We start from the raw sequence: 130784 nt of genomic DNA on the forward strand, positions 1-130784 counted from the left end.
CTAAGTCGAAATTCGCACGGTACCCGCCTGCCAAAACCGCGACCGTGTTGCCCAGTCGGTTCGGTACCCTCACCCTTTTGATTGTCCGCCATCATCAATCAGCGCCTTCATCACCAGTTCATCAATTTACTTGAGTCAGTGAGGGGACCGAGCCGACTGGTTCACGAGTCTAGTCGTCAAGGTGTCGTTTGATTTTTTCGTCACCCGCGAGCCCGACGGGAATCTCCTTTGGGCGACTTCTGCAGGATTTCTCCACTTTACTCCTCTCGTTATTTGCTGTTTGCTACCGCTCGTCACTCCTTCATACCTTTCTCTTCTCTGCTCTTATCAACGCATACCAACGCACATACCCAACACCCTACAACGCCCCTACAACATCCGACCGACCAAACATCCGACCAGACTAAGCAGACCAGACCCGGCAGACGAAGCAAGATCCCAAGAACTTTGAAGCAGCGGCTATATCTCGGTCCTCGGGTTCACTCTCTGCCAAGCTTTGTGAAGATTATCAGGAGAGCCCAGTTGTTCAAGTCGAAAGTCGAATTAGGCTTTTCTTCGATTTTCAACCGCCACTTGCTGCTGCCACCAACGCTTGGTCGACCAGGAGCTCGTTGTCTACAATAATCGACCTCGCTCTTTAGGAATAACCGACACACAATCACCTTCAGTCCCAGCGCATCCCTGCGATATCCATCGAATACCCCACCAGCGTTTCGATTCAGCGACATCGCCTGCTAGGAGTAGGACCTGGGTTTAGGAACTAAAGAGTGAAAGAGACGAAACGAGTATTATTGGTTGGTATTAGGAGGATTGGGAAAGTAATAATATGTCGAGTAAGTCGTCCTTCTTTATTCTTCTTCGCTTTCGAGTTGTTTGGATTTCGCTCGTTCGCATTTGGCTTCGCCTTTATTATTTCTTTCCCTGCTTCACTTTCTCGTGCATGAAATCCGGTGTGGCTTGGTGTGGCGTTATCGGTCCTGGCGTGGTCGTGTGGGTCCCCGAGCGGTGTCTCAAGCTTCAGCAACAAATTCGATATCGACGACGAACGAACGAATGAAACGACCGGCCCCTGGATTCTTCGAACACGACACACGATACTTCATTCGACGGAACTCACCCTCGGCCTCGGTCACGGTCTTCCCCTTTGGCGTCGAACGGGCATTTGGCTTCGGTGGTGGTCATAAAGTGGTACCCAATTATTCGGTTATTCATTCATTCGTTCATATTCGCTCTCCTTTTGCCTTTCTTATTCCACCCATCTCTTCACATCCCCCCTCTTCACTTCACATGACGTGCTGCGAACCTCCAGCACCATCATCATCTGGCGGGTGGAGAATCCAGAACCCTTCGTTCATCCCGGTCACCTCGCATTCAAAAGCCACAGCGAGCGAGGCAATTGCCATTCTCGATTCTCTCCCACTCCACTCCTACCTGCTTCTTCCCTTTTCGAAGAGTTTCGAATTGGCTTCTCTTCTCTTCATTTGAATTGCCTCGTTGAGGGTCACGGCGATGTGCTGGGGTGATATTGGTGGGGGGCGAGTGGTTCTCTGCCGCATGGCTTGCTCCTTGTCGCTGAAGCTGGGGCACCCCTATCCACGCAGCGCGATGCGATGCTTTATACTGGATGGAATCAGGATGGATGGACGAGGTTGGATGGAAATGGGCAGCCTGGTGGTCACGTTCGCGTTTCTCCTGCGCGTCAGACGTTTGACGCCAGTGCCTCGTGTATCATTTCGACTGACCCTATCGCGGGTCATCTTTATTCATCTGCTCCTGTCTTCCTCATTTCGCTTGGGCCTTCGTTGCCTCGTCGCCAACAGCCAGCTCTGCTCCATTATACTTGTGTTTTTTTGTTTCTATTCTTATTTTGGCTGGTTGGACGCCCACTGGATAGCCCATCGCGAACGGCGCGCTATTGTCCGACGGAGAGCGGAGACTGGGCAGCGGGGGCACGTCCCATCGCTTTTTTTGACAGATGACGCAAGTGCGCGCGGCGCGCTTGGCTCCTCCATTCTTCGGGTCGATTCTTGAAACGTCACCACCCCTTTTCTGTTTTTCTCCTCCTTTTTACTGGATTGTTGGCGTCGATTGGGTGGGCAATCGTGTGCTGGGTCGTCGAATTCTTTTTTCAAAGGCGATCGGAGGGTGAAAAGGAGGGTTTTGTGGAATGACATTGGGAGAGACGGACGGGATTTGACTTGGCTTGGGCCGACGTTTTATGGTGGGGCCGATAGCCGACGTCCCGGTCATCCCTTTTCTTTTTCATTACTTGGCTTTTGTGGCGGTTCATACGACTTTGCTGGTTCTTCCTTCGCTTTCATCATCTTCTCTCTTCCCACTATCTTCGCCGTCTATCTTCGGGCGTCTACCCTTCACCCCTTTGATTTCTTTTCTCCGCAAAACCAGACAAGGAAACCGTATTCGTTTTGTGGAGGCTTGGAGAACGAAGCTTTCTTTTTGGGTCACCACTATCGATAACACCACGAAAGCCAAAAGCCAACTGTTCTCTACCAACCGCGGGGAATCAACCGATCTTCGAGCCGTCGAATCATCGAAGTCTGGACTTCGATTTACATCGCGCTATCACCCAAACGTCAGCATAGACTAAAGCTAAGCTAATTGCGACGTCGCCGGGAACGACACTACGGTCCAACGAGGAGCTATCTGCCTATCAGTCTATTAACCAACCTACCTATTCTACGACACAGGCTTGCAACGCGGCAGAGCCTGCACATCTTTTTACGCGAACGAACGCACCGCGAGTGGGACGATTTCGATTTACAGTAACTCTGATCTCGTCACGCCTCGGAATTCAGGACGCACCGCGCTACCACGCCAGACCAGACCGCACCACCACCACTGGATTTATCCACCCCTTTTCCATTCTTCGATTAGTTATTTAAGGGTGAAAGAAGGATGTCGACTACGGACGAGACCGGGTCTGCTACGACTTTGACTAGTCCGAGTGTTGATGAGCCGTCTTTGCCTTTACCTTCATCTTCGTCTGAGACCAGTGAGCATTGGGCGTTTATGTCTTCCTCTTCATCTTCCTCTTTTTCTTCTATTTTCTCTTCGTCTTCCTCTTCATGGTCGTCGGTACCTCCTTCTTCTACCCATTCCCCGCCGTCGTCGACGTCCAGGACTTCCACTAGGACAAGGCCTGAAGTGACAATAGGGATGACTTTTCTATTCCTCTTTGTTTCTCCTGCTATCTACCTCTCCCGTCTACGATATACGTACTAACCTCACTCCCTCCTCACCAACAGCATCCGATATCTCCACCCCACCACTCAGCCCACCCGTAACACCAAGCGTTCCACCACCTTCATCTCCGCCCGTCTCACCATCCCAACCACCACCCACCACACCACCCGGCGGCGGCGACGATGACGACGACGACGGCCCTCCGCCGCCATCCTCTTCGGATCCCGGCTCGAGTGTCCCGCCGAGTTCGACGCCGAGTAGTGAGAGTACGGAGCCTACGAGTGAGAGTACCACTGAGAGTGTGACGGAGAGTACTGCTACGGAGAGTTTGACTAGTGTTTTTGAGAGTGCTAGTGTGTGAGTGTTGTTTGTTGTTTTTTTTTCGGGTTGTTTTGGCTTCGTTTCGTTTCGTTTTTTTTCCCTTTATTTTTATTGTTGTTGGTGGTGGTCATGCTGTCCGGGCATGGAGAGGAACGAGGAGGATGGCTATCGGAGGGTGGTCCACCGCGGTGATTTGGTTATCGCGGCTGGCATACGATCTGATGCTCATGCGAGTCGTGATGACGTCGTCGACGGCTTCTTCCTTCGCGCGTTCGTGCCTTCGCTGTGTTCCTGGGTAAATTCCGGAGTTATTCCAGTTTCCTTTTCTCTTATCCCTCGATTTCGCTTCATTGTATTTCTCTTACCATTCCCCTTACTTATTTGGCGTCTTTTTATACAGGATAACCTCAGATGGCGTTGAAGTAACCACGCTGATCCAAGTCACGACCACCATTGAGCCAGGAGGGGTCATCACCTCGCCTGCGAACAAGGATGACGATAAGGGCACACCAACAGGTGCCATCGTTGGAGGTGTCGTTGGAGGCAAGTATCATCTCGTCGAACTCGTTATTCCATAGGGGCTAACCTCTTTCCAGGAATCGCGGGTCTAATCGTTATCGGCGCCTTCCTCTTCTTCCTCCTTCGCCGAAAACGCAACAAATTTGACAAGGAATTCGACGGCAACTTTGACCCGGACTACGTCACCGCCGCTGCAGCCTCGGGCGCAAAAAAGCCGGGTTCGGCTCACAAACGCAAATCCGGATCGATGGATGCGAATATGCGGCAAAGGGTTAACCTTGATGATCCTGCCAGCGGCAATGGGAATGGAGGTGGTCTTGAGGCGGCGTTGGCGGAGGATGATGGTATGGGAGGAAGGTTGGCTGCGAGTACGGTTGGTGGAGGGATTGTTACGCCTTTCCCGTATCCTCAGCAGCAACCCCAGCAGCAGCCGTATCCTCCGACGTTCCCGCAGCCTCAGCAGCCGTATGGCCAATACAACAACAACAATGGTGCGGCTTCGGTACCTGTTGGTGGAGTGTACGGTCAGAGCCCGTATTCGCCGCCTATGCCGACTGTCAGCCCGCCGCCTTCGGGTAGCGTGAACGGGCACAGCGCGCATGGGCATGGGGTTAACTACTATGATTATGCGAATCAGGGAGCGTACGGTGGGATCCAGGATCCTCGACAGCAGGGATATGGAGGTGTAGTGTCGCCTGTCTCGACTGGCGAGGGTAATCCGTACCTCGGCGGGCACAGCGCGTCGAGCCATGCAGGAAGCCACTACCCCTCGCCCTCGCTTTCGTATTCGAACCCGCAGAATGCGGCTACAGCTGCTGCGGTAGCCGCTGCGGCTGCCAACACGCGCATCCCGCCTTCGAACACGACTGCGACGACCACGTCGACGTCGAGCGATGGAGGGAGGAAGACGATGAGTGCGAAGGAGAGGGAGGCGTTGGGGCAGAGGGGGCCGTATGTTGTTAATGTTACGGACGAGGATGGGGAGCGGGGGTCGGGGTCTGCGAGGCCTGTGGCGCAGAGGGAGGCGACTGGAGGGAGTGTGGGTTCGGGGCCGTTGCCATCGCCGTATGATACGCAGTCTGACGGGAATGGGAGTGGGGGCAACGATGTGCCGCCTGTTCCCCCTGTTGTGCAGCATAAGGATGGAGGGAGGGTTGAGCCGCCGAGGGTGCAGGAGGAGGAAGAGGAGCCACCGGCGGAGATTCCGCCTGCGTATGATAGTATCCAGTATGAGGGTGATACGTCTAGGCGGTGATTTTTATCTTCTATCTCGTTTTCATTAGACTTTTTTTTTTCTTCGTTTGTTATGATTGAATGACGAATTACTTACTTACTTTACTGACTTTCCTTTTTTTTTATGCTTTTGCGTTTTGATGAATGCAACTACTCTCTATCACCGGTGGTGGATCGGGGTTATCAGTCACGTTTTGGGAAGTGGGGTTGCCTTATCCAGCATTTCGAGGAAGGGATATCATTCAATAAACTGTATGGACACAAAGGGGACGATCACTGCGGAACTGATCCAGAACTCAAGGGAGCACCTCAACACAACGAGAAGCCATCTGGCGCGCTTGGAGCCTGCTGCTGTCGCTGGTGGCCCGGGGAACAAGGAGGCGTCCTAGAAGGTGTCGTCGTCTGACTGTAGCGTCGCCTCCTGTAGGTCTCTGAGAACGGGCACAATGATGGTGACGAGGAGGATGGCCGCTTACCAGTCCGAAGTTCGATCCCGCGGTATGTACCGAGTTGGTCGTGCATTCGTTCGACTTGGCCGTTGGTGAATTCACACATGCATCTATCGTAGGAGTAGTCCATGTAGTTTCCTGGTGATCCGGAGAATCGAGATTGGGAGTGAGCGGGGGTGGATCCGAGTGAGCGGGGGTGTGTAACAGTGTATAGATTCAACTTTATTTGGGTGAACTTACTGTAGGAATCGGGTAGGTCGCCTGGTTCGCCTCGTCCGCACGAGTTCTTCCATGGGCTCAGCGGGCAGCCGTCGGTTGGGGTGGATTGGGGAGGTGTGTCGTCTACGAAATCGCCGTCGCCTTCGCAGGAGAAACCTTCGAAGACGTGGAAGAGGCCGGCCCAGTGGCCGACTTCGTGGGTGAGGGTCTGTTCGATGAATAACAAGTAAAAGGTGGGGTGTGAGGTGAGTTATGTGGAATGGAATGATTATGTGGAGAAATGTAAAGTAGACGTACGTGCCCGAGGTTGAAGTAAACTTGGTTCCCGCCGGGTAGGGTTGTGTATTTGATTGCTACCCCGTCGTTCTCCGGCTCTGTGGTGATGTTGGCTGGGAATGTGGCGTATCCGAGTAATCCACTAAGTTCGGTGAATCTGCATAGTTAAGTGTAATTCCCAACCAGAATTCAGAGTTTCGCGAGTCAGCTATAACACCTAGACCAGAAGATAATTCAGATTCTTACCCGGTGGACCAGACGTTCAAATCCGCTGCCCCGCCCTTTCTCAACGTTGCCTTCATCTCATAGTTCAACTCATTCCTGCGGAACGCTCCAGCGAACCAAGTGGGGTGTACAGTCCTCGATACATTGACGAGGGTGAACTGCATGCCTGTTCCCTCGAAGGCGGTATTGAGGACGTCCATTTGGGTTTGGATGGCCGAGTCGGGGATGTTCCCGCCTTCGGGTGTCTCGTCGCTTGATATGACGTGCCAGAAGAGGTTGATTGGCCTGGCGCGGGCGGTGGATAGGGATGATGCTGTGGATGGGGGAGGAGGAACGCGATGGGCGAGGAAGGCGGCTTCCATTTGTGCCTTTGTGGCGTCGTCGATGGTGCTACCGCATCGTTCGGAGACGGTAAGCGCGTTGGTGAAGATTTGAGTGGAGGTAGCGACAATTGTGGCGAATGCGAGGTAGGATTTGAAGAACATGGTGGTATTTCGACGGTGGTATGCCTTGGAGCCGTCGAACGATAATTAGATAGAGAGTAGAGTGGTACTGGATGTGCTTCTCTGACTCTAGCACGGGTGTTGTGTTCTTCCAATCCCTGAACCTGTCCCATTTTATATCGAATTCAAGAGGAGGAGGCGGTGTCCACCCTCAACCCGCGAAACCCAGACAAAGCTCACGGACATGCCTTGCCGCCACTCAGGATCGGCAAGCACCCGCCCCTACAACTGTGTCCATAATTTCTAAGCACATCCGGCCCCAAAACGCCCACGGAAGGCGCCAAGGCGAGGATTCGACCTGGGCTTGGGGACGCCATGGACTCACTTGCCCAGCGGTACTTTGACTTGACGTAAGGAAGTGCGCAGTTCTGGGTTCTTCAGAGGTTGATTCTCTCATAGGCTTTGGCCGCCCGTCGTCTCTATGGCATTTATTGGCGCTTAGTATGATGAGTATCAAGACTTGGGTTTCTCCGATCTATAGCGTCTAGTCGTAGGTAATGGTAAATTGGTTGTGGATCATAAGCGCCAAGGTATTGAAGGGGAAATCCAAGCACCCTTTCGGGTGTCAGTGGGGTACATAGCGACCTGGGACGTTGGTTGTGCGGTGATACAGGAACGGTATACCGTGACATTTTTGTCGCGCTTGGAATTCTGGACTACGTTTCATTGATCGTTGACCCAGGGATCAATGGATGCTGGGCGTTAATCCCGACTGAGTTGCGTTTGTGGGTTGCCCGTAGATGGGCGTGCACTTTTTTGCCGACTGGCAACCGACCTTAGCTCAGCTGGAAGAGCACGAGACTGTAATTGGTTGCATTGAATCTCGGGGTCGCCTGTTCGAGCCAGGCAGGTCGGATTGTTTTTGCTCCATACACAGAAGGAAGATCATGGGAGTGGATTTCGTACATTCACTGTCAGGAGTTTCTTCCCGCCGTTTCCTTCTCTACGGTGGAGTACCCTCATGTAGCCTACACAGGTATACATGCTTTCCTCCCGTTAGTTGCTGTGATGTACCCTGACAAGTTTCTTCTAATACAATAGCAAGGGGACACACGAACATACGTTAAGTGGGCCAGTGGCTTTATAGAGCGAGTTGACCCTCATTGTGGTGGGTATCGACGTTGTTTGAGGAATCCCCAAAACAATACAAGGAGGATGTTGCGCCCCCGTCAGACTTCGGTTAATCTGGACTAGGCCAGACTGTAGTCAGGGGGAATATAAACGAGGGCTGTAGTGGAGGATCGCCGGCAATCACAACTCCCCCGGAAAACCCCAAACCCCAGGTACCTTCGTCATATATCAGCGCCCACCTGCAAAGCTAATATAGGTGTTAACGGTGTAGAGAGTCTACTCGGAATGCACCAATCCCTCAACACATGGCTTGCCGACCATCTGCATACTCCAAAGGCCCGTGGCATTGAAGAAGACCCGAGCAGGACCCATCAACTTCGGCGGGCTATACCAATAGAGGCGGCACTGGAGGAGACTTTCACGTGGGTTCGTGTCTACGATGCGTTAAAGAAGATGGGCGTAGTGTTGCGGTCGGTATTTGGGCAAGGTGGACGAGGGTGGATCAGAGGGGGTCCCAGTCACAGAAAGCGCTTGGAGGACAATCCGCGACGGAAGGCTAGCAAACTATAGTGGCATTACTGCGGATCTCCCAATATTGTATTGTTTTTAGTCAACATTCAATGTGAACTCGCTTATGGACGACCATCCCAACTCGAGTATCATCGCCAGACTCCGATTCAGAATTGGGCGCTTCGGCTTTGAATCCAAGGAAGAGAATTCCGGTTTGATCGGATCTGATGCAGTTGATTTGACAGGATCACACTCCAGCGTTTCCTTCTGTTGTTCTCCTTGTTCCTTTCGTGGTGAACCCATAACAGCGCTATCCAGGCCAACACCAACTCTCCAGCCTGGACGAAGAACGTCGGGTTCCGTCCAGCGTTCTTGTCGTACATCTCTTCCAGGAACCCGGTCTTGAGGAGAACAACAGTCGAATGTGATACACCTCCGCTGGCGGGTTAATCCCGTATACGGTGTCGATGTCCTTTTGTTGTATTCTTGTGGTGATACTAATAACAAGAGCTCCAAAGAGTCGGTGCGATGTCACGGAAATCGTTTTTCATATTGCAACAACAACGGCAACAAGAGCTCGCATTCGCTTTTCGTCGTTGGGGCCCAGTTTCCCACCACCGTCTTTTTTGTTCTTCAGCCACTCATCCGTTTTATCGTTGCAGCGTTTCGCATAGAAAAGGCACACAGTCGAAATGGATCATGGCCAACGCAACGATATTACGACCCTCTGACGGTATTCCTGCTCGTCCTGCGACGCGACCTTGCGCTGACGATATGCCTCTAGATTTAACGTTCATTCCTTCTCCTCGTTAACGACATCACGACGTCACTCTCCTGTGTCACGCTCCTCATGAGACGACGCTTTGAATTTTTCAGATCAAAGAAAAAGGCTCGTCAGCCCCCCAATGTACATGTTTTGACAGAAGAACACCCACAGCCATCTATCCTTGCCGAGTTGCACCAGTCACCAATATCCGATCCATATGAATCACGTCCACTTCCGCCTCTTCCTCCTGAGGCGCTAGCAACACGGGGCCCAGCGCGTTCGTCAACGGATCCTCTGGCACCGCCTTCACGGGGAGGGTCATCCGAAATATCAGACCTCTTCGCGCATCCCAGCCGCTCACGCCGATACCTTGCTCGAATCAGGGGGCAGCCAACACACAGTGCCCCGAGGTACCGGGCAAACAACAACTCTGCGAAGGATTTTGGCTTCGAGTGTCATCTCGACCTGACGAATGAACTTTCCCCGCCTGGGCGCTGGCGAACTCCTGTCCACAGGTCTTATAGGCCTAGTATGGGTGGCATCGACGAGCACCCACAGACGGAAACAAGGTCTGCCTCTAGCAAGGGCACGCGATCCGATGGCGTACGTCGGACAAGCCTCGAGCCTAGCCACTTCCATGCACCGCGACGGGTTGAAAACCATTCTGGGTCCGCCATTGCAGGTCCTTCCACTTCACCAAATGCGGCGCAGGCTCGGCCCAGAAGGAATCGGGGGCATACACTCGACTCGATCTTAGCCGAGCTATTCGAAGCAACGGAACCTTCCCGAGGTACGACCCAGACTCCGTGGTGTCTTGGCTTTGTAGTATTGACAAACTGGCAGATCCAATTCGGAATTGTCGGTTAGCCAGCACGGAGTCTTCCAAAACGACCTTCGCGACTCAACTCACTTGGGTGCCTGCTCGGATACTTGCCCCAAGGCTGCATGCACACCATGGTCCGCTTTCTCACACCACAGGTATGCCTTGTTCTCTTTCAGGAAGCAACGCAATCTCTGACTGAGCGACATTTGAACAAGAGCAAGCTGACTCAAGGGCCCGCCAATCGCATGCTGAATCCAGTTCGGTATCATCATACATCTCGGATACAACCTCGAAGCCTAAACCAACGAACACGGTCACGCCGATGTCGTCTCCTGGCCCTTCTGCCAACCAATTACCTTGCAACGACTACATCACGCTCGAAACCAAGAGGGAAACTTGGACGTCCAGAAAGGGAACCGACGATTCAGAAGATTGCTCTTCCATCCGGGCACAAGTTGGCACGCGTGGAACGGTGGCTTCTGTGGATGTCACGGAGTCCATCGATTCAGATTCTTTGCTGGGTGAGGTGTTGACTATGCGGGGCATCGCCGTCGAGGCTCGAGACATGTGCCGTGTGATGGTGACGTCTGTGGATCGGATCGAGAGCCTCACGGATGCCCTGTGTGAACAACATAAGGCAAAGCTGTCGCGTCGCCTTGAACGAAGAAGATTACGGAATGAACTTTTGTTGGAGGGGGATGAGACACAGACGCAATTACTCTATTAATAAACTTCGTGCTTAGATGTCATAATTTTAGCCGAATAAAGAATATAATCCCTTCCATTCCTCCCTAGACTCATAACCAGCCTGAGAACGAAAATTTTTGAAACTGGGAAGAGAATCATCGCATAATTCCTCCAAACAAACTCCAAGTGATCAGCGTTGCATTGTCTCCGGCGGTGATTCAAACCAGGTCCCCGTGCAGCCAACCCAAGTTGCCGGGGTTCTTGGACCAGTAGCTTCGAAAGCGAGATTTTCTCAAAGCACGGGAACGTGTTGAAACTTACAACATACTACCGGGCTTCTTCTGAACCTGCACTGACGGCCAGAGCATTGCTCATGTCTGTGAAGTGACTGAAGCGAACATCTTTTTGTGCAACAGCAACATATGTTAGAGGTGATTGCTCGTTCAAGGTAAGCGCTGTCGTGTTCGCGCTTTAAGAGTCACTTTTAAATGCCAACGAATAGCTATGACACAAGACTGACATATATATATTGGGTCTTGCTTCCTTCGATGATTCTCCGCCTCGTGGTCATGCGCTCGCGTAAGGTGTGCAGTCCACCGGAGTCAGGGTGGTGGGCAGACCCTACAGACCTTTTAAGTATACTGTCTGCTCAACTCGAGCACACTCTGCGCACTGAATGTCGGTTTTTAACGATTCATATTCAAAGATGGAAGGTACCGTTGCCCTGATGGTTTAGGCGCCTGGGAATACATTAAGCGCCCAAGGCACGTGGCCGCGGACCCGAGGCCACCAGCATTTATCGAGGCTTTATCGAGGCCTATTTGAGACGAAGAGTGCTTGTTGCCATGTCTAACGGAGTTGACAGGAGATCCACCTTTTTTGTTGCTGTTCGATTTCGGCTAAGGTTTCCTCATGGCGCACCACCACGCAAAGTGACTAGTGACTCGTATAACTGCAATAGTCTTCCATTCCCCAGCCCGTGGAAATGCTTCTCTGAGGACTCGAAGAAAGTAGTATATAAGGATACTAGACAGCTGATTAGAGCTCTACGTCGCTTAAGCACAGAAAGCACCCATTGCACCGTGTCTCTTTGCTTAAGCTGCCTTAACTCTTCGACAATCTATCCAACGCTTTCCTCTGTCAATTCCATTCACCCTCTGAACTCAATCGACATGTCGTCTTCCAGTACCGCTCCACCCAAACGTACCAATGGTACCAATGACTCTGGTACCGGTACTCAGTCACTAGCGTCTCGCCCGGACATGAGACAGCTATCGCCCCATCCGAAGTACAACCTGACAGGCGCAGATTTCTTCGTACTGGTAGGTCGCCTGGTATAGCAGCCTGTTTATTGCGCTGACAGGCGATTCTGCTGATTAGATTGGAACGACTATCTTTGGATTCCACTACTTCTACATCGAACGCGACACTACGTCTTTCCTCCCATCCCCTTCCAAGCCACTCAAACCTGGAGAGAAGCGAAAGAACGAGTGGAACTCGGAGCACAAGGCACTCGTTCTGACTGACCAAGACGTCTCTATTGAAGAGTTCGAGAACTTCCTTTGGGTTTTCTACAACGAGTACGTTCCTGTTTTCTGTGCTGTTGTCCTTTGTCTAACCTTTCAACAGGGAATACGACAAATACGAAGCGCCTTTGCTTACCTGGATTGGAATCCTCAAACTCGCCACTCGATGGGGTTGCACGAAAATGACGCGACTTGCCCTCGCGGAGGTCGTCAAGCGTGAGGAAGAGGTATCCACCGTGGATCTCATCGTTCTTTGCACACAGAAAGGCGCTCCCAGAAATTACCGCCTTCGCCTTCTGACACGCCTTGCGACCCGCGAGACCGCCCCCACCGAGGAAGAGGAGAAGGCTCTGGGACCTAAGATGACTTGCAAGCTCTTCAGAATTCGCGAGGAGATTCGTTCTCCAGGAGGCCGGAGCCCTGTTCCCAACGGGCTCGATGGGGTGGAGGCTACGTCTATTGTTGCAACCTTCTTAGGCTGGGAGTACATTCCGCCTGCGTCTACCGCTGGTACGCCATTAACGACGTTTTGGTTGCTTTCAGGCTGACATCTTCATGCTCAGGAGGCAGCGATGTTCCCACTCTTCATCAACCTTCCCTGCCCAACGGAAATGGTGGCGCGTCGGGGAGTCACAGCACCGGTGGGGCCAACGGTAATTCGAAAACGACGTGATCTATCGCAGTGCTTCAGATTCGTCGTCCAGCTCATCTCGTCTATCTTGTCAATCATTCCTTTCGTATGGTTGTTATTGTCGTGATGCTAGAGCTGGCTATTGAGAGAAGATACCCATCCTGTACTTGTATTTGTGTCCCTTTACTGGTATGAATGAAATCGTTCTTGACTTGCACAATGTTTGGCGAAAGTGGGCGGTGATGGGTTTTCCACTGACAAGGATTCGAATTTCGGATGGTGATTGAGATACCGTGACGTTCAATGGGCCTAATGTTCGAAGCCGTGAGAGGGTCACAATCTTGCATCGGTAGTGACTAGAGTACTTGGGAAAAGGAATCGTATTCGAAGAGGGTTCTCCCTTGTGGCCACTCGCCGTTCTGTTATTCTCCGCCTCGTGATCGAGTTGGCGCACACAATGAAGACTGCGCCGCAGCCTACCGGAGTTGGCAGATCATACGGTGTCTTCACAGTGATTGTCTAAAAGTAGAACTACCCAGAGTAAACCATTAAGCGCCCAAAGCACGTGTCGGGGTTCGCCGGCCCATTCGAGAGAAAGACTAAGCATCTTTGGTCGCCATATAAGACGGAGCTTGAAAGGAGATCTAACTCGTTTCTATTGAAGAAATAGCTCAGGCTTCCTCGTGGTCAGCCACGATTTGAATTAACCCTTATCTCGCTGACAGCTTTCCTTTCCGCAGTCTGTCAGGGAAGGTCGGACTTCGACTTGGCTTTCGAAAGCTTTATAAGCCTGGATGGCTCATTTGGAACCCCCATCGCTTAAGCACCGAAGGTACCCTGCATCTTGCTATCGTTGCTTAAGCCACGCGGCCGTGCCCTTGAATCCATCTTTCCTGCCTTTGAATAATCTGATCTCGACGTCATGTCAAGTGGCAATTCCAACCGTGTTGCTAATATACCCCAGCTCTCCCCTCACCCCAAGTATACTCTGACTGGCGCCGACTTTTTTGTCCTGGTGAGTGTGGATGTAGCTCTTCCTCCAGGATCACGCTCACTCGCCTATCTTGGTGGAGATTGAAACCACCCTATTTTCTTTCCATTACTACTTCATCGAGAGGGATACTACGTCGTTCCTCCCGCCGCCGAAAACAACCCTCAAACCTGGAGAGAAGCGCAAGAATGAATGGAACTCACAGCAAAGGGCGCTCGTACTGACCGACCAAGACGTTACGGTGGAGGATTTCGAGAATTTCTTGTGGATTTGGTATAACGAGTAAGTCATATTCTCGTCTGCCCCTACTCTGTCCTTACAGGTCGCCTTTTTTAGTACCCACAACATTTACGATGCCCCACTAATCACCTGGGTGGGTATCCTGAAACTTGCAACCCGCTGGGGCTGCAAGGAAATGACCCGTCTCGCCCTATCAGAAGTGGTGAAAAGAGAGAACGAGCTTCCCCTTGCCGAGCTCATTGTTCTATGCTCTCAGAATAGCGCCCCAAAGGATTACCGCCTCCGTCTGTGGACACGCCTCGCAATGCGAGAAACTGCACCCAGCGAAGAGGAAGAGAAAATACTTAGTCCGAAGGCTGTTTGCAAGGTTTTCCGCATGCGTGAGGAAGTTCGCTCTCCGGGAGGGAGGAGCCCTGTCCCTGACGGCGTCGACGTGGAGGAGGCTACCTCAATTGTTGCGGGGTTCTTGGACTGGGAGTACACTCGCCCTGCAACTAGCTCTGGTGGGTCCTACCAATGACCATCTTCCAATCGACCTCGAGCTGATACCTTCACACCTCATGCCCAGTGAAAATTAGAAACGCACCAAACCGCGTGAAATCGCAAAAATCCGCGTGTTTTCTGCAACATTCTGCAATGTTTTGGGAAGTACTGCATGTTGCGGAAAAACACAGTAATTGAGACAAATGCAGATCGTTTTCTGGGGAATATGCGTACAATAGCCGCCACTTTCCGCAAGGCTCTCGATGATCAGAATGCAATGAATGCAGACAAACGCAGAAAGCTGCGGATATATTTGATGGGCTACCGAATACGCTGGATCTCAGCTACCCGTAAAAAACCGCATATCGCCGCATTGAGCTGCAGCCAGCCAGCCAGCCACCCCGCCTCCACTTCTCCTTCTTCCGCCCTCCCCCTTCATTCAGCCCCGCTACCCTCTTCCTGATGGCTCTCCGTAGCCTTGCTGCTCCTAGTGCTCTTCTTCCCCTTGCCCTTGGTCCCCTTGACTTTGCCTGATGTCGCGCTACCACAAGGAGAGACTCTCATGTTAGATCAATGTCATCACGGATGAAACTGAGAAAAAACATACACTTTCTTGGCCATTTTAGCCTCGGCCTCGGCCTGTTCCCACTCCTATAAGACATATCAACCATCGTTAGAACCGTGGAGAGATCACCACACAGTCTGCAATGCATGGCTCACCGATTTGTCTTCCAGACCATCCCAAATCACCTTGTATTGAGCCGCCGTAAGGTGATCGCCATTGGCCAGGTTTGGATTTTGCTCTAAATAATGTTTGAGGTAAAGATTTCTACGCCAGTGTCAGCAGCGTCGAAAGGGGTGCTGAAGGAAAGAGAATCATACCGTGCGGAAAGGGAATCATTAGGGATGGCGAGAGCAGGACTCTTGCCTTTCTTCGTCGCTTTCTGCTTCTTTGGTGGAGCTTCGACAGGCTTGTATTCGATTTCAAGCTCCTTGGGCACAGGCAGTTGAGCGACTCCGGCACTAGACAGTGTAAAGGGCAGTAAGAAGAAATATCACTCAAGAACACACGGGCGAGCACTAACAGTAGATTTTTCCGCTTCAAGCGGGGAATCTGAACGCTACCGCCACCTTGGGTATCTAGTGAGAAGTATCATCAGAAGGATGAAGGTCTTAAGATGTCTAAACGTCACCTTGAGGTACTCCATTGCCTGAATTCTTGCTCCCATTGACGGTACCTGCACCGGCCGGACCAGCAGGTGGAGTGCTGGCAGCTGTACCAGCAGTCGCAGAGGGAGGGGTGGGTTGCTGGGCGGCGTTCTGATCGGTTCCGGCTGTACCAGCAGTCGCAGAGGGAGGGTTGGGTTGCTGGGCGGCGTTCTGACCGGTTCCGGCGGTCCCAGCAGTCCTAGAGGGAGGGGTGGGTTGCTGGGCGGCGTTCTGATCGGTTCCGGCTGTACCAGCAGTCGCAGAGGGAGGGTTGGGTTGCTGGGCGGCGTTCTGACCGGTTCCGGCGGTCCCAGCAGTCCTAGAGGGAGGGGTGGGTTGCTGGGCGGCGTTCTGATCGGTTCCGGCTGTACCAGCAGTCCTAGAGGGAGGGTTGGGTTGCTGGGCGGCGTTCTGACCGGTTCCGGCAGGTGGAGACAACGACGAGGAGCTCGCAACTGGAGTGGGACTGGAAGAAGACGATGCCGCTGGTTTCGATTTCGTCTTCTTCTCAACCAATTTGAGACGTTTTGAGGGACGCTTCGCAACGTCGTCATTGTCGCAAGAGTCCGAGTCCGAGTCCGAATCAGAGTCGTCGTCACCAAGGCGTTTGTTTCCTGAGAGAAATGTGTGACGTGTCACCAAAAATAGTAGCCGAAACACTGACCTTTATTACCACCGCTATCAGTCTGTCCTTTCAGACCGACGCGCGCCCAATCAGACCATCGTGCTTTCAGATACTTCTTGGGCTTCCAAAAATTATCGCAAAGTCGCATAACACTGAATTTGTTGTGAAGTGTCTTGATGCAGTAGTCCTGGGCCACGTTCTCCATATGAGTGAATTTCTTCATCGCCATTCCGTGGTTCCGTAACTCTTCGCCACACTGCTTCATCACCTGGTACATCTCCTTCCCAGTCTCCTTCGTGATGGGCTTTCCTTTCTGGTTGAAAAGAAATCCAGTCTTCATATTCGACACACCGTCAATCGTGGTTTGAGTTCGTTTGCATTTCTCAACAAGTGCTTTCCACGTAGCTTTATCCCAGAAAACCTCAACATCGTCATACTCGTTAGGGTCTTCTCCCTCGACAACTTCGATCTCAAAGGAGCGAGTCGGTAAGTTTGTAGGAGGAAGGGCGGGTGTTGATGCGACTGATGTCAGGCCTAGTGTAACGTTGTTTGATGCCAGTTGTTGCTGATATTGTTTGATTAGGTTGCTGTATAAATCATATCGCCGATCGAGCAAAGTCTAACATTAGAAGAGTGATAAAATTATTGATACTGAGCGAACTTGCCTTTGGAAATTGATATTTGCTTGTAGTTCAAGTGTGCGTCTGTAGAGCTCTGTATAGGCCTCATTCCCCTCACGAAGTAATGTTTTGCCATCAATATCACGAATAAAAGTGCTGAAGTTAGTATTATGCATGGGGATGCTCATCTGCATCAAGGCGTATTAGATCGAGTTTCGGATGCTATCGATGTGACATACATGTGACTGAGAGGCATTGCTTTCATTATCATTTCGGAAAAGTGTGCTCATATTCTGCATAGGGTAGTTGATCTGGGTCTCGGATGCCTTAGATTTTCTCCGATAAGCTTACGATAGGCTCACGTACCTGTGACTGGGTTGGACCACTTCCACTGTCATTGTGGATATGGGTGTTGTAGCTCATCTGGGTCAAGGACGTGTTAGATCTTTTCCGATAAGCTCCCGATAGCAACGGACCTGTGACTGGACGGAATTACTTCCGTTATATCCGCCTGGCCGGTGTGATGACATATCGCGATGATCGTCAAACTGGTTTGGGAGATTATGGAGAGTATAATTTGGAGAAAGTGGAGGAAGTCCCGCCATTCTCTGAGAGTGACGACGAGGAAAGGGAAGAAAGATGGCAACGAGAAAAAATCACTTGGCACCTTGTGTACTAATATTTGTACCCATTTCCAGATACAGGTGATCTACTTCGTGCGCGTTCCTGGGACGAAACTCTCCAGCTCCTCTTCCGCATCGCAATCTATAATGACCAGTCTAAATGCTACAGAAAACGAAGGGTCCAATGGTGGAGATATTCACATGCAATATCAAACCCCAATCAAATCAAAGGCGAAAGTTAAACTCGACTTGGTACGTTCTATTTTTGACCGTTGGCTCAAGAGGTAAGATTAACAAATTTTGGAAAGTGGGATGACGAGGAATTAAATAATATGTTTACACAAGACGAGAATGGTGAATGGGTGCACAGAGGCGAGACGATGAACTTCTTTGACCAACCAATGACAGAATAGTAAGTCTCTCACAATAATCGTCAATGGAAAAGAAAACTTGACAAAGTTTATTGCGTTTCAGCGACAATTACGAGGATTACGAGCGCCAGCCATCCTCTATGCCACTGTCCCAGGAAGATAAAGAACTCTGTGGCTGTAGTACCTGTGTAAAGTTGTTCGGATCAAGATTAGGAGGATTGGAGATGGAGACCTTTCTCAAACTTGGCGTGGATGAGCAGAATAGGGAGGAAGAGGTGGTGCCAGAAACGGATGATGATGATGATTCTTATAGTAAACTGAAAGTAAGAGATCTCGTCCTAATTGTACTATCATTGGTCTAAACAATTTAACAGGAGGTAAATGAAGCTATCCGGAGGTACCGGAGAACGACGACAGTGGAAATCAACTCACCTCAATCCTTCTATCGCTATTATTCCCACCAACGTTTGAAAACTATTGAGGTAGAGGGAAGCAGCGCAGAGGCTGAGCTTCATGAAGCAGAAGCTGAGCTTTCTCGAGCCAACGCAGCTCTTGAACAGGCTCAAAAGCGGTATGATAATGCAGAACGTAGAATACAAGAAATTACTCTCAGGCGACGACAAGTTAGCACATACTTTCCAGAGTCTATGTCGTAATAATAGTATCTCAAACTAATCAGAGATGGAAGGCATAAATGAGTAAGGAATCGAACTATCTTTAGTCGTTGTTGTTGTGCGGAACAGGCTCAACATACCCCGTCAACTCCACATCCTCGATCCCTGATTTCTCCACAACAAACCATCGGGTTGGCTCAGTCGACTCGCGCTTAGGAAGCGGCTGCATAGATACCACGGAAAGGATGGAGCCAACGTCGAGGACACAGAGCTCTTGGTATCGAGTGAACTCGACAGCCCAGAGCGTTTGAGAGGAGTCCTCGAGCAAATCCAAATCTGGACGTCCATACAGGCTAACCACGACTTTGGGCACATCGTGGGTGGTACAGAAAAAGAATTGTACCTCACCATATTCAATACACCCATTCATTGTAAGCTAGAAATCGGTGTCAGCTTTAAATGTTGGATGTAAATGTAGAAGATCTGACCTTGACATTCCGGGAGATTCGGTTGTGTTTCCGCGAGCTTCTGCTCTCAGAAAAATAGCTCCTTGAAATTTGGGTATTCGGGAGCAACATGCGTCCTGATAGAGTCACTCGGCTCATTCCAACCGCCTCCTGAATAGCCCCCTTTACGCGGTCGTCAACTTGTTCCCAATCCTTCTCTGTGGTACTCTGTGGCGAGAGAAAGTAGTACCCTCCTCCGACATTTATGGCTGTTCCAGGAAGCTTGGCAGTTTCCGATTTGAGAAGAAAGCGGTTGGGGTAGAGGACCTTAAGGGCATTCTGCTGTGACCGTCTGACTGCGATTTGGATTAGATTGGAGAAGGGTGTTCCAGGTTGACGTAGTTCCGAACCAAGATCACCAATGGTTCGTTCCATAGGGAATTGTGTGGAATAGGCCCCAGGACCGACACGGAGAGCTTCAGATGCAAGATGGAGAAGGGTGTGTAGGCAAGGGCGGCAGAAATGAAGGCGATCCGTACGGCGTTTGTAGTAGAGCAATTCGTAGCCACGGACAAAGACTGTAAAGTAGGCATGGGCTTCTTGGAGCTGTTCTGCAGTGATTGTGCGTTGCAGGATGATGCGGGTAGCGTGAACAAGTTTGCAGAAGTTCTTCCAGTACTTTGCCGGGAGAACTGCGCGGAAAAATCCCGGGCCTAGCCCCATGATGTACAGGTAGTATTCGGTGGCCTTGTAACCACTGTTGATTTTGAGCGCAGGGTTACGGGGAGGGCGATGGAAAAACCAGGGGAAGTATTGGGTGGCTGCCGCAACTAAAGCGCCGTGCTCTTCCCATTTCTTCCCGACCAAAACGGCCCAGTCCCAATTCTTCTTGTCGTCGGTGTCTTCACACTTCATTGTACCTCTCCATATCGGGATCAGAAGTTCCGATACATTGAGATAAAGAAGGTGCATGAGATCAACGGTAAAGCACTTGGGAACTGGGAGAAGGCGATCCGGATGGAGGCCAAGTATGATGGAGGGTTTGGTGAGACCTGTTTCCTTCCGCTGTCGTTCGTAATCAGCCTGGCTCGTTGATTCAATGATCTTGGTGAGTTTGCTCTTGTAGTTATGCACGGTAGTATCCTGCCCAGTCTCCTCATCAACGTTGTACGTTAAGAGTATGTTGTAGTCAAAGTCGGGGTGGTTGTTGTTGTCGCTAAGCTCATTGGGACAAAGGTGAGCAGCGTAGTAGTGTCCAGAGGACTCTTTGTGCCTTCCCTGCATCGGACATCCAAGCCTGCAGCCCCTTGCTCCATGGTGGCCCACTCGACCATCGATTTGAGTGAGCCCAACTGCATCAGCAGTGCCCAGCACAAAAAAGAGACGGGAGGAAACAAGGCTGTTCGCTTCATGATCCCATATCTTGATGCCACACCCTTCGTTCTCGCGCTGGAGGGCCGAAAGGTGATAGAAGCTGCGAAAGATGAAGGAGTCGATGTCTTTGGGATGATTTGGGCCCGGAATAATGAGCGCAGGGAGAATATGACGGCGTTTGTACCGCAAGGTTGGATCATAGTCGTAAATGATCCAAATGGCAATCCACGTATCAGACTTCTTGTCTTGGTAGAGGCGAGCACCATCAATAGAAAATCCAAGGGTAATGTCATACTCCGTCATCCTATGCTGTTTGGCCAAGTCCCGGAGTGCTTCGCCCGAGAAAATATCATCATACTTTGGTAGGTTGCCATCCTCGTCTTCCTCCTCGTAAAGTTGGGCTAGCTTCTGGGCACGATATTTCATTGCCCGGGATCCTTCAGCAGAACGGCGTAGTGCCTGCAGCTGTGGTCCTAGCGGGATAGTAATCGCTTGTTGCACTGGTTCCAACCGCTCTCCCTCCTTGTTCCCTCGATACCTCGACTTGCTGCAGATCGAACAAGCGTCAAGGTCTGCCCACGGGCCCACAAAGGCATGACACCCGTCGATGCACATGTCGTCTGCAACCGGAACCACTCCTGTCAGCTCTGCAGCCAACTTCCGCACCTCGTACAGGGAGAGCAATGTCATATCTGGATGGCGTTTCAGAATGGCATCACGAGCACCGTTGTAGGCTGACTGGGAGTGTCGGGCACAAGCCATATAGAGATCTAAGGCGAAGACCATGTCGGGATCATCCATGTCGAAGAGAGCTTCAGGAGGGTTACGAAGCATTTCAATCGTATCCGCCTCGAGTTTGTCGTTATCGAGCGTAGCTCCCTGCAGGTGTTGGATAAAGGATTGTGCGACCTTAATATGATCGATTTGTGAGATGTGCTGGTCTGCCAATGCTTCACGGTCTGGGTCAACAAAATCGGCCCCCCCTGGTAGCTGTGTGTTGGCCTCTTCGTGTGTGAGAAGGTCGGCAAGGCGTTGCTGCTCCTCTAGCTCCCGAGCGAGGGCCTGTTGGCGGTAATACATCGAATTCTGAATAGTCTCGGGGGAAGGAGGTGCTTCAGAAAATGTCGATTCATCATCTGAGTCAGGTGGTGGAATGGGTCCGGAGGGTGGTGATACGCATGGGATACTACTCTCGTCGCTCTCGCTCTCACTCTCGCCCCCACTCTCCTCGCCCTCGCTCTCATCATCTTTGTCCTCCTCACTCTCCCCCTCCTCGTCACCTTCCGTGTCACCTTCCTCGTCACCTTCCTCACTCCCAGTGCCGACCTGCTGGACTGAAGTTCCTTCTTCTTCATCTGCATACTCCAACCCTGGTGAGTCTACTTGCATCTTTTCAAGACGATCATGCTCCTACATTCAGGTGGTCAATACCGTCAATGATTCATGCAGAGACGGTCTTACCTCGTCCGCAAATGGCACCATCAACGACGGGGGTGGATCGAGATCCATAGCAGTACCACTGCTAGTCGGAAGAGGGGCTGCTGATTGCGAATGGCATGGTGCCTCGGTCGCCCGAAATTCGTCAAAAGATGGGACAACAGAAGTCGTGCCTGGGGGATTAAAATGCCTACCATGGCGGTAGATGGTGGCGCGAGACCAGGATTTCCTGCCCTCGCAATCGGGACACCAACAAACAGGCATAGCAGATTAGAGCGTAGAGCGATAGAAAAGCAGTGTATTGGGATAGATGAGATACAAAGAAATGAGGAGTTCTGACCTCAAACGAACGAGGTATTGTGACTTTATATACCCTTCGGCTCTTCCAAACCAAAATATCCCGTGCGAGAGGCGTTGCGGTAGGAAAGTGTGGTTCGTCCAAAATGGCGTGCACTAGTCGAGATGCCAGTGGTGGAGTAACTGACAGTCCCCGAACTGTTGGATTGTGAAGAGGCTCAGTGGACCTGGAAAGCCCTAAATTGATTTCAACACCGTCGGAGAACACAAGCACACAAACTCAAACGTACCAGAAAGATATCTTCAGTATTGCGTGGCATAGCGCCTACAGTGTCGGGCGATGATAAACTTGGTTAGCTGGGTGCACCCAGTACACAATTTTTGGGAACACAGACAACCGCGGCAATATGCCTTCATTCACCGCCAGTGCGCTTGGAAGTTTGAGCGAACAACCAGTCGCATCGCAGATTGATCCACTTGCGGTTGGGCCACACGAGCAGCTCAGTGACGTAGGTGAAAGCCGCAGCAACGATTCCTGCGGCTTTCATCTACGTCATTTCGCGTGGCTGTGTGACTGTGTGACACGTCGACCGAAAACATATCGCTTTGGCGACACAGGGCGGCAACAACACTGCGATATTTCCTATGGCTCGGGTATGGGAACAGTCATTCAAGGAAAGGCAGACAATTGAGGGCAACTCACAATTTGAAGGTATCATATAGGCAGACGAGATGGTGTAGCGAAGAGGGTTACTTATCGTAGGGTAGGTGGGATGCTGACGGTCGCAAAGCAAGCTTGGATGACCGGATTTGGATCTTTTCGAACATACGGACACGTGCGGATTTCTACGGACGGAGCCGAACCCATACGAAGGACGTCAATCACTAACTGCCCGGTGCGGCAAAAATGCGGCAAATCGCGGCCGAACGCTGGTGCCTTTGCGGATCCCTGCGTCCTGCGCTGCATATGTCCGCACCGTGCGTTTCTGGTTTTCACTGGGCCTCATGTTCGGGCCCACAGGTATCAATGGCGTCCCGACCATGAATAACCCTAGCTTTCCCAACGGAAACCGCGGTGGAACCAGGGAATTTCGTGACGGCACTTCGACAAGGAAGTGATCGTGATCACACGCATTCGTTCCGACTCACCATCCAAATGTTGCTTTCCATTATGTTCGTTTTCCCTTTTGCCTGGATATTACTGTGACCAGCTGCAGGCTCTGATTTGACTACCGAAGAGAAGATAATATTGTGTATTTGTATTCACGTGTTCAATAAAAGTATTATTCAATTTCACATTCTGAGAAGCGGCGGACTAGGATGATGGTGCGAATACACGGGCAACATTCGCGACAGCAACGAACGCGGCTTTCGTCTCCTTAAACCTTCTCAGCCGCAATTTAACGAGAAGAAGCACGACAAGGTTGTCGATGGTAAACATTCCTTCGACAAACCTCACCACCTCCCCATCTGTCCTATCCGTTGGGTGCTGCGACATCTCGTCCAAAAGCTCGTCGAACCGAGCTTGCTGTGAGGGCAGGAGACACGGCTGCTGCTTGTAGGTCGTTCGATACGGGTATTTCTTGGGGTACAAGTCGATGCCTGCACGAGACTTGGTCGCGTCGAATCGGTAGATCGGCTGCGACCATTTCTCTATGATCGCATCGGAATAGTCCCATCCGTCAGTTTGATAGTCGAGGACTGGTGCCATAAATGGAGCATAAGGAACCATCTGGCCGGCCATGGTGCGGTTGAAGACATGCTCGATGCACGCAACGTGGAAAGAGCGAACATAGTTTCTGTAGCACCTTCCGTCTAGCATGCAAAGGGTCAGTACATTGGCGACTTGGGTCGATAGTAGACCTTACCTGTGTAGTAAAATCGGGCTGGAATGCATTCCTCCCGGTGGCGAAGTACCCAATCCTGGTGCTGGCATTCAAGAGAGCAGTATACCATCAACGAGCAGGCAGAACACTTCCTGGAACTGAGGTCTTGTGAACGGAGGTCCAAGGGAGATGTGGTGCACTGGGGAAGGTAGGCTACACGTTAATTTCAGAGGGAGAAGATACTTTCCAACTCACCTGAAAGTTATCGCAGAAGTACACCTTCGGGAAGAAGCGCGGTGTCGAGTGGTAGCTGGCGACAGGATTGTCGGGGAATCTGAGCTCCTTTTTCTGATGTCGAAAGAGAACTTGATTGCGCTCGTCTACAACAGCGTACATGTCATTCCAGAAACGGTCAAGCTGCCGATTGTAAAAAACCAGGGAGGGATCACTCGGCTCGCCCTCCTCTTCGATGCGGTGGTTTCCAAGCAGCTCGTTGATCTGGTCTTCCGCTATTCGGGAAAGGTTGGGGTGGGAGGTGAGGACTTCGATGCGCGTGACAACGTCTTTGGCGGCCCGTATCAACGATGTATCAGCATCCTCCGGAACCGACGCGACTGCTTGACTTGCAAAGTCAATGAATCCATCGCGGAATAGAAGAGAGACTATATTGTGTGCACGAGGGGAGTGATCTGATGCCATGGAAATCAGCTCTTGGATGAGAGTGAATCCCTGGTCAAGGGGTATCAGGCGATCGAAAGAAACCAAATTGGCGACGATATCAATGAAGGATTCGAAGAGGGTCGCGAAAAGATGAGTAGAAAAGAGGAGATCTAGGAAAGGTTGACATTTCAGAATGCGTCCCCCACACTGCATCAGCAAAACAAGATGGGATGTCGCCTTGGTGGAAGGGATTGCCCGATTGTTGATCGCATCTTGGGTTTGCCTGGCGCGTTCGAGGAAGGCTTCTGCAAAGACTTCCCTGAGTACCATCTCCCTCGAGAAGACGCGTTCTGTGATGGAGAGTAACCCCTCGGTGCTCGAAAGGCATCGGTGCATTAGCCGGATGATGGGACAGTCTTTTTGTCGTCGATCGAAAGACTGGAAAACGGCACTTCTTTTTCCTGTGGTAACCCATACTTTGATGAGGGTGTCCAAAGCTGGGGTAGAGCTATAAAGGGCTTGCTCTATCCGGGTATCCAAGTCGATAAGGTCGAGGAGGAGCGCAGAGTGGATGAAGTACGCGAGCCGAAAGTCGCACCCTGGTCGGGTATCGAGGGGTATCGAGAGACCAAAGTAAAGGAGGAAATTAATCCATTTGATGATTCCGTCTAGGTGGTCCACAAGCCTTTTGACGGTCTCATCTTTCCAGTGGTGTTCCTCCCGACAAATGGACGCGACGGCGGAGAGGGCAGTGATACATGGTAATGCTCGAAATTGGGCCGCTTGGTATTTCTCCTGTTTGTGTTCACCTGATGGGATATCTGGGACGAGATCTTCGTCAAGGAATCGCAGAAAAGTGTCCAGCACATCGAGATCGTAGGTCTGAGGCGTGAGTGCACTTGCCAGTTGGTCCAGAGACTCCGGATTTCCGCTTTTTGCACGGATTAGGATCTAGGAAAAACAGATAGATACTAAGGGAATGTCCATCTATATTGGGAAGACGCGTACCGACGCAAAATCTCTGGGAGCCATAACGAGTAGAGGTTAAGGTATGCGGAGGGACTGCACGAGGAATGTGCACGAGGGATGGCTGTGCGCGAAAGCACCCTCGTGGGAGAGCCTTTGATAAGCGGCTAAAGGAATGCCGGCCTCAACTCGTCTCCCTCGCCGACCGCGAGGAAGTGCAAGCCTGCCGCCATTGCGTACATGCTACTAAGTGAAGGGGTACATAAACCAGCAGACCAGATCCTTCTCCGGGCCCTGGCTGGGTGAAGCCCTCTCAAGAAACCGTGTGCATTGAGAGGAAAGCGTCTAGCAATAGAGCGAAAGTCGAAATGCGATCGATAATGGTACAATGCTAAGGGCCGACACCCCACACCTCCAAACCAACACACTCAAAGTCCACCTCATCCCCTACCGCTAATGTAGATTTGGTGGTAAGGCCAGGAGCAAGCGTTGGCTGGAACGAGGACGAGGATGTCGTGTCATCGTTACGAGATTTGCAAAACGGGATGGTGCATAGCACCTCGTTTCCAAAGGTTGGACACGGCGCAGACGATCCTTGGAAGAGCCCAGAGTCAAGGTAGAGACCGTACGACGTTGACCTGGACGATGATTAGATGTGTCCAAATGGAAAAGGAGACGCGTACCCTCCGCCGAATGCCATGTATTCCTTGTTGCATATGGCAAAATAGGTGTTCTTTCCCGTGGCCTTGAAGACCTTCAACTGGCCATCGGCGTACTTCCAAAGGAATCTGATGAACTTCTGTTAGATGCGTAACCTGGTTCTATTCCTTGTGAATACTCACGAATCTCCGCCACCGAAGAAACCCTTGCTCTTCTTGCCCAAACCCTCTGCGACGAATGCTCCGAAGAGGTCCCCATCTTGATTCTCCGAGGCCAAACTATCCTTGACCACTAGCACTGCGCCTCCCATCCCGATGTAACCCTCCCCTCTCTTCCTGTTCCGTTCGGGAGTCTCGCAGTTGTTGTAGAGGGTGTTAAGAGAGATTCCGTGTTGGTCGAGGGAATAGAGTAGAGTCCAAGTCTTGGGAAGACGAGATAACGGAGGGAGATGTGGCCGAATCTGAGCAAAAATTAGCGACTTCTCGCGATTCAACAGGAAAAGAAGACTCACCAACTCGGCCAGTTTCTCCTTCAGCACCACATCCGTTCCCTCGTTCCTGCCCTTCAACGTGACTGATGCAAACTTCCTTTCGATCAAGTCCGGTACTCTGCGTGAAGGGGATGGATTTCCTCCTCGAACCGTCGCGTAAGAAGGAACTTCGAGTTTCGACGAAGGAGGCTCCGTGTGCGTTCGACCCCTCCCAACCGTATTGGAGGGCACCCTATCTGCACTCGTCTTCCGCCTGAATGGACCAAACGAGAACCTCGAACCGAATCCACCGCCCTCCTTCTCCTGCGTCCTACCCCGGCTAACCTCCCCGCCCTTCGATGGAGCCCCGTCCAATTCTTTCTCCAGCTCCTCGTAGTGACCCTTATCCCAGTCATATTCGTCAGGTTTGAACCCAGGTGCACCCTCCACGGGAACAAAGGAGTGACTTGCGAACGGGTTAGTCTTGTTGCCATCGCCCTTCCCTACAGTCGATGACCCCACGAACGAGCTCCCCCCAAATGGACCGCCTCCACTGAAACCGGTGTTGAGAGAACTAGGAGCTCCAGCGGCCAAAAAGGCTGACGAGGTGGGTGGTGGGGGAGCGAACGGCGTCGAGTGCGTTATGGTAACTTCTTGTGGAGTCGGTTTGTCTTCCAAATGCGGGTCCAAGTGACCTTGATGGCCATGCGAAGGATGATGAGTGTATAACTGTTGGATACTCTCCAACGAAGGTCGAGCTCGTGGAAGCGGCCGCCCCATGCGTCCTTGCCCCTGAACCGGGCCAGATTGAGGCGGTTCTGGTGACGAGATGGGGGACGGGGACGAGACGACCGGAGGAGGGCCAAGGTGATGTCCGTGGCCCGTTCTGCGATCCTCAGGCGAGTAAGAACGGGAATGCGACCGCGGCCGTGATCTCGACCTTGGTCTCGAGGCTACAGGTTGGTTTTGTTGGCTTGGATCTTGATTTTCCGACCAGAGGAAGGACCCCACCCAACTACCCAGAGTGTTGAAGCTCGACGCCCGTCGTGGATGCATCATTTCACCATGCTCATCACCGTCCCCGTCTTCGTCTCGCCAATGGGTTGCATCTCCTTCGGCACGAGGTATGTTCACAGGGGTAGGAAGATCGAGTGGATGGGGCGTAGGTAAAGACTGGGCGATTCTTGGTTGATCGTAACCCCCGAATGAGATCCCTTGTAAGGATGGCGCTCGAGTATGGGCTCTGGATGATGTAGGTGAGGAGAAGCCGGAGCTGAGGAGGGAGCGGAACGACCAGGTCGGCGAGTGGGACGGGTTTGGAGTTCCAGAGGCCGCGGTGGTCGCATCTTGAGCTGTCGTGGAAGTTTGAGGCAGGGGAACCGAAGGTCCCGATGTTGTAGAAAGGCCCTTTTTAGCTTCAGAGACGACAGCAGCTGGGGTGGTAACTATCGGTATTGCCTCGGCAGGCTCTCGACCTGAGAAATAGTCTTCGTCGATGAGATCTAGGTTCTTCTGTATCGCCGCCGGCTTACCCGATAGCGTCGGGGGTGCGGGTTTCTTCGATGCACTGGAAGAGGATGGGAGTGCGACGGTCATAGGTTGAACTGGGGGAGGTTGAGATTGTGGATTGGATGAGCTTGCGTTTGACAGTGGGTCGAACGAGTCGAGCGTTGGGGCGGCTGAGGTATGAGATGGGAGGGGGTCTTGCATTTGTGTGCCGATTGTTGCAGAGGTCGATGGAGCAGAGGTCGTGAGGCTCGTTCGGGTCGTAGGGGTCGTTACATCAAGGTCTTCTTGTTCTTCTGCTGGCTTCGTTGATTGGCTGAACAGAGAAAGAGGGTTCTTCTCGTATTTCATGATCTCATCAACGAGGTTGCTGTTCATCTGGGCTGGGCGCACTCCCGAACGTGGCTGGGGAACGAGGGGGGATGCGAGCGGTGAAAGCAGCGGGTTGGTTGAAGTGGGTTTTGTCGGCGTCTGCGGAGGTTTCGGGAACGCGGTAAATGTAGAAGAGGTAAGCGGGTCAGCAAAAGACGGTTTAGAGGATGACTGAGCAACCGCAGCTGGGCCTGTTTCCGCCGCTGGAGGACCTGGTGGATTCTCGACGTCTTCATTTGCAACGACTGGCGAAGGGGCCAGAATCAGCGGGGTTGGCGATTGAGATGGCGGGCTTGGAGGCAAGGCCGCATTTCCGTCTACGAATGAGCCAAATTCGGAGTCGCTGTGTGCTTCTGTAGGGTCGGAGGTTGGTACAGAAGTGAATTCCGAGCTGTCACAGGTATCTGCGGGCAGATCGACAGGCTTGAGGATAGGGGAAGCAGGTGGTGTGGATGGGTTGAAGAGGGGCGCGTATGTAGATTCATGGTCGAGTTGGGTTGTACCTGGAGTGCGATCGGTGGATTCAGAGGTTTGACTGGACATTTCGAGCGGTTAGATCCGGTGTTTATACGACTGTATTCTGGCGTTGAAGGCCCCAATGAATCGACACTAATGATCTGTAATGGCCCGAACGTACCAAGAGTAAGGCGGACCAGAGGCCATTCAACGAGGGCAGACTAGTTTATAGCACTCTATCCTGCGCTACATCATGGTGGAATAGTATATGTTCAGTTAGATTCGCACAAGAGCACAAAACGGCTAGCGCGCACCAATGAATGTCGAGTTCCACGCGTCGGCTGACATACACCGGGTTCTTTGAGAATTCGTGAAATACAGTGGTGACGCCTGATCGAAGGGAAGGTTGAAGGGTGGTTGCCGTTCCCAGCTGCCTGCGGGGGGCTGAGCTGAGATTGAGCTGGAATGTTCAGGGATACGTAGAAGAGACTCATAATGGTCGTCACTGGAATTGGAATCCGACATATCTGCTTAGTCATCTTGCCTTTTTAGAAAGACTGATGTCGAACCCCGACTTGAGTTCCCTGCGACACAGGCCCACCTGCTATACAAGAGGTTCCCACCCAGCTAAATCCACTTTCCGGAGAGGGGATGCCTAGTGAATGCTAGCCCGTGCGAGGCCCATCCCTCCGTCCGTGGTTTGGGCGCTTAATTGGGTATTGCCTCGGTTGCTTTAGTCCTTTTCTCCCAAAAAATGCCGCCGAGAATAGAGAGGCACCGGCCATTGGCAGCTGGCTTTGAAGAACCTTTCTGTCGTATAGCAAAATGATTCAACTGTCTATGGTCTAAGGGTAATGACAAATTCAAGAGTAGCTGTCGTAATTGCGTAGTAGTGTCCGTGTCCATGGGCGTAAAGTTCCGTTTCATGAATAAGCTAAGGGTTCAAGTGGGTTCAAGTGTCCATGTCATGTCATGTCCAATAGCAATAAAAGAAGAGGGCGTCCAGGTCGACATCGACTGTAGAAGAAGAAATGATTTTGAGAAGTTGGAACTCGCGAATTTCACAACGTTCGCTTAATTGGAGTCAACCAACTCCAGCCACTGGGTGATTCAGAATGTAATCAGTCGATGACACGATGCCATGGAGGAGGGAATTCAAGCCACTCACCACTTCGTACTCATCGCGCTGTGACTTGGTAAACTCGTCTACTTTATGAACGAAGTAGATGAAATCATCGTTACTCGATTTGATGAAGGTTCGAATTTCAGCGACTTGTCCATTGTGGCGTTTCCAGACGGCTAGAAGATACAAGAATGGTTAGCATGAGGTAAAGGGGTCCACGATGAAAGAACGTACACTTGAGCTTGTTTCCAGTAGTGGACCATACAGCTGATTCGGAGAAACGGAGTTGGCTGTCGTTGGCAGAGTTGCCGACCTTCTTGGGAGTGGAACCGGCGGGAGTCTGGGCAGTCTTGACGAGGTAGGAGGCCTGGAGGCTATCGCTATTGGTACATGAGTCTCTGTTTAAACTTTAGTCCAAGGCAAGAGGGAAACGCACTTGCTGCCACCAGCGAGACCGAGGTACTTCATATGACCGTTCGCACCCTCGATGCTGATATCGAACGGGCCATCGGTATTCGGAACGCGCACTGCGAGACAGTCTCGCTTCTTGTTCTTAATCTGATAGCTGCGCAAGTGGGGAAGGCATTAGGACACTGAGGGTGAAGGAAGAAAGAGAAGCAGAGGGACATGCGTAGAAATAAACGTACATCCCGGCCTCCATTGAATGAGAAATATATCCGATGACTTCGAAGCCATTCCTCTTGCCTTTCTTGATGACCTTGATACATCTCTTTTCATTCCGCGGCGGTTGCCCAGAGGGTTTTGCCCCTCGAGCAACTGGTCCATTTGTTAGAAGTGCTGGCGCGGGACAGAAGATTATGCTGGCACTTACCCAGTGTGTTCGAAGGATGGAACAGTCTCTTCGGCTTCTCTGGAGGGTATCCTCGAGCGAGTCGTTCAGCGTTGGTGAGACCTTGGAGATCAGCAGCGCCCCCTTCGGCGCGTCGGTGAAAACGGGCATCGACAACGCCCAAGAGAAACGCCAACAAAGCGGCGACCAGAAGCCGTGACACAAAGGCTGTCCTAAAGCTGACCATGTTTTCAAGCTGTCGGATGAAAGAATAGCGAGGATAAAGACAGAAAATGAAGGGGAAAGATAGGAAATTTGGGGCGTTAACAGTTGAATCGTGAATTGGGGTGTGTCCAGCAGACAACGACGGAGGGTGGGCCTGGATTATAAGGGTCATCACCACTTCGGATAACAAAAAGATGGAGTGTAACAAGAAAATAACAGCTTTAATAACACAACATCGAGGACAAGCGAAGTCCCTTGATTTATCAGTTAATAAAACCGGATGATCGCCCGTAGATGGAAAGTCGACGGCGGCGGCGGAATAGGCACCCGCCTAACCTTTTCCCTGGAAAACGCCACTGGTGGGCTCGAGATCAACAAATGCTCTGCTTCGCGACGCGATGGCAGGCAGCATGCAAACCATACAATAAGAGAAGGTGCAGGTCTTAAATCATGACTTTCGAATGACAATACATAGGCTGGACTTGACGACCTAGTCGACGTCCCACTCCGATTCTCAAGAGTTAAGTCAGATGGCAGTGATTATGCGTCGCGAAATATAACTTGAACTGTGCTCGTATCGCTGCTTTCAGTCGTCTTTCGCGCCTTCTTCAGTAAACAAGTGACACGCCGCGACGGGCCGGCGCCTATCATGAAAAGCGCCCATTTAAGAAGGGTTCCAAATCGGGACACGCCCCCAAGTACAAAGCAACCGATGGATCATGGTATTGGGGTCTGGAGAACATCATTACAAGCACAACAACAGATTTACAACTTGGATAGGTTCTCCTCTTTGAGGAACTCCTCAGAGAAAGGATAATCGATGTATCCTTTCTCAGAACCAGGGACATAGTACGTGCTTCGATCGACGGGGTTCAAAGCCAAGTTCTTCTCGAGTCGGTAAGGGAGATCAGGCTACAGTGAAGGTCATTTAGTTTCCCTATCATGCCTGAAGATCAGTAGAAACTCACGTTGGCAATGAAGTCAGCTCCGAAAGCGATGAGGTCACCCTTCTTCTCCGCAACGTCAATCGCGGCCTCCCGGGTATAACCACCGCAGCTGATGAATGGACGGGGTGCCCAGGCTTCCCTCAAGGGATCGTTCGACTCGGATTCCGAAGGTGGGGTGCCGTTGGCGGCTGCTTCGGTGAGATGGATGTACGCCAAGTTAGGATGCGATTTGGCGAGTTCCGTGACGAAGTGAACGAATTGAGGCATGGGGTCCTTCATTCGCATATCTGGTTCGGGGACTTTAGTCAATGGAAAGAAAAAAACATATAAGGGCCGAGTTACCTTGGTACGTGCTCCACGGACTCAGACGAATGCTTGTCCTTTCTGCGCCAACCTGCTTGGCCACTGCATCGACGACCTCCAAGCCAAACTTCGACCTAGCCTCGATGCTTCCTCCGTACTCATCGGTGCGCTTGTTGCTGACGTCTTGGAGGAATTGGTCGACGAGGTATCCGTTGGCGCCATGAATCTCCACTCCGTCGAAACCGGCATCGGCGACAGCGCGCTTTGCAGCGTTCCCAAACAGACCAACATACTTCTGAATCTCTTGAATAGATAGCTCCCGGGGACGTGGGGCTTCTGGTGGATTGGTGGAAAGAGGGATGGGGGAGGCGGAGACGTAGGGGAAACCTTTCCCTTGGATATCAGCGGGGACGGCCGCTCGTCCCAACGCCCATAGTTGGAGGAAGATAAACGATTGATTGGCGTGGACTGCATCAGTGATCTATTATAAATAGATTAGACTACCTTGGAAGCTATTCAAATAACATTGACAACGTACCTGTTTCCATGCCTCGACCTGTTCGTCGTTCCAAATGCCTGGAACGTGTGGTAACCCGCCAGCCTCATCCGCGATAAGAGTAGCCTCTGTGATCAGCAAGGTCCCTGGCACCCTGGATCGCTGCTCGTAGTACGTTTTCATCAACGGGATGACAGGGACATGAGCTTTGTTATTTCTGACTCGAGTGCAAGGGGCTTGAACGACGCGATGTTTGAGTTGGACGGCGCCAACGGTCTTGGGTTGGAAGAGGACAGGCTTCGGAGAGAGGGCTGAGGCCATTGTCGAGGCAAAGCGGCCTCCCACTACTTTGGAGTTCCTGGATATACCCCATGAGCTGTGAGAGGAGAAAGAAGCATATATTCTGACATACATTTGTTACGTCGGAGGAGGAAGACTGGTCCAGGAGAGGGGGATGGGGAAACTTGCGTGCTTTTCTGCGTGGACGGGCAGAGGATAATCTTCCATGGTGGGCGTTGTGGGCAAGCTTTTCTATCGGATTGTACGATTGACAAGCATTCCCAAACAACACCCCACGCATCCCTCGCTGTCAGTGTCACAACTCTGAACCAAAGTCTTGGTCGGCCCGATCGACGACGACACAACGGTTGATGCCACCGCCTCCTGCACATCAAAATCCCCGCATCCGCGATCCAACCCAAAGCTTCATGTCCCACACACTGCGTAGCACAGTCTATAAAGTAACTTTAGTTTTTCATACAATAATGATACTAGAGAAAATGAACTTGAGTGCTTGTCGGTGTTGAATGGGTCGCTTTCGATAATAATGGTTGCTGAGCTCATTCATGACAAATCGGAGCTTCGCGATGGTTTTGCTTACGGAGGATCGAGGAACGGGGAGGAAGGCGGCCTGGCTGAAAGAAAAGCCCATTGATCCGGACTCTTGGCAGTTACTTGGCACAGCCTCACCTGGAATTGCGAAGTTGAGCCAGCCTGAGTGCCACTGTAAACCACCTAACGGTCGAGTAGCACTAACACCGCGTACTGGAGAGGTGGCCTAATGTGACCCCAAGAACTCGTGAAGCCACAGTCCTTTTGTTATCTACAGTTGATCTAGAGCCCTGTGGGTCCAACGTAGAGAGTCTGTGTGTGCAGGGCCCCCACAACTTGAATGCGATGTTCGGGTTCACACCACTGACAGTGGAGCGCAAACGTGAAGCTACGTGAAGAAGCCCATATGTTCATACCTACCACGAAAGGAAAATTCCTCTCGTCGACCAGAGTGGCGCTATCGGGTTGAGTAGCTTGGGATGGCCAAATGGCTATAGAAAACATAATAATGTACAGGAATATTGGACATCCGGGAGGACTTCGACATATATGGTTGGGCGTGTGTCATCGTAAATGCTTCTTCATGTTAGTCTCATGCAGTAATCAGGGTTGCCTTCAGGATTCTGTGAAACCTGCGGTCAGTACGACGGGGTTTCCAGACAGTACATAGTAGATCGATCACTGACCAGAGCCCAGCGTGGCATGTCAACAACCCGGCCACTCCCACCGCCAACGGCGAAGGTATAAACGAAGACCATGACCTATCGTTATCATAAGTTGAAATAATCCATGCCATCGATCCGAACATGAATAAGTACCTGTGTGCCGCCATCCAACGCCGCGGAGAGAAGGAAGTTATACTTGCGGAACCATCTCGGTCGGTACCGTCTCAGGTAGTACTGAGAGAAGATGGCTAAGCAGAACGTGGTGAAGACGGAACTGTTGATCCCAACGCTGAGATATCCGAGAGTCCCTACAGCGAACCTAAGGCTCCTTTATGGTCACACTTCGGGATAGTACTCACAGCAAAGGATCGGAGTGACAACTTTGTCAGCTTTAACGTTCGGCCAGTAGCGATGGACTACCCAGAACGGAATGGGCACTGCGAGTCCAATGAGGATCGCAAATGGAACGATCTAACAAACGTCGAATGACCCCGTGCGCTGGTGTGGGTGGAGAGGCACGTACCCAGTAGCGACCGCTAGGAGCATACAGGATGTTGCCGAGCGCACCCCAGGTTATCGCGTTACTATTGAAAGTCTGGTTGACTGCTTAAGCGTCGTCGCTAGAGCTTATCGATTCTGAAGTCGTACCTGAACCTGCTGACCGGACCATACGTTGGTGCCTTGAACCTGAAGCAAGATTTCACGGTGGCTCTTGATGATGACCTTCATGATGATATAGTTCAAGAGTCCACCCTGGAAAGGACGCGTGTAAGCAGTCGATTTCGTGGTTTTCTCGTTGGACCTACGATAATCGAGCCTAGAGATTGGACGGTAAACGTAACCCTAGGTGGAAGTTTCGTGTATTGTCCCTAGTTTGATCGGTAAGTTGAATGTATAGCGAAGACGAACGGGGCGTGTCCTACCATTTTCAAATCTCGAATGAGTCCTCGAGCTTGATCAAGTGTGTTGTAGCCGTACAGGGTGAAGTACATATTGGCTTGAGGATTTCCCGGAATCATACATGCCCCAAGCATCTGCATGATTTCGAAATGACTCAGTGAATCCTACCTCGTAGAGGGAGAGGGTGACAGCGCGCACCTGTACGAGAGCTGTGACATTGGGAGAGAAACCAGTGATCGCGTAGACTGTGATCACAAAAGGAAGGAAGATAGTCGACAAGCAGAGGGCGACAATCAAGCCCCACCTTGAAACCAGTGAGAATCACAGAAAATAGACCATCAGAGCGCCCTTACCACGGGAGACCAGATTTCGCTGCATAGATCGTTGACATGGCCATGGCAAAGCTAGCAACGAACATGGCGATATACCACCAAACGGGTACCTCGCGGTACGCTTTCATCTTGGCAAGATGGGGATCGTAAATTTCACCTGCCTAGGAAAGGTCAGACAGCTTCAGAGCAGTGGAGGTGGTGCGAGATATTTACCCGATACTTGCGGATCACCTGTATGATATCCTTCCCGTACCAAATCAGAACATGAGTGATCGTCGAACCAATAGCGAGGTTGTGAGCAATTTTGGCGATGACTTGGGAACTGGCAAACCAAGGGAGACCTTCGGCTTCAAGTTTGACAGGGTCCAGCCTAAAGTTCTCGTCGAGGATACGAAGCTGTTGGAACCTTGTTCCATTCTCGTAGAACAGTGCTTGCGACAAGAACGGGAAGTTCTGTCCGTTCCATACATTCATGGCGAAGCACGCGCAGAAGGCGATCCTGATAGCAAATCAGTTAAGATCAGACCCATATGAAAATAGAAACGGCTTACATGCAAATCGCCGTGCCACAGTACAGAGAAAGTTGGGTCGACAAGGGCGTAAAGAGAGCACCGATGGCACCACCACCGGATCCGACGTAGTTCCAGTCCAGACATAGGGCAAAGGCGCCCAGTCCTTCATTACCAGCCGCGCCACCTATGTTAAGCAGTTTAGATGCGACGAAGGCGAAAAATAATGATTTAAACTGACCGAAGATGCGCGTAAACCAAGGGCTATCACGATTCGCCAAGCAGAAGATGCTTATACCGGTCAACGTCCTACGAAGGAGATTGATCAGGCAATAAAAATAAAGCAACATCGAACATACGGCGCGATGTACTCCGGGAACCATTCCCAAACGAATATCCCTGCAAACACGGACCAGAAGAACTTGACTCGTTTCTTCTGCAAGAATATCTTCTTCCCCCGATGAAGGGCGTCGAAAAGTTGGACAGTTGGGAGTAAGTTAGGGAACACAATGTAGGTGGGATAGACCAAAAAGGACCGCATGAGACCTTCGACATGTTAGCGTAACCCGAAGTAAGTCGCTATCGCACGGATTTAGAGAACTCGTACCTCCAATGCCGTAGCCCATCAGCTGTGACCCTAAAGCGATGTGAGATGGGATCGTTTAGGAAATATTTTGGGAGCGTACCGATGAGGGTGAATATTCCTACCACGACGCTAGGCTGATATGGGTAAGAGCGGATAGAACTTCGAGTGAGGTCATGAGGATCTTACCTGGATGTTGTAATAGAGATCATCTGCAGCAAAGATACTGATAGCAAGGGCAGAATCTGCCGCGGTCGATGCAAAGATAGTAATAGCGACGTGTTCCTTGATATCTGGAAGAACCGCATGGGTGATATGAAGACATGCAGGTTAAAAGATAAACGTACTGAAAGGTCCAGGATTGAGGAATCGCCAAAACCAGTTATCCGGCATCTTCAGGTTCTCGTGCTCGTTGCCCGGACCAGGAACAATCTCCTCCAGAACTCTTCCGAGGATGTAGGCAATGATCTGGATGAACAGCTGACTGACGAACACCGTCTGCGGTCGGAAGTACTGAGAACCACGTTAGCTCAGACATGCCCGTGTCCTAGCGTGCGCTAATTCGCACTTACGAAAATCTGCCCGAGGACTGCGCCGAAGCACGATAGGCCGATACCCAGGAACCACATTCGGAAAGTAAAGGCTGGGAGGGTTGGATCATCTTCCAGTGAAATGAGACGTGTCGCGACGTCGAGATCGGTTTCTGAGCTTGCATTAGCAATGCGGTCAAGGGTCAGACAAGGAATCTACTAAGGGCTGCATACCGATAGGCCGTTCACGACCAGTCTCGTCGAGGTCGATTTGTCGAACATCCTCGTAAACATCGCCTTGATACGATTCTGCAGTCTCTACACCGTCGATCGACTTTTTCTCGTCGAACTTTTCATCGCTGGATGACGCCTTTCTATGCTCAAGGATGCCTCCCTTGTCGGCAGTGCTCGCCATGCTGACGCTGACCTAGAGGGATGATCAGAATGGGTAGGGCCAAGCAAAGAAGTACCAACTTACTTTAACACCAGCGAAGTGGTTATGAGTAGATGATGGGCTCCGAGCGAAGGACGTTCGAAGGTCGGCCACATGCTCAAACTTCCATTTCTAACCCGCGATAAGAAGAACCGTCTGAGCCACGAGTAGAATGGGATACCAGATGTCACCGAGTGGACATTGACCGGTTTTTTCAAGGTTTGAGCCTCAAGTCCATGCGAAGCCGCAGCAATTTGGCACGCCGACATTGTGGTTGTGTGTACAGTGGTGCAAGTTAAAAATAGAAACACCACTGGCGAACAAAGTCGTACACCCACGACCATCACCGAGCCCCTCGCCAGTTTTGACTCGCTGGTATTTTGGTCTTGTCTCCCACAAGAAGGGGAGGGTCAGAAGTGTCAAGCTGGAAGTATTGCGGAACACGGATTCTCAGAAGCTGCCAAGCGAGAGGACCGTTCGCGAAAGCGGGAAGGGTACCCACCAAGTTCCAGTGATTGGGGGAACAGAGTATAGCAGGGAAGCGAGGTCGTGGCCCAGGGAGTCCAAGGAAGGAAAAAGTGTACACGCGGAAGTTCCACTATACTCCCCCAGTGACCACCGAGATAAGGCAAATGAATAGTGCAAAAGGAAAGATTGTCGTGAGGGGAAGAAACGCGGAAGAACCGCGATAGCTATCCGCGTGCTCGAGGTTCCAGATATCAAGACAAATTCCCAGACGGTGACCGTAGCTTGATTTTCTGGTGCTAGCATGTCGTTCAATCGTCAGAGCGAAACGAGATGCCATCGTGTCCGCTCCAGTAAAGCGTGAATGGATTTTCAGTTGAGATCGCTTGACTGAAGGCATTGGATACCAGATATTTTTCGCGGATCGAGGGCTAGAAGTATAGACGAGCCAGGTGGTTCAGAATTGAGAATCCAGGACGAGCGCAAGTCTCAAGACGAGGGTCTAAAATCTGGCTGAGAGCATACCGCGGGTTCTTGTTTGTCCTTGTATGTTTTGATTTCGTGATGCGTGGGTGGCGGATTGGGAAGTGGGAAGGCGCCCGATGGTGGAGAACGATTTCTTCTCCAAAAAGTCGAGTCTGGTTCACGAGACTAGAAGGCGCCGTGGAGTGGTGCGGTGTGGTATGAAGATTCGTGAGGTCAGCCAGTGGTTATTGAATCGTTCGTGTTTTTGACTAGATCATTTAGGTTTTCCGTAAAGGGCTAGGTCACCGGTGGAACGACACGAGACGCCTCTGTCGATACTATGAGCACAAGAAAACGAGTTTGAGGCGCAGTCTCCTGATAGGATGTTCCAGAGCTTGGTGCCCCTCTATCATTTGCTTGAGATGCAAATACTGAGATACGAGCGCTTGGATCTTACCCTCCAAGTCTGACATTCGTTCGATGGGCTCTCGAAGGAACGACTCCATCTGACGGCACTCTCTGTGGGCGTACACACATTCCATCAGTCGGCAATCTCGGCGTTCCAAAACGTTTAACTAAAGGAAGGAGCCCATGATCTATGTATGTGTAGGCGCAACCAGTTATGACTTCCACCACCATAGGGAAGGCGGAGATCGACAGACTCGCCCGCCTATTCACGACAGCCCTCTTCGATCTCCATGAAGAAGAGACCGCACCAACCACTCAGGCTCGTCTCGCATCTCTCATTCTCGAGGAGACATCCTCTCGAGCTCTACCCCTGGCACTCGCAAAAGCTTCCCTGGGCTTCTCCATCTTCGATGACCTCCTCCAACTCCTCATTCAAACTCTTAAATCAACACTCGAGAACGAGCGCATCAAGCATCTCCAAGTCGTGTGCGGAGAACAAGGCCCGCAGAGCTTCACCGCCCAGGTCCAAGGGGCTTTCGAGGAGGAATTGAAGGACCAGTTCCGCTCTGGTTCCACCACCTTCCCTCTGAGGGATGGAGACGGGTCATTGAATACGTTTAACCCGTGTCTCAACGCTGCGTTCTTCTCTGCCGTCGCGTTGAAGTTGGGGCTCACCTCAATCGGAAAATACCATGTTACCGTTGCCCTTGAGGCTCTTGGACTTACGGAGAACAAGGCCGCGGAGGACAGAGGTGGTCAGCGTGCTGAGGCGTACGCAATTGCTACGCTCATCATGTTCTCTGTTGGTGGCGTGGAGAAGTACGCCAGAATCCTTGCGGAGGCCGGCGTCGAATATGAGGAGGTCCCGAAGCGCCTCAGGGGCTTGAAGAATAGAGGTGTCCTGACTCGGGACAAGGAGCTTGCTCTTCTCGAGGTACGCATTCGTATGTTCATATCCTAAGAGCAACTTCATTTACGCCCATGTCTCCACAGACAGTAGCCGAGGATTTCGATCGCAATGCCTCCTCAGCGAGATCGGACGCGTATGTACGAGGACTCCTATTTTCAAATGGAAAAGTAGTATGAAGGGGTCGATAGACTGGCTATAACAGGCAGTATCTGTCCTCAGAAGTGTTTGTACCTCGCACAACGCAGAAGTTAACGGCTGTGTGATTATGTCATGTGAGCTGACCCACGTGAGCGAGGCGTGATGTAGACGCGCCAACGCGTCTCAATGATGGGATACTTAGTTAAGGGCAGCGGAACCTCAGGCTTGTCCAGGGGAATACATTAGAGACTCGTTGGCTAATACGCATAGGTAAAGCAGGATGGAGATGTCGTCGAGTCCATAACCTCCCCAACAGTGATGTTAGGACCTAAGGCGGGGAAATCCATCGCGAAGTCGAGAGTAATTTCATCCCGACCCCCTGGCGTCGTCGGTCCCGAGATCTCGTAGAGACGCGTCGCGGGATCGGCATTCTGCCATTTCCACCAGACTCGGTCAAGATTGGCATGATGTAAATAAAAAAGCGGATCTAACCACGCGTTGAACGAATTGAACAGGGCACAGAGAAAAATCAGACTTACCAGCACCGGCAGAGTAGATGTTGAGCATCTCACCGCCGACGATTCCGTGGCCTGCGCCGTGAGGGCCGTTGATCAGAAGCATAAATCTGTCAAAGGTTGTGGAGTTGTTGATGATTCGGTTGATGTTGGTGGAGACAACCGCCCTACGCCAGCTTTCGTCGATTCCACGAACGATACAGGGGGTAGTAATGAGCTTTCCGGGGCCACGGTGAACTAAGGCATCTTTGAATGGCCCATCACGGATACAGCCTCTGTAGATTCCGATATTGGTGAACAATTCGCCCTTGGGGTCAGGGGGAAGCTGGTAGGTTCCTGGAACACCATCCCCGCCAAAGCCGGCAACGGGGTCGAAAATCGGGGAGTCCTTGAGGCTGTACCATTGCAAGGGATTAGACAGCAATTGGAGGCATCATAGGGATACACTGACGGAAGGCTACTATCCGCGTCTCGAGACCAGTCCCAGAAACTAGAAATAGGTTGAGTCGGAACTCCATGCAGGAAGGAAGCGAAAGACTTACGCATAAGGTCCTTTGTATCCACACTCATCGCGGAGTGCATGGAAGTAAAGGGTTCCCAGGTGACGATGCCAGGGTAGGAAATGACCCTGGTGGGGAAGCTTCATTTCCATGTATTTGGAGCGAAATTGACTATACTTACAACCGGGTGAACCCTCTCTGTGAGTAAGATATGGGTCGCCTGAAACTCTTCAAATCGCGACGTAACTGCTTCGCGATCCTCTCTTGGCGGGATCGTCATCAAGCACTTTACTGAGCGAATATAGTCCGCTTTTTCATCAGTAGTAAGGTCTCTCCTAGGTGCATGTTAGCCAGGAGCACGTATCGACGGTGATGATACAACACGCACCATTCCTTGAAGATGTCGATCTTGGAGCAAGTGGCACGGGCTACAGGGACCTTGACGGGACCAGCTGTGACACTGGCAGTAGCGACCAGGTACACCAAGGTCAGCGAAGTGAAGGCACCTGCGAAAGAGAACATGGTGAGAGTTCTGACATTACCTACCCGTCATATGAGTGGTCCTCTTATACCTTTACCGCGGAAAGTCAACGATAGGATGTACTTCTGAAATGTTATTCACCCTTCGTAGATGTAGAAGATATCATACTGGATGAATTGCTGGCTGCATTGGGTCGGATACGAAGACTCTGTTAGGAAGTTGAGCCAAGGACAGGCTTTATTTCGAATCTTGCCAAGTAGGCTTCTGAGTTATTCCTGTTCGAAGAAGTGGGCGCAGCGATACCGACCTTGTTCCTACTCCCCACATTTAACCGCAAGGAAGTACTGACACCCTTCCGGCCGCGACGCAAATGGATGCGCTGGGGCTCCAATTGCTTACCAGAGGTGCTGGCTCCGCGACTCGTGCGTTAAAATCGACGAGGATGGCATTTGGGAAAATGTACTGACCTTCATCTTTGCGCCAGCTTTATCCGAAGTCGCAACATTCCTACTTCTCGCTCGGTTATTCATTTGGATAATTCGAGTTAGGCGTTACTACAGACGATCCTTGTGAATTCTGACTGCAGGTCCAATGAAAGCGAGGGGTTCAAACTAAAGAGCCAATCGCAATAAGAACATACCATACGGAAGCGTCACGAATAGAAAACGACGATACTGGGTATTCAAATTAAGCGCCCATAACACTCCTCGCACATCCCCCACCGAGCCCTTCCCCACCTCACCAAGAAGTTTCGAGATGACGAAAGTGCTACAAAGATTCTCCCTCCCCATTGGACGGTCCAGGATCTTCGGGTATTCAGGCTTCTTGCAACTTTATTTCGAGTCCGCATTTATCCGACAGCGTTCTCGAATCTGATTCTGCTGACCTCGAGGGGTAGAACAGGCAGATGGAAGAGACGTGAGGTCGTGGTATTATTCGTTCGGTTACAACTTTTGCCAGAAATTAATATATGTACAAAAGAAAACTAGACAGTACAGATCGATGACTAGAGTACGGGCGTTGATGTACAGTCCGGGTAAGAGCAGGGAAAATGAATGTAGGCGAATGTTGATGGCGATTGAAGAGAGATTGTCCAAGATTCTATCATAACTAAATGCGACGTCCAAAATAAGCGTCCAGGTGAGTAGGGAGTGGAGTGGTCATGAGACATGGGGCATATATGCATAAGGCGTAATATCGTAGAGGTCCGTCATAGCTCCCATCAATCGAGGGGTTTTGAGCCTACTCTACTCAGCGGCTCCAGGCCCAAGGATAAACGGGTTGGGCCAAATTTCGATGGTGGAACGATTGGTCGTACTGCGGATACTGATGAGGAAGGTAATTTGAGGTGTGTATGTCGTGCGCCTGGGCGAATACAGGAGGGTGCTCGCTCGTCATGCCCATGGCGGCTTCCTCGTATAACCATCGGAAGTCGTCGTTCCTTCGATAGCAGACCTCGTACTCGAGGGGGAACTGGTCCCAGTGCTCAGTTGGCTTGGGCTCGCTCGTCGACGAAGTCTGCGCGGACAGCTCGATTGGCGACAGTGGTGACGCTGGAGGATTGCTCGTCGAGCATTGCTGATAGGGGTAATAGCCTGCCGGAGGCGCTTCAAGTTGGTATTGTTCTTGAGAAGCAGAAGAAAGGGCGACGCATTCCTCTTCCACCTCACGATTGACGAAGCTCTTGCCTCGTCCGCGTGCGACAGGGTGCTGGCGGCTCTTGATGTCTCGCATCGTAGAACACGGGAGAGGAGCGAAATGAGCGTCGACGGGTCGTGAGGTTGGAAGTTGAACGGCCTGAGTATTAACTTGGACCAGCCAAGGGAGTCGTGAGGAGCGTAGAGTATACAGATCAGCCAGTCGCGAACATTGAGTATAAGAGTGCCAAAGGTTGTGGGCGCCGGCCTCGCGGTCAGTTAGTCCAGAAGAATAAACATGCAAAGCGTCAAGTGTGGTCGGTTACAGTAACCAACGGGCATAGAAACCGTTTTATTCTTTCGTTGAAGGGTTAGGCGGGTGGTGACAGCTTTGTTTTGAAAGACAATAAACGCCAGTTTCGGGACTGAGAAGGGGACCCACAAGTTGTTGTCTGGGTGAAAAGACAAGAAGCAATGGACGCGTTGCCGTCATTCCGTCGGATGCCGCTTATATATGGTTCCCACGGCTATGACGGGCGCTAGTTCACGGGGGTTCTTTTAGACGGAGAACAGGGCACATATGCATTGGGAAGTATATCACACAGACACTGACGTATTTATCAAGAAAAAGTAACAAAAACAGAAGCCAAAGGTCGACCCAATCAACCTCTTCGATTTCGCCCGTTTGGACCCCGAGCGACGGAAGGGGTGGCCTGGACAGGCTGAGCAGGATTCGAGGGACTTGGAGGGGCTGCGTCCAAAACGTTAGATATCAACGACATCAGACTAATGATCAATCTATCACTCACCGGGTGTATCTCCAGAAGACCTGCGAAGTCCATTGAGATACGCACTCGCAGCCTCAGCCGCGGCGTCCTCAGTTCCAACAAGAGGGCTGGAGCTCCTCGCATCATCCGAAGACCTCAAGATATCCCTGAGCTCATAGAGCATAATTGTTGTAGAATCACCAAGAAGCTTCTTCTCTTCAGGGGTCGGGCGCGTGTCCCGCATCGCAAGTCTAGCGAAGAGTCGGACGGAATAGGCGTGGGTTCTCGCTGCGTCCCGGACCTTGAGGAACAGTTCGACCAAGGGAAGGGTGTCTTCTTTCTCCTTGATTTTGTCGACTGCGAGTTGGACGATGCCGGAGCCTCCCCACCGCCAGGCGAGCTTGAGGATACAGACCCATTTGTCGACGCTCGCCTCGAATACCCCGATGGTGCTATTGATCCAAATTCAGCGCATCGTGGAAAGGAAACCGAGCCATGACTGACGGATTATAAAAGACCCAGAGAAAATTCTCAAAATCTTCGGCCGTTAACCTTTCGGGAATGTACGCGCTGTCTTCTGTGTTCCATCTATTGGTTAGGTTGGCTAGTTGGGCCGGAGTGACATCGGCCGTCCCATCGAAGAAGAATTTTCGGGCGTGGTCCTGAAAGTGATAAAAGTGCACACAAAAAAGTGTAGGTTGAATCTACAGAGGTTAAGGTACGCGTTCAGACTCCAGAATGTGATTCGGTTGAAAAACTTACGAATACGAACAAATCCGCACCGGTCTTGTTGTAGACTGGATGCCGAGAAAGCTGGTTACTCCTCGCAGAGACGGCTGTGGTGGAGTCAGGCATCGCCCGACCTGCCGGTGTGGTTTGGGAGCTCCTGGGCGTGTTTGCCGCCATGGTGCGCAGTACGAGAGATGAAGAGACGAAGAGGGTCGGGAGAGTCAGGTAGAACTATATAGACCCATGCCTCCAAGCGTCCTTCCCGAGGCCGAAGGAGTTGCATATCTCGTGCTGGGAGGAGCGCGCGATCAGTCTGCGAAGTTATTCATTTTTGGGCACACTTTGTACGTCGTGTGTCGAAGCTGTATTTCATCCTCACATGAAATGTAGAGACGTCGGAAAGGACGAGAAAGTGCATACACATTAACAGTAGTCTAATAGCCTGACCCATTGACACGACGAGCGAGAGTAGCGGACCAACTTCCGAAGGGATTATTCCAATGGTCATGATCGTCTACGACTTCAACACCGGCCTTCAATAAGTCCTGACGGTTTACCTCGGCGTACATTTGTCGAGCCGCGCGGTCTAGCACTAGTCTTGAAATGGCTGGCTTTCGCGACGTGATTGTGACAGTGGATGGGCGATGATCATCAGACGAGGTTTGCCAACGACGGGAGAAATACTTGACGACGTGGTTCACCAACGGGCTGCTAGGCGGAGCGTGGTTGAGGTCGGGCAAGTAGTTCTGACCTTGACTGAGAGGCGAGTCCCTCATGAAAATCTCGGAAAGGGTAGCCAAGGGGTTTTCAGCAGGGTCAATGAGGGAGAACGGGTCACCGTTGCGAACAGCGAGACATCGAAGTGAAGGCGACATGGCGATGAGGAAAGCGTCGTCCTCAACTCTTTGATCGGCGTCTTCGAGCGTAAGTGTGTGGACGTTCCGACACGATCTCCGAGCAAAGGCGTAAAGACAGTGCTGTCTCTCGTGCGAGTTGCCCGGAATAGGGGTCTCTGTGTCCTCTAAGCGGAGGAATTTGAGGTTTGGGAATGTAATCTTCCCCAAGGCGTAAATCGATTGCCCTTGAACGATGACCAAACGCTCCACGCTGCGATTCACCCGTATCTCTGGGGGGTGGAAAGGGGTAGTGGCGATCCGGTTACAGGAATCGATGATGACTTCCTGAAGGCAGGGGAGGCTGTTTTCCGAGAAGACTGAAGCAAAAGCCGAGCTCGACGCCTTGCACCGAAACAGGGTGATTGAGACGAGGGAGGGGTGTGTCAAGTTTTGAGCTTGACGAGAGGACATGGTCCAAGCCGTGATGCGAAGACATTCCAATGCAGGGAGGACAGTGGCCATAGAGGTGAGATCGATACGGTCGTCGACGTGGCCGATGCTTGCGGCGAATTCGCGAACCGAGGCCCAAAGGTTTCCACGGCCCATTTGGTGTTCTTGAAGGGCAGCTCCGAGAACCTCGCACGAGACGGTGCCAGGCAGACCGTCCAATTCCAAGCGTTTCCAACGTCGGCTTGCGACAAAGGAAGGGAAACCCACAGGCAACTCGTCCGCAGCTGTGCGAAAGCGGGATCCAGCCGAGATGACCAGCTGGAGAAGTGGCGAGGTTCCGCCCCTATCAAACCACTCGTTCAGAATCTCGACGCTGGGAAATCGCTTTGTATAGTTGAGACAAAGCCCCTGCCAGAGTCGCGGCATGTGAAGCTGGATCACGTCTCGCCATTTCCTGCAGACGAGTTGCAAATCGGCGAGAGCCTTGCAGTCAGACCTCCCCCGAAGCTTCGGATGCCACAGCGTTCCCTCGATGATGCAGGCGAGTACCTCAGTCGGGATTTTCAGAATGGGTGGTGAGGTGGACATGTAGGCGCCGTTCGTAGAAAGTTGGAGCGGTTACGGCAGTTACCAACCTTCAGTGGTGCACGGTATGGGTGAGGGATAACGGTGTTGTTGGTGGAATGGGGTTGACAAGGGATGTTGAGCGCTGGACACTGGGTTTCTACAAAGCGAAGAGGGGGTAAAATTCAGTATCTGCGACGAAGACGAGATTTCTGTCAGTGGCGGATGAAAGGGAAAAGCTGAGGCACGCATTTGGGCGCGACCCGCCTGTTTATGTCTGATGCCGTGTGTTTATCAAGATCGTCCATTTCAAACCGACTCTGGCATAGAATCCGAGTCGATCTTTGAGTTGGCTCATTCACTTTGGTTATCTGATAGTCACGGTTCCATTAATATTTGAGTAATCTAGTCAAGCCATAAATATAATGTACACTTAGAATTGGTAGTTTAATTTGGTTTTGATTCACCGTCCCCATTTCACCTTTTTGACGTTGTCCAGAACCCCTTCCGAGACTCCGTTGACCATCACAAGCCACTGCTTTCCGTTTACATACGGCGTATAGAAGCGCCCTAGCTCAGGTGCGCGAGGCGCCGAAGGGAAGACAAGGACAGACTCTTCTTCCGCATCGCAGTTTGCCTCGCCCGAGTCCACGGACGAGCCGTAGTCATCATAAGCGCTTACAAACCTCACCAAGCACCGCTTACCAGTGATTTCGGCAATAATTTCTGTGCCTATCTCTGGAGAGAATGAGGCTCTGATAGAGGATGTGTCACTAGGGGCATGATTTTCCTTGTCCGATTCGTCGTCGAACGTAGCGCCATCATCGATGTCCTCCAGAGAAGTCGGCAAGTCACGTTGAAGCGGTGCAGCGTAGAAGCCCCAGGGGAGTCCGCGAGAATAGTAGATTTCTTGACCTTCCCTATCAGCGACAATAGGGAGGAACCGATCGTAATCAGGATCGGGGAAGCCGACCTCGCTTTTCATCGAAACCGAACCAGAGCAGGAATCGGATTCGTCGTCACCCTCATACCCCATGTTGCTGGTTTCATAGTCTCTGTCCCCCGATTCATCGTCTTCCAAATGTAGAGAGTCCGAAGAGGTAAGATCCAGTTCGAAGTGAGTCAAGAGAGGCGATGGAGGAGGGAGAGGACTTTGTGCGCCAGTTCGCGCCCAGGTTGCATCGAGAGGAGTGTCAGAGAATATTTCCCAAGATTCATCGGAGACGTCAGAGACTTTCCCAAAATGAAGCGAAGATCGAACTCGAGCTTTCCAGACAGAAAACAAGTTGGCGAAGAATTGCTTGATACCCATCGTGGAGAGAGTTGGCTTGGATGGGAGTGTACTGTCCCTCGCTGCACCACAGTCTTCTTAAGTACAGGACAATGCTTTGACTCGCAAGGTCCAAAGGTTTGGTCCAAGGCACTGCCCGATATGCCTCTGGGTCAAAGCGCGTCAGGCAAGGCGCGCTTGAACGGTATACTTCCAGGAACCGTATCAAACGAAAGGGGTAACCTGATAGCGCTCACTGGAGACTTCAGAGCTGTGAACGGAGCAGTATAACACGAGCAATGCGTTCAAGCACCGCCCAACTGGCCAAGACGAAATCAAGGGTACCAAAGTCATCGCCAGTACCACTGATTGAGTTTTCAAGCGCCGCTTCAAGTATGTCGCACGTGGCCGAGGTACTGTACTCCATTGTTTTGGATTTGAAGCCTGAAGTGCTGTCCCTCCATCGTCCTGCATTGAATGCTTTCTCATAATAACGTCTGATATCTGGATACTAAGACTTTACGCTCATCCTATTCAACTTATCCAAAAGACCTTCAAACTCCTGCCCTTCGGCGAACAAGGCGACGCCTCGAATGCTGGTTCCTAATTGTTTGTGCCATGCTTTCATGCATCGCATCGTGGCATTGCATTCGGTCACAGAATGGTAAGTGTCAGTGACCTCTACAGCTTATCAATTCTTTCTCAATAATGCTCGTCGATCCTCGATTAAGACCCCCGAAAAGACAAAAGGTTCGATGGTGTGGACCCACAGAAACGACGCCAGCCCTTTACCCAGCTGTCAAGTTCGAAAATCTTGTATTCGGCACTTACAGCTTGTCTACCGGACCCACAGCGTAGCTATCAACGGTTTCTAGCTGGCTCTTCGGTTTACAGAGACAACAGACCCTAGCGACCCTTCGAGATTTAAAAACCCTTCACCTCGCTCTATGGAAGTTCAAACTACTCTATACATATCCCAACCCCTAATACGCGAGCCTGGACAATCTTTCTGGGTTTGCGCTGTCTTCCCCCTAAGCTTTGGTTAACCGAGGCTTTCTTCGCCTGTCCTCGAGTCTGCAACGAGGATGACCAAGTTCAAGATCAGATCACGACTCAGGCGCTTCTTCTCGCCTCTGCTCCCTGGCTTCCGCTCGAAACGCGAATGCAGAAACAATCCTCTCGGTGCTTCTCTGGCCAATGCTCAAATCGACATCTGGGTTGAGGACCATCGACAAGTTTCTACTTGCAGCAGATCGCTCTACGAACCGACGATTACGACGAATGTCAATACAGCAATACCTTCCGTTTCTGGCGTCTGTGGCGAGAGCTATGATGACGAAGATGCCTCGTCACGCATCGTTCCCACTGTTTCAGGAGAAAATTCCTTTTCTCCATCCCAATGCGAAGGACCTAACCCTCGACACTGTACCGCCGAAGGAGGCTCTGGCAGCGTGAACTCGGTTTCTGCGGGTGACAGCCTCCCATCCGACACACCTGACTTGGCCAGTATGGCGTCCCTCACCACGACTGCTGCTCCCCCGGCTAGATCTGGGGACCATGGAGGTCCACTCCCTCTGACACTTTCGACGACTGCCTTGAACGGAGAATGCGATGCCGACGACGAGCCTTCGAAGTGCATCGCCATTACACGGGGTCATCCTGATAACCAAATTGCAGATACTCCTAATTCTGACGTGTCATCGCTGCTGGCTCTCCCGAACTTCGCGCCAAACAACGATGCTAAGAGCATCGTCTCTATTCGTGGGACGAACTGTATCATCGAGTTTATGGGTCGACTTGGTCCGCCTGCTACTCGTCCCTCGAAACCCAGCCCTAGATCTAACATCACCACGCTCGAGTTCAGTACCCAACCCAGCCTTCCTAAACCTGGTCGGATCTATGCTCCTCAGGTCAACTTCGCTGGTCGGGTTGAACAATGGCTTATCATGGTAGAAGCTATCCTGGGAGACCACGTCGACAGGTACGTATTGGTTTACCTTGGAGTACGCTCGTTCTCTAATCAGTGGCGCACAGAGAAAACTCATCGCTGCCCCAACTCGAAACAACAGTCACCCCCCAAGTGCATACCCCAGGGTCATATTACATCCTCACGTCGACACCTTTCACGAGGAGCAGACTGGCATCCGATATCCCCGACCAAATCCTGATTCGTCTATGCCGATCCATCTCTCAATCGCAGCTCGACCTTCTCTATGAGTCTGCGCGAATGGAGGTTAATTTCTACTATTACGCCAATACCAATCCGAGGGTAGCGCTGGAACGGGCGAGGGCGGGAGATGTGATCCTACTTGCCCTACCCACCCAGGGTTCTGGATGTCGGAGGGAGATGTGGTTCGTGGAGGTATGTGCGAAGTGGGAGTGGCACGGCTTTACGGAGAGTGGAGGGGTGGTAAAGTCCAATGAAGGCGATGCTCAGTCTCTCAAGGCTGAGAACGGCCATGAGAGTGAGAGTGACACTTCCACGATTTCGGTCAGTGAATCATGGGCTACCTCAGTTACCGAGACTCGACTGATGATTGTTTTACAGGGCGAGTCCAAGGCATCCGCCGAGCTTACCATTCAGCGCCGAGTCGAACGGGGGCGGCTGGTCGAAATCCTGGACACTAGTCTCGACTTCCAATGTGACGCGATCGGTCCTACTACAGTTTGCGACGCTTCACTTGTCTCTACAGATTGTCGGGATGCGGACTTACCTTCGTACGAGGACGCCATCGAACACCAATCGCGACCTCCACTAGGGTACTATGGCGAAGCTCGGCCTGCTGGGCCATGGGGCTGGCAATGGCAGCCGGTCGAGCACCGCTTTATCCAAAGTCCAGAACCCGAGGACTGCCGTCGGCGATTTACTGTAACTCTTCGACCCCTCTCTGCGATTGGCCAGGGGAGGCCATGTCCCACTCCCCCGACGGATTGTAGCGTGGAAGCAAACTGCGGATCCTCGTCCCCACCCAGTAGTCCTGGTTCCTACTCCGACTCATCATCTGAATGGAATCCAGAGACCTTTTCTGAGCTTGGTGAGGTCTTGGATGACCTAGGATACTACTGGGACAACTCGGCCGAGTTGTCGAAGCAGAAGCCACACCGGGGCATTGACTGCGAGAATCAGGTTGGAATGATTCCTTTTCCTTCTCTGCCATCCCTCCCGCCTTCACCAGAGCCGGAAGATCGGCCTAGGGACGAGCTAACAGCCTTCGACCTCCTTATGGCGACGGAACGAGGTGCTCTCCCTCCATTTTCCGAATCTGCGTCACCCTCGTCCCATCTCGCTCACACGTTAACGACTTATGACAGACACGGAATACCAATGACGACGATTCTACGAGAACGACAATGGCCTGTGTTTTTTACACTGGAAGACGCTTTGATGTATGATGCTCGACAGGAGCAGCACGAAGAGTGGAAGCGGATTTGTAGAGAGGGAAGGTTGTTGGTGAGGAAGGAACGGGTGGATGCATGGAATGCAAGGGTGAAGTGGAGGGCGCAGGTATGGGAGGACCGCTGGCAAAGTTTCTGGTGGGAGCAGGAGAAGAGGCGTCGAGAGATGCTGTTCGATATGATGTTTCTTCAACCTTGGCAGCCGCAACCAACGCTGCACGATCAACAGTTGGCCTTCGTAGGAGGTGGAGACCCTTCCTGGCCCGGGAACCTGTATCCCAATTATCATTACAACGACGTTGAACAGCCGGAGTCTCGTGCACACATCCTGGACCTTTCCAATACACCCATCCCTCCACCGTTCGCCAAGGACCACCAACCAGACGGATGTTTCATGTGCATCGCCCAATCGTCTGGGATCGGGAATATGGAGGGTGCGATTCGCGGGAGAGGTCAACCCATTCACAACGATAGCGAGCATACCGTTATCTATGCACCAGAGCCTTTACGAGTATTTTAGGAATAGTACGTTATGACCGTCGAACGATTACAAGACCTACATCGCTACTTACTGGATTTCTACTAATTTCGAGCACGGACGATCTCATCGCATACATACATACTTATTACTCACTGGATCGAGAGCAATCTAGCACCTGGACAATATTTATTTAGCGTCGCTACAAATGGAATGAATGTTCAATGAAATCTCAAGCGCTGAAAGCAAATTACTTGGGATAGTCAAAGCGTGGTGAAGAACAGGTACAAGCACTACCTTCAAGGGCGTTTGGCACAGTGGTAGCGCGTTCGCTTTGCATGGTCGTTTAGATTCAGCTTGCGAAAAGTCCAGGGTTCAATCCCCTGAACGTCCAAGTCAACTTTTTTTGATTGTTTTGATCTTTGATGCGCGGTTATCTAGATTCCACCGACGATCACCCGCTGTCGCGACCAGAGTCAAAGCTTCGCGTCATAGATTTTTACATCGGCCAGAGGTTTCTTGTGCATGCGTATTGCCGTCCTCAAAGCTTCAAGCCAGTCACGGACGTTCGTTGTGCTTTAAACATTTTTATTATATTATATACGGTAGGGTTAACAGAGGGACAGGGACTAGATTCGCCGAAGCAAATAGGAGAAGTGATTAAAGACGGACTCTAGATATGAGATGGTATATGAAATAGTAGGTAACGCTAAAGAAAAGGAAAGAAAAAAGAATGGTGGTAGATGAACTTAGAGATGGAAGGCTGAAGAGAATGTGTACTCGATGATCATAAAGTTCGTGAAGAGGCCGATTAAAGACCTCCGAAGTGATTAAAATTGTAATGGCCACTAGGGCCACCTGCTCCTCCATCGTAATGGCCATTTCCGTCGCTGTCGTCGCCTTGAGAGTGGTTGGGATATTGAGAAGGCGGTTGGTTCTCATCTTGGAACAACGCCGACAGGTCGAACTCGTCGCTACCTCCGAGTCCCTGTCCCCCATCCGTATCTTGCGTGGTGAACACACTCGGATCGAAGTACTGCAGCAGGTCATCGAAATTATCGGCGGCAGCTGTATTCTGGTGGTTGTTGGAATAACTGGGGCCTGGAAGAGGGTTAGTCGAACCGTAATTGACAGGGATTCCGTGATTCATGTAAGTCGATGGAAGAATGGGGAGGAATGCCAACGAAGGACTCGGTGTAGCGGAAAGGTCGGTGAGGAGAGGGGAAGGTTCGTGGCGCTGGGAGGGCTGACCTACGTATCCCGGAGGCGGTTGCCACCCATTACCAGTCAAGTACGACAAGAAAGGGTTGACCAGGGAGGCTTGTCGAGGCCGGGTTGGATACGGCGCGTGGAGGGTTTGAGTTTGGTGTGCGTAGTTGGCTTGGCCAGACGTGGAACCAAAATGGTTCAACATTACCGGGTTCGAGTTGCCTTCAGCCTGCTGAAGGGTGAGTCCGGCTCCGTGATCTAGAGTGTGCGCGGAGGTGCTAGCGAAGCTATTCGACTGTTGATGAGTTGGGTTGGAATATGTGTTCAATGCCTGTGGTTCATGGTTTCCAGAGGGAGTGTTATGCTGTTCGACTGGGGAAGGGACTGGTTCGGGTACGGTTAAGTCGCCAGGCTCTTGGGTATTCGCATGTTGGGACTCGTCTGAGAGCTCTGATTGAATGGGAGGGGTGACCGTACGTTCAGTCTCTGCTTGCGGCTGCGGAGCGAAAGGCGTAAACTCGGCAGCCGCCTGAAGCAGGGTCTGCTGAGCGATCTGTACCGCGCTGCGCGGAGGGCGCGCTCCTTGTTCTGCTTGGGTTCCGCGTCGATTGGTTTGCCTCTGGCGCTGTGCCCTTTGAGCTCCGGTGGATGATTGGGATGAGGATGCCTAAAGGGTTGTATAAGTACAAAAGATCAAAGCGCCGTAATTCTGTGAGACTACTTACCTCTCCGCCCTCGGTATGTCGGCTTGGTCCTGCCACAGGTCGGTTCGTCGCTTCTTCCTCAGGTGAGCATTGGCGCTGATAATCCTGGATCGACCAGTGAGTACCATGGTTCGACTTTAAGATAGACAGAAAAGTTACTTACCTCCAACTCCTTATCCAATTTCTTTTTCGCAGACCTTTTGCCCCTCTTCTCGCGATTGAACTTATAGTCAGGGTACAACTTCTTATGTTCCTTCTTCTCTTGCTCGGCCTTTGCGAAATAGAGGCTTCTAACCTCCTCACTCTCGTTCCTCCAAGCTGCGCCAGCGCACCTGGACACATGTCCAAAGGTACTCTTGGGGTCGGATCCGTCGCCCTGCATTTCGAGCGCTTCTTGCTCGAAGCGTTGTTGGCGCTCTCTTCTGTAGATCATGAAAGCATTGGATGGGCGAGGGATCTCGTTTTTCTTTTTCTTCTGACGCTTGGCAGGCCGAGCTGGGGTGTTCTTGTTGTTGTCGTCCTTCTTTCGACCCTTGTCGTCGTCGTCGCCGTTGTCTCGACTTCTTTTGGGAGGCATCGCTGCGTCGTGAATGAAGCAGTAGCGAAGACGGTGTTGTGGATAGACGATGTGTAAGAATAGGGAGGTTTGAGTAGGCTATGTGGGATGTCTTTAGAGGGGGGTGGAAGAGAAACGTGAAGTTGAAACGACCGTGGTCGCATTTACTTAAGTCACCCAGCGTTCTTTGTGCACAATAGCACGTGACCCTCGATAACTCATTAGACGCGTAACGCGTCTATCTAGTTGCTTTGTTTCGCGCGCATTGATCGCTCGTTTCTTGTTCCCACGGATCTCGAGACGACAATGGGGTGAGCGTAAAGTCAAAGTGATAGGGAAAAGGCAGTTCAGGAGATGTAACTGTCGCTCTTGGACACTAAAGCGGCCGACTGCGTTGATTTGGGGTTCTTTGAGATGGGTCAAAGTTCAAACATCGGCGATATTCTAGTACGTGACGCATGGACCACGAGCACTAGACTCCGGCGCGTTGGTTTTCAAAATTCGTATAGGAAGAGACATGGCCGCAAACGTGCTCTAATACTTTTCGGGTCACTCTCAAGGTCAGTGAAGGTCTCAATCATAGAACAGGACTCGTTGTGAGTTCAAGTAGATATGGTGGGCAGGACACACGAGCTGGCCAATGCCTCTAATACTCGGAATTGAATATTGTTAATACAAGATACGAGACTTTAGTAGTACCGATAGAATCGAGCGAAGAAGAGTAACTACGACAACGTTTTCAAAATCAAAATTGAATTCAGAAAACGAAGTAAAAATACGCCTAGTATACGCACAGCTCCGGAAATATCTCCAGAAACGGTTGGCCAATAACCCAACGTTCAGAATTGTTAATGGTGCGCCGATCAAAGTAGAAATCGGCTTCGTCGAGGCCTGCGTATTTGAAGAACGGCGTGTAAGTAAGTGCGATTCGAAGCCATACGATGAGCTGAGAAAAGACATCCGACCAGTCAACTCCGAACGTACTCACCATCCTCCTTCAACCTAGCTCTAACATCCTCCTCCTCCCTCTCCTCCTCAAACGTAGGCAACAACTCTTTCGACATGCCTTCCCACCCCTGCACACCCTCGATCTCCTTAATCTGCATAACAAGCATATATTGTCCAGGCTCGATCTGCGTCCAATGGATGACCGCCTCCCGATAGACACGTTGCGTTTCGAGTTGCCTGAGGATCTTGCAATATGCCCGGCCTCCATCCCGATCCGTTTGGGGGTCGTAGTACTTTTTGTCGATGTTGCTAGCCCATTTGCGGATGGCGTCGCGGGAGAGGACGAAGCCTGCCGCTGCTCTGTCCATGAGCTCAGCGCCCTCTGGATATTGGATCGTCTGGAGACGCGTGGGCTCTCTGCGGGGTGTGTGGGTCGAGATGGACATGATGGTTGAGCGAGGCGAGAGGTAGTTGGGGTCGCACTCGTGTAGGTGACCTGGTGTTATATGAGTCTGGACGCGTCCTCGTGCATTGTTCGTGCCGGTTTGTGGACGCCAGTTACGATAAGCTCGATCGATAGAGAGTCAGCAGAATTCCAGCGGAACGTCCTGAAATTGGACGCGTTGATTGGCGATGAGCAGATTGAATTACGCAGAATCCTGTATCATGGGTAAAGTGCATTTTGGAAAACGGCGTCGCTTGGAGCAAAGTCAAAGGTGCCAGCGGCGGAGAAGTATATCATTATCGACGGAAGCAATCGTTTTCTATCCGGACAAATCTACATAACAGACTCAGGCTCAAACCCATCGGCTACTATATGATCAAAGGCTGCCCAATAACCCATCGTTTGCCGTTACTAATGGTTCGATAATCGAAGTAGAAATCATTTTCGTCTAGACCTGCAGAGTTGGATGGGTAGAAGAATAACATGTGAGCATATGTACGAGGAATTACAGAATCGACTTGGATACTCGATACCAAAAACGCACTCACCATCCTCCATCATCTTCCTTCTAACCTCCTCCTCCTCCCTCTCCTCCTCAAACACCGGCAACATCTCCTTCGGCATCCCCTCCCAACCCTGCACCCCCTTAATCAACTTAATCTGCGTAACGAGCATAAACTCCCGACGCGCGATTTCAGTCAAATGGAAGACCGCGTTCAGGTAGACGCTATGTCGTTCGAGATGATCCATAATGTCGCCAAAAGCTTCGTTTCCATTTGGGTCTTCGTCAGGTTTGTAATGTGTTTCGTCGACTTTGTGTGCCCATTTTCGAAGGACGTCTAGGGAGAAGATGAAGCCTGCTGCTGCTCGGTCTCGGAGTTTGGCTCCATATGGAGGTTGGATGGCGGGTCCATACCGTGCGGGCTCTTTTCGGGGAGTTTGAGTCGATGCGGACATGGTGGCAGTGGGCTAGGTGGAAGGTTTAGTTGGTGGGCTGTGTGTTACTTATGTGGGTCTGAACGCGTCCTCGTGCATTGTTCGTGTCGTTTTGTGGGTGTCGGTTACGACGAGTTCCATCAGTAAAGGATCAGCAGAAAGTCAAACAACTAAACGCGCTATCCAATCACACTGTGCCGCAAATACTTACTAGGAGGTCCTGAGAGATGCCTCGCCGTGATGGTACTCATTTAATACGTCAGACTCGAAGTATGAAGAACGGGAAAACATCTATTTTATTCAGCGAGATCGGAATTATTCAGGATGGATTGAGTACGATATGAGATGGATGAAGCCATAGTATAGAACGTCTAAAAGGATAAGGGAGTGACAGAAGCCAATAACTCACGGAAGGGATCAAGAAGCTGGTGCCGTAGAGCGAGCGGACTCGGCTAGCGCGCTGGCATGCAAAAAGGGCACAAAGTCGGGGTTCACAAAGGCCCTCCGATGCCTGTCCACAACACAGCCGGGACTGACACGACCCAAAACCATAAGAAACAATGTAATGGCAACTTCCCAAAGCCCCTCGCACACCGTGTGCTCCAGCGCCTCCAGAATCCATCGCCGCACATCCCGGTCCCATCGAAGCACAACCGAAACTTCCCCATCAACATCATGACCATCCTTGTATTTCAAAGTCACTTCGTTGTGCCTTCTGCTACGTGTCTCCTCGACGATGCAATCCTGGGGTGGCAAATCGGAGAATTCCTGTGTTCGAGCTCTCGCGCCCACCAAGTTGAATAATGGATAAGCGTCTCTCGATCCGAGACATCTCCAGGATTGGTCACGTCTCTTTCGAATTGGTAGAGATCAACTGAAGGACTCGAGAGTTGCATATCCCATTCAATGAACTCAGCGATAATAGAGGCATCACGCCTGCCACCCCAACGGGTGCCCGACAGCTCTATGAGCGCAACCGGTAGGGGGTTCGGCGGGTCGCTGACGTCCATCAAAGACACGAACGACGGGCCTCCCCCGATGTGGAATATCGGTATCGTCTGTCCCATGGGGTATAGAACGGTGTTAAAGATATTGCCCGGAGCGTCTGAGACGATCTCAGTAGGGTTCCTGGGCTCAAAAACGTACATCTCTGGGTCGCTGTGCTCAGAAACCAATGTTGGCATCACGAGGCTCATTGTTGCTTGATTGTGGGTCTTGCTTTGCGGCGATGATTGAGTCTGGGTCGTGGTGTGTTTCGGAGCGGTTTGCTACTGGACGGTAGATGGAGCCCATGCGCCTATTTATAGCCTGATAAATTCCTTTGTGGGCAAACGCTTGGACACTCGGGCGCTTTGATCTCTTTTGCTACACATTGACCACTGAGGTACCCCTGGGCCCTCACCAAAGACCGGTGGTGAACCGTTGTCGTTTGGTCTCAATGGTCCTCGCCTACTAGTCGTGTTTGTTCGTGTTAGGATCGGATGCCCTAATGGCAACCTCAGGTTCGCCTGCTCTGAACCTCTTTATTTCTCTATATCCATACAGTTAAGCCCTTGATAGCTGTGGAGTATAGCTTGAGAGACCAGACCATGCTTTCCTAACGGCCACATGGTGACGAGAAAAAGCGATGTTCTTCGTCGCGCAGCCAGCCCGCGGCCTCATCACTTTGAAACTCCGCTTGAAATAGCCGAACTCGCGTTCGATCGCGCTGAGCGAGGTTCACAATCTTCTACATTCTCCACCAGCGCCAAACTAGCTAAACCCTCGAGATTTGCTTTTGGGGTTGGAATTTAGGCCTTTAGACGGTCTATACAACACGTTATATCTGCCAGTGGGAACCAGGACGACTCAACATGCCGAGCGAACTAGACAGGTAAGGTATATCTGCGATTTGGAACGAGATTTCACCAATACGGACTTACCAAGCCCATATACCGCCCTTAAAACCACATTTTATCGACGTACGGTCCTCATTTAATACCGCAAACCTCGTCTTTCTGGCGACAATATCTCAGACAAATCGAACAATTGACGAAATGCGAAATCATCTCAGAGGAAGCTGTGAAGCAGCTTTGTCTAAAAGCTCGAGAGATTCTGATTGAAGAAGGGAACGTCCAGGTCGTCGATGCTCCAGTGACGGTGCGTCCTTTGAAATTCTCATAGAAAGCAAGTGTCTGACCGAGTTCTTTATTCCATCTACAATGGCACCTGGCTTGCGAACCGACTCGCTGATTGTCCTAAATCCCGTTTCTGTGGACTATCTCGTTCGTTCAGATATGTGGCGATATTCACGGACAGTTCTGGGACTTGATGGAGCTGTTCAAAGTGGGAGGTTTTTGTCCAGAGACGAATTACCTGTTCATGGGTACATTTTCCAATCATCCATTGTTCGATCCGGTGCTCATACCCATTCCCACCAGGCGACTTCGTAGACCGAGGGTTCTACAGCGTCGAAACCTTCCTTCTCCTACTGGCTCTCAAAGTCCGGTACCCCGACCGTATAACCCTTATTCGTGGAAACCATGAATCTCGTCAAATCACTCAAGTGTATGGGTTCTACGATGAATGTCAGCGGAAATACGGGAGTTCGAACGTGTGGAGGTGTGTCTTTCTGTTCTTTAATTCCGATTTGAACGACATAATTGACCGGGGCGGCTATAGATGGTGCTGTGAAGTTTTTGACTACCTCGCGTTGGGCGCTATCGTCGATGGGCGGGTGTTCTGCGTACATGGGGGCCTAAGTCCGGCACTATCGAGCATCGATCAAGTACGTCGGAATTCATTTCATCGCGTCTCGTTTGACGCCCTTTGCTAACGCCCTCAAAGATCAGATCCATCGACCGGAAACAAGAAGTACCACACGACGGGCCAATGTGTGATCTACTCTGGAGTGATCCAGATGGTACGCTTCCTCTTATTTTTCTTCTTCCTCGTCGCTTACTTTTTGTTCTCCAGACATCTCAGGTTGGGGCCTCTCGCCACGCGGTGCTGGATTCCTCTTCGGCGCAGACATCACTCGCCAATTTTCGCACAACAACGCCATCGACCTCATCGCCCGTGCCCACCAGCTCGCCATGGAAGGCTATAAATTGATGTTCGATAAGATGATTGTGACGGTGTGGAGCGCACCTAACTATTGCTATCGGTGAGTTTTCTGCGGACTTTCATGTGCTACGAATGGCTGAATAGCATTACTTCTAGATGCGGAAACGTTGCCTCCGTCCTCGAACTCGACGAGCACCTCGCGCAGGAATACAAAGTATTCAGTCACGCGCCGATGGTGAGCTATTTCATATTTCTTTCTTACTGTCACATTCTAAGCACCCTTGTCTGATGTCTGATTGGCATACTAGGATATCCGGTCTATCCCTGCTAAACGACCGCCTGCGGATTACTTCTTGTAGTCTTTCCGATGTAGGAGTTTTTGTTATTTTCGATATCCATTTGAATCGTACTCTTGGGGCACGTTTTCACGAAATGGGTGGGTCGTTTGAGCGTATTCCAATGGTAGGCGAATGAAGTCTTGGCTCTGGCGATCGCAGCCCCCAGCATCACATCTGGAGCAGCTTCAAGGCATTCTGTTCCCCGCGATCTGGAGACGACACCTTGAAATGAAAGGGAGGAGAGTCGTTGTAGGTGCGTGTTGGCCGTCACGGCGTCACGGTGCGCGGTGTAGTCACCAGTGGACCCACTCCTGTTCTGAGGCAGTGCGAGGTGGTATTTATCAACCTAACGACCGACCTTCCACTCGCGAGAAAGCTGAGAATATTATCGGAGATACCTGACATTCATATTTTTGGGAATGGAGAGCGTCGCAGTCTCAGCGGATGCGCAGACTCCGACTCCTCGTACCCGGACCTCGGTGAACCTCGTGGGAAAGCTTGCTTTAAGCGCCCAACGTCCAACGCCAAGCCTCGAGCGAACGAACTTGGGTATGTAGAATCGAGGCGATTGTGTCAGTTGCTTTGTACATTTGTAGTCTGGTAGAGGCTAAATTTTGAAAGGATCGGACTCGTGTACTTACATCCGTATACTGCTGCGTTCTGAGACAGGCTGCTATTCCGCCGACCGGTTTGGGTAGGCTATAGACCCAACAATATTAGATAGCATCGATGACTTGGCTGCGATCGTAGTCTCCACAGCCCTGGTTCTTCCAACCCCACAAACGTAAATTCCTTGCATGGGGGGGAGACGCGCGCTGTCGCAAACCTCGCCCACAAACTGCCATGAGGAATACACGACGAAGAGGCGTTCAAAATGATGTAATCCCAAGCCGCGTAAAGGTAAGCTCGTCCGATTGACCATGAGGAATACACAAGGAATTGAAGCCTGAAGACGTGTTTAGGTTAAAATATAACCGACACGCATTGTTCCCGGCCTCTCCCTCTCTCCCTCCTCCTCACGAGTCACTCACTCACACCACCACCGTGTCCATGTCCGACTCAACGCACACACCTCGCAAAGAGCCCACACCTTCGACCTCCAGAATCCATCCCCCAAAGGGTGCTAAACTCCGCGACAAAGCAGCAGCAGGGTTCATCCTCTCCGTCGACGCCTTACGCAAATGGGCGTCCAAAATCAACGACCCGGAGTATGATGATTACGACCCCAATGAGGATCTGGACGGAGAACAGGCGTATGGCGAGATACTGCGTCACCTTGAAGAACACGCCGCCTACCGCGAGGCTGTGATCCATTTCATCGATGGGGAGCGAGAGGGGGAGTTTCTGCTTGTTACGCAGATTAAGTGGATTAAAGGGATGCAGGGCTGGGAGGGTATGCCGAAGGAGCTGCTGCCTTCGTTCGAGGAGGAGGCAGAGGAGGAAGGTGTTAGAGAGAGATTTAAGATGGATGGTGAGTAACGTTAATCATGCTTCACGAATCTCTGTTTCTTTTCTTTACTTTTTTTTATTTTTTTTTTCTTTTGTTTTTTACTCACCGCTCGTATACGTAGGCCTGGACGAGAACGATTTCCGCTTTGATTCGTGCACGTTGTCGGATGCCGAACGATGGGTTATCGGGCAGCCCTTTGACGATAGTCATATTTAGCCTATGCTACTGAGCGTGTTGGAGTACCGGAAAGTTGGTCTACACATCGGGATTCGAAAGCAACCTTAGGGTTGTGCATGTAGCCTTTGCATTCGAGCGTATATATAAGAGAACTACTTTCAGCATGCCAGCGGTGCGGTCCCGGTAGGTGGCAGGTATATTGCCTATCAGGCCCTAAAACACAGTTGGGCAGGGCTCCCGCAACCGCGTGAACTGATCATGAGGTGCGAGTTCCCAGTGTCACTCGCTGGTATTGGCGGTACACGTACTTAGTTAAACAAATCAGTCACTACACCGGATTACCAGGGGTCTGACCATATCGAGGAAAAGAACAAAATCACCTTTATCATGAGGCTGAAGTCAGTTTTACTATGCTTTGACGTCGACACACACACCCCGCGGAGAGCCCATGGATTTCCAGACGATTCAGTGTCCAGAGGGCGATGAGCTCTGGGGTAGAAATATTAGGGCTAGCAACGTCGACAAAGAGGACGACGACCCCCAAACGGATCTGGATGGCGACGGGGCGTATTTCGATATCCTCAGGCACCTCGAGGCGCAACGTGTCTATCGGGAGGCGGCCATTCATTGGACCCAGATCGAGCCTGGAGAATATACCCTTGTTATTGGACAATGACGTGAAATGACCACCTACCGGAGTTAACGTAGATGATGTGGCTTAACTTTCCGAGTCGGAATCCATCACCTTCCTCTCTCTCGTCCTCGTTAGTATGTACTGTATCGTAAGCGATATATTTTTGTATAGATTAAGGGTACAGGTCACTCGATGCTTGAAATCGACCTCATGTTCTTCGATATAGCACTTGGATCGGTGTCAAAGTCGTCCGGGAAACTGCCCTCATTGATTACTCTTCAAACAGGCGTTGCTTTCTTTACACGACCAAAGTTCACACAAACAGCAATCCATTGTCATTTCATCGGACTTGATTACAGAAAGTACTGATATGGAGATGTTCAGTTACGTCGTATGTACACTCGAGCTAGCTGCGATAATGCATAGTACTCAGAAAGGCAGGTAGGCGGCCAAATTGGCGGGGAGGGAGGGGACAAGCAACACGTTGTAGTTGCTATAGAGAAGGTATTTGCTCCTGTAGTAATTATCGTTTGTCGTTTCCGGCACATCGTGCCACGCCCATGGCCTGAAGAGTGCCAAGAAAAGATAGCACATAAAGGTGCCCATTTGATACCCCCTCGCATCCAGCTGGATCCCAGTAAGGTATTCCAATAGATACCCAGCTGAAGTCATTTGAAAAGACCCTACCTTTCTATCTCTGTTTCGGTCGATCCACGTGAACTCGAGTATCTCATTGTGGTATCGTCCGTACCACATGTGGCTGACTCCGGGTTGGTCTACTTGGAAGCACAACCGCTGGTCCCATACGCGTACCTTAACGAAGTTAGCGAGGGTGACCCATCCATCCGTATGTGTGGATGAGATTTGTGGAAATGCCCTAGGTTGTGTATCACCCAGCATCCAAGCGGGCCATTCAAACTGCAAATTGAGGTCCTCCTTATCAGAAAACTCGGAACCCCTTGCAGGCACCATGTTTGTAACGAACGATCCGTTGTTGGCACTCGATGATTTTGTGTTGAATCTGAGGACCTTGCGCCCGAGGACCGTGACATCGCAGTTGAAGATTGCATACTTGTTCTCCTCTATAATGGTTTCTGCATGGATCCGAAATACCGCCTGGGACTTTAGGCGCCGGTCAACGCTTTGCCATCCCTCCTGGTACCGATCCGGTTGAGGTTGTCCTTGAATCTGGCCACTGGCTTGATGCGTCGTCAAAGGGTAAGAGGCATAGCTGTGCGGGGTTTGGTGGCCCATATGCGCTCCATGCAAAGGCTGCGTTTGCGAGCCGTAGTAGTAATCCTGAGCCTGAGGGTTCCTGCTTGACCCTGCGACTTGTGATGGGTGCATTGCGGATCCTGGTGCATGGTGGGGGTATTGGCCGTGCCAGCTTGAAATGGGCTGCCCTTGGTATTGCCCGAGTTGAGCCTGTTGCCACTGTTGCTGTTGGTGAGCATGTTGAGCATGCTGGAGTTGGTGATGTTGGTGAGCATGCTGGAGTTGGTGATGTTGTTGAGCTTGTTGGAGTTGCTGAGCGTGAGCGTGTGCCCGAGCCTGAGCTTGAGCTTGAGCCTGAGCCTGAGCTTGTTGTGCGGCCAACCACTGTTGCTGCTGCTGTTGCTGCTGTTGCTGATCCATTCTGAGCTTGAACTTGAAGGTGATACTGTTGAACGTCGAGTGAAATGTTCGAGGTTTGCGTTGGAGAGAATAAACTTGTAGATGTTCTTAAGTGAAGTTCGCTTGATTCTTGAATGTGTCGGAGAGAGATCGATTGCTTTGAGGGAGAGTTCGCTATGGACGATAGGCTTTATATACCTTTCCAGAGAGAGAGTCTCCCTTGGCGCGTTTCGTCTACATACATCACATACTCATCCCAAGGACAAATTCAGATGATTCGAATCTCAGAGCCCTTCGTGAATTTTGAAAGGCCTCGATTGAGATACGAGTCGTCCTCCGTTGCCCAGGTGGAACGCGTGCGTACTAGGAGTCATGAAGCGAACACATATCCCCGAGCTTGAGAATACGCACTAGTACCTAGATTTGACAACCAAAGAAGTTAGTGCACATCTCGTCCTAGTCGCACAGCTCGTCCTAGTCTCGATTCTGTCGCCGCTAAAGCGAGGCTACATAGTATCTTCGAAACCCACAACAGCAGTTGAACGCTGAGAACGAACACCTGTAAAATGACGGGATGATCGACAACAAGTCACGACTCCTTAGCTCTTGAACCGTCTCCCTGCATTTTCAGGTCTCCAGCGGGGTAACCAGGCTCTAACGACAACGATGGTAGAAGGTGTGTACTCAGTCGGGCGATAGCACAGCTTTCGAGGGACGTCGATCCCCAAAAAAAAAAAACTCGACTCCTCCGACATCCAAGTCACTAATCAGTTTCTAACGACAGAGCGACCGACGGAGTCAGACCCCCGGTTAATACTCAGTGATAACACTCGACTCCTCCATCCAAGTAGTAACCAACTACTACTAGGCTCTAGTTAACGATACGAAGGGCCCGGGGTGTGTATGTGAACCGCGGAATCAGAACTGGTTACTCAATCTCAATCTATAGCACAGCTTTCGAGGGGCCGGCGTCGATCCAAAAACTCGACCTGACAACCTGACTGACCCCCTCGAACTTGACGCTTGACGCTTCAAGTCTGAATGCTCCAAGGGGCCACACTGGGGCCGCGGCGCTGCGCCCCCGTCCTCTCGAGCAACCAGTTACCAATCCCGTCCTCTCGAGCAACCAGGTTACCACTCCCGTCCTCTCGAGCAACCTTGAATCCCGGCTCGTCAAGTCACGAAAATTCCAGTCCTAGGGGTCTAGTAGTTACTAGTAGTACTAGCAGCAGTGGCTATGATAGCCTTTAGGCCTACTATTATCACGGACGGCCTGTGTGTGTCCAGCTTTGGGTGGACCTACATGCTCGATGTAGGAAGCTCCCAAACGACGACTGAGCACTGAACCCCTCCATTCAAGTTATTAACGCTACTACGGTCCACTCGCTGAGTCGACTTCGGATACGATCCTAAATTCGGTGCTCACAAAGACATATCGGTAGTGCATACACAGGCATATCAGTGGTTCCCCCGTTGACGCAGGAACGCCTCGACGACGCTGCCTCGGAATCTAGAATCACACACACAATAAAAAAGATACTCATTATTCCAATTCACGCAAGAAAAAAGAAATCAAAGAAAAGAAAAGAAAAAAGCTGAACCGTAAGAGAATCGAAACATACAAATAGAGAGAAAGTAATAGAACGTCAAAAAACAAGGAATTAATAATTAACCACAACACTTCCTCTCCACCTCCCCCCTCCCCCCTCTCCCCTCCTCCCACCGTCTCCCTTCCCCGCCATTCCCATTCCCCTTCCCCTCCTCCCTCCCTACGAAACCCCACCCCCTAAAAACCCTCCCACCTAAAACCTAAAGCAACGAATCCAACCGCCCCAAAACCTCCAACACCCCAGCAACAAGCTCAAACCCTAAATCATCCTCCCCTCCCTTTGCCTCCTTCCTCGCCTCCGCCACCAACCCAAGCACACTCTCCCGACCGTACGGGTCGTTCGAGCCACCCGTCGCGATCCGGTTGGCGAGCGAGGCGCGGCGGGAGGCTGCAGAGGCGGAGGAGGGGGTCGAGGAGCCTGTGGTGAGTTGGTTGGTGAAGGTACGAATGTTGTTGTTGTGTGTGGATGGCGGTGTGAATCGACGCGGCGAGGGAGGGGTGGGCGATTCGGAACATGTCGAGCGACGTAGTCGTTGTGGCGAGAGCAGGCAAACAGTAGCAGGAAGGCGTAAAAAAGCGAGAAAAAACACATCGGTCAGCTAAACCACCCAACCACGCACGAGACAAGAGACCAAAAACGAAACATCTACTCACCAAACCCACCGCTCCCACTCCCACTCCCTTCCTGCACACCAAACGGCCACACACAAAACTCACTCAAAATATCATCACACCGTCCAAACGCAGCTTCCCTATCCTCATATCCAAGCCTCCCAAACGCATTATCAAGGACACTCCCCGCGTACGCAGCACACACCATACACACCGTACGCGTCACCCTGCACTGGACGGTATCTTTTTCCTTTTCTGCTCCTCCTCCCCCTCCTAGCCCTCCTGAACTGGAACCATCACCCAAGCCGCCACGCGAGTCGGCAGGCGGAATGTTAATAGCCACAGGCGGAATCGCACTCGTCGTACTCGTCAACAAGGCCACCACCCGATTGATCACGCTCTCTTTGGCGCGCACGTCCGCCAGTGGGTGCGTCGCCATATCGAAGAGTAGGAAATTACGTTTTTCGGTGCGTAGGATCCCTTTGTCGACTAGACCTTTGAGAAGACGTTCGCGGACTTGTTTGAGCTGGAAGCCGACTTTCATTACGTTCCATGTTTCGCCTGTTAAGGTGGGGTTAGTAAAGCGTTGTTGGTGGGAGTTAGAGGGAGAAGGGGGAGTGAGCGAGGAATAGGGAGACGCACCGCTCATGAGATCGATCCAAGTGTTCACGCTTAGCTTTTCGATGTCCTGCTGGCCCTTCATCAACCGCAGCGCCTCATCCAAAATCGTCTCCCCCGTTTGTCGATCATCAATCACTTCCACGATTCGTTCGCCTGTTCAAATAGGTGGTCGTGTATTGCACGAGGTTGGGGCGGGCGCAAGCAACAGACGTGCCGAAGATTGGGTAAGCGTATTGTGCAAGTCGTCGATCAAGTTGAGGGCGTCGCGTCCATCCAAAGAGCACAGCGTCCAAGGTAGAGGGTAAGAAGCAAGCTCATCAGATCACACCAACACCCTAAAAGCAAACTACGAACCTGGCGTCACCCGTCGACGATTGGGATCCCTGACCAACGCTATCCGCCTTCGGAGGGCAAGCTCAATCAAGATACAGCCACGTAGCGCATACGAGATATTGTCGTTCCAGAACGACAGGTAGCCCTACACAACATCATCGCATAAGGACCTCACAAATAAACCGGAGAGAGAGAAAAGGCACACCTGTTTGTCTTTAACAGCCAAAAGCATAATCTCCTCCATGATCGTGAGTTTAGGCAGCTTTCCTCCTACCCTCGCTTCCTCGCCGGCGGCCTGCTCCATATCTCGAGGGTCGAACGCGATCTTGGAGCCTCCTTCGAACGCCGAGCCTGTAATACCATGCAGACGTGGGATGCGCAGCAGAGGCGGGGTCGTATAGCCGGCGCAGCGGTCATCGGGGTTGGGTTACACATCGGCGCGAGGTGAGCGTCGAATGGCGGTGGGAGAACGTTGTGGTCATCGTCCAAGGCCAGTTAGATGCAGAGTAAATGAAGAAGAAAAAACAGCCTTTCCAGTTAGCTTTCCGCCACACAAGAGACAGGACAACCGAACGCCCGCTCACCAGCATGATACTTTGGCGCCTCGCTCGTACTCGCCCTAGACACCGACATCCTCGTCCTCTTCACATCATCATCGTCTTCGTCTCTAAAGCTCGACCCATTTCCCGATGAGGAATTCGCGACTCGGCGCCGTTGAAGACCTGAAGAGGCGTCCCTATTTGCGAGAAGAACGAAGAGGGGAGAGGGGAGGAGATAACCATCAGATTGCTGTTGCTCGTCGTGGCTCGAGGGGGAGGGGGTAAGCGTACCCGTTCGACATAGTGCTTCTCGTTCTAGTTGTTTAGCTGGTGTTGATCGTTTTTGTCAAAGGCTGGCGTATAAGTTGCAATTCGGGTTACTTCGAGATCAAAAATGTGGGTTTTAACGATGCATCTGCCCCTGTACCGTCCCTAAATCTGCTCAATGGTTTAGTTTATAGTCCTGTTTTCTAGTCTTAAAGACGTACGGTTTCCTGAGAAGTAGGTTAGATAGTGAAAAGGTTAGGACAAGCGGAAAACATACCTGGAATGCCGAATTGAGCAGGTACCCGTGAGTCGTGGCCAAGCTCAGCTCGCGCGAACAGCAGCTGCTGGCGGAGAACAAATGCGTTCTCACGCTGATCAAACACCGGGACTGTCGGATCAATACGCCCCTATCTCGTCTCGTCACCGCGTCTCGTCGCCCTCGAAAGCGATGCTGTCGCCGACTGAGTACACGCCGTTAGAGCCTGGCTACCCCGCTGGAGACCTGGAAATACAGGGAGACGGTTCAAGCTAGCTACGGTGTTGTGACTTGTCACTTTCTAGATGTTCGTGAATCTGCTGCAAGGCGCCGGGACGATGGGTCAGAACGTCGGTGCGCAAGAGCAACAGCAACAGCAACAGCAACAGCAACAGCAACAGCAACAGCAACAGCAACAGCAACAGCAACAGCAACAGCAACAGCAACAGCAACAGCAACAGCAACAGCAACAGCAACAGCAACAGCACCAACAACAGGGCTGGCCTGTACCCGCGGCTCGGACGGCGTATCGGTATCCTTCAGCGCAAAGCGCAGGACCGAGTGCGCACCAGTTCCAGCAAGGATCGAGCACCGGCGGTCACCACCATGTCCCACACGGCGGGGGACTCGGAGCACATCCGATGAATCCAGCGAGCTACTACCAGCCACAATAAAACTTACCCGCTCAGTACCAACCTGGCATGAAAGTACTGGAGTTCTCTGCGAAACCAGCTGCTGAAGCTAACCCCAGGCTCGCGAGATGCCGAAGAACTGCGTCACAGATTTCTTTGATTGTAAAGTCTTGCATCTGCATCTGTTGCTCGCAGTAACTACGATTTTCTACTTGGCTCCCACATCAGAAGTCAGAAGGTAGAAAATGGCTCTCCTACATACGGGGCTTGGGGTCACGGTTGCATCATTTTGAACGCCTCCTCGTCGTGTACTCCTCATGTCAGTTTATGGGCGAGCTTTGCGACAGCGCGCGTCCCCCCATGCAAGGAACTTACCTTTGCGGGGTTGGAAGAACCAGGGCTGTGGAGACTACGATCCCAGCCAAGTCATCGATGCTATCTAATACTGTTGGGTCCGTAGCCTACCCAAACCGGTCGGCGGAATAGCAGCCTGCCCGAGTCTCAGAACGCAGTAGTATACGGATGTAAGTACACGGGTCCGATCCTTTCAAATTTTAGCCTCTACCAGACTACAAATGTACAAAGCGACTCACACAACGCCTCGATTCTACGTACCCAAGGTTCGTTCGCTCGAGGCTTGGCGTTGGACGTTGGACGTTGGGCGCTTAAGCAAGCTTTCCCACGAGGTTCACCAACGGTTCACCACCGGTCTTTTGGTGAGGGCCCAGGGGTGCCCCAGTGGTCAATGTGTAGCAAAGGAGATCAAAGCGCCCGAGTCCAAGCGTTTGCCCACAAAGGAATTTAACACGCTATAAATAGGCGCATGGGCTCCATCTAGTACCGTCCAGTAGCAAACCGCGAGTCCGAAACACACAGTTACACACCACGACTCAGATTCAATCATCGCCGCAAAGCAAGACCCAGAAAATCAAGCAATAATTATTAATGAGCCTCGCCATTCCAACTTTGGTTTCTGAGCACAGCGCCACACACACGTACGTTTTTGAACCCAGGTACCCTGCCCGCACCGTCTCAAGCGCTCCGGGAAACATCTGCAACACCGTCTTATACCCCATCGGACAGACGACACCGATATTCTGCATCGAGGGAGGCCGGATCGAGGGAGGCCAGTCGTTCGTCCGGTTGGTAGACGTCCGCCGCCCGAGGGAGCTAACGCTCGCGATCCTAACGCTGTTGGGCACCCATTGGCGTGGCAGGTTTGACGTCTGGATCGCCGCTTCTTTCATTGAATGGGATATGATACTCTCGGGTCCTGCATATCGTTTCTACCAATGTGAAAGAGACATGACTGACCCTGGAGCGACCTCGGATCGAGTGACGCTTATCCATTATTTCAACTTGGTGGACGGGAGAGCTCCAGCAGATCCCGTTTACTATCAGCCCGAGGCTTACATCGTCGAGGAGACGCATAGCAGGAAGCGCAACGAAGCGACTATGAAATTCAAGGATGGTCTTGATGGGGAAGTTTTGGTTGTGCTTCGGTGGGACCGGGATGTGCGGCGATGGATTCTGGAGGCGCTGGAGGACACCGTGCTGGATGGGCTTTGGGAAGTTGCCATCACGTTGTTTATTTTCGTTATGGGTCGTTTCAGTTCCAGTTATTTTGTCGACAGGCGTCGGAGGACCTTTGTGCATCCCAGCGTTCTGAACCGTCTGCATGCCGAGAGGAATAGAGCTTCCCCTCGCTCTTCGGCACCAGATTCTTGATCCCTTCCGTGAGTCTTTTCCTCCTGTCACTCCCTTATCCTTTTAGACATCCTATACTAGGGCTTCATCATCTCATATCGTACTCAATCCATCCTTAATACCCATCTCGTTCAATGAAATAGATGTTTTCCCCGTTCTTTATACTTCAAGTCTCGACTTATTCAACAGGTACCTGTAGGGGTACGTTATCACACACAGATAACATGATTGATTCGAACATCGACAGCCATTTCAATTAACATAGACAGATCTAAACCCGGATGATACTCTATATGATACAGGAAGGTTCCATTAGTGTATTTGTTGCTGAAGCCACAAAAGACATTCTTGCGCGCGGCCTTAAACCGCGTCGCATTGCTCCTTGACCAAAATAATGATCGCAGACAGAATCGCCCACACATACTCCCCATTTTCAATTTGCGAACCGTCGATGCTGATCTTCCATTCGGAAATATCACCACTGTGGTTCTCGTGGTATCCAACAGGCTTATCACTGTCACCATACCATAAGTAAGGCAGCGCAGCATCCACTTGCACCAACCATCGAAATTGTGCGTATTGTTCATCAGGAATTCGAATCCTGTGGACAACGGGAACAGACCAAGGTAGTCCGCCCCTGCGATCTGTAGCGATGATTCTCTCAGAAACCCCCTCAAAGTTAACCTCCCTGAAGGAGTCCCAAGTGGCAGTTTCATAGATATACTGGATTTTGACGCCTACTACTAGGCTCCGGCGGTCCGATGTGAGCCAGCAGAATTGCCGAGGAGACTGGATTGCTTCCATCGTTATGTCACTGAAAATAACTTTTCTCTGTCCTTTTGAGTCCCGGATGTCGTCCAGCCTCCATAGTGGAATTCGCCTATCCCCACATCCGAGGTAGACTTCCACCCCGTGTAGGTCCGTCGAGCTGTTGGGGTGCCGGGTCCTCCTGAAGGTTACGATACACCAGCCTGGGTGATTTTGATTCTGTACGACTCGGATAATGTCTTCGATGTCCATTCTGAGATTTGTTAATTAAATAATGCGGTAGAAGTCGAAGTGGCGGCAGGGGCGTGGTAGAGAGAACAGTGCGGGGACGGGAGAGAGAGATTTGAAGATGAGATGCTAGTGCTGGCACTTCATCCACTCTGGCCAGACCTTCTTATTATATACCTGGTCAAGAACCCTCCTTTTCCTCCGGGTTACTTTACCAGGCGTCGATCTCAGCAATGTGGCCCTACTAGAACCAAGCACAACTTGTCACGACGACATCGATTCCGACGGTAGCGACTCCAGTATGCGCTACTAGATGATTTCCTTTCTGCGGAAAGGTACGCCATTGATCGAGTCGAATGGCTCTCCGAGGCGTGGATCGTTGAAGAGCAATGGAATGCCCGGTTGATAATCGTCCCCTCTCACAACGCAAGCCGTACTATAGTCACTCATAGCAACGGCAGAGAAAGTGGGTCCAGCAGTCCTTCCCACGCGATGGTGTTGAACGTATGTACACACTGTGTGTACAGCACTCATGACTGAGAATAAACGGGTATGCGACGAGCTGTGCGTTTGTCCTTGCATTCGAAGGTATCGTTGCTAGGTTAAGACGTGTTGCTTCGGAAGGCGGCAGGGGCGGTGCTCGTTCCTATCGTTTAAACTTTAAACGTATAGTGCTCCCTCAAAAATTAAAATCGAGTGATCGACGTTCCTCGAGGAGCTGTGCTCTCGACTAATGAGCGAGTGCCGTTCCTCGAACGCTGTTATCCGAGACTACTTAAGTGACTAACTAGTACTAAGCGATCATCAAACACCACTCTTGTGACTCCATGCCTATCTACATACCTACCTACCGTTCCCAAATGGCATTCTAGCTTTCCAGGTTAAGACGATTCACTTGAGTGGACTGGGGCGGTGCTGAGCCCTGGCGAAGACTCGGTTGGAATACAGCTGCACACCTCTTCGTAAACTTAGTGGCTTCAGATACTAGCCCGCAGGGAAAGATATCGCCGATAGTTTCCGACTCGTAAAGCTATGTAAGCAAACCCCGTCTACGTTGAACGCTCAAGATGCGGCCATTTCAGACGCCGCGGCGCTTGCTAAAAAGGCTGGTGCGGCGCAGCTTGCGCCACCCCGAATAGCAAGAACAATTCTTTAAGAGGTTTGATTATGTTGGATTTCAATCCACTGCACGCTTTGGAATGTCCAGTCTCATCCTTTCCTCTCAGAACTTCAGAAAAAAGTTCTTCCCCTATTGCCAGGCGCAGAGCACGGCTGATATGTAGCTTCGCTTACTGATATTCGCGATTGATGCGCCCAATCCCGACAGTTTCCCCATCCGGTTCCCGACTCCGATGCTTATTTTGCTTCCGCGCTTACGCATTTCTGGGAGCGTAAGCGCAGCCGGCTTGGGCGCTCTCTCGCGAGAAGGCAGGGACGATGGAAGACACTGGACAAGATAAACTTGAATTCCGTATCTCTCGCTCCGACGACCCAAAATACTACTCCTAGAATGCCGAGATGGGCGTCCGACGCTGTGCATGACGGAATGTAAGCCTGCGGCCGGCCGTGCTGATTCGTTCTAAGTACATGAAGGCACACCTACCTATCTCGAAGATTGAAAGGAGCTTGAGAGAATGATTTCCAAGTCGGAGGACAGACGTCACACTGGAACAATATCGCCTCCTAGGCCGGGTTTGAGGGGTCCGTCCTGATACTCATGATGAGCGCCCAAGAAATCGATTGACAGGACTTTGATACATACGGATGTGATGTGACGAGCTCAGAAATGATAGTGGGAATACCTGTGCCGAAGGCGATATTTGACGTTGTGAAGTCCTGAAAAGGTTCGCTGAGATGGGGTATGTGATCTTGGCGCTTGATGTCTACCCTCCAGTCAGGGTGTAACGAAGTTCTCCGGGGTAACCGTCCTCCAGGCGCCCCTGGTTCCTCACCCTTAAAACCTTTCACTGGCTCGACGCCGCAGTGTGGCTTGATATCGGAATGGACGAAGAAGCAGGTACGTGGATTGGGGAGATAGTGGGGTCGGAGAATGTGCCTTGGTATCGCAGTGGAGGTCTGAAAGGATTTCGGGTGATGTCACGATGGATCGTGGACAGTGGGGCTGGATGGCTGTTCTGGTAAATGCTTCCTCACTCGCGACCGATTCAAACGAGTTCCGGCCTTTATTCATAATGAACAGAGATCATTAGAACCGCTGCTCAAGTGCGGGCCTTCCAACTATGCATCTATTCCTAGCACTATCAATGAGTTATCACGAGCGAGGAGACATACAAATATAGCCTGTTGCTATAACGAGCCGGAGAGGTCGCGATCTGAGAGAGAAGCTCTGAAATTGCTCATTCTTCATTATGACTCACCTTACCAGTTCTCGACGTGTTAGCTGCGGTGAACCCGCACAGCTCGCAACGAAGATCTTGGTGTACATAGGCACTAAACCCGGAAAATCATTGAATATCATTCTAAGGATGCACCCGCGTGGAGGCACCACCTCCCATCCCAAGGAACTATATACGGTCTTGCTGTGCAGGCTCCATTCACGCCGATTTGACCCCGACAAGTTGCGAGTGCACTGTTGTTGTGCGTGATTGATGCAACGCTGAACAGCGCTCGAGCCTCGATTCAGAGGAGCGTCATACCCCAGGATGCCTGAGTATTTCTGATGACATCTTATCTCTACACTCACACACGTTGAAAGTAATTCGAGTAAGTTTCTTCGTTGGACTTCTTCCCCTGGGCAGCCATAGTAGCCGGGGACGGAATGGCGGACGATCAATCAGGTGGTCATCAAATTGATTTTTGCGAAACAGAATGCGTTACAAAGTATCAGTGGCATCAAATACAGCACCTCGCTATCTGCTTCCATACTCTAGATAGCGAGTCGGTGAGCATCAGCCGCGCCCAGAGGTATCGTCGGAATGCCCCAAATCCCACTGATGCTCCCGCAGGAGCACACGGTCTCGATCCGATTCCGTCACATTTCTGGCACCCCCCATCACCGCCCAGGTTTTCGCTGCGGGTACGGGTGTGTTTCAAGTTGGAACCCTTGCTTCTGAATAATGAATCTCTTTGCTTTTTCTGGTGGGTGGCTGTTGCTCGTTAGATGGTTCATCAAGTTTGAAGGAAGACGCCAGGCGCCAGGGCGTCACTGCCATCAACGATTTGGGATCTACAGCTTTTTGTCAGCGAATTTTCTTTTTTCTTTGCGCCTTGTCCGGCGCTCTTGGATGGATGGGTGGTGGGTACATAATGGGTGCCGTATCTATGATGTGGAACTTCAAGGCCGCTCCTAGATACCCCTCCCCCTTCCAACCCCAACTTCGAAGTCTCCCTAGCGAACCTCTGACTCGATGCTCTCACTCGTCGTTCTCTCCGCTTCTTTCCTTCTGTTGTGGGCTGGTAGGGTGGTGTTCAATGTTTGGAAGCTGAGGAAGAGTGTTGGGTGAGTGGACTTCCTGTTTTGTGCTGTGGCAGGTGTAGTTCGGCTGACAGTGATTGGCAGGTCTTCACCCGTCGACTATCTCCTCCTTGGGTATGGGTGTATACCAGCTATCGTATTTATTCCGGCCTGGCGCTATATCGCATTTGGAAAGAGTTACCAGCTTAGATGGAAGCATAAGAGTAGGTGTTCGAGTTCACTGCGCTCTGGGCGCTCTGGAGTACGAATTCTGATCTACTCCGCTCCGCAGTCTTCCACGAACTCAAAACCGACGTCTATCCTTTGGTACGCCTCGACATCCTTGATGTACTACCAACATTTCTAATGATTGAGCCCTTAATACCCAGATTTCCATTCTCTCTCCCGCTCAAAACTACACAGTCCAAATCGCCGATGTCAACGCCGCCAAGGTGCGTTCAATACTTCCGACCTTTTTCGCGTTTCACTAACATGGTGACCATGTTTTGCATTGACAGGAGGTTACGACATACCGGTCTCGATTCCCCAAACCCATGGAATTCTATCGTCATCTCACTTTTTATGGAAAGAATATCGTCGCTGCTGAGGGTGATGACTGGAAGAAGTATCGGAAAGTTTGTGCGCCTGCTTTCAACGACGTAGGTCTTCGTTTGGATTTTGCATATTCTCAGAGGGAGGATGCTGAAACCCAGGTGTAGAGAAATAATAAGCTTGTTTGGGAAGCTGCTATTCGAATCATGGATGATCTCTTCAGGGACGTCTGGGAACACAAAGATGAGGTTGAAGTACCTCATATCGTCGATACCACTGTCCTCGTAAGTCGCCTGTCTTCAAACCCCTATGGAGTCGAATGCTAACTCACCCATGTAGATCGCATTGTTCGTGATTGGAGAGGCTGGTACGATTCAATCTTTCTTACCATTCCCCGACGAAGGCTTACCTTACTCTTAGGATTCGGCGAGAAATTGACATGGAAGAACGACGTCGTTGCACCGCCGGGCTTCAAGTACACTGTCAAGGAGGCCCTACACGTCGTTTCTCGTCACCTCATCTACAAGGTCATCCTACCCAACTGGGCGTACAAACTCAGCAAGTCCCTCGCGGATATCGATTTGGCGTTCAAAGAGATGGGGGTGCGTATTACTTATCCCTACCTATTTCTAAACTCAGTTTTTCGTGTGTCTTACATGACATCGTTTGTTTAGATGTACATGCAGGAGATGATTCGAGAGCGCTCGACGGGCGAGAAGTCGTCGGGACGTCATGACTTGATGACTGCCCTCGTCGAGAACAACGTTACTCTCCCAGCGGACGATCCTAACCGCCTGACAGACCAAGAACTAATGGGCAACGTCTTCATTTTCATGCTGGCTGGACACGAGGTATGTACACTACCGTCACTCACACTGCTTATGATGGTTAACTGACTGGCTCTGTGATAATAGACTGCAGCCCATACGCTTGGCTTCGCGTTTGCTTTTCTGGCGCTGTACCCGGAGGAACAGAAGAAGCTATATGATCATATCAAGTCTGTTATTCCCGAGGGACATACACCGACGTATGAGGATATGCCTAAGCTTACGCGGTGCTTGGCGTTCATCAACGAGACTTTGCGACACTTCCCTCCCGTACGTTCCACCACCTAATTATCTGGCTTCGCAGATGCTGATTCTTGATTTGATTTCCTTCAGATTATTGAATTGCCCAAGAAGGCGCAGGAAGACACGGTCCTTCATACCACAAACCATTACGGCGAGAAGGTGTCTGTCCCTATTCCCAAGGGCGGGTGCATCTCTGTCAATATCCCTGCTACCCATCATAATCGTGAGTTCAAGCTCGTTGCTAACTTTGATTCGAGGTTATTGACGGTGTTTTGCGTGGGTGTTTAGCTAAATACTGGGACGATTGCGACTCGTTCAACCCGGATCGGTTCTTGGGTGAATGGCCGCGGGAGGCGTTCCTCTCGTATAGTGCGGGGCCTAGGAGCTGTCTTGGTCGGAAGTAAGTGCTCTCCTCCTTTCCAGTTGACGTTGGCACGGGTGTTGACGTAGATTTTGCCCCTTTCTTATCCTAGGTTCTTTGAAACTGAAGCCATTGCGGTTCTGACCTCCACTCTGTTGCAATATGAGGTTTTCTTGAAGGAAGAACCACAATTCGCACATGAGACGTTTGAGCAGAGGAAAGCTCGTATTTTGAATGTGAAATGCGAGGTGACTTATGCGTGAGTTCATTCTCTTTTTGGTTTCCTGATACAGGTGGCTGACCCAGATATATAGTCCTGTGCGCGTACCTCTCGTCCTTAAACGACGCAAGTAAAGGACCGACTTTGCTTAGTTAAGTTCTGACTACGGACCCTCCAACATTTTGATTTCGTTGGCCCGACACATTCCTTTAATCTTTCGAGGTATCAGGGCACCCGGTGATATTTATTCTATCTTTATTTTGGATATCCACATTCGTTGCTACGTCTGTTACTACTAGACAATTTGGGGTACGCAGAAGTCTGATTCATCGCACAGTGTATTTTTATTGCTTTGGTTTTGCTTTGTATGTATGTAATTCTATACCTATACCTACTCTGTTCTCTCATTTGTTGGTACCTCCTCCGTTGATCTTCTATTTGAGCAATGGCAGTAATGTCTTGACAACGAAGAAGCCACTAATCCATCCAAGGGCGTGAATATCGCAGTTATGTTCCTAGCGGAACCCATTGACCCTGCCGAAACGGGGCTGGGTTGACCTCACTTCGTGAATCGTTCCACGACTTGAAGCTCTCGTAGCAGTAAGACTTAAAGCTTAATGCTTAATGCCTCTCATCGTAACTTATATCCGCACTACGCGCATACTGACCTAAATAGAACCTCTCACTCGTCTCGCCTCGCGACGCGACGCGCACCTGTTAAGCGCCCGTCGATCACCTCGATCGACCGTTCCTATAAGCGCCTTCTTAGTATGCCCAAAGACAGCTACAGCAACTCTACGCTTTACCACTGTCGGAGGTTTAGGTATAAGGGTATGCATTCTCCGCGTTTCCCGCCCCTAGATAGCCTGGGATGTCCATGTACCTACGTATCTAGCGGACTAAAACGCCTCACCAAATTCGACGAGGGACGCGACGCGTCTCGGCACGATCAACGCGGTCGCGAAAGACCTTCAATGCCACCCAGGTGCGTAACCGCCGTCCTTGTATAACCATTTAGAATGGAATCGACGGAATGCAGTTGATAAATATGACGGAGAATTTTGAGACAATACGGTTATACCACATGGCACAAGGTATTCATTTTTAATTGTATTTTTGTGTTTCGACGAGTGTAGCTAGTACTAGTCAGACAAGGTAGGAGGGTTCAAGCAACTCGGTGTGGACGTCGTTAAACTGGAGGTAACTAAGGTCAAGTTTGAATGTGGGCTTCCAAGTCAGAGCACCCCTTTTATTTTCATTCTTTATTCCGCAGTAGTATGTAGAGCTATAGTTTGCGTTGTTCAAGTCCCACTGGCAACGGTCTCCATACAGTTCGTCAAGCTGCTGTATCCGAGTCCTGAGTGGCGCGTTGGTTAGGTGTGGGTCCGGGTCGGGGAAGGCGTATATATATACGCTTCCCTCGTATGAACAAACGATACCTCACATCGCATCGCACCCATATTCGTTCATTGACAGCCTACTCTACCATTCCAACGCTCGTGAAGCCTTACACCAAATCAGTTCAATCAATCATGTCGACCTCACACCAAGACAGCAGAATGGCAGAACACAGAAGGCAGAACGAGAACCATGACCCACCCGCAGATTCACGGTCACAGCCGCAACCACAATCACACCAACCTCCAATGACAACGATGATTCCGAGTCGTCGGCACAGAGACAAATCAGGACTCCCCTACACAATCCACTTCCACTCCTCCACCAAAGAGAAACCAACGCGCCATCTATTCCTCACAGGGCTCCCATACGCCCTTCTACACATCAGGTTCTTCCACGGAACTTTCATGGATTACATACCAAATCCCCAGGCGCGGGTTGACGCTGAGGAGAAATCCCACCGAGTTATCCATTGTATATGGATCCGTACGAAAGACCTACGGTCTCGGGGGAGGGACACAGTGGGTCGGGAGGTGGAGTCGACGCTTTTGGGAGACGGGGAGAGGGTTGTGCGTGAGGAGCACTGTGCGGTGTTTCCTGCTACTCTTAAGGTTTTTTTGCATTCGATATATTGGATTGGAAAGGAGGAGAGTGGTTTGGAGGAGGATGAGATGACTTTGTGCAGGGCTTGAGTGTCGAGGATTTCGAGAAGAGGATATCCATCAGGAAAAGCCCAGGAATATATTTGACACTCAGGTTATATAGTAGGCACTGAGTCAGGACAGACCTCCCTCGGGGCTTAGAGCGCCGAGTTCGAGGCTTGAAGTTGGCCCCAGGAAGATGAAGAATTGTCGATGGATCACGCAGTGAGCTGTGATTCTGGTCCAGCTACATGGACTTCAGATTAAGTTCAAAGCCCGGCTGGTGGACTCACATGGCACCGTACGCAAAAATAAATTATAAATGAGAGATATTGTCAAAGAGTGTATTCGTGTCGTTACAGTGAAATCGTGAACAAACCACGAGCGACCGCGATATTCTAATTTCTGGGCAACGTCCAATCTTCGACAAAAATGAAAGAGAATGAACAATGATTCAAGGGAAACCCGTATAGACCCTGCCTAAACTTACCCAACAATCCTACTGCCACGCCCAAAATTCAAATTCCACCGCGATGTTATCCAGTATGTATTGCGTATCGGTAACCATACGCCTGCCGTATTCGTTCAGGTTGTTAGGATCTGCCATTGTCGAACGGTCGAAATCGATTATCCTCCAGGGATGCACGACGTTGTGCCGAGGGCATAGACGAGCCTCACCGTGTGGAGAGGGCTTGAACACGAGTGTGTTCCAAGGAGTGAGGTTGTCGTGCATCACGCCAAGTTCAGCCAAATCATCCATGACCTCCTTGACAGCCTGCCTGGAACGCAAACCTTTGAGTGAGGGCGAGTCTTGATTGTAACGTGTGCGCACTCACTTGTCTGCTTTCGTCTTCCATCCGGTACAGGGCTCGCCAAGCAGCTCGAGAACGAGAACAGAGATCGTCGGTTTGGCGGCATCCCGGTTCCATTTGTACCAGGGTGAATCCAGCTTGGAAGGTGGGTTTTCGTATATCTCTTGGTCGTCGTTTTCGGGTACGTCGTCGGTTAGCCAGTCCGCGGAAGGATATTGGTCGATGTTGTCTGGGATCGTGTCTGTATCCTCGAACAAAACCTTCCGGTCCATCCAAGGCTCGAATCCAAAGTCGGCCGCGACATCTGGCGCAGTGGAGGTAAAGAAACCGAAATAAAGGGGCACGGAGATACCCTGGAGAGATGACATTTGTTCATAGAACCAAGCCTCTCGCGCCAGGCTGCGGCTGAATTCCGGCTTTGCGAATTTGAGGCAAAGGGTGGACGGTAATGTTGACCGGACATCACAGCCGCCGTGACAGCAGAGACGACGTCTGCAGCGTAGGTTACGCCGATTCGGCCCTCTGAGATGCGTTCGACGAGGGAAAGTTCGAGGGTTCCGTCAAAGTTCGAGGGATCCTTCGGTCCCCATGTGGCAGGGGCTGGTTGCGCCCGATCTTGCTGAAACCAGACGGCGCCAGGGAAAGAGGGCGAGGGTCTGAGAGTAATCGATGTCGTGCGCGCTCCGTCGCCGACAACACAGTCGTGAATCAGTAGCGTCGAGAACATCTGCTGAGTATGGGTGATGCTAAAGAGGTGGTGGTCGAGGTTCAAGCTCAAGTCACACAAGTGGCGCTCGTCGGTCAACTTGGGTCCATCAATTCGGAGATCAGGGATGCATACCTCACATCGCATCGTACAGTTCGCCCAACCGTTAGCGTCAGCCTACTCTACGACTCCAACGCTTGTGAAGCCTTACATCGATTCATCCGTAGATGCTGTGGTACGACGACCTACTGAACACCATCCTATAGCCCACCTCGCCATCTCCATCGCCATCTCCATCTCCATCGCCGTCGTCATCGATTCCTCCTTCTTACGTCCCACGACCCATCTTGAGGTTTTCAACTTCCGAGGAGGTGAGATTCCGACACATCGATTGCTCCGATGAGCTGTGTGCTGACCAGGCACCTCTAGTTGTTGTGCAGGTCCTAAGGCAACGCGACCAACGGACAACGACAACACGCGAACCCATACATCCGTCCAGGCCCCGATTTCAGAGGGGATACGTTTCCCGCCCATCGAGGACCAGACGATGCACAGGCCGGTTTCATCGCCAGTTACTAGCCGCTGTGTACCTGTGGACCTACGTCTGCGATGTGGAGGTGATTGATTAGGTCGCTGGGCAATCGAGGTGATGTCCAGGTGGGTGGGTGTTGGGTCTGAGGTTATCGATGAGATCCTTGTAGACGCGGACTCCGGAGACGATGCAGACGCTGCCCAACGGTTCCATGACCAACGGGCAACACAACGCACACCAGTGCATCTAGCCAGTCGCACACTCGGAGCGAGATCAACATCATGATCCCACCCGTCGTAGACCAGTCGTATATCCAGGCCGGTTGCGTCGCCTAGTCATTCACCGATGGCAGCGTTTGCGATGATGGGGAGGCGATTGTGTGGGCTCTGGTCAACCTGGATTCTCGACGACGCGTCGTCGACGATTTCCTGCCCTCATGTTTTCCTTATGTAATTTCGCTCTCAGTTTCAATCACTACAAGCTTCGCTTGCCCGTGCCTTCGGCACAGGGGCGGTGGTTAGGGTCGGGCTTCGCCCTCCACTCACAGGAATGGCGGGGAAATAATTGCTGTGTACTCGCTGGCGCCCGCCTGCGGCGGGCTTTCGCTCGTACACGGGCCTGTGGGGATTTTGCCGCGCGTGAGGATTCCGAAAAGGGAGGTTTATTGCTGACATAATTATTACATAACATTACTTTGTCAGCATTTCCGGTGTGCTTTCATGTATAGGACTTATTTTGATCCCAACATTTGAGTCAGCCCCAAATACTACTTCCGAAACATGATCTTGAGCACCGAGAAACTCTATCTGCCGTATAATCGAAGAGACCCAGACGACGTCAACCAGTACACTACACACACCTCAGAGTGGCCAACGAAAGACATCGGAAAGCACTGACAGAGCTAATACTGTCGTCCCATTCGCTCGCGCTGGAAAGACTTCGTTGATTGAGCGTCTGGAGCTTGCTGCTCGCCTCTTCTGGAGCGACATCGTACAGCATTAAGTATGAGATAAATACGTTCATGCGATCACCTTTCATTCCCCTACAGACGAACATTAGCTGTTAGATTGCGACGGCATCGTATATTCTCACCGAAAACGGTCTTTCCTCAAGTGCTCTCCTCATCGCCGACATTTCCACCGAAACTTAGAAAACGGGTTCTGAGCCAATTTATATCGCCAATGCGACGTTGAATGGAAGTAATGCATGCTACATTCAGGCTGAAAGAGAAAAAAGAAAACGAGACAGAAACGGGAATTATACACACTCACAAAAGACCAAAGAGACAAAGGACGAAGGAAGAAACAAAAGTCGAATGTGGAAAACGGGTAATCATAACGGAAAGAATAATCATAATGCGAGTAGGTACGGCGACGAAGAGAACCATACGTAGGTAAAATGATTGACGACAGCGGCAAAGAGGATCAACTAAGTCTACATCAACAAAAGAACCAATTAACAATCGACCTCCCCAAATGCAGAACACGAAAGACGCACCAGAAATCACGACCCAACATACCCCTTCAAGGAGAGAATCCCACATCACCACTACGACTCATGCCCAACTCTCGAAAGAGCCATCATAACCTTCCTCTGACTCCTCACAGGCAACGGCTGATTCACATCCACACCATCCCCAACAACAGGATCATCCCCCAACACACTCGACGGCCTTCTCGACGGAGGAGCCGAAGCACTTCCACCACCTCCATTCAACAGCGAATTCCGAATACTACTCCCAAACCCACTCCCAAACCCATTGTGGTGCCGCGTGGGTAGAGGAGGCGGGCGGTCCCAGTCACGCTGTTGTTGTTGTTGTTGCTGTTGCGACGGTTGGTGATGAGGGTGATAGTACCCATTCGAACCAGACGCCTGACCTTCCCGCTCCATATTCATATTCGACGAACTCGCAATCGAAGACGACCGTTCCCTCTGCCTACCCCTCTCCATCTGCGGCGACATCTGGATATCACGATCCTCACCCTGCCGCGACTGGGTCTGGGACTCGAGGTACATAATCCGCCTCTTCAACTCTTCCAACTCGGCCGCCACATCCCCACCACTATCGCCTCTGCGTTCAAGTGTATCACCCCGATCCCGATCCCGACTCCTATACCTCCCCTCCTCAATAGCATTCCTGACTTCAACACGAGTTCTCTCCTCCATGTCCTTCATCCTCCTGTCCAAACTCTCCACCTCGGCCTGGTGCAACAACCGCAACGCCTGAATCTCCTCTCGACTCCTCCTCTCACTCGCAAGCTGCTCCTCTCTCGAAAGCTTAATCTCCTCCCTTATCAGCCTAAGCTCGTCACGCAGTGTAGGGAGGAGGACTGTGGTAACGTTGTTCGCGTTGACGTTCGAGACCAGGTTGTTCGCAGCAGCAACAGTCGAAACACGAGTCGTCGAGGTCGAAGTCGAAGACGGAGAACGAACAATCGAATACGGGTCGTGTTCCCTCTCCTTGCCCTTGCCCTTGGCCGACGTCGTCGTCGTATACTCCACATCGTTCCCATCAGAAGAAAACTCGAGGATATCCGCCATGTTCCTCATCACGTCCATGACTTTACGCACGAGCACTGGTTTCGGCCCTCCTCCTGATCGACTCGGCCCACCGTCCACTCGCGATCGTGGTCGTGAACCAGTCCTCTCCTCGAAAGGCGGTTCATCCACCATCGTCAAATCCTCCTCCAACGGCCTCCCTCTCGGCCTCTCTCCCTCCCCATCCTCTTCCTCATGCCACGTCTCGTCCGTCTGCGCACCACCCTCCACACGCTTAATAACCTGCAAACCCATCTCCCTCTCCCTCAACGCCCTCTCCTCATCTCTCCCCCATTTCCAATCAAACCCATGTCGCCCCCCATCTCCACCCAACACAGAATCAACCTTCCTCTCAATCCTCTCCAGCGCACCACGAAGGTCTTCCCATCCAACTCCAACTCCTCTGACACTACGTTCCTCCCCATCCCCCACCCTCTCCAAACTGGCTCGCAGTCGATCAACACCGGCCACAACTTCCTCCTCCACCAACCCCTTCAAGGAACCTACGATCTCCTTGATGACGTCCGCATTCACACTACGATCAACGTCCATCCGCTCCTCCCGTCGTTCCCCCGCGTTCTTCAAGCTGTCGAGGATAGCTCCGAGCCCCTTCTCAACCTCCTTCCCCCAGCCTTCAACCAGCGCCCGAAGTATCGAATTGCCCTCCAAAAGACCGAGCAACGCTTCAAAAATCTTGGCGATTTCCGGTTCCACAGTCTTCTCAGTGGTGGTTATCGCAGTCGTCGACGTAGATGACCCAGACGAGGAGGACGAAAACTCCAAACGCTTCGCGCCATCGGAAGCAGAAGAAGCGAGACACCCCTCCAAAACAGCCCTCACAGCTTTCTCAACAGCGCCCTCGATCACTCTATCCGTCTCCTCCCTCTGCCCTCTCAAAACACCTCCACAAACCCCGGCAACGTCCTCCCTGACACCCTCCCGCACCTCCTCCCTAACAACACCCCTCAGCTCCTCACCCAATCGCGATGAACGGGAAGTATCACCATCAACGTCCATCTGGTCACCCGCTGCTCCCTCCCGTCCACCATGGCCATCACCCACCCCACCCAACTTCTCAACCCCCTCCCTAACAACCCCACTCAACCCCTCCACAACCTGCTTAACCAACACATCACCCAATGAAGCAGATAACTGGCCCGCAAGTGACCGGGCGAGATCGTCAATCGCGTTGGTCGTGATACCGCTCGACGCTGAGGGCGGGGAAGTTCGGAGACTGGTCGTGGAAGGCGAAGACAACGTCGGTCGAACACCAGTGGGGGAGGAGGTTGAGGGACGAGCACCAGTGGTGGATGAGGTTGCGGGTCGAACGCCAGTGGAGGCGGCTGAAGATCGGACACCTGTAGTGGAGGAAGACACTGAGGGACGGACACTCGACGTCGAAGGGGAAGCCGTGACCGAAACTCGAAGCCCACTCGCAGTAGTAGATGGCGTCGAAGGCTTCGCACCAGCACGCTCTGAAGTCGTAATGGTCGCTAGACCTGAAGTAGACGTAGCGGGGGGTTGATTCGCGCTCAAAGTCGACGTGGCTGGGGGTTGAGCTGAAGTTGGGGTAACGGTGGTATCTGGCTTCGCAGCGGCGCCTGGAGCTACACCCAACTTCGAAGAAGTCGTTTCATCCGGCTCAGCAGTCGAAGCCCCAGCGTCGTCCTGCACATCCACATCCATATTCACATCCACACCCTCGTCCTCCCTCTCTCTCTCCTTATCCTTCTCCTTCTCCCCGTCTTTATCGTTCTCCTTAGCCGCGTCTTTCTCTTTCTCCTTATCGACGCCGACGGCTGTATCCTTCTCCTTCTCCATGCCTTTCCCATCATCCTTACCCCCACCCAAACCCTTCCCACCTGCCACCGCCATACTCGAACTCGAAGACGCAGCACCACCACCACGCCCAAACCTCGGTCCTCCCATACCCCCCAAACTCCCAGAAACACTAGCAACCAACGCACTAGCAGGCGGGGTCGGACTCACACCTCCACCACCACCACCCGTTCCAGCACTCCCACTCGAACTCGAACTAGCAGAATCACGTCGTAAGACAGGCTTCGCTCGTAATTGCTGCGTAGCTGATAGATGCGGTTTGGAGAGTTTGGGTGGGGCAGTCGTGGATGGTGCCGTCGTCGTGGATGGTGCTTTCTCCGTAGATATAGTCGTCGTCGACGTTGATGTAGCTGCCACGGGTGTTGATGAAGCCGCGATGGATGGTGTAGCCGTCGATGCGGTCCTAATCGAAGCTCCCTTCTCCGCACCAGCAACCGCTCTCTCTTTCTCCTTCTCCCGGTCCTTCTCCTTCTCTCCTTCCTTCTCCAGCGCAGCTTTCACACCCGCAACAGGCGTCGACCTGCCAGACCCAGACCCAGACCTCGACCCATCCTCCGACACCGACAAAGCACGTCCGGATAGAGGACTAGGCACAGACAGAGGACTAGGCGCCAACAGAGGACTGGGCGCAGAAAGCGGACTTCCCGAAAGAGGACTGGGCGCCGACGCACCCGGACTTGCCGCACCAGAAATACGGTCCTTCTCCTTCTCTCCTTCCTTCTCCAGCGCAGCTTTCACACCCGCAACAGGCGTCGACCTCCCAGACCCAGACCCAGACCTCGACCCATCCTCCGACACCGACAAAGCACGTCCGGATAGAGGACTAGGCACCGACAGCGGACTGGGCGCAGAAAGCGGACTCCCCGAAAGAGGACTAGGCGCCGACGCACCCGGACTTGCCGCACCAGAAATAGGACTAGACGCAGCAGTACTACTCCGACTACGACTCCTCGTCTTCCTCCCTCCACTTCCTCGCTTGCCTCCCCTCTTACTCTCACCCCCCTCTCTAGCACCCCCCTTCTCCTTCTCCCTCTCCCTCTTAACCCTCCCAGGTACAACCTCCCCACTCCGATCCTCCTCCTCAACACTAGGCCCCATCTCAACACCAACACTCGCACCAGTACTGGGAGCGGGCGCAACTCTAAACGCAGCAGCCGTCGTACCCACGACAACTGTCGGTCCGTAGGGAGGCGTGCCAGACCCTGGTGTGCCAGACGGAGTGTATCCTCCCGGTGTACCAGAAGGCGTGTACCCAGGGGTCCCAGATGAATGTCCATACCCATGAGAATGAGACGGATGGTACCCATGCGGAGACCCCCCATACCCAGGCGCAGTAGCCACGTACGGCACAGGCGAAGTCGCGTACCCAGGGATAGTCCCAAACCCTCCATACAGCGTATGATTCCCGCTCGCCACGCCGTACGCCACGATGTTGGTGCCTGTCGACATCGTAGGCGGATATTGTTTTAGCGTATGGCGAGTCGTAGGCGGGTATTGTTTTCGCGTGTGGCAAGGTCGCAGACGTTCATGGCCGTGATGTAGTTAGTCGTAGGCCGTGATGTAGTTAGTCGTAGGCCGTGATGTAGTCCGCGCACGTCGAGGTCGCAGTCGTCGATATGCCCGTATGCACGTCATAGTCACAGACATGCCCGTATGCACATCGAAGCAATAGGCATATTCATATGCAAGAAAAAAGGATACGAAAGAACGCTCCCAATCAGCCCCTTCAGATCCACCTCAAAAAACATTATCCACGCACCTTGCGACCCATACGCAGAAATACCAGTCCCAACAACATTATACCCCCCTCCTGCTCCTGCTCCCCCTCCATACCCTCCTCCTCCACCACCTCCATACCCTGCAACACCCCCTCCCGCAGTATTAGGCACAGCATACCCCACAGGGATCCTCCGTCCAGCCACAACAATACCCGAACCGCCACTTTGAGGAGCTGTACCACCCGTCGTCGTACTCGAAATAACAGTCCCTCCGCCAGCTGCTGAACTAAGACCAGCCGTCGCACCTCCCGACGCACCAGCCGGACTAGCAGCCTTCTCCCTAGCAGTAGCCAACGACATACCCATCGACGCAATCCTCGTCGACGCAGCCAGTCTAGGCGGGAGAACGACAGGTGGCGTTGTCGTCGTCGTCTGCGATTGTGCTTCCGGCGGTGTCGTAGTCGGAGCCGTAGTCGTCGGCGCTTCTTTCGCTGTCGCAGTCGTCGACGATTCTTTCGGAGGTGTCGTCGAAGAGGTTCCATTCGTTGCCGCAATCGTAGAGAGTTCGCTCGTGCCGTCGTCGATGCTTCTTCGGTGGTGTGGTCGACCCTCCTTCCCATTGGCATCAGCACTCGACCGACCACCCTCAACACGGCTTTCTTCACAACCCTCCCATCCTCTCCTCCCTCGCCCTCTTTCTCATTCACCCTCTCCTCCACACCACCCTCCTTCACACCACCCTCCCCACCACGCGCCATACCACGATTAACGTCCGTCTCCGTCGTTCCCCCTTCCTCTCGCGGTCGTTTATTGCCCAACACCGTCGTTGTCGTTGTCGTAGACTTGGATGCCGTCGTAGCACCCGCCACCGAAGCCGACGCAGCGCCACTACCCATCCTACTCGACAACGATGCAGCACGAGAAGATAACCCTAACCCAGGTATCCCGTGATCCTCCTCTGGCACCCCCGCTATCAACGCGTCCACAGGCACTTCCTTCTCCACACCCATCCTCGCGTCGACAGGTGCTTTCTCCACACCCATCCTCGCGTCAACAGATGCAGCCATGGGCACGTCCACAGGTGCCTTCTGAACAGACAACGCCTCGTCCACAGGCGGCCCCTCGCTAATCGACAATCCAGGTATCGGACTCAGACGCGCAGTGGCGGCTTCGTTCGTCGCGGCTGTAGTCGTCGTCGCAGTCGTGCCTTGACTCTTATACCCACTCGTCGTAGCCACGCCTTGAGTCGCAGTCGAGTTCAAAGTTGTTGTCGAGTTCTTCAAAGTAGTAGGAGTAGCAGTAGTAGTCGTAATCGTAGAATCTACACACACCCAAAAGAATAGTCAATATATGCACTTTAAAAAGAATCAGAAAGACAAAACACGCACCCTTCGCGATGGTAGCGGTTGACCCAGACCCAAGAGTGGCTGCTCCTGCTCCTACTCCTCCGTCAACCTGCATCCCCTCGGCCCTATCCCTATCCCTATCCCTATCCTTCTCCGCAGCAGCAGCAGTGGCAGTCGCATCCACCTGCATACTCCGAGTGGCAGTCGTCGTCGTCGTCGTGCCATTCGTCACGACCGTACTCTCCGCGCCATTCGCAGTGCCGACATCCTCCATCTCAACATCCCCATCCGCATCCGCATCCGCATCCTCATCCCCGTCCCCGTCCCCATCCGCATCCCGCACAAGCCCAGCCACACCTCCCTCACCCTCCTCCTGCTTAACACGTATAATCTCGTCACGCTTCATACCCGCATCACCCACTGAAAGCGAAGCAGGTGCAGAGATTACCGCAGGGGAAATAGGCACACTCGAGAGTGGTGAAGAAGCCGCTACGGAGGCTGTCGTCGTCGCCGTGGGGGGCTGAATCGTCGTTGTCACAGGTTGAGTCGTCGTGGTTGGCCGAGTCGTCGTCGCAGAGGATGGACCCGCCGTCAAAGGTGCCGTAATCGAAGTAGACGCAACAGGTTCCTGTTTCGTCTGGGGTTGCTGCTCGACTTGACGCTGGGCCTGCGTATGCCCAACCATCGCAATCGACCGCGCCTGCACATACAAATCATTATCCCACACCCACTTGCCCCCAACCTGCCCAAGACCTGCCATAAACTGCTCAGCCGTAATCCCATTATCTACCTCCTCCTTCGTCAACAAAAAGCCTTTATGTCCTTTCAGGACCCAACGCGCCCAATCTACATTCACGACATCAGAAAAATCGTTCTCTTCGCATAAAGATGTAGTAGAAAAGAGAAAAGGACGCACCATGCTTCAAAACATCAGCTTCATACTCCTCCTCCCCATAATCCTCCCAAAACCGTCGAAGACTCCACTCCCTCCCAACCATCCACTTGCGATAAAACCTCGTCAACGCCCGATCAAACATCGCAAACCTCCAATTCCTATCCACACTCCCCACCCTATCACCCTTCACACTCTTCATCGGCGTACCAGCCGGACTGTTGTACGGGAGTTCCATCGCAGCCTTCCTCGCCGCCTTCAACAAATGACTACACAGCCTCGACAAATGCACGATATCAAATTTGAACTCGTCCCACTCCTTCTCGGGGTCGGAGGAGGTCAGGACGAGGCGGAGACTCTCCCACTGGAACTTGGCTACGAACATAAGCGGGATGCGGTACCCTTTCGGTAAAAGGGTGGTGGTGCCGTCGCGGGAGGTGATAGAGGCAAAGACGCGCGTGGGCCGGGTGTCGCGCGGCGGGACGGAGAACACGTTCTGCGTCAGATACGAGATCATCATATCCTGCGGCCAGTCGTCCCTACAGATGAACAACAGCTCGCTCGGGTGCTTCCACGGTTTGTCGGGTTCGGGGAGGACGACGGACGTCGCGCGTTGCCGGCCTTGTGCTGCTCCACCATTAGCTGAGGGAATGACGGCGGAGATGGACTGGGCGTCGGTCGTGGAGACAGGCGAGGTTTGCGGCTGGATGTTGAGTGGCGAATCGCGCGAGGGCGTGCCGAGGCGCACGAGCGGCTCAGCTGAGGACCGCCGCCCTACTCTCCGCCTCTCCATAGGCCGTTTGGCGGCTTGCCTTTTGGACGTTGACGATGACGACGAGGCGTTATTATTTCCATCCGGCGTTGAGGTCGACCCTTTACTCGCTCCATACGCCGATATCGAGGTTCCCGCCGTTGGCGTCGTCGTTGAATATTGCGTGGCTGGAATAGGTGCAGTGGCGTTGGCATTGGACGAAGACGAAGGGTGGTTGGTAATCGCGGTGGGCGTGGTCATAGTAGTAGCAGTCGTCGAAAGCGCTCCATTCAAGCCTACTTGGCTCATCGGATTGTCAAAATACTATTTCCCGAATTTGCCGACGACTTGGTAAACAGCGTTCGGGTCTTTTTTCAATGTTGGAAAAAGGCCTTCTCCGCCTCTCTCTCTCTTTCTCTCTCTCGCCTATAGCACCTGGTACTTCACGGCGCGGCGTTGTTCTCCCGCACTTTTTTGCTTTCGCTCGTTCTTCTTGCCCCCCTTCGTGACCAAAAAACCAAATCGTAGCAGTCAGTCAGCCAATCAAATCAACCTATCAGTCCAATCCAGTCCAGCGGTTCTCCAAACCACCAAAAACTCTTCAGAAACTACCGATACCAAGAAACGAAACGAAGCAAACAAACGAATGAATAGACGGGATAAATACCTCTTGTGAAAAAGTCCGCGCTGTAGTTCACTTCAAGTTCACGTTGGAGGAATCGAATGGAAAGCGGATGTGTAACGGGGGAAGGGCGTTGGGGCTGGGAGGTAACAAGTAAAAAAGGGACTCGATGCCAGTGGACAAGTCCAAACTTCACACAAGTCAAGCTCTCGACCAAACCGTCGCTCAGTCGAGCAAGTCACGTTTTCGATGTTCCCACACACTGCATTTCTTGTTCCTATTTGGCTAAACCGTTTGATAGTTTGGCTGGGTCTTTGAGAGTAAACACCTCTTCCCGGCCCATTTTCCCCTCTTTCGGTCCCCGTGATTGTCTAAAGTACCGCCTACAGCTACGGGAGTAACTACGTATGATGTCTACACCCACTCTCCGAGGCAGAAATCGACGAACTAACGGACCTGCTCCCCGAATACGAACACCCAAACAAACGACGGAACGTATTCGAACTCTGCCCTCACGTGTCCCGCCGTATTCATCCGAAACGTTTTCCGATTCGTGACTCCCCCGAGTCAAGATCAAGGTGTCCCAGGATATCGATGATGACCCAAGCTCCCATCGATAGCGATAACGATGGGGGTCATCACCGTTCACGCTTTTTTCACTGGTCGAACTCGAACTAGGGAGCTCCCACTGGAATCCCCTCCTCCTGTCCATCCATCCACCGATCCTCCCTCTGAACCCACCCAGAGGCCAAACTGTTACCGCTTTGAGCAGGGCTCACAGCCTGAGGCAGGAGGACCCGTGCGCAATCGATCGTACCTTCCGAGCATGTGAGGGTTGTCTATCGTCCCCGAGCATGGGAGGGCTGTCCAACGTCTATGTCCAAACCAGCGTCCTCAGCTTCTACACAAGGAGGAGGTCAGCCTCTCTGAAGAACGAGAACGACGACGACGAACCTGATCTCGAGGCCCCTTCTGTGTCTGACCGAGATCTAGATCATGGGTGGTAGCGTTCGCCGTTCGACGTTTCATCCTGAGCCACGTCCAACGTCCCAACCAAACGAAAGGTGAAAGCTTTGTTGGGCGGTGTTATGTAGGCTTCCCTGCTTTCTCAGGATCACGTCAAATCGTATACGCAGTCTCCCGTTACCTGAGGCTGGAAGCTGTAAGCCTATGCCATCAAAGGATTAAGATTTAGGATGTGGCAGCTGATACACAGCTGATACACGAAGATTCACAGTTGGAGGGCTCTCGGCTGTCTGTGTTACTCTCATATTTCTAACGCCCTTCTCGTGTTTTCTAAAGCCTTTCTCTCGTGTTTTCTAAACCTTTCTCTCGCACTCCTAAACTCTTCTCATACTCCTAAACCCATCTCGCACTTCCCAGTCCATCCACATCTGCATATAACCCCACCGCCCCGTCACGGTTCTCTCTGGGTCTCTTGGGCAGCATCGTTAGATTAAGACTGACCTGCCCTAAAGCTTTAAAGTACCGTCCAAGTTCCAAGTCGCTAAGTAATACTTAATCACATATGATACTAATAGGGACTAGATTTCTCTCCGTGTCTCTTAACAACACGGGGTTAGATTTCTTGAGGCACGAACGTCCCATGCAGCTCTGTCAACGCCTCAACGGACCTGGCAGAATACATGATATAAACCTCTACTTACCAGCACCTCGGAGGCCTGTATCATAACATAGATCACCGAGTCCGAATTGGAACTTAACCCAAGTTCCCCGCTGACAGTCAAAACCTTCGAATGCAAAGTGCCCTTGAACGAAAGCGGGGTTTCCAAGTAGGGCCCATTGGAGATGATCTGCGACCATGCGCGCAGTAGGATTCTTGCTCCGCAGCCAGCCACAGCCTCACTCCGAACACGAGTTTCGTTTCAGTGGGACTGGAAAGTGCGTCTTGTACCTGGACATTCATTATAGGACTGAATCCCGAGTGTTGCTCAGGTCCGTCCTTCTCACCTTGACTTCGCCGTCTTCCTATACACCAACTACAAAAGCTGTGCCAACACGAACTTGAACACCGGGGGGTTCATTCTGTCTTAAACGATATAAGTATCCTGTCTACCTTTCTGCGTCCTCGCATTCTCTGAACCTTGTCAGAAACTTCTGGACGAACTCCAGCCTCCGATGGTTAAGAGTTGAAGAAGGACATCTCGCAAGGCGCGGGATGGCGAGTCGACGCCATGAATTAATTAATAGGTGTTAGAGGTTGCTGTACGAGCTCCATGTAGTATGTACGACACTCGTTGCTCCGAGTCGGCACAATTCTCTTCCTCAGTCTCTGCTTAATATTCTCAGGTATGTCTAATTTGTCGTTTTCTAATGCCTTTAACTACTTACACGCAGCTATACTCTTCCCCAGTTGGAGCAGCACATCACGGTCGAGCCAGGTTCAAACTTGTTTTGGTCAATGAGCCATCGGCGTATGATCATTGTTCCCAGCTCATATCTGAAGTTTCTAAAGCTCAATTTAAGCTGAGTAACGAGTAACGATGTGTATGAGCTACAACGAACGCACTATGTGCCCTGGACTGGGAGGAAGTAGCAAGGTGTTCACGGCCAGCTTACGGTATGAAATTGTTACTATTTGGACCTGGCATGGAGCGTGCTGTTAATCCCTGCGTTCGCATATAGGCAGCGACATGGAGGGATAACACCCCCCAAATGTATGACAGTAAAGCGGGGTTGTCCCTAACAGATGAATAGATCCCCCCGAGCGGTCGATTCAGAATCCGAAGACGCATTTATCCGGTACGACCTGGGCTGAGTGATTTCCACCGGTTTCTGATTATTACTTAATCTCAATATCTAATCGCCTTACCGGAGGGATATATGCCTCGCAGCACTTGCGTAGCACTTGAATACTACAGACATCGTTACCCGGCGTCAAAGGCCAAGGCGCCTAAATAGCGGGACTTCCAAATACGGAGTGGAAGTGATCCCCGATCAAACAGCGCGGGAAACTGGTGCCTCCTCCAAACACGTTGTTCTGGTTTGCAGGACCCTGGCAGACGATATAGAACGATCCTACCAACGATCCTATCAGAGATCTCAGCTGTAAAGATTATCTCAACTGAATATCTCCGAGGTGGCGAGTGGCGCTACTAGTATGCCGTCTTTCGTGACCTATTGACCGCCCATTCAATCAGCTTCAACTTAGTGGTATCGATAGGGAGGTCATTTCTCGTTATCAACCATCTATTATGTGCTCGTTTGACATCTCAGGCCATCGATAACATATGTACGGACGTTCTGTATACTAGTAGACTGTGCTTGGGGCTCATATCAGCGCCATATCTCTTCAGTTTGTGGACCAACACGCCAACCGAGGCGGCGCGAACCAGTTCGCGGACCATCAGTGGGGTCAGATCGACATACTCAGACAGATAGTATACACACACCTCCCAAATGGAAGGAATAGGTATAGACCGAATACCATATAAAGCATCCACATCCAGCTCCTCAACTATCACAATTCACCGTTCACGTGCAGCATTCCATTTCTTACTGCAGCCGTCCTGCGTCTCCGTCGGCTACTAAAGCGCCTACCTTGTCCTCCTCGAGAACATCCAAGCTCCACTCGAGTGAGGGGCTCGCATGTCAGGAGGCGTCTTGACAGAACAAATGGAAGCTCACGATACGGGTTCTTATGCTTTTAATAGTTTAGACCTTGCGTCCAGGTGCGGAAATCCTTCTTTCGAACATTGCTTCGGGAATTCTTCCTTCCCGTTTGAAAATACGACTTTTTCTCGTCACTCAATTCAGTTTTTAGGCGAGGTTCTAGACTTTTTGAATCTGGTCACTTCGGGCCGTCCCTATTTGCTATTCACGCTCGCTCGTCGATGATTGGGCCAGAGGATTGCCGCAGGGCGTATGATTCTGGGGTACTCCATTGCAGCTCGAACTATGTGCCCACTTCACACCCACATCAACCACTCAGGGAAGGCGAAAGTATTTTTACCCTTCCTTAGGTATCGGACTGACATAGTGCCGTTCGTGTAGAGGCGCAATGGTCGGACTGGGATAAAAGCTTATCACGATCCACCAAACTTCAACCTCCTACTATCTCCTGAAGTTCAGGAGCCCTATTCAGTCTATTCAGTGACCATTGCCTCGGGATTGGACTCTTCGTACGGCGTCTTGGCCCAGTGGCGGACTCGGGACCTGATCACCCTGATCACTTGCACTATGTGTACGATCAAGGCGGTTATGCCTGTGCCACCTCGTTTCTTCCGAGTTGATAACCTGAAGACCGCTGGTACTCATCGATACGCTCGACGATTCTGATCCCCGGGACTAGTTGGATCGATAGGCGAGCATGTCCTGGGCTCGTTTGTCTATTTTGGAGTGGACGGTTTCCTCGCCCCTGGCCGTTGCCGTGACTGCTATAAAGATAGTGCACAGTTTTGCGGGTGCAAGTAATCACATCCCCCCGATGTGAGCGGCGAGATTTGAGCGGACAACCAATTATGTAGGGTAGCGATACAGCAACGCGATGAGACGCCAGGGCACGGTCACTGCAGATGCAGTGCTACTTAATGCAGTTGGAGACCTGGGGTGACTCCTGAAACCACATTGCGAAGAGTCCAGCGAGCGCTAGCAGAGTATAAGTTGAACATAATTCGCCATGGACCGTAAATTCTGCATGACCGGGAATTATCATGAATCGTATAAGGACCCGCCGCTTCTGTCTCCTGAAATCGATGGAGGACTGCAACGTCCTCCGAAGCGTTTCATATCTGTCTTTGTCTTTCTATTCACAACTGACACATGCTGGCCACAAGTGCATCCGCCCTAGTTGTATAGAACCTTGTGCTACTCGGAGTAACCATCATTGTTTCAGTAGGACGGGCTTCTTGACTGCCACCAGAATAGTGACCAATGGTGTTCATGCGTTTAAATGTCGTATCCTGCCTTGTCTATAACCTTGGACTGAGCATTTCCGGCATGAGCTGGCTTCGATTCTCGTCCCACTGAGGTGAGATGTGATAGCCCTTACACCGGCAGAATCAACCAAATGATAGCCATGTCTCTTCCGGCTTATAAGGGCTACTTTCAAACGATCCACGTGCATCGTTCTGAGATGCGAAATAATGTCCTCCTTCGAACGCGCCATTTCGAATGTAATGGATTACTTGGGAAAAATCACCTCCAACTGCACATCTGAGGCTGCAAAACCGTACACAAAGACCTCACTGCCATGGGTTCCGGCTGATGCGATGTGATCGAGTGTTAGAAGCTGGAACGTGGCTTTCAATGCAACTCTGGGGTGACTGACCATGCTATGTAGGTGACCTGTGGGGGTATTCCTGTTAATCTATGGCTCTTCAATCAGTATGCCTATCGATGAACCACTGGTAACTGGAAACTTCCGAAATGGACCAGGCGCTTCCAAGCATATCCACCAGCTCGAGCGCTCTTCCGGTTAATATATTTTGAAGTGATGTCTACACCCCGCTTTCAAATGAGATCTCAATCGTATTCTACCTGCTTCTATTCGTGCTACAAGCACCCTCAGCCTTGGGATATATCCGGGCTTCCTATTTGTCGGGAGATCGCCTTTCCGCGTCTCATCGCTCCATTTTCCAGCAAGAAAGTGACTCATTAGTGACTTAACCAGGCCTGAAGTTAGCTACAGTTTGCATTTCAGCCTCTACGCTCTGTGTACTTAGCTACAAGAACTTCAATTTACAAGCTCGTCACACTCTTTTTTTGTCTCTTTTTCCAGGCGGCTCGAAACCGCCGACCAACTGGGCGCTTAATGCAAATTCTTTAGGGAGTGCCGTCTCATCTTCTATCTGGACGGAGCGAGGAAATCTGCGATGGTACTGAATTGGCAAGTCAATCATAAATCTATCTTTATCCTAGGAGTCACAGCATGTTGTAATGTATTCGTCATGGAGTATAATATAGACACTCTTCCGCCGCAATAGATTCTCGAGCCACTCTTCTTCTATCGCTATTTTCACTGTCCTCACGGTCTTGGTGAACTCGGAAAGGAAATCTGTATGTAACAGCAGCGTTGGCGGACCGAGGCGAGAGCTACGTGGGACACCCCCTCAGTAACGGAAAGCCAACGGACCCCGGTGCACCGAGGCGGCGGACAACCTTGGGCGCCTGTCGGTATTCCCTCGCCTGAGCGGGATTCTGATTTCTACAGGGCGGAGTAACCTGGTGTAGCCATTCCCCAGTTTGGAGGCCTCTAAGAGTGACTTAGGGGCCCTCTCGGGTGAATGTTTGAATGCCGAAGCGGGAACAAACTTTGCTTGTTGTTCCAGTAAGCACATACTCAATGGTCATCCTCAAGCGTCTGAGAAGCACTATTTGATTCCCGGTAGTATGTTACGCGAAGCGCCTCACATCGGTTGGTAGAAGGAATCCCAGAATCCGAAGATTCAACCCTAGTGTAAGTCCGCCACAAGAATGTTGGAATATTCTCTTTTCTTGTGCTTTGTTAGTCGAATACGCGACTAGGTCTACTGAGTTACCGGAAACCGCGCTCTTGTGCTGTAGGTTTCTCGGACGTCCGAGACGCATCAAACAGGCGACGGAGACGTCTGTAATGCCTCCACCGCCGGGATAGAATTCAGAGAGAGCGGCACGGTGTCTAAGTGGACGGTGACGATCCTGGGAAGGGGGTGTGCACTCGTCGGAGAACTCGCACAGGCCCGACGTTCTCAGCCTGCCATGGCAGTTCCAGAGTCGACGGAGACCGAGGGCCCGCTTTCGTGGCCACGTCGGAGCGCTCTAGATGCTATATGCTGTGGGAAATCACTGAGCTGGGTGCAGTCGTTACGAAGATCCACGGTGGATAGAGACAATGGGAAGGTGTGTCTAGGTCTGTTGTTCCATTAAGCTTTGCGTGGGTTCATCGTGAATTCGAAGATGGGACAACATTCACGCGAAGTTGTAACAAAAAAAAGTTACCTCTGCCAGACCTGTGACAGTATGTGTGCATGGCTCCTTCCACAGCACACTACTCTACGAGATCCGACTCTTCACTTCATTGTCTCGAAGAGCGCCCGCCTGCTATTTAGGTTTTCCAATAGACGTGGCTTGATTGACCTTGCATTTTGTGATGGAACGCAGATGATTCAGACCGGTTTCTGATACACGGCGGTGTCTTGCCGGTGTTCCATTGGTTCACCGAAAGCCCCTCTACACTCCCGGCAAAATCACGGGTCTGGCTGTCCAAGGGTGCACTTTCTAAAAGCGTCCTTCCTTTATTATTTTCTGAAAAGGGATTTGGGTCTTGCTGACAGCCATTTCTTCATTACTATGGTTAGAGCCCATGAGTTTCGTTTGAATGGGCTGGTTGCGGCTGCAACTGGGAAGAGAATTGAGAAATACACGGATATTCGCAACGAAGTTGTGGGTCCATCCGATGGACCTGGAGCAACGGAACTGAAAACAAGTCTCCTCAACGACCACGGAGACTATAGCTGATGATATCTCCTCTCGTGAGCCTTGAGCAACGCTCCGGGACTCGGTACCGGTGTGGATCTTTGAAGAAAGGACGAGTTGTCGAGTCTCATCGCTGGATTGTCAAGTTGGATGTTATTCTGCTCCTTTTCTTCGACTTGACCATGGTTCTCGAGATTTTATGACCATATCGTTCATGCTCATGAGTACGGCACTGTACCGAGCTTCGGTAAAGGGTAGTGGAAATTGAGAAAGTCGTCGTATTCCAACGCTGGTTCAACTTTCGCTACAGACGGAATTACCTTTGATCGGAGATCCCTATGGATGTAGCTTGGGAATGGCAACTGGCGCGAGCGTTGATCGAAAGCACTTCGACAAGGTCGACTCTCGGTGTCCACTCTTTCACACAGAGAAATGTGTCGCGTGTGGTTATTCAACCAGCACGAGAACACCAGAAGGAGGTTGGAAAATAACTGTACAGGCCCCCACCTTAACGCTTGTGTGTGCATCTTCTACTACTGTCTGCAGACACGCTGTAAATCGGAATCCAAAGTGAGCCAGCCACCCGGAGTTCAGCCCTCCGGAACTGAGACTTCAAACGGGGACAATCTTTACCGAAAATCTCAATTACCACGTGCGAGTTCATGGCAGGTAATGGCAGAGCACTTACTTGCCAGGTGCCGAAGGCCTCGGTTCCTTGCCTTCTGGCGCTTCGGTAGTCGTTGAAGATGCTGTCACGTTACTCAAGTTCCCAGGAGAGTTGCCGCAGCGATGCCGAAGGCATCTTTCACGAGGAAGCAATGTACGTATGGTCCAAAGAATTGTCAATGAATTTCTCGAAGCTAAATCACGTTGACGATGGCGCTGAGAATAAGAGGTAGGGTGGTTACCGTGAATGTACTTACCCCACCAGTCTGTGGCATTCGTTACGACATGTGTAAATATTCTAACACTTTTTGAAGTTCGTAATTGGCGACTTGGTACCGTATACCAGGTATTATTTTGCATTCTTCCATTACCACGTACTGGCAACGTTGGCGTTCTGATGGCTGGGAAGCTACACCGACGACAAAAGTGAGCGTGAGAGACGCCGTGCTTGGAAGGAATGATAAATTTCCAGTGGACAATTCTATCTAGGTGGCGAGAGCTTGAAGCTTGAATATACAACATGTAAGTAATTATACAAACTAAGGTAAAGGGGTATAAGGTTATAATCAAAACTTCCAACACTGAAGGCTCGCCAGCGCTCTCTCGAAAGGAAAGTCACCTCCCCAACTCTGAACGTCTGCGAGACTTTCGTGTACTGAACGCCGTAGCTCCTGCACGGCTTCGCGTGCGGCATGGAAGTCCCCAACACGACCACCTTCGATTTCTTCTTTCGAACTCTGGGAAGCAATGTGATAAGAACGGGTGTAGTGTATCGAGATAAGAGTGTTGCTTACCTGAATCGCTTGTCCTACATCAGCATCAATGACGGCCAGAAGATCAGCCATATCCCCATCGTCTTGCCACCGGAGTCCTACGGTCGCGCGAAGGACAGACGCAAGTATTCCCAAGCTTGCAAAGCCCAAACCCGCTCCATACAGCGAACGAGCCCGGGTCAGAGTTTCGTGAAGGTGAGGTAGAGGGGCTGCCTCAGAGTCGCGCGTTTGTCGTCGGAAGAAGGCATAGGGGTTGACTTTTGATTTTGCTTGCGTTTGACACAGCCGTGAACGTGCAGCGTTGGTGAATGCTGGGCAAAGGCCTGGAGGGCCTGTGGCGAGGAGGTTACGCATAATAGACCGGAGACTGGGTGGATACATTAGCTCCGAGGACCACTTGGGATGAAGAGGGGCGACTTACTCGTCAGCGGTCGCGTTTGCGATGAATGTGTCAATCATAAGGTTGCTGTAATGGGGTCCACAGTCAGAGTCTATTCTGGAGGACGTCGAGGGATACATACACATGGCCCAGTGCAGGACGGGAGTCGTATGATCGCATGGAGGAAACTTCGGGGGCAGGCATGGCTGGAGTTGGAGGGGAAGAATAGTGGGGGGAATTGGTCTCGAAACGAGAGCCTTTTTGTAGAGTTCGGGAAAGCGAAATTTCTCATAACTGCATTTTGTCTCGTTATATAGCTCCCTACAAAGAATCAGCGAGCTTGAATCAGGGGCGGAGGCTGAGATCTCAGTACCCACAGGGAGATCCCAGTGATGGCACGTATTCTGATTCCGTGGAAGCTCCGGCCTATTTCTTCCAACGGGCTTCAAAGCAAAATGGGGAAGACGCGCGGCGGATGTCGCACCTAATCTCGTCCTCGGTCAAACTTGTGACCCTGGGACCATGGTCGTAACGTCAATTTTCAAAGGCGCTCAATTATGTCACACAGTTCGTTCTGGTTCATCTCATCCCTCTTCAAGCGCGGAACCGGCTCGCTTTCCTCCCAGTTCAGTTCCACGGCCCAAGACTATTCACCGGAACGTCCACAAATATAAATCGCTCCATAACATCAACAAGATATAAAATCCTTCACCAACGGTCTATATCGATTGTTCAACGACATCGCCCTCATATCCAATGACCAACCACGCCATTGAAACCTTTCGTCTGGGTCCTTTCATCACTCCGCGTATCTGGATAGGGCTGTGGCAGCTATCGAGCAATGCGTGGGGCTCCGTTTCAGCTGGCAAGGTTCGACAAGGAATGGCACGACACGTCGAATCGGGTTACCTTGCCTTCGGTAAATTTCCTCGTCTCTCGGAGGCAATTCTTGGACTTACATCTAATCAACCTCGCAGATATGGTATGTCTCCTTCGACGCTCACACGTTATTCATCATCATCGTTCTGAGCGATGTTCCATGTCCACTGGGGATTTAACAGGGTGAGTTTCTGCGAACCATCCATCCACTTCTTCCAGATATTCACCTATATTAGCCGACCACTATGGGAGCGCAGAAATTATCTTTGTAGGTTGAATTGTCGTCTCTTTGTCGGATAATCGCGCTCACCTTCTCCACTTCGCAGGGTCAGTTTCGCGAGTCGAGACCACCTTCGGAGCAAATCGTCGGTGCTACGAAATGGTGTGTCTTCAAACAGATTATCCCAACTCGGCAGGCCGTTTGGGCAGCTGTCCAGGAGAGAATGGTTCGAATGCGATCGCAGCAGGTGGATTTACTCCAGGTGAGTCGACATACTCCTGTGCAGCCCGTACGCAAGTTAACAAAAGAGCTTTTGTTAGTTTCACTGGCAAGACTACACCGACAAAGGATACCTTACGGCGTTGAGTATCCTCAATGACTTGAGAATGGAGGGCCACATCCGCGCCATCGGACTATGCAACTTCGATGCCATTCGTACCGACGAAATCTGTACTGAATTAGGGCCTGGGGTTATTGTATCCAACCAAGTTCAGGTACGTGCCGACATCCATTATCATTCCAGCCACCTACATCCGCGTACGCAGTTCTCCGTCATCGACACACGACCGCTTCACGGAATGTCCGACGTCTGCGACCGACATGGACTCAAACTGCTCACCTATGGCACTTTGGTGCGTTGTTCCGCTATGTTTCATTCTTTCACATCAAGCTAACTAAACCAAGTGCGGAGGATTCCTCGCCGATAAGTGGCTTGGAGAGCCAGAACCGGATCCATACTCAGGGGATCTCACCCCATCGCAACGGAAGGTAACCCAAACACGCTCCCCTGTTCAGCTCTTCTTTCTCTCTTGGCTAATTGTATCATCTCCAGTACCTCGACATGATAGTCAAAGCTTGGGGCACGTGGGACTTATTCCAAACTTTATTGTCCGTATTGCGAAAAGTCGGTGATAGGCACGGAGGTAGAAGCATCGCGAATGTTGCAACTCGCTGGGTTCTTGACCACCACTTTGTTGGTGCTGTGATCATAGGTCAGTTCGAAAGGATCTTTCCACCCCCTTACCTCATCTCAGAACTCTTTTACAGGCGCACGGCTAGGTCTCTCGGAGCACAGAGACGATAACCTCCACGTCTCTTCGTTTCGTTTGACAGATACTGACAGAGCCGAGATTGAAGCTGTGCTCGAACGCTCGAATGGGCGCAGGATCATCTCGACAATAGGCGACTGCGGGGCAGAGTATCGGTAACTCAAACAAGATCCCCGGATGCCATTTGTACTCGAGTTGCATTCGTTTCATTTTCTTATTGTTTTGGGACTACCTGGTCAACTGACTGTTGAAGTCGTGATACCAATGATTAGAAACTCTAGCTATTGATACATTGTGGTACGCTACACATGACGATGAAATGAATGATCCCTACGGACGGTCCCCAAAATGAAAAGGTTTGATGATAAGTAACGATGCGCGTGTATGGATATCTAATTATAATTTGCTAGTGGTTGAGTATATCGTGGAAGAGAAAGAAGAAGGAAGTCGTTGAATAGGCTGGAGTTTACGCTTCAAGTCTCTCAGGATAGTTGTCTTGGGCTGCCATTCGCGGAACGCATCGCGAAGTTGGGAGACCTCCTTCGAGAAGTAGTGGATGACTCGTTCATCAGCGATTACATCGCGCAATGACCACGGTATCTATCAAGACCCAGCTTAATTGAGAGCTCCTTTGCCACAAAGAATGGGCACTAACCTCGTAATCATTTTGCTCGTGAGCAGCATCGAACGACTCCAATTGAAGGTCGGGATACGGCGCCAAGCCATCGTTTGCTTCGAACAAATATCGGACAGCCAAGCTAATGATTTTATGAGCTCCATGAAGTAAGAGAGTTTGAGATAGGCGGACTTACGAATAACATGAAAGCTCTTCATAAGCTGTCGAATGTCCTATACCGCTTAACGAACCCGCGGTGGCCTCCGACAAATGCGCGATTAAACCGCCGTCTGGGATGCCCGAGTTGCGAAGTCGGAGGAGTAAGACCAGAAGGTTGGAGAGAAAGTCGGACGAGCTATGAATAGGTCCATTAAGATGTTGGCCATGACGAGCGTCGGGAAGGAAACTCACTGATATGCATCACCATCTATGTAAAGGGCACGTAGAATCATAGGGTGAGAAGCAGCAGTGAAGATGCCCGAGTAGATGGGAACGACTTGGTCATTTAATGAAGCGATATAGACCATTTTGACCTGACATAACCTTGAGTATGATGAAGGACAAAAGAGACTGCCGAACATACGCCATGATGAAGCACATTTCGAAGAGCTTGGACGTAAGCCTTTGACACTGCACTTTCTGTATTCTAGATAGATGCCAATGAGACTCGGAAGTTCATCATAGAGGCCTAGAACATACCTGGAATTCGAAGAGTTCACGGGCCGCGGTCGATTCGAAGTACTAGCGGGATCCAGTGAGTTAAACACTCTCGAACATCTCCCGTCGAAACACGTACTTGAATATAAGGTTGTACTAACGAGCTTCCACTGAGGTAACGCAGAGGGCCGAGGTGAATGCCACATAGGGCCAAGCAGCAAACGCGCTGAGGCTTCCGTCCAGGCGAGACGTTCACTCCAACAGCCGAGGGGAACGAGTCGGCGCCAGAGACTTCGATAGGTTCGACTGAAGTCCTGATATGCTTATCCGCAATCAAACGATCCAGCAAATGGGTCGAGACTACCGATCCTTGCGAATGAGTGGCGACGATAACAGCATCAGCCTCGTGCAAGTCGCTCATCCATTCACTATTAGCGAGGAGATTGCTGTAAAGCCTATTCAAGCAGCCTCATTAGCGCCCGAGGACCTCGAGATGGAACATTCGCCCGCACCTTTCAACTCTGCGTTGAATAGTTCCTTCACCTTCCAATGGGATCTTCGTCACCTTCTCCAATTGAACTCCATGCGCGTCTTCAAACTCTCTCAGCGCCTGTTCCATCATATTCGCAAACTTCGAACTGGTTCCTGTAGGCTATAAACCGGCGCCGGGTAAGTATAACATGCTTCTCCGAAGGAACGAAGCGATCGCATAAGAAAAGAAATGAGGGAAAGTGACACAATAAACTTCAAAGCATTGCGCAAGGAAGTAACTGCCTCCATGCCTCATCCGCACAACTGGCGTCGCGCACGCCTGGTTCACATATGAACGAGGGAAAAATACACGCGTCGGAACACGACGCGACTCGGGGGATAACGAGCGAGTTTAACAACGTTCGAGATTTCGAAGACCGAGCGCGCGCGTGCTTATGGGAAGAATAGAAGAAGGAACCATGCAAGTGAAAAACTCACCTCTCCAAGTACAGTTCTCATTACGGCACCTATAGCAGTAACAAGACGTGTAAGCTCTCCATCGGCGACTAGTTTGATAGCCATGAAGCATTAGAAGACGAAACTTACCAGGGAACCAACCATGCACGCCAATTACGACCACTCGCCTACAGCCCCTCAGCACATCGTGAATCGCTTGCCCCTGGCTATCGCCCAATCCTGGCACGCGCGTCCCTATCGTCGCGTTCACACCGGTATTCGCCGATGTATCGCCGAGCCCTACATCCACTCCTTCGATCGGAGCTGGAGAACCACCACTCCCAATCGTACCATTATGCAACACTTTCCACGCCTTGGGCAACTCTTCTCCAAACCTCTCGAACCGCTTCTGCCTCTCCTGTTCCAATAACGTGCCGAGATCGAGGGGCCCGCCAACGCCGCCGACCCCACTCGAGCTCCGTCTCAATCTAGAACTGTTCGTCGGTCGAGAAGAAGAAGACGAATGTCGATTGCCACTGGTCGATCCGCGTCGGACTTGAGAACTCGAACGAGCTCGCTGGTGCGACTGCTGCTGGCTCTGGTGGTCATCCTTGGAGAACAGAACCCCGCTGACGAACTTCATGGTTTTTCCGAGAATCGTACTCGTAGAAGGTCCGGGCGATGAATCTTCAGAGCTCGAATTAGACCTGGAAAGAGGAGGTGGAGGGGGAACGACGCTTCGTGGAGGAGTATGGAAGATATCATCCCAAGTCGGTAGAACAAGATTAGGTGGAGGGGGAGGCCCAGCCTTCTTCGTCGAGGGTGCAGGAGAGTTGTTGCGTTTAGGAGTCACAGGCGCAGATCGAGCCTTCTCCTTTTCCTTGGGAGAATCCTTGTTCATAGTAGACTTTGAGGGACTGACAGGAACAGGAGTCGACTTGCCGGAAGAGGGTTTCGATCCCGGCTTGGTCGTCGGAACAGAATCTGAGACTTTATCCTTGAGATCTTCGTCCCGAGTCAACGGAGGCGCAGGCTTTTCGGCCGGAGGTTCGGGTTTGACGTCCTTGCTCGAATCCGATTTCGATGACTTGGTCGATGCCGAACTGGACTTGATAGGTAACTGAGGAATGAGCGCCTTCGTAGTAGCAACCACAAGCGACGAAACATCCTTCTTATCCTTCTCCTGATCGCCCTTGGCGCCATCATCTCCACCTTCCAAAGTCGAACCCTGTCCCTCATCATCACTTTCATCTATGTCCATGATCTCCGCGCCATGCTCATCCCTCTTCACCTCATCCTCCTTCTTTGCCAGTTCACTTCCATATCCGATCGCCTTGACCATAAGCGCCCGGGAACTAAAGAAGGAAGCCCAACCGCTCCGGTTCGCGTGAATGCTCGCCTCAATCGGGTTCGTCTCTCCCAAGCTCCCAACACCTGCTCTGGCACCATCACCGCCACTACCACAACTACCACCTCCCTCTACACCATCATCCTTTTTACTTCCCTCCTTTGGATCCTGAGAACTCGCGGTCGCGGAGGCATTGGACGGCGACTCGCCTCTCGTCCCCTCTTCACCCTCTCCACCACCATCGCGGTCATCGCCAACCTTATTCCTATCCCCACTCCCGTCACCCTTATTCCCATTCTCCTCTGGCAAACGTCAATCCCTCGGACGCAGTACGACCCCCATTCGATCCAGACGAAGATTCCGTTTCCGGTGCAGATGACGGCGACGTAGACGGCAATGTCGTTGGTCCTTCATCGGTTGTCGTTGTCGTGGTTGTGGTTGTGGTCGTCCCAGTGTAGTACCACGCCCACGGGGAAATCCACGCGATAACTCCTCCACCTCCATTAGCCCCGCTCTCCGACGACGATCCATCTCCAGCCTCAACGCCCTCGGCCTTCCCAGTCGCGTCTACACCCTCCTCCCCTTCTGCCTTTCCTTCCCCTCCCTGCCCGAGCGCCTCTCTTTCTCCATCAGAACCACCGGCCGTTTTCGCGGTACCATTGCCCTCCCTCGGCATATCCCCTGCTAAAACGTTAAAAGCAAAGAGTTTTTATCAGCCTCGTTTGCTCCTCCAATGTTAACGTTGATAACGAGAACGTCAAGTCAAAAAAGCGGAAAAAGAGAAACAAGGGGAACGACGGGCGGCCGCCGCACGAGGGAAGACGACAAGGTTGACAAAGAAAGGAAAAGAGAACAGGTGAAGCAACGGATATGTGAGATAAACGTGAAGAAATTAACGTTAATCCTTGACAGTACACCGTAAAGGCGACCATCAAGCGGCCCTTGGAACCCCAGGAGCATAACGTTACACCCATGAGGCCTGCACCGCAAAAACACCAAGGCTGCACCGTCGAAAGCCCACTCGTTTCGACAATGTCCAACTCTCCCAAAGATCAAACACACCACCCGCTCCAGAATCACGAGGATCCCAAAACACCAAAAAAAAAAAAATAAAAAAAATCCCAAAACAAAAACGAAAAGAGACAGACGACTCACCATTAGCCACATCGTTCCCATCCCTCGGCGATTCTCCTTCCCCACTCAAACCTCCGTCGACGGAACCTTTACCGTCGGCCATAATAGGAGTCTCGTCAATACTGACGGCACCACCACGACCACGACCACGACCACGACCACTACTAGCTCCACCACTACTACTGCTAGCCTCCTTCTCCTTCTCCTTCTCCTCGTTCGCGTTCACGTTGACCTTCTCCTTCTCTTCCTCGTGCACGTTCTCCTGCTTCTTCTTCTCCTTGGTCACGTCCTGCTTCTTAACGTCCACGCTCCCCTTCGCGGCAGAAACTCCCAATCCCAATCCTGGCAGCCCGAATCCAAACCCAAACCCAACTCTATCTCGATTCCTATCTTTATCTTGGACAGAGACCGTGTCCTTCTCGTTGGTGTTGTCCTTCAACTCGGCCTCCTTCGTGCTCCCACTGACTTGGGAAGCCAAAGGGGGTGCTGTTGAAGTGGGTTGTTCAGATTGCGATTGCGATGCGAGATCCGATGGTTCTGAGGAGGGGAGACCCGATAGTTCCGACGAGTCTGGATAGGGGTCCGTCTTCGTCTTCGTCTTCATCGTCGAGGTCGGGGTCGAGGTCGAGTCCGCCTGAGATGTAGTACCAGCACCAGCTCCAAGTTCATCCTGCTCTGTGTGTCCTAAAAAAACCCCAAAAACAAAGACACGCACAAAAAGGCAGTAATACTCAATTAGCAAAAGATACAAACAAATGCTAAAGTTGTGGAATGACATACCCTCACTCTGAATTGAACTCTCCTTCTCCTGTAAACCTGATCCCGATCCCGAGGCAGAAGCGGGAACGGAGGTAGACCCTCCCCAACCAACATAAGCCCACCACGTACTCGTCGTAGTCGTAGTCGTACTCGCGCACGTAGTTACACCACACTCTCTCCCTCCCGTCTCCTCCGAATCGCCCTCCTTCCCGTCCGACATCGTGGCAGGAGCGGAGGCTACGTCGCCAGAACCAGAACCACAACCAGATCCCGACAAACCACTAGAACCACACCCGGACGCAGACCCAGAAGCACCCTCTCCATCTTCCACTCTTCCATTCCCATTCCCAGTCGCAGACCGAGTGTCAGGGTCAGACTTTCCATCTCCAGCAATCGACCTCGTCGTGGGATCTGCTTCTGGACCAGAGTTCAAGTTCGATTTCGTTCCCGAGACTTCTCTACTATTCTTCGTTCCCGAGACGTCGTTGACGTTCGAGTTCGAGTTCTTCAAGACCGAGCCCGAGCTCGCATTGACGTTCTTCGAGTTCGCGTGGACTTCGCTGCCATCGACGATAACATTCGCACCCGCGATGGCGGCAGAAGACGAAGAATTAGCGTCAAACGCCGCCGAAGTGGTGCTGGCGACAACATCCTTCTGGTTCCGGGTCGAGGTCGGGGTCGAAGTCGAAGTGCAAGTCGAGGTCGAGGTCGAAGTGCAAGTCGAGTCCGTCGCGCTCCTACTGCTCGATGGAAGATGGTCTGGACCAGAAGACGCCTTAAAGGAAGACAGTGGTTCATCGCTCGAGATAACCGGTTCGTCTTGCTTACGAGCTGAACCTAGAGAAAATGGAGTCAGTAAAATTGCATTATCGTTATCGTACACCACGGGAACCGGCCGGCCAACCAAGTGACCGAAGAGGAAAGAAGAGCAAAATGAGAAAAAATATCGAGAAGAACTAGGACGATAGATCGATCGAAAGAAGGTGAAAGAGGGCGCGAGGCTGGACTGGGTGAGGTGCGGCAGCGGCAGCAACGTGCTGAGAAGGCGCGGGCAGTAGGACAGGCGTGGACGAAAGAATGTCCGTGGACGGGGAGAGAACAAGACAAGGCGATCATGAACGTCAAAGAAAAAGGACGTCCGTGGACGGAAGAACAGGCAAGGCGATCGTGGACGGAAGAACAAGACAAGGCGATCATGGACGGCAAAGCAAAAGGACGATCGTGAATGCAAGAAAGAAATCGTCGACGCAAGAACAGGTCGATCGTGGGCGCAACAAAACAGAAAGACAAGACTCCCGAAGCCACCCCCAGGGTATATATCCCGCCTGTCTGTACATATATAAAAACACACACAACTCCCATCAACGCCACCAACCGCATTTGAGACGTCAGACCGCACCCAACTCCCCCTAAGCGTGTGTATGACCGCATCCAACTCCTCCTAACCGTGTGTACAGCCAACACAAGAGCGGTAATACAAACGTGTTCGACGACATTCGAAGGGGGTTCGAAGAGATCAAGTCGTGAAAAAGGGGGAGATAACAAGGGAAGTAAAATGAAAGGGTGATAAACGAGATACACCGCGCTCGACACCTCCTAAAAAGATGCGCAATTTGGCTGGTTTGTGGACAGGGAGGCCGGAAAACCCAACTTGAACGAACAACGAATCATAGCATGCAACCCAAGTATACCCTGCCTGGACACCGCACACGCCCAAAGCTAGGGACAACCGACACGTCCCCCTAAGAAAAAAAAAAGGGGGCGCGAAGGGACGAATTAACCGAGACAGTGATGACGCAGTCTACCACCATCGTCCCCTCATCCACCATCCAGCATCCTCGATCAAGAAGAAATGGGGATCGAAGCACAAGTTTATAGCCAGCAACCGATGGGAGAAAACTGGTAAGAGGCTCGGAACGAGAAGAGAGAAAAATAAGGAGGAAACACTGGAAGGGTAGGACGAACAAAAGTAAAGGAAGAGAGAAAGATAACTCACCATCCTTCCCCTCCTCCTTCTCTTTCTCCTTCCCAGTCACACCCCCACTCTCTCCTCCCCCCTCCAAAATACGGCACCACCAACCCAAACAACCCTCCACCACCAGTAGTCGTAGTCGCACCCCCAGCAATTGTAACAGGGCCTCCAGCAGGTGTCGAAGGCAAAGACGGAACTCTGTCATCAATACTCGAAGGGAGTGCCGAGGGGAAGTTCTCAGACGGAGGTGGAATGTGGATGGACATCTTGCTACTCGTGCTCGTATCTTCCGCCGTATCCGCCATAGTCGCCGTCGCCGTCATAGTATCCGCCATAGTCGCCGTCGTCATCGTATCCACCATAGTCACCGCCGTCGTAGTCGTCGCGTTCGTACCTCCCGCCGTAGTAGCATCCGTGGTCGCATCTTCCGCCGTAGTCGCAACCAAAGCCGACGTCGAAATCGATGGAATAGCGGTCTCGTCGACGGTAGGCCGTGTAGGAACGATAGTAGCCACCGAAGCAGATAGGTCCTCCAACGCGTCGACCAGCGCTGCGCCGCTCACACTGCCCCCGCCCCCGCCCGTACCCTCATTCACGTCCATACACAAACTCACACCCCCATCCCTTCCACCCGAACCTTCATTCGCTCCAATACCATCGATAACATCCTCAGAGGAGACGCCCCCGGTAGAAGAAGAAGAATAAACAACCCTCGCCAACGGAGACCCCACACTCGGCGTCGACGAGTTCGAACTAGAGCTCGGCGTTGAAGAGTAGAACCACGACCTCTTCTTCGGTGGTGGGGTTCTCACCGGTGCGGATCTCGTCGCTTGGGCTGGTGGCGAGCGCGTCGGTTCTGGTGCTGGTGGTGGTACTGATGGTGGGTGCGTCGAGGTTGGTGCTGATGGTGAGTGCGTCGAGGTTGGTGCTGGTGACGAGTGCACAGCCCTTGGCTCTGTGGAAGGTGCCGGTGACGACTGGGAGACTGGTGTCGACGCTGACGTGGGTGCAGGCGGGGCCCCAAACGACGCCTCAACAGGGGACACGATCTGCTGGGGAGCAGGGAACGCATCCGTGATGGAGATCATAGGCGGATAATCTTCCTCATCCTCGCCTTCGTCCTTCGCTACGCTTGGCTTCTGGTACACCGTCGATGTCGAAGCACTGGGTTTCTGGTACGTCGTCGATGTTGAAGACGACTGCGCACGCTGCGGTCCTTCCACCCGGTCCCCACCTCCACTACCTCCACTACCACTGCCACTACCATTATGACTAGAACGAGAGCTATCCACCGAATCGAAATCCATCTTCGCACTCCTCCCTTTCGACCGACCAAACGAAGCGAACCACGAGGAGGACTTGGGTCTGGTAGACGTCGATGAAGGCGCAGGGGCTGATGCTGATGTCGCACTCGCAGGTGTAGCCAGCGATGTGGGTGTTGCCGAGACTCCCTCTGTGGATGATGAAGGAGCTGCCGTCGCCGTCGTCGTCGTCGTCGTCGTCGTGGAAGAAGAAGCCAAAGCTTGCGGCAAGGATGCCGTCGACGTGGTCGCCATTGATGATGATGATCCCGCCGCCGCGTGGTCCAAGCTCGTGATTGCCTCTGTACCCATCTTCACTGCGTCCGATGACGCACTGGTTATAGCTTCCTTGGCCTCCTTGTGTATGTCCTCTTTGTCTGACGTGGGCGTAGTCGCGGTGGTAGTCGCAGTCGTGGTAGGAGTCGTAATCCCAGAGCCCGTCGCCGTGCTGTCTGAAGACATCGTAGGTACCTCCTGTCGCTGTAGATCCGGCGGAGCAGACGCAGGCGAGTCGAAGCCGGAATCGTATTGCTGGCCCTGATGATGATGATGATATGGACGGGCAGCTGTAGCTGCATCCTCTAACGTCTCCTGAATCACGCGTTCCGCAGCCGTGAGATGTTGGTCTACAACGTATCACAAAACAAATAGCCCAATCGATTAGATAAAGTCCATCGAGAGAGGTAGTTAGATAAATGGAGAACGCACCACCGGTAAGACTCTCCAACCTCTCCTCTAGCTTCTCGATAGCTTCGCGATCTTTCAGGTAGGCGGTTGACGGTCGGTCACGGCGGAGTGTGTCCGAGACTCGACCACTGCCTGTTCTGCTCGTACTCCTGCTCGCACTGCCGGTCCCGTTTCTAGACCCTCCATAGCCATAGCCGTTCGCACTACCATGACCGTGACTGTGAACGCTAACCCGACTAAGATTCGACGCACTCCTCCTAACCACCCTCTCTACGCTCTCTCTCGCACTCGTACTCCCATTCCTACTTGCACTCCCACTTGCACTATCCCCGTTCCCACTGAATATACTCCCCCTGGCACTCCGTATACTCCTCGAATCCGAGTTGTTGACCGAAATCTCTGGTTGAGCCGTGACCATCGAGAGTTCCGCCGTCGCTGTAATGGGTACCGCTACCCCGACTGAAGGCGCTGCTGTACCGAGTGAGGGCGCTGCGGTACTACCAACTGAAGGCGCCCCTTTCCCAACCGAGATTGGACTACCACGGCCGCCGTTGGATCCGCGGAATAGCGACGAGGTGGAGGGGGAGCGCCATGGTCCTGGTCCATGTACCGTTCGTCGAGATTGCGAGTTCGAGTGGGAGGTGGAAGAGCGTCGACTTGACGTGCTCATAGCACTCGTCTTCGTTGGTGGTGCTGGTGGTAGGTGTTGATGGTGGGTGTCGACGTTGGTACTGATGATAGTGTTGGAAGAATGCGGTGGTGGTGGTTTGAAACTCTAGTCGGTCCACCAAAACGTGTATGTATGTCGACGATAGGCTAGTTTTTCCAAGCTTTCTTGTGGTGCCGTGTCTCGTCTTGCTGTATCTCGTCGTGCTGCCTATAACCCACTCCGTTCTCTTGGACCCTTATGACCCGCGAAAGCACCCAAAAGAAACGTAGACCCGTGTTGAAGAGAAACGATAAAAAAACGAGGAAGAGATCAAATAACCACGAGTGAACCACGAGCGGTCAGAGTGTTGGAGCACCACACCCGTTCGAGGCTCCAAGTTCGAGAATGCACAGCAGCAGCGTCAGACAGGCAGGCAAAGGCTAAGACGGGAACCCAGGGTTGCCGTCGCCGGATGCCCCAAGCTTTCTCGAATCGACGTCATCATTTCCTAGGACAAGTCTGGGACACGTGGTGCGAGCCTCGCTACGGTCACGTGTTGCTGATGGCATGAGGTCTCGGTTCGCCACTGGGTTAGGGGGCATAAGTTAGGGGCCTTTAGGTCTCCTGGACGCGTTCACCGCTAGTTTTTGGGGACCCGTCGGTTATTGTACGACAACGAACGACGATAGGTACGTCCGAAGGTAGTCTAACAAGCATTAATCAACTGTCAAGATATTCGACACATTCGAGTCAGCGATTGTACATGGATCGACTACAGTTGATTCATGAAAGCCGCCTTTTAATGTACAAACGTTCTGTGCGGGTGTCTATTTTTACATAACACCGATGTACAACGTGTGATATCCAGGACCGACCTAATTGAGTGCCTGGCAGTGTTCGACCCCAATACAGCAGGGTAGCCACAGCTCTCAAGTCTGACGCCAGCCTCGTTGGGACAGCCAACTTGGGCAAGACTGTGATATTATATAGTCGGTATTTGGTTACAATTGTTCTGAGGCAGCTACATAGGTTTCGCTGTATCGTCATCTACGGTCACTGGAGAGACAGTTCGAGCTAGATTACCGTGTATGTACGGTGGTCGATTCAGAAACGCTCCAAAGGTCGGGGTGGCACGGGGCTGATCGACGGGCGCCCAAGTTTTACATTGAACTTTGAACGGGATTATGACTTGGTCGGAGAGACATTAATGTCGAATCTTTATACAGAATCTCGCACGTAAGATAAGACTCACCATGACGAGGATAAATCCTTATTGGAAGCTTAGCTTTTTAACTCGGACGCGGACAGAAACCTGACTTGTTCGTGGTAAAAAGAATCGCGATCCTACTACTTACTCGAGAGTTCGTTGTCAAAAGGAGACGGACGATTCACTGAGTGAGTGAACATAGTCCTGTCCCGACAGGCTTAGCGGGCGACGCTGGAGACAGAAACTGGAGAAGAGTAATGCGAGTATACTTAGAAGGTGCTTGGATGATTCCTTCATCGGAAGCTCGGAACCAGTGGCGGTCGCCCCCAGAGAATCCCGTGAATGATGCCTATGAGGTGGAGTGAGCTGCGAAGGCATGATAATCGATGGCTACTCGACATATATACAGTCTGAGGCTACCCATTCAGAATAGGCAAAAGTTCAAAAGCAAGCCGTCGAATTCGTTTGTGTGATGGTGATTCTGCAGCAGTGGGTGGTTGTTCACGGGCTTCCCTCATTCTGCTGTCTCGGTGTGAGGTCGACATGATTGATTGAACGCGCTACGTCGGTTTGTATGTTTTGGTATACGGCTTCACGAGTGTTGGAAGTGGTAGAGTAGTAGGCTGACGGTTGGGCGGATTGTACGATGCGATTGTGAGGTGTGCATCTATCTATGATCTCATTGATGGACCCTTGAAGTTGACGCGACGAGCGCCACTTGTGCACTTGAACCTTGACGACCACCACCAAATTTGCAGATGTTCTCGACACTACTGATTCACGACTGTGTCGTCAGCGACGGAGCGCCGACATCGATGACGCTCAGAGCCTCGCCCTCTTTCCCTGGCGCCGTCTGGTTTCAGCAAGATCGGGCGCAACCAGCCCCTGCCACATGGGGACCGAAGGATCCCTCGAACTTTGACGGAACCCTCGAGCTTTGCCTCGTCGAACGCATCTCAGAGGGCCGAATCGGCGTAACCTACACTGCAGGCGTCCTCTCTGCTGTGAGTCTCAACGGCCGTGATGTCCGGTCATCACTACCGTCCACCACCCTTTGCCTCAAATTCGCAAAGCCAGAATTCAGTCGTAGCCTGGCGCGAGAGGCTTGGTTCTACGAGCAACTGTCGTCTCTCCAGGGTATCTCCGTGCCCCTTTATTTCGGTTTCTTTACGTCCACTGCGCCAGATGCCGCCAAGTTTGCATTCGAGCCTTGGATGGAGTCGACCGGGAGGTGTTGTTCGAGGATACAGACACGATCCCAGACAACATGGACCAATATCCTTCCGCGGACTGGCTGACCGACGACGTACCCGAAAACGACGACCAAGAGATATACGAAAACCGGCCTTCCAAACTGGATTCACCCTGGTCCGAATGGAACCAGGATCATGACGCCAAACCAACGATCTCTGTTCTCGTTCTCGAGCTGCTCGGCGAGCCCTGTACCGGATGGAAGACTAAAGCAGACAAGTGAGTGCGCACACGTTACGATCAACTTGACTCACCCTCACACTCAAAAGGTTTGCGTTTGTGGCAGGCAGGCTAAGTATCAAGGAGGTCATGGATGATTTGGCTGAACTTGGCGTGATGCACGACAACCTCACTCCTTGGAACACACTCGCGTTCAAGCCCTCTCCGCATGGTGAGGAGGCTCGTCTATGCCCTCGGCACAAGGTCGTGCATCCCTGGAGGATAATCGATTTCGACCGTTCGACAATGGCAGATCCTAACAACCTGAACGAATACGGCAGGCGTATGTTTACCGATACGCAATACATATTGGATAACATCGCGGTGGAATTTGAATTTTGGGCGTGGCAGTAGGATTGTTGGGTAAGTTTAGGCGAGGGCGTAAAAAGTTACTTTTGAAGTTAACGTTGACTAACTTTGCCCGCCTAAGAACATAGAGCCTAACTTTTTCCCACGCATTCGAAAGTAACGTGCTAACTTTTGGCTAACTTTGGCTAACTTTCGTCCCCCTTACTGCCAGCCTGAGACGTACTTTCGACTTGGTAGGGAGGGGTTGTGTACGGGGCTCAAGAGCTACTTTATCCGGGGAGGGATGATGGTGCGAAGCCGAGAACAAAAGAAGAGCATGATAGTTTATTGTGCGTGCCAACCAGTTACCAAATGGATTCTTGAATATGTTGGCTCTTCTCGCGCAGTGATACACGATCCAGTTAGCACATCACGTATACAGATGTGCTAGGCCGTCTGTTTATTCTGGAAGTAAAAGGGCTAACTGTGGCTTCATTACATCGCGGTACAATCTTGAATCAATGTTTGTTGCCCTGGGCACCTCGACATCAGGACTCGGCTACCGTCTACCACTTCGCACTTGCCCCCATGATAATGAATACACAATTTTGGTTACAGTGGGGCAGAATCCAGTGTAAGTTCTTGATCACCCCGTCATGCGATGTGGGGACCGTGCCATCTCTTAACCCCTTACTGTAGAAACGAGATCCTATAGCCAGCTGTAAGTATGTACTCTCAGTCGTGCATATACTCTGAATCGACTGAGGTGTCCATTATAATAGTGTCTATAATAAAGGGCTTTGCCCATTACAAGTCCGTTATGCCACCCACAATCGTGGTGTTGAGACACTTACAGGCCACCTCGTACTCACGCGACCCTGAACTCTTCCCCAGGCTCATGCAATCCATCGCGAGAACTTAATTCGAATTGCGGAGTGTTTGCGGGTGTGGTCCGCGTCTGGACCTGTGTCGCCATTGGGTTTCGGTAGACAGAGGCCGATGTAGCGGGCCCAAGGAAGGATGCGGGCGGACCCCAGATTGGCTGCTCCTGGGGCCGCGGGGCGTCAGGTTGGCGGAAGTTGGGTGAAAAGGGATTGTGGAGGGGGTCGTCGATGACAGGCGGATGTCGACGATGATGTGTGGAGATTGAGTAGGAAAACTCCGGAGGGGTTTGCGGACGTTGGAACACAATAGAGTAGTTAGTGCTCCTGGTGCGCATACCACAGCGTGCTGATCCGGAATCTACTGTTAGACTCTACGGAACTGCGGAGTCTGCGGAGTCGAAGGGACCTTGGCCTCAACGTATTGCGTTGTGCCCACGCTGGTGGTATATGGTCCAACCCGAAAGGAGAGGGGAGGAGAGGGGGAGAGAGACGCGCCTTGCGGCGGAAGACGAGGAGAGAGAAGAGAGAGCCTTGCGGAGCGGAATCAGGAGCACTGTGCGGATATGCGGAGTATGCGGAAAAGCTCTAGCAAGCCTGAAGGCTCAAGACTGGACAGAGGGGAAGTTCTGTATAAGTCTGATTCGAGATTCCGGATGAGTATCTACTACAGAAATCTAGCTAGCTTATATATCTGTAGATACTCTGGATATACTCTGGGACAAGTCTGGGACAAGAGAAGAAACTGAGTCATAAGAAAATGCGGAATACCGCGGAAATGCGAAGAGGATGAGTAAGACGATTCCACAAGAACAATAGTAAAGCAGAGAATGAAGTCATAAAGAAGTATAAGGGATCACATGCAGAGTCTGGGCGCCTAGAGGGCGGTTACGAGGTTTCTCCGCACGGTCCGCACCGGCCCTCAGTTGCGGCCCGTGTCGGTCCGCTGGTACTTGCGGGCTGCGGACTTGCGGATGCGGACATCCATAGAGCGGACACATGCGGGGAGTCCGCATGTGCAGGAGTGGGATGGAGGTGCGGAGATGTGGGAGATGTGGGCATGTCGGAGAGATGATGGCAAGTGTGGGGATGTGCGGGATCATGCGGGAGATCATGTGAGACTGTGCGGGGAGTGTGGGTCAAGGCTGGTGGGTTGTGGGTGGATGTGGGGTGGATGTTCGAGACCCTAACACGACACGAATACACTCTTTGACAATATCTCTCATTTATAATTTATTTTTGCGTACGGTGCCATGTGAGTCCACCAGCCGGGCTTTGAACTTAATCTGAAGTCTGTAGCTGTACCAGAATCACAGTTCACTGCATGATCCATCGACAATTCTTCATCTTCCTGGGGCCAACTTCAAGCCTCGAACTCGGCTCTCTAAGCCCCGAGGGAGGTCTGTCCTGACTCAGTACTACTATATAACCTGAGTGTCAAATATATTCCTGGGCTTTTCCTGATGGATATCCTCTTCTCGAAATCCTCGACACTCAAGCCCCGCACAAAGTCATCTCATCCTCCTCCAAACCACTCTCCTCCTTTCCAATCCAATATCTCGAATGCAAAAAAACCTTAAGAGTAGCAGGAAACACTGCACAGTGCTCCTCACGCACAACCCTCTCCCCGTCTCCCAAAAGCGTCGACTCCACCTCCCGACCCACTGCCATGTCCCTCTCCCGAAACCTTAGGCCCCTCGCACGGATCCATATACAATGGATAACTCGGTGCGATCTCTCCTCAGCGTCAACCCGCGCCTGGGGATTTGGTATGTAATCCATGAAAGTTCCGTGGAAGAACCTGATGTGTAGAAGGGCGTATGGGAGCCCTGTGAGGAATAGATGGCGCGTTGGTTTCTCTTTGGTGGAGGAGTGGAAGTGGATTGTGTAGGGGAGTCCTGATTTGTCTCTGTGCCGACGACTCTGAACCATCGTTGTCATTGGAGGTTGGTGTGATTGTGGTTGCGGCTGTGACCGTGAATCTGCGGGTGGGTCATGGTTCTCGTTCTGCCTTCTGTGTTCTGCCATTCTGCTGTCTTGGTGTGAGGTCGACATGATTGATTGAACTGATTTGGTGTAAGGTATCACGAGCGTTGGAATGGTAGAGTAGGCTGACGGTTGGACGAACTGTGCGATGCGATGTGAGGTTTCGTTTGTTCATCTACGAGGCGTAGATATACGCCTTCCCCCGACAGGCACCCGCACCTAACCCACGCACCACTTAGGACTCGGATACATACAGCAGCTTGACGAACTGTATGGAGACCGTTGCCAGTGGGACTGGACCAAAGCAAGCCTATAGCTCTACATACTACTGTGGAATAAAGAATAAAAACAAAAGGGGTGCTCTGACTTGTAAGCCCACATTCAAATTCGACCTTAGTTACCTTCAGTTGGACGACGTCCATACGTATGGACACGGATACTCCATTTTCAAGAAGACGTCCATATACATCTCCCTCTCGAAGTCGTCCAAACACCAAAATACAATGAAAAGATCGCCTTATATTCTCTCTAATTTCTCTATTATATTCGTCAACTGCATTTCGTCCATTCTATTCTCTAAATGGCCATACAAGGGCGAGGGCGGCGCTTGTCCAGCGTAATTAGGTGACTGCACTGATCCTACCGACGTTGTCGACGGCGATCTTTTGTGAAATGGGACGGGCTGAAGGACGGATCCAAGGACGGATCAATGACCACTGCGGCGGGATGGAGGGCGGCGCTCGACGTTGATGTCTGCTCAAGGTACGTCCAGGCGTTGTAGCTGGCCATATGTAAATCGGGAGGTTGAAACTAGATCATTTACGATAGCTGAAAAGCCCACATTGCGTCTAGAACCAGAGACGCAGTTTATTATAAGCATTGTTTTAGTCCGGGAGAGATACAAACGGGCGTCTATCTGCGGGACGCGAAGCATACTTACCATTATACCTAACGTGGGTCTACTCTTGGTACCACGGCCACGAATAATCTCTCCACCGATGCCCAAGTACATCCGGATAAAACTCATACATAGTATGGATCGGCCGAAGCTCCACACCAACCCTGCTCAGTTCCCCCTTCCTGGCCAACAAGTCCTCCGAATTGCCCATACTAGCCCATTCTTCTCTCGTAGACGGGCCAATCGCAACGAAAGCAAGATGAACTACCGGAACGTCTGGAAGAGTCTTTGATCGGTGGGTGAAATATTCCAGGACGTCGTTGAATGGGGGCGTCAACAGGTTTGCAGGTCGGAGGTTATTCCGGTAATAGATCGTCGCAAGATGCGGAAGGGTATGCTTTTGAGCGTTAATATGTCTGAACATCCGGCTGAACCGGTCGATATGAAGTGTTTCGAGTGTTGGTATGGCGGATACAAAGTAACCCAACTGTGGTGCCGTCAAGGACTGCAAACGGTGGATGGACAATGTACGCAAGCGCGCCGTGGAGCGTTCGATGAAAGGCTTGACAACCCATTTCCAAACCTGCTTGCTATAGCTCTCCGCGTTGCCATCCAGGTATAGGAGCTGCAGGGTGGGGAAGGTCATGCTGTAGAGCAATAGAATTGAGTCGTTTTCCTCCACTATTAATCGCTGAACTGAGACGTTGGAATGGGTGTACAACACAGGGCCGCTCGGCTCGGGATGGCCATAGTTCCTAGTCCGACAACCTGTCAGGATCAACTCCTGGAGGGATGGCAGCCGCTCATGGGAGAGCGCTTCTGCGAAGTACTCCTTCGGTCCACAGCACCACGCGAGGTGTAACGCTTCCAACCCGTCGTGGCTGAGATGGAGGTCCCCCTTGTTTATATGGAAAGAAACTCTCCATTCGGAAACGTACAGGCGTTTCAAGGCTGGGAAGGTGGAGGACGTGACGGTCAGAGGGGATGGTATGCGAGCACGGTCCCACCATCCCATCTCCAAACTGAGGGTATGAAGTGCTGTCCACGGGGATGGGAGGCTCGACGCAACGCACATAGCGTCCACCTCCGGCACGATAGTCGCCGTGGATCTCATATCACTGTTGAGCCCAATGAGCTCGACCTCGACCCAACTCCTCTGCGCAAGGAACCGCGGAAGCGTCGCAAAGATTTCCCTGACAACCGCCTTCCCTGGCCCTTTTTTATACGTCGACAAGGTCAGCGCAATGCGCAACGGCGGACTACCCGCACCTCCTCGATCGAACCAGGCGTTGAGGTACGCCCACGTCTTTTCTGCAGGGAGTGGGCTAGGGAGGTAGTACAACCCTTTGATAGGGAGCTCTACGTCTATTCCACGCCACAACTCTGGAGTGGTAAATGCGACGGAGCGCCATTGAGAGCATAGGCGGCGCAGAGTAAGGAATTGGAGCCGGTCGTCTTTATCGAGTCGAAGTGGGTTGGAGAACGTTTCTTTCATGGTGTGGGCGATGAGCTCGCCGGGAAGGGAGGATATCCAACAGGGGCCTGTACTGGTGACTCGGGCGTCGTTTCCTGCATTCTGCATCGAATTTATTTTGAGGTGTAGCCTGAGCGATCAGTCAAAGAGGATGAAAAGAGGTGACGCCTACCGCAAATCCAAAGTCCCGAGATTCCGGTTCAGGGCCAAGAAATACTTCGGCTAGAAGTTGAGTCTCGGGAAAAGCCTCGAGGAGTAGGGACATCAGAGGAAAGTGGGGTGTAGCTAACGGCTAACGGCGGGACCGTGGTACTCGGAATGCTGTTGGAATACTGTACGCATGAGCAGGCCGTTGGATATATACCCTATGGCTGTAGGCATCCCGTGGGTCCCATCCTCCGACTACTTCGCTGCGCACCGCGTCCCAGAAGGAATTGACTCACCTCCCGAAGTCATGGAGGTACCCACTTGCATCAAATGTCAGTGCCGTGGGCGGAGAGTTCGAAGGAAGCGTAATGAGCATCGATTCCCATTTGGTCAAATGAGAAATCGACGAATTAGCAAGTGGTTTGAAGCGCCCGCTCGCCGGGGAGCTACGCTGTTCGCGAGGAGGGCAGCCATCGATCGGCCTGGTCAGGCTAGCCTGAATTTAAAGTGCGGCTGACCTTGATGTCTAAAGCGTAGAATTGCTTGGCTATCTTTAGGAAAGAAGGCGCTTACAGAATCGGACGATCGAGGTGATCGATGGGCGCTTAGCGGGTGTGCGTCGGAGGCGAGACGAGTGAGAGGTTCTATTTAAGTCAGTATGCGCGTAGGGCGGATGTCAATGTTGATTTATCTCGCACTAAGTTACAATGAGAGGGATTAAGCTTTAAGTCTTATTGCAAGCCAGACGGCGACTACTTAGTAATAACGTTGTCGAGAGCTCCGAGTCGTCGTCGCAAGAACGATTCACGAAGCGAGGTCAACCCAGCCCCGTCTCGGCAAGGTCAATGGGTTGCGTTAGGAGCATAATTGCGGTATCCACGCCCTTGGATGGTATACGGCCATGGTATTATGGCAGGAACGAATGAAATCAAATTACTTGTGGCCGTGCTAACACGTGCCCTGGCAACGCATGGACTGAAGCTAGGGCTGCTTTTTGTCTTACCACGACCTCAGATTGTAATCCCTAAGAACAACTCACAGCGAGAATGTGAGTTTTTATTTCTTCTCTACAGCCGACTTTCGTACACTACTAATCTCAATACTACTCTACAGGACGACGGTGCCTATCCCGAACGAGATCGTGGCAGAATTACTCAGGGCAACTCTGGACGACCCAATGCTTCTCGACGAAAAGGATCGACTCCAGTTTATGACAATGCGATGCGTCTGTCCCCAGTGGCGCTCTGTCGCGTTCACCACTCAGGATCTGTGGCGAGGGTTGGAGGTAACCCTCCCACTTCAAGGCCGCGATCGCGTTGCCCTGCCCGCGAAAACAAATTTGGAAATCCTCAATTCATGGTTCAACCGCGGAGGGACAGGGAATCCCCCTTTACGCTTCGTGGTGACTCTCTCAGCACGGAAGGAATACGGATGCTCAAAGGTCGCGGAGGATCTGTTCCCGTTGTTGTCCACCTTCCTCGTCGGGCGGAGTTGGGTTGAATTTGGCTACTTCAGGCCTGGGATGCAGCTTCACGGGGCCGATTTGCTGGGAGATGTGGATGAAGCTTGGACAGAAGTGGGACTGACAGTCCCAGCCCATCCATGGATTACGCTCCGCACGATGAGCCTCGATGTTGGATACGAAGCAGATTACACTCTCGGTACCGCCAACTTTCCAGCATTGAAGAGTCTTTATGTCACGGAATGGGAAATACACGACGACGACGAGATGCCAGAATTCAGTATCGAGCACGATGGATTAGAGTCGTTGCATCTCGAATTCTGCAGTGCCGCTTCTGTGGATCTAATCGCCTTGGCTTTATCCCAAGAGAGCGTTCCTGCACTCAAGGATGTTATTCTCGAGCAATGTAACTTCAATGGCCATTCTCCCAACTCTTTATCGGTGGAAGCACCATCTCCCCCCGAAGCAATCCGCTCCAACGCATCCGTGGAGCGCTTGGTTGTGGTTGGTGATGCATCCATAACTGGACTTCATTGTCTTGCCTTGCCGCAACTCCGTGTTTTGCGTCTCGATGTCGATGGCGACGAGTTTACCGAAGAGACATGGTCGTGCACCATCAAACCATTCTTGGAACGCTCGACTTCTCATCTACACACGCTATCGATTGAAGGATCCCATCCGTTCGACTCGGAAGAGCTCGCGTTCCTCATATCCTCCGCTCCCTCCCTCCACACCCTCCGTGTCGCCAGCCTGGAGAGACTCTTCGACCGTATTGACGGCCAGGAGGTCAGTTTGCCGCATCTCTCGACCATCGTACTATCCCAGCCGCTCAGACCCAGTCACCTGCATTCTTCGGCCATGAATGAAGCTGCGAGATACTTTACTCAGCGTCTCGCAGCGATGGACGGGCAGAGGCCTCCAGTGGTTCGGATCGTTCACAGACTACCGCAGCACTGGAAAGTTTACGAGTGGGATAGGTTGGATGAGAGGCAGGTGGAGAAAGTGCATGGGTTTCGACGCGTTGGCGTGGAAATTGTGCGCGATTTGAAGGGCTTCTTCCTTCATTTACGCTGAACGATTATGTATGGCGTTGAACGTACCTTGCTCATTCGGGAAAGTCTATCTAGGCTGGTAAAGCTAGACATATCATATCTGTCTTGGAGAGTTGCCAATCAATTGCCAGTCTGCTAGACGCCTATCGACCCTCGAAGGCTGACATACCTTGCGTCGACGGCCAGTGTATCCATGCTTGTAAGGCGGTGCCGCCAAAGCATCAGAAGGGTAGTGATGTCAGCTCTGACCTACAATTATCTAGCTATACAATGCTTTGTATCCCTGGATCGGACCCCACCCCGCTCCCCTGATGACATTCTATGATTGCGGTCTTCTGGTTGAACCATCATCGCATGTACGTGGAATAGAGTTAAGGGCGATTGATTGGCCCCCCTTTCCAAGCAGTCATTGGGCCCCCATTATAGCTTATAATAGGTGCGCCTTTGTGTAGATTCACCTCAGTGAAGCACCTTTATTCAAGTCCCTTAGCGTTGGTATCCGACCCGATCCCCGAAGGTCTCGGGGGTGCAGTTCGGCTCGTATGCGGAAGCTGATCGCATCATCCAATCCTTGATCCGTCCAGTGGCACCAAGTGACACCCTTGACGCCTTGGTTGCAACGTTCTGAAAGGCCCACCCCTCCCGTTCGTCATTGCTGCGCCTCCAGCTGGGGGACCTTCTGCGAAGGTGTTCTTCCCAGTGAACATGCAATGGCGCTCTGTATATCCGGCCTAATAGTGATAGTGACTCGAGCATCGATACCTCTCTGAACCCCCGGGTATGAAGATGTTATGTATGTCCTGCTTTCTTTATTTTGCCCCTGGAAGAGAGTTGCGTATGAGCACAATCCCAACTTCCCTTTAATTCCTCAACTGAGAGACTGTAGCGGGCTTATCCACTTTTGACAACCTTAGAGGGCGCGAAATAGCGTCTGGGAGCATGATGCATATCAAACACTCCGAGTAAACGACCTATTAATAGCCAGATCCGTCAGTGACCCTTACCATTCTCAGAATAGATTTGAATATCGGAGCCCCTGTCTATCATGAAACGGCGGCAGGGTTCGACTTGAATAGTGAGGCCTTACACTGGCCACTTGGGAGATAAATTAGCCGCCCCGAACGCCCGCGTAGCGACTTGGCTGAGATGTACAACCCCCCGCTCGTCGCGACCTTTCACGTTCCAGAACACCGCAACTACACGAGTTCTCGAGATCATGAGAAAGCAACGGCCAGTGAGAATCCGATAGAAGAATTTACTCTGGTTTTTCGAAGCCAAATCAACTTACGTACTGTCCATGCACGATGGCAAACATCCCCTTCTTACGCTCCAAACCCGTGGTTCGCGCCAGAGAGTGCCGTCATCCACCGGGACTTTCCTGTTCATCAAAGCCTAACTGACGGGGACAGAGCGCGATTGGCAAGGAGGTCGAAGATGATTCTCTCCCGCCAACTCCGATGAGCGCTGTGATGACAACTTGTACTATCCTTGGATCCTACATAAGTATACCCGTGGAGACGTGCCTGGGGCCAAAGCTCTCTTCGTTTTCCCTGCCAGTCGCCGTTGCTACTGGCAGCGCGAGACATTGAAAGATGTCCTCGCATGCGTTCGACGCCCATAGCACCATAGGAGCGATGTCGATCGGCTCGTTGGTGTCCATGTTTCTGTTCGGGATGGTCACCCTTCAAACCCATAACTACTTCCACATGTATCGGGATGACAAGGCTTATCTGAAAGCGCTGGTACGTTCCGGTCCTCAGGGTTGCCTTCACTGTAACGCGTGTAACACCAGCCCCCCAGGTGACAGTGTTATGGTCTGCATTCATAAACCTCAAAGGTTATCACCCAGACCTCACTAGGTTCTTTCAGGATTCTGGAACTCGCCCACACCTTCTGCATATCAGCAGAGGTCTACCGTGATACTATCGTCAACTACGGCCGTCCAGAAACATTAATAGACCTTCCCTGGCTCTCCATAGCCATCTTCCTCACTGGTGGAGTCACATTCCTCGCCAATGTACGTGGCTCCGCTATCCTTACTTCGCCCCGCGCAGTTCGCTGACAGATGGATGTGACGCCATAGGGCTTCCTATCTAGTCGGGTATGGATTGTCCTACCAACACCGTGGAGAGGCATCGGACCCGTCTGCTTCCTCGTTACCCTGGTTCAGCTCGTTGCGTACTTTGCGGCTGGAGCGTTGGGTGTTATTACGAAGAACCTGCCGGTCTATAATCAGAAGTATGGATGGCTGGTACGGGCAATCTTAATTAGTGGGACGGTGGTGGATCTTTCTCTGGCGTTCTCTTTGGTGTATTACCTTCGTTCTCAACGCGATCAGCTCCTTCCTCGGTACGTGGCTTTGGTAACTTCACTCCGAGTATCCGCTGACTACCGTTGAAGGTCGATGCGACGAATAGACCTTCTCGTACAATATACCATCTGTAGGTCTCCCTCTGGCTCTGGTCGCTCTAGAGCGTATGTTGACTTATGGTGCCTCAGGTACAGGACTGTTGACGAGGTATGGCGTCGGTTTGTGTACTCGAACGCCCGGGCGGATTTTCATTCTCTGTCGATAGCGCTGCCGCTATGGCTCTCCTCATCACGGTAAGCAGGCTGCATCGTCTCATTGAGTGTTTACTCACAAAGCATCTCAGTTCACCGTCAAGCCGAGTTCCCGTAAGCTTATTGTCTTTATTGGATGCTGACATGGTCTGATCCAACTCGTCGACAAAGTTGCCTGGGTCGCGATCTTCACATGTCGAGCCAAACGTGAGTGTTTCCCTTCATTTGTCGACGAGATGAGCGCTCAGTTCAAGGACAGTGTACTCAAATTGCGTGATGGCTTCGTGAGTTGCCTCATCCATTCCCCACCCCGCTAGAGCTGATTGATGGGTGTAGACTCAATTCTAGAGGATACCTTCGCTCTATTGATACCAACCCGAGTTCAAATTTCATCCCGTCAATTTGGTCCACTGCTCGAACACCGGGAGGTGGCGCCAACAGTGGGAGTCGCTCTGGCTCGGAACCTGTGTTCCAAGTGTCGGTGGAAATGTCGGCGATGGGTCAAGAGCTTGAGGAGGGATCGTTTGCGGTGAGAATATACGTTGCCGTCGCAGTTGTATTTGAATAGCTAACAGCTAACGTTCTTCGTCTGCAGGGGAAGAAAAGGTGATCCCATGGAATGTATTTATTTTAGCATAATATCATACGATGCGACTTAGTATGTATTCACGAGTGTAACACTGGCGCTACTGGTTTGATTCAAGGAAGTCGACAGACGTGGTAGATGTTCTGCGCGCTAGGATCGATCGGAACGCATTCGTATGGACTGGGACACTCTTTAATGTCGGCGAGTTAGCTATCCTATTCACTCTTCTATAGACTTCCGTGCCCTCACCGTGGTAGTGGATAATAGGCGGAGGACCTTGGAGACAGGCGCAGTTGGGCTCGTTGACGACGTCGCAGACGTGGATTCTCCTCTCGAGGTGCGCAGGGCGAGCGCTAGACGATAGAAACAAGGCAAAAGCAGCGACGACAAGGAAAGCCCGGTGGTGTATGAGCATAGTGACTCCTCAGACGCAGAGAGGACATGGAGACGGGGGACGGGGATGAGACGGGGCAGAAGAAGGGGCATCACCATATATTTGAGCTAGGCCATGGCAGACTGAACTCAATTTGGAACGAATGACATTGTGTGTGTTCTCAAGACCTGGACAGTTCAGGCCCCGCAAGTTACTCTTAAAAGATGAAAGGACATGGCCGTGTCAGATGATAGGCCCTTACGTGAAGGTATAGTCGGATTCTGACGACTTGAAGGTGCCTGAACGAGCCATCATTCATAAAATTCGACGGGCGCTTAATGACTACATCGGAAACTACAGACTTCTAGCACCCTCCAACCCCTTCTTCAACAACTCCAACTCAGCCAGTGCTCTCTCGCGCTGCGCCTCCACCTCCCCACCAAGCGCCGTCTCCCACCACCTCTCCCCATCCTCATACCTAACCTCCTTCCACCCACTCCTCAGAAACTCGAAATACTTGCGCAAACTGCCTCCATGCTTCGGCGACACCAGTTTCTTTACCTCGGCCCAATGCGGGGGAGGGTTGGGCTTACGGGAGGGGTCGGTTGAGATGGTGGAGTAGGGGATGGGCGAGGTGTAGGGGAAGACACAGAATCCGTTTGAGGCGAGGACGATGGAGGGTGGGACGGTGATTCGCCCGGCTTTGAAGCAGAGTTGGGCGACTGCGACGGTGTGGACTACCCACCCGTCTTTTTCCACTAAGAGGGATTGGTAGGGGATGGGAATTGTGGGTGTGGACGTTCCGGAGGATGCGGGTGAGGGAAGGTGGGATTGTTGTTGAGGGAAGAAGGGAGGTGGGGAGGAAGGAGAGCCTTCCTTTGGTTTGGTCACGTATTTAGAGACGAGGTATAGCTGTGGGAAGGGAGAGTGAGCACCATGGTCGATGGAGGAAGGGAGGGACTTACCCATTTGCGATCCCAGCTCCCGATGTAGGACCGGATTTCGAAGTCTTGGAAAGGAGGGATTTCGCGCATGAAATGAAAGTGCGTTGCTATTGTTAGACGTGAGTATTCTCAGGCAGGATAATACGAGATGTATGAATGCACGTACCTCCCAGCGCCATGGCACCGCCTGAACGGAAGAACACAGGGAAGAGTGTGACGACGCATTCAAGCCGAGACGCGTCGAGAATCTTGAGAGGTTTGGTTAGGCGCCCAACAAAGAAGGTCATGTAAACGAAGAACCCACTTTGGCATAGCTAGAGTTGCTCAAGTGGATGTTGAAGTCGCATTCGTCGATTGCTAAAGAAGGGTATGAGTAGTACTCGACAGAGTTAGAGAATTCACAACGTACTGGCCCGTGTTCGATACACATTCCTCCACTCGAACGGGCTGATGCCGACCAAGGGTACAGTGTCGATCCATTCCTCCTCCATCTGCTCTCTTCGTGATTTTGATGGCTGAAGGCGGAGTCGTAGAGAAAGAAGCACGTCACGAAGCCAAACGCGAATCACTGGACGGAAGATTCGGACTGTATTCCGAGCCCGTGGAGAAGAATGCAGGAAAGGATCGTTGGTGGTCTTGACAATCGGAGTACGCGTATGAGGAACTTACAATGCCAGAACAGCGGCCATGACTTGAAGTTCACGAGGAAGACGAAACAGACAAGCCATTTCAGACAGGAGGCGCGGTCCAGTACCCGGAGTAGAGTCGGTATTGGCAGCGAGAGTGCGAGGGAGGAGGTGGAAATCGAGGATATAAGGGAAGATGCAGTCATCGTACGCCGTCAACGATATAGAGAGAGGGAGCGAGGTGAAGGGAAAGTGGGGGGGTGCAATTGCGAGAGTGCTTGGTCCCTTAATAGCCGTGTTACCAGGATTCAATCATGCCCGAATGATATGTTGCCCCAAAGATCTTATCAGATAAAAAACGCCACGCGCAAAAGTACCGCGATGAGAACAACTCGTCCCCAACGCCGAATTGCGAGTGGATTTAGGACCGATGTTCTTCCTTTTTTTGCCGTTATATGTAGCAGAATAGAGAGTGCGACGATCGAATACTTGCCAAATGGCCTCCCCGTACTGCCCAAGCCAGCCTTTAGCCCAGGAAGAGCAGGATCATCAAGTCGGACTCTTCACATGCGTCTTCACCACCGTCAATTCAGGTTAGAACAATGTCGTACAGACTTTCGCCATAGAATGGTTTCTATTGTTTCTTCCCATGTCATATGTTCCGTTCGGCCGATATGAAGTACTGGGATTGAATACGTAGGGGTTTTCCTTGGAATTCCCCAACGCGCTCTCTTCACTCGCTTCACATAGGTGGCAATAAACAGGCTCAATGGAGCTCGGCTGAACATTCTACATACCAACCTATCGAGTTGTCGCACTCAGACCTGGGCGCGACTCATTGCAAAGTGGGTTTATAGCATTCTGTTCAGTGGTTGCCTAACCAATGGGGTATGGTTCAGAAAATTTTGAGCGAGTAAGGGACATCGCGTTTCTCTGGAATTAGTGAGGGGGAGGATTTCTACGAATTACTCCTCCAGTGAGGCCATCTAGCTAACCCATCGAGCTCGAGGGACCAGGGTCGATCCTCGAGGCGCTCTTCGACGGTCTGTCAAGCGCCTTGATGGCAACGGATCTTTCCGAAAACATTGGTCAGGAACATCAGTCAGCGACATTTGGTCATGGGATTCTTGGCTCAAGCACATTTGCGACCACATGCTTTCTTGGCCCTCACCGACGTTCCTATCTCGATCCTATACTATCCAACGGGCTTGGTGTAGGCCACTAGAGCCCAACACAATCCTTCGACAGCCGGTAGCGAAAACCGTAAACCCCCACACCAGTTGACACACATCTCCAACCAGAATTCGATTCCGCCCGTCACCCGGAGTTGTTCCTAACTCGCCGTGCCGACCGTGTTGTGACCACCATTCGTTGCTGTTAACCCACCACCTCAACGCACAATCAGCTTATTCCCCGCCTTGGACGCTAAGCGCTCACGTTGAAGGATGCTAGGATCGCTCTTGGGGTTGGCTACTTCGACATTGGGCGGCGGAAATCCCAGTGTTGTGGAGAAAGGCGATGCTGGTTCTCCTGGATCCGTGCAGACGACCACACCGCTCAGTTCACCAGGTATTGGCTCTGAAGAAGTAGAGAAGGGATCCAACTCACCCCAGCCATCTTGGACTCCAGCGTACCAGAGTCCTCCGCCTGTCAAGGCCAAGTACAAGCCCGAGGAAGCGCTCGACGATCTCCCCGGGGTTTGCTATGCTCTCCAACTATTCCTGGAGTCCCATATGTTGGAAGCGGAGGAGTACTGTCATAAGAACGATAAGAAGAAGTGAGTTTGGCTTGTTGGATTAACCTTTCTCTTCTGATGTCTTCATTTCCTCTAGGGAACGACTCTATTTTGCGACTGGGTTCGGTCTCATCCAATGCGTCAAGGGGTTAATGTCGTACGAGGACGACGTAAGCAAAGCACCGTCACCTCTCCTAGTCCAAACCTCTCAACAGGTTCTATAGGACCTCGTCGCCGGCCTTGCACACACCAGACAAGGAAACCACATCGCCGACCTCCATCGCAAGAAACAAGCCTTCCTCGGGTCTCGTGTCGCTGGATATGTCGTTTCCGCCATTCACTCCAACCCCGTGGCCTTCATCAAGAGTATGACGCCCGTCGAACGGCACGCCGAGTTGGTTTATGCGGAGAGCTTGTTCGAAAAGGTGCGTTTCGTTCGGTTCTTGCGCCCCTAATCGCCCTCATTTGATTCGCACAGGCCTTGCTCGGCATCGTATACTCTGGAGATTGGCTGGCGTTCATCAAGGAAGCGTAAGTTTACGTCTACCTTTTCCCCAACCCCGCTCCTTTCGGTCTGTTTCAAGTTCCACGAGGTTTCGGTGCTAACTGTCCTTTTCCCAGTCTCAATATGCGAACAACCATCACGATATACCGGCAACTGGGTCAATATCTCGATACCGTCGATGCTGAAGCTGCGGAACGCGGAGATGGACCTATCGACAAGAGCATTGATCCC

General features: G+C 51.8%; 51 protein-coding genes and 2 non-coding genes across 53 annotated transcripts in view; 24 read left to right on the plus strand and 29 right to left on the minus strand.

Moving 5' to 3' along the window:
- Positions 1 to 1246: 1246 nt before the first annotated feature.
- On the minus strand, positions 1247 to 1757 carry CC1G_15356 (hypothetical protein; the record flags this gene model as incomplete). Its single annotated transcript, XM_002910403.1, has 3 exons — positions 1247 to 1345; positions 1432 to 1668; positions 1743 to 1757. The coding sequence occupies 3 exons, from the start codon at positions 1755 to 1757 to the stop codon at positions 1247 to 1249; spliced, it is 351 nt and encodes a 116-aa protein (XP_002910449.1).
- Positions 1758 to 2916: 1159 nt separating this feature from the next.
- Positions 2917 to 5299, plus strand: CC1G_10850 (hypothetical protein; the record flags this gene model as incomplete). The annotated part of the gene is made up of 4 exons (XM_001834480.1): positions 2917 to 3013; positions 3267 to 3561; positions 3926 to 4056; positions 4122 to 5299. 4 exons carry the CDS (start codon positions 2917 to 2919, stop codon positions 5297 to 5299), a joined length of 1701 nt encoding a protein of 566 aa, XP_001834532.1.
- A 274-nt stretch (positions 5300 to 5573) lies between these two features.
- On the minus strand, positions 5574 to 6931 carry CC1G_10851 (metalloprotease; the record flags this gene model as incomplete). Its single annotated transcript, XM_001834481.2, has 5 exons — positions 5574 to 5662; positions 5754 to 5864; positions 5967 to 6153; positions 6243 to 6378; positions 6468 to 6931. The coding sequence occupies 5 exons, from the start codon at positions 6929 to 6931 to the stop codon at positions 5574 to 5576; spliced, it is 987 nt and encodes a 328-aa protein (XP_001834533.2).
- A 788-nt stretch (positions 6932 to 7719) lies between these two features.
- On the plus strand, positions 7720 to 7805 carry CC1G_20197. Its single transcript has one exon. It is a non-coding gene; the product is annotated as a tRNA-Tyr (tRNA).
- A 500-nt stretch (positions 7806 to 8305) lies between these two features.
- CC1G_15357 (hypothetical protein) lies at positions 8306 to 8835 on the plus strand (the record flags this gene model as incomplete). The annotated part of the gene is made up of 2 exons (XM_002910404.1): positions 8306 to 8446; positions 8776 to 8835. 2 exons carry the CDS (start codon positions 8306 to 8308, stop codon positions 8833 to 8835), a joined length of 201 nt encoding a protein of 66 aa, XP_002910450.1.
- A 384-nt stretch (positions 8836 to 9219) lies between these two features.
- Positions 9220 to 10846, plus strand: CC1G_10852 (hypothetical protein; the record flags this gene model as incomplete). The annotated part of the gene is made up of 4 exons (XM_001834482.2): positions 9220 to 9263; positions 9315 to 10086; positions 10140 to 10274; positions 10335 to 10846. Exons 2-4 carry the CDS (start codon positions 9381 to 9383, stop codon positions 10844 to 10846), a joined length of 1353 nt encoding a protein of 450 aa, XP_001834534.2. The 5' UTR covers positions 9220 to 9263; positions 9315 to 9380.
- Positions 10847 to 11978: 1132 nt separating this feature from the next.
- Positions 11979 to 13005, plus strand: CC1G_10853 (hypothetical protein; the record flags this gene model as incomplete). The annotated part of the gene is made up of 4 exons (XM_001834483.1): positions 11979 to 12128; positions 12187 to 12386; positions 12436 to 12842; positions 12896 to 13005. 4 exons carry the CDS (start codon positions 11979 to 11981, stop codon positions 13003 to 13005), a joined length of 867 nt encoding a protein of 288 aa, XP_001834535.1.
- An 880-nt stretch (positions 13006 to 13885) lies between these two features.
- Positions 13886 to 14714, plus strand: CC1G_10854 (hypothetical protein; the record flags this gene model as incomplete). Its single annotated transcript, XM_001834484.2, has 4 exons — positions 13886 to 13978; positions 14037 to 14236; positions 14291 to 14396; positions 14451 to 14714. The coding sequence occupies 4 exons, from the start codon at positions 13886 to 13888 to the stop codon at positions 14712 to 14714; spliced, it is 663 nt and encodes a 220-aa protein (XP_001834536.2).
- Positions 14715 to 15112: 398 nt separating this feature from the next.
- Positions 15113 to 17661, minus strand: CC1G_10855 (hypothetical protein; the record flags this gene model as incomplete). Its single annotated transcript, XM_001834485.2, has 11 exons — positions 15113 to 15218; positions 15285 to 15328; positions 15398 to 15506; positions 15560 to 15700; positions 15763 to 15817; positions 15871 to 16500; positions 16551 to 17130; positions 17173 to 17319; positions 17371 to 17442; positions 17498 to 17554; positions 17608 to 17661. 11 exons carry the CDS (start codon positions 17659 to 17661, stop codon positions 15113 to 15115), a joined length of 1995 nt encoding a protein of 664 aa, XP_001834537.2.
- Positions 17662 to 17901: 240 nt separating this feature from the next.
- Positions 17902 to 18487, plus strand: CC1G_10856 (hypothetical protein; the record flags this gene model as incomplete). Its single annotated transcript, XM_001834486.2, has 3 exons — positions 17902 to 18006; positions 18063 to 18166; positions 18229 to 18487. The coding sequence occupies 3 exons, from the start codon at positions 17902 to 17904 to the stop codon at positions 18485 to 18487; spliced, it is 468 nt and encodes a 155-aa protein (XP_001834538.2).
- A 5121-nt stretch (positions 18488 to 23608) lies between these two features.
- On the minus strand, positions 23609 to 25811 carry CC1G_10858 (hypothetical protein; the record flags this gene model as incomplete). Its single annotated transcript, XM_001834488.1, has 4 exons — positions 23609 to 24108; positions 24162 to 24318; positions 24375 to 25730; positions 25788 to 25811. The coding sequence occupies 4 exons, from the start codon at positions 25809 to 25811 to the stop codon at positions 23609 to 23611; spliced, it is 2037 nt and encodes a 678-aa protein (XP_001834540.1).
- A 325-nt stretch (positions 25812 to 26136) lies between these two features.
- CC1G_10859 (oxidation resistance protein 1) lies at positions 26137 to 29415 on the minus strand (the record flags this gene model as incomplete). The annotated part of the gene is made up of 6 exons (XM_001834489.2): positions 26137 to 26383; positions 26429 to 26533; positions 26588 to 26865; positions 26917 to 28349; positions 28407 to 29287; positions 29390 to 29415. 6 exons carry the CDS (start codon positions 29413 to 29415, stop codon positions 26137 to 26139), a joined length of 2970 nt encoding a protein of 989 aa, XP_001834541.2.
- An 867-nt stretch (positions 29416 to 30282) lies between these two features.
- CC1G_10860 (hypothetical protein) lies at positions 30283 to 31368 on the minus strand (the record flags this gene model as incomplete). The annotated part of the gene is made up of 6 exons (XM_001834490.1): positions 30283 to 30309; positions 30377 to 30507; positions 30566 to 30711; positions 30768 to 30896; positions 30979 to 31108; positions 31164 to 31368. The coding sequence occupies 6 exons, from the start codon at positions 31366 to 31368 to the stop codon at positions 30283 to 30285; spliced, it is 768 nt and encodes a 255-aa protein (XP_001834542.1).
- A 743-nt stretch (positions 31369 to 32111) lies between these two features.
- Positions 32112 to 33413, minus strand: CC1G_10861 (NADH:flavin oxidoreductase/NADH oxidase; the record flags this gene model as incomplete). Its single annotated transcript, XM_001834491.1, has 4 exons — positions 32112 to 32258; positions 32315 to 32580; positions 32636 to 33077; positions 33135 to 33413. The coding sequence occupies 4 exons, from the start codon at positions 33411 to 33413 to the stop codon at positions 32112 to 32114; spliced, it is 1134 nt and encodes a 377-aa protein (XP_001834543.1).
- Positions 33414 to 34504: 1091 nt separating this feature from the next.
- CC1G_10862 (peptide transporter MTD1) lies at positions 34505 to 37894 on the minus strand (the record flags this gene model as incomplete). The annotated part of the gene is made up of 20 exons (XM_001834492.2): positions 37677 to 37894; positions 37485 to 37615; positions 37260 to 37425; positions 37102 to 37205; positions 37016 to 37049; positions 36937 to 36966; positions 36689 to 36875; positions 36571 to 36638; positions 36372 to 36516; positions 36034 to 36319; positions 35842 to 35981; positions 35687 to 35792; positions 35512 to 35622; positions 35395 to 35457; positions 35237 to 35341; positions 35112 to 35183; positions 34948 to 35059; positions 34742 to 34896; positions 34610 to 34684; positions 34505 to 34546 (listed from the first exon to the last, which is right to left on the minus strand). Exons 1-20 carry the CDS (start codon positions 37855 to 37857, stop codon positions 34505 to 34507), a joined length of 2313 nt encoding a protein of 770 aa, XP_001834544.2. The 5' UTR covers positions 37858 to 37894.
- Positions 37895 to 39427: 1533 nt separating this feature from the next.
- On the plus strand, positions 39428 to 40386 carry CC1G_10863 (hypothetical protein; the record flags this gene model as incomplete). Its single annotated transcript, XM_001834493.1, has 3 exons — positions 39428 to 40147; positions 40207 to 40256; positions 40326 to 40386. 3 exons carry the CDS (start codon positions 39428 to 39430, stop codon positions 40384 to 40386), a joined length of 831 nt encoding a protein of 276 aa, XP_001834545.1.
- Positions 40387 to 40518: 132 nt separating this feature from the next.
- Positions 40519 to 41798, minus strand: CC1G_10864 (hypothetical protein; the record flags this gene model as incomplete). The annotated part of the gene is made up of 6 exons (XM_001834494.2): positions 40519 to 40748; positions 40801 to 41171; positions 41222 to 41266; positions 41319 to 41404; positions 41458 to 41611; positions 41665 to 41798. The coding sequence occupies 6 exons, from the start codon at positions 41796 to 41798 to the stop codon at positions 40519 to 40521; spliced, it is 1020 nt and encodes a 339-aa protein (XP_001834546.2).
- A 1210-nt stretch (positions 41799 to 43008) lies between these two features.
- Positions 43009 to 43491, minus strand: CC1G_10865 (hypothetical protein; the record flags this gene model as incomplete). The annotated part of the gene is made up of 1 exon (XM_001834495.1): positions 43009 to 43491. One exon carries the CDS (start codon positions 43489 to 43491, stop codon positions 43009 to 43011), a length of 483 nt encoding a protein of 160 aa, XP_001834547.1.
- Positions 43492 to 44056: 565 nt separating this feature from the next.
- CC1G_10866 (hypothetical protein) lies at positions 44057 to 45067 on the minus strand (the record flags this gene model as incomplete). Its single annotated transcript, XM_001834496.2, has 4 exons — positions 44057 to 44145; positions 44204 to 44613; positions 44666 to 44823; positions 44924 to 45067. The coding sequence occupies 4 exons, from the start codon at positions 45065 to 45067 to the stop codon at positions 44057 to 44059; spliced, it is 801 nt and encodes a 266-aa protein (XP_001834548.2).
- Positions 45068 to 45324: 257 nt separating this feature from the next.
- On the minus strand, positions 45325 to 46764 carry CC1G_10867 (hypothetical protein; the record flags this gene model as incomplete). The annotated part of the gene is made up of 1 exon (XM_001834497.1): positions 45325 to 46764. The coding sequence occupies one exon, from the start codon at positions 46762 to 46764 to the stop codon at positions 45325 to 45327; it is 1440 nt and encodes a 479-aa protein (XP_001834549.1).
- A 439-nt stretch (positions 46765 to 47203) lies between these two features.
- CC1G_10868 (hypothetical protein) lies at positions 47204 to 48052 on the minus strand (the record flags this gene model as incomplete). The annotated part of the gene is made up of 1 exon (XM_001834498.1): positions 47204 to 48052. One exon carries the CDS (start codon positions 48050 to 48052, stop codon positions 47204 to 47206), a length of 849 nt encoding a protein of 282 aa, XP_001834550.1.
- Positions 48053 to 49095: 1043 nt separating this feature from the next.
- Positions 49096 to 51926, plus strand: CC1G_10869 (hypothetical protein; the record flags this gene model as incomplete). The annotated part of the gene is made up of 3 exons (XM_001834499.1): positions 49096 to 49991; positions 50045 to 50501; positions 50559 to 51926. The coding sequence occupies 3 exons, from the start codon at positions 49096 to 49098 to the stop codon at positions 51924 to 51926; spliced, it is 2721 nt and encodes a 906-aa protein (XP_001834551.1).
- A 261-nt stretch (positions 51927 to 52187) lies between these two features.
- Positions 52188 to 52278, plus strand: CC1G_20198. Its single transcript has one exon. It is a non-coding gene; the product is annotated as a tRNA-Ala (tRNA).
- A 417-nt stretch (positions 52279 to 52695) lies between these two features.
- Positions 52696 to 54374, minus strand: CC1G_10870 (hypothetical protein; the record flags this gene model as incomplete). Its single annotated transcript, XM_001834500.1, has 3 exons — positions 52696 to 53760; positions 53819 to 53902; positions 53961 to 54374. The coding sequence occupies 3 exons, from the start codon at positions 54372 to 54374 to the stop codon at positions 52696 to 52698; spliced, it is 1563 nt and encodes a 520-aa protein (XP_001834552.1).
- A 760-nt stretch (positions 54375 to 55134) lies between these two features.
- CC1G_10871 (hypothetical protein) lies at positions 55135 to 56703 on the minus strand (the record flags this gene model as incomplete). Its single annotated transcript, XM_001834501.2, has 3 exons — positions 55135 to 55244; positions 55342 to 55797; positions 56295 to 56703. The coding sequence occupies 3 exons, from the start codon at positions 56701 to 56703 to the stop codon at positions 55135 to 55137; spliced, it is 975 nt and encodes a 324-aa protein (XP_001834553.2).
- A 677-nt stretch (positions 56704 to 57380) lies between these two features.
- Positions 57381 to 57878, minus strand: CC1G_10872 (hypothetical protein; the record flags this gene model as incomplete). The annotated part of the gene is made up of 1 exon (XM_001834502.1): positions 57381 to 57878. One exon carries the CDS (start codon positions 57876 to 57878, stop codon positions 57381 to 57383), a length of 498 nt encoding a protein of 165 aa, XP_001834554.1.
- A 1005-nt stretch (positions 57879 to 58883) lies between these two features.
- On the plus strand, positions 58884 to 60086 carry CC1G_10873 (phsophatase-2a; the record flags this gene model as incomplete). The annotated part of the gene is made up of 8 exons (XM_001834503.2): positions 58884 to 58946; positions 58981 to 59047; positions 59103 to 59283; positions 59344 to 59449; positions 59509 to 59584; positions 59638 to 59827; positions 59884 to 59962; positions 60036 to 60086. The coding sequence occupies 8 exons, from the start codon at positions 58884 to 58886 to the stop codon at positions 60084 to 60086; spliced, it is 813 nt and encodes a 270-aa protein (XP_001834555.2).
- A 1029-nt stretch (positions 60087 to 61115) lies between these two features.
- CC1G_10874 (hypothetical protein) lies at positions 61116 to 61731 on the plus strand (the record flags this gene model as incomplete). Its single annotated transcript, XM_001834504.1, has 2 exons — positions 61116 to 61536; positions 61637 to 61731. The coding sequence occupies 2 exons, from the start codon at positions 61116 to 61118 to the stop codon at positions 61729 to 61731; spliced, it is 516 nt and encodes a 171-aa protein (XP_001834556.1).
- A 443-nt stretch (positions 61732 to 62174) lies between these two features.
- CC1G_15358 (hypothetical protein) lies at positions 62175 to 62378 on the plus strand (the record flags this gene model as incomplete). The annotated part of the gene is made up of 1 exon (XM_002910405.1): positions 62175 to 62378. One exon carries the CDS (start codon positions 62175 to 62177, stop codon positions 62376 to 62378), a length of 204 nt encoding a protein of 67 aa, XP_002910451.1.
- A 377-nt stretch (positions 62379 to 62755) lies between these two features.
- Positions 62756 to 63961, minus strand: CC1G_10875 (hypothetical protein; the record flags this gene model as incomplete). Its single annotated transcript, XM_001834505.2, has 1 exon — positions 62756 to 63961. The coding sequence occupies one exon, from the start codon at positions 63959 to 63961 to the stop codon at positions 62756 to 62758; it is 1206 nt and encodes a 401-aa protein (XP_001834557.2).
- A 1788-nt stretch (positions 63962 to 65749) lies between these two features.
- On the minus strand, positions 65750 to 67419 carry CC1G_10876 (golgi phosphoprotein 3 domain-containing protein; the record flags this gene model as incomplete). Its single annotated transcript, XM_001834506.2, has 5 exons — positions 65750 to 65967; positions 66204 to 66722; positions 66804 to 66935; positions 67137 to 67260; positions 67321 to 67419. The coding sequence occupies 5 exons, from the start codon at positions 67417 to 67419 to the stop codon at positions 65750 to 65752; spliced, it is 1092 nt and encodes a 363-aa protein (XP_001834558.2).
- Positions 67420 to 68482: 1063 nt separating this feature from the next.
- CC1G_10877 (hypothetical protein) lies at positions 68483 to 68851 on the plus strand (the record flags this gene model as incomplete). Its single annotated transcript, XM_001834507.2, has 1 exon — positions 68483 to 68851. The coding sequence occupies one exon, from the start codon at positions 68483 to 68485 to the stop codon at positions 68849 to 68851; it is 369 nt and encodes a 122-aa protein (XP_001834559.2).
- Positions 68852 to 69754: 903 nt separating this feature from the next.
- Positions 69755 to 70537, plus strand: CC1G_15359 (hypothetical protein; the record flags this gene model as incomplete). Its single annotated transcript, XM_002910406.1, has 1 exon — positions 69755 to 70537. The coding sequence occupies one exon, from the start codon at positions 69755 to 69757 to the stop codon at positions 70535 to 70537; it is 783 nt and encodes a 260-aa protein (XP_002910452.1).
- A 339-nt stretch (positions 70538 to 70876) lies between these two features.
- CC1G_15360 (hypothetical protein) lies at positions 70877 to 71320 on the minus strand (the record flags this gene model as incomplete). Its single annotated transcript, XM_002910407.1, has 1 exon — positions 70877 to 71320. One exon carries the CDS (start codon positions 71318 to 71320, stop codon positions 70877 to 70879), a length of 444 nt encoding a protein of 147 aa, XP_002910453.1.
- A 2156-nt stretch (positions 71321 to 73476) lies between these two features.
- CC1G_15361 (hypothetical protein) lies at positions 73477 to 74275 on the minus strand (the record flags this gene model as incomplete). The annotated part of the gene is made up of 3 exons (XM_002910408.1): positions 73477 to 73647; positions 73891 to 73963; positions 74217 to 74275. The coding sequence occupies 3 exons, from the start codon at positions 74273 to 74275 to the stop codon at positions 73477 to 73479; spliced, it is 303 nt and encodes a 100-aa protein (XP_002910454.1).
- Positions 74276 to 74824: 549 nt separating this feature from the next.
- Positions 74825 to 77224, plus strand: CC1G_10879 (614/534 cytochrome P450; the record flags this gene model as incomplete). The annotated part of the gene is made up of 14 exons (XM_001834509.2): positions 74825 to 74972; positions 75033 to 75151; positions 75220 to 75254; positions 75317 to 75379; positions 75446 to 75586; positions 75647 to 75763; positions 75819 to 75846; positions 75900 to 76081; positions 76154 to 76330; positions 76394 to 76576; positions 76640 to 76772; positions 76838 to 76949; positions 77023 to 77158; positions 77204 to 77224. The coding sequence occupies exons 1-14, from the start codon at positions 74881 to 74883 to the stop codon at positions 77222 to 77224; spliced, it is 1539 nt and encodes a 512-aa protein (XP_001834561.2). The 5' UTR covers positions 74825 to 74880.
- Positions 77225 to 78104: 880 nt separating this feature from the next.
- CC1G_10880 (hypothetical protein) lies at positions 78105 to 79220 on the plus strand (the record flags this gene model as incomplete). Its single annotated transcript, XM_001834510.2, has 3 exons — positions 78105 to 78115; positions 78463 to 78509; positions 78607 to 79220. The coding sequence occupies 3 exons, from the start codon at positions 78105 to 78107 to the stop codon at positions 79218 to 79220; spliced, it is 672 nt and encodes a 223-aa protein (XP_001834562.2).
- Positions 79221 to 79668: 448 nt separating this feature from the next.
- On the minus strand, positions 79669 to 80708 carry CC1G_10881 (protein kinase subdomain-containing protein PKL/ccin3; the record flags this gene model as incomplete). Its single annotated transcript, XM_001834511.2, has 3 exons — positions 79669 to 79948; positions 80006 to 80397; positions 80448 to 80708. The coding sequence occupies 3 exons, from the start codon at positions 80706 to 80708 to the stop codon at positions 79669 to 79671; spliced, it is 933 nt and encodes a 310-aa protein (XP_001834563.2).
- A 106-nt stretch (positions 80709 to 80814) lies between these two features.
- On the plus strand, positions 80815 to 81266 carry CC1G_15362 (hypothetical protein; the record flags this gene model as incomplete). Its single annotated transcript, XM_002910409.1, has 2 exons — positions 80815 to 81058; positions 81136 to 81266. The coding sequence occupies 2 exons, from the start codon at positions 80815 to 80817 to the stop codon at positions 81264 to 81266; spliced, it is 375 nt and encodes a 124-aa protein (XP_002910455.1).
- A 1501-nt stretch (positions 81267 to 82767) lies between these two features.
- CC1G_15363 (hypothetical protein) lies at positions 82768 to 87045 on the minus strand (the record flags this gene model as incomplete). Its single annotated transcript, XM_002910410.1, has 1 exon — positions 82768 to 87045. One exon carries the CDS (start codon positions 87043 to 87045, stop codon positions 82768 to 82770), a length of 4278 nt encoding a protein of 1425 aa, XP_002910456.1.
- Positions 87046 to 87233: 188 nt separating this feature from the next.
- CC1G_15364 (hypothetical protein) lies at positions 87234 to 90564 on the minus strand (the record flags this gene model as incomplete). Its single annotated transcript, XM_002910411.1, has 4 exons — positions 87234 to 87926; positions 87980 to 88635; positions 88703 to 89506; positions 89577 to 90564. The coding sequence occupies 4 exons, from the start codon at positions 90562 to 90564 to the stop codon at positions 87234 to 87236; spliced, it is 3141 nt and encodes a 1046-aa protein (XP_002910457.1).
- A 5466-nt stretch (positions 90565 to 96030) lies between these two features.
- On the plus strand, positions 96031 to 96231 carry CC1G_15365 (hypothetical protein; the record flags this gene model as incomplete). The annotated part of the gene is made up of 2 exons (XM_002910412.1): positions 96031 to 96158; positions 96228 to 96231. The coding sequence occupies 2 exons, from the start codon at positions 96031 to 96033 to the stop codon at positions 96229 to 96231; spliced, it is 132 nt and encodes a 43-aa protein (XP_002910458.1).
- A 3230-nt stretch (positions 96232 to 99461) lies between these two features.
- On the minus strand, positions 99462 to 100363 carry CC1G_12687 (hypothetical protein; the record flags this gene model as incomplete). The annotated part of the gene is made up of 4 exons (XM_001834516.2): positions 99462 to 99744; positions 99802 to 100147; positions 100202 to 100246; positions 100302 to 100363. 4 exons carry the CDS (start codon positions 100361 to 100363, stop codon positions 99574 to 99576), a joined length of 624 nt encoding a protein of 207 aa, XP_001834568.1. The 3' UTR covers positions 99462 to 99573.
- A 552-nt stretch (positions 100364 to 100915) lies between these two features.
- Positions 100916 to 102466, plus strand: CC1G_12688 (aldo/keto reductase; the record flags this gene model as incomplete). The annotated part of the gene is made up of 8 exons (XM_001834517.2): positions 100916 to 101141; positions 101275 to 101306; positions 101365 to 101520; positions 101579 to 101752; positions 101804 to 101890; positions 101943 to 102026; positions 102091 to 102250; positions 102306 to 102466. The coding sequence occupies 8 exons, from the start codon at positions 100916 to 100918 to the stop codon at positions 102464 to 102466; spliced, it is 1080 nt and encodes a 359-aa protein (XP_001834569.2).
- A 237-nt stretch (positions 102467 to 102703) lies between these two features.
- Positions 102704 to 107593, minus strand: CC1G_12689 (hypothetical protein; the record flags this gene model as incomplete). The annotated part of the gene is made up of 13 exons (XM_001834518.2): positions 102704 to 102907; positions 102963 to 103065; positions 103120 to 103278; positions 103335 to 103456; positions 103507 to 103569; positions 103623 to 103664; positions 103720 to 104026; positions 104093 to 104232; positions 104326 to 104391; positions 104550 to 104617; positions 104658 to 106157; positions 106429 to 106539; positions 107011 to 107593. 13 exons carry the CDS (start codon positions 107591 to 107593, stop codon positions 102704 to 102706), a joined length of 3468 nt encoding a protein of 1155 aa, XP_001834570.2.
- A 2147-nt stretch (positions 107594 to 109740) lies between these two features.
- On the minus strand, positions 109741 to 112378 carry CC1G_12690 (hypothetical protein; the record flags this gene model as incomplete). The annotated part of the gene is made up of 2 exons (XM_001834519.2): positions 109741 to 111647; positions 111730 to 112378. The coding sequence occupies 2 exons, from the start codon at positions 112376 to 112378 to the stop codon at positions 109741 to 109743; spliced, it is 2556 nt and encodes an 851-aa protein (XP_001834571.2).
- Positions 112379 to 114379: 2001 nt separating this feature from the next.
- CC1G_12691 (protein kinase subdomain-containing protein PKL/ccin3) lies at positions 114380 to 115388 on the plus strand (the record flags this gene model as incomplete). Its single annotated transcript, XM_001834520.2, has 3 exons — positions 114380 to 114701; positions 114761 to 115034; positions 115085 to 115388. The coding sequence occupies 3 exons, from the start codon at positions 114380 to 114382 to the stop codon at positions 115386 to 115388; spliced, it is 900 nt and encodes a 299-aa protein (XP_001834572.2).
- A 2199-nt stretch (positions 115389 to 117587) lies between these two features.
- CC1G_15366 (hypothetical protein) lies at positions 117588 to 118258 on the minus strand (the record flags this gene model as incomplete). Its single annotated transcript, XM_002910413.1, has 2 exons — positions 117588 to 117624; positions 117711 to 118258. The coding sequence occupies 2 exons, from the start codon at positions 118256 to 118258 to the stop codon at positions 117588 to 117590; spliced, it is 585 nt and encodes a 194-aa protein (XP_002910459.1).
- Positions 118259 to 119148: 890 nt separating this feature from the next.
- CC1G_12452 (hypothetical protein) lies at positions 119149 to 120582 on the minus strand (the record flags this gene model as incomplete). Its single annotated transcript, XM_001834522.2, has 1 exon — positions 119149 to 120582. The coding sequence occupies one exon, from the start codon at positions 120580 to 120582 to the stop codon at positions 119149 to 119151; it is 1434 nt and encodes a 477-aa protein (XP_001834574.2).
- Positions 120583 to 121885: 1303 nt separating this feature from the next.
- Positions 121886 to 123244, plus strand: CC1G_12453 (hypothetical protein; the record flags this gene model as incomplete). Its single annotated transcript, XM_001834523.1, has 1 exon — positions 121886 to 123244. The coding sequence occupies one exon, from the start codon at positions 121886 to 121888 to the stop codon at positions 123242 to 123244; it is 1359 nt and encodes a 452-aa protein (XP_001834575.1).
- A 1535-nt stretch (positions 123245 to 124779) lies between these two features.
- On the plus strand, positions 124780 to 126352 carry CC1G_12454 (hypothetical protein; the record flags this gene model as incomplete). The annotated part of the gene is made up of 11 exons (XM_001834524.2): positions 124780 to 124964; positions 125023 to 125036; positions 125092 to 125239; positions 125306 to 125571; positions 125623 to 125663; positions 125722 to 125740; positions 125799 to 125826; positions 125877 to 125898; positions 125956 to 125991; positions 126044 to 126068; positions 126133 to 126352. The coding sequence occupies exons 1-11, from the start codon at positions 124815 to 124817 to the stop codon at positions 126350 to 126352; spliced, it is 969 nt and encodes a 322-aa protein (XP_001834576.2). The 5' UTR covers positions 124780 to 124814.
- Positions 126353 to 127001: 649 nt separating this feature from the next.
- On the minus strand, positions 127002 to 128178 carry CC1G_12455 (hypothetical protein; the record flags this gene model as incomplete). Its single annotated transcript, XM_001834525.2, has 6 exons — positions 127002 to 127042; positions 127106 to 127655; positions 127709 to 127794; positions 127854 to 127935; positions 127992 to 128044; positions 128097 to 128178. The coding sequence occupies 6 exons, from the start codon at positions 128176 to 128178 to the stop codon at positions 127002 to 127004; spliced, it is 894 nt and encodes a 297-aa protein (XP_001834577.2).
- A 1580-nt stretch (positions 128179 to 129758) lies between these two features.
- Positions 129759 to 130784, plus strand: part of CC1G_12456 (hypothetical protein) — a gene marked incomplete at both ends in the record, with an annotated part of 2555 nt that continues 1529 nt past the window's right edge. Inside the window, 5 exons of the mRNA XM_001834526.1 lie at positions 129759 to 130090; positions 130146 to 130218; positions 130273 to 130473; positions 130527 to 130579; positions 130670 to 130784. The exon at positions 130670 to 130784 is cut by the window's right edge and continues 184 nt beyond it. Of these exons, the coding sequence (XP_001834578.1) occupies positions 129759 to 130090; positions 130146 to 130218; positions 130273 to 130473; positions 130527 to 130579; positions 130670 to 130784 (774 nt within the window). The remainder of the gene's footprint in view (positions 130091 to 130145; positions 130219 to 130272; positions 130474 to 130526; positions 130580 to 130669) is intronic.

This window comes from Coprinopsis cinerea (genome assembly GCF_000182895.1).
Source record: "Coprinopsis cinerea okayama7#130 chromosome 10 map unlocalized cont3.10, whole genome shotgun sequence".
Lineage (NCBI taxonomy): Eukaryota > Fungi > Basidiomycota > Agaricomycetes > Agaricales > Psathyrellaceae > Coprinopsis > Coprinopsis cinerea.